At 41.2% G+C, this 144,179-nt stretch overlaps 3 protein-coding genes across 5 annotated transcripts in view; 1 reads left to right on the plus strand and 2 right to left on the minus strand.

The window, feature by feature from the left end:
- Positions 1 to 18,214: 18,214 nt before the first annotated feature.
- On the minus strand, positions 18,215 to 116,197 carry rce1a (Ras converting CAAX endopeptidase 1a). 2 transcript variants are annotated; one of them, XM_047385131.1, is made up of 8 exons: positions 114,830 to 116,197; positions 102,748 to 102,850; positions 101,893 to 101,976; positions 78,346 to 78,424; positions 59,583 to 59,750; positions 31,155 to 31,226; positions 30,977 to 31,039; positions 18,215 to 20,059 (listed from the first exon to the last, which is right to left on the minus strand). In XM_047385131.1, exons 1-8 carry the CDS (start codon positions 114,967 to 114,969, stop codon positions 19,830 to 19,832), a joined length of 939 nt encoding a protein of 312 aa, XP_047241087.1. In that variant the 5' UTR covers positions 114,970 to 116,197; the 3' UTR covers positions 18,215 to 19,829. The 2 variants fall into 2 exon arrangements, with proteins under 2 accessions (XP_047241087.1, XP_047241088.1); XM_047385132.1 differs by lacking the exon at positions 59,583 to 59,750.
- An 8,114-nt stretch (positions 116,198 to 124,311) lies between these two features.
- The window catches only part of zcchc4 (zinc finger, CCHC domain containing 4), a 47,537-nt gene continuing 27,669 nt past the window's right edge, over positions 124,312 to 144,179 (minus strand). Inside the window, exons 6-13 of the mRNA XM_047386928.1 lie at positions 135,269 to 135,341; positions 135,046 to 135,196; positions 134,654 to 134,754; positions 125,202 to 125,323; positions 125,007 to 125,082; positions 124,865 to 124,916; positions 124,635 to 124,782; positions 124,312 to 124,547 (exon numbers count right to left, since the gene is read on the minus strand). Coding sequence (XP_047242884.1) covers positions 124,427 to 124,547; positions 124,635 to 124,782; positions 124,865 to 124,916; positions 125,007 to 125,082; positions 125,202 to 125,323; positions 134,654 to 134,754; positions 135,046 to 135,196; positions 135,269 to 135,341 — 844 coding nt within the window. The 3' untranslated portion in view covers positions 124,312 to 124,426. The remainder of the gene's footprint in view (positions 124,548 to 124,634; positions 124,783 to 124,864; positions 124,917 to 125,006; positions 125,083 to 125,201; positions 125,324 to 134,653; positions 134,755 to 135,045; positions 135,197 to 135,268; positions 135,342 to 144,179) is intronic.
- si:dkey-219e21.4 overlaps positions 135,441 to 144,179 on the plus strand; it is a 12,382-nt gene continuing 3,643 nt past the window's right edge. Inside the window, exon 1 of one of the 2 annotated variants that reach the window (XM_047386929.1) lies at positions 135,441 to 135,573. The gene's annotated coding sequence lies outside the window, so the exon portion shown is untranslated. Of the gene's footprint in view, positions 135,574 to 144,015 lie in introns of those variants that run through there. The other variant, XM_047386931.1, reaches the window with a different exon arrangement.

A 144,179-nucleotide genomic window follows, 5' to 3' on the forward strand; every position in this document is an offset into this window, starting at 1 on the left:
AATAAAGGCAGCTAATTAAACACCATTGAGAAATGGTCATCCAGAAGGTTGATTTTATTCAGCAAATCATTTTTTTAAATTATTTATCAAAATGTTTTATCAGATCTTGCATTGTGAATGGTTGTTTAATGGTATACAAATTATTGCCCAAGTAGGTTCCGAGACTAACTGAACTTAATTTCCAGATTTTTCAAGATAAGCCTTGGTCCTCAAACATAGTAATATTGTATCACTCTGGCGGTCATGGTTTTCAACCATCTTGTTTATATTGTACATAGCCCATTAGTCTTCCTTATTCTTTCATTCTGCTAGGTAGTTTAGTTGGGTTGTATTTGTATTTGTTCTTGTATTTTAAGAAATTGTGTGAATTTATTCTGTTTGTGTGTACAGAGTTTTGCTGTTCAATAATGCCAGAGTCTGGTTCATCCCTTTCAATTTTGTCCTAAAACCACCGCCTTATTGGGCTGGTATTCACAGGACAACCCTTAACAGACCGAAATCTTATTTAATTAAATAAATTAAATGGTACTGGCACGAACACAGCAGGTCTAGTGTGAAAACCTACCTGTACTCCTGTGTTGTTTGTGATGAAAATGAGTACACCAAGACCGTGATAAATCCAGAAGCCAGCCTGGCCTATAGTCTTGGCATGTTGGCACAGTTCACGCGAAGAAACCGTAACAAATGAGAGACATGCTGTCACAGCGAAGATGAGTTCGATCGACAGTTTTATGAAGCATGTTCCGCAACTACAGCCATCGCCTAAGTAAAACACGTACGTGGTCACCGGGTGCCGTACCATAGCAAAGCGGCACGTCGATTGCTATGCAGGCACAAAAGAGATAAAAGTATCTGCGATTCCCATCCACACATTCGTCAAGTGGAACAAATCCCTACTGAGATTCCACAACATGGTCACATGTGAGGGCGAGAGCGAAAGTGCCCTAAGCATGGAATCTGAGGCTTGGATTGTGACCAAGGTTTATATAATCATCTTTATTGGTCATTGCAAATGTACATTACAACGAAATTTTGTCCTCTGCATTTAATGGTTCCAGGGTCACCTTGGCACTGATGTGGGCTATGAGCAAGGAGTTGTTTGACAGTTTGAAACAACAGCAAGGTATGCTACTATCTGCATCTCGGCACACAAACCGGGTCCACCTTTTTATGCAACGGTGTATGTGACTGGCATTATTATAACGTAAAGGTGTTCACGCAAATGATAGTGTTAAGCACAAAGGTGACATCTAAAATAAAGAACAGCTCAAGCTTGGCCGGAAACACAGGCTAGAGAGCTACAACCCTTGTAGCAAATGGGCTGTATGGTAGGAGGTGGGAGTCGGGGAATAGCCCTATATCTTGTGTTTTGACATTTTCCTTCTTGTATAAACCGATGCAGCACATTCCAAAGAAGACCATGCTTGCGACACGACAACATACCACCCAAAACGTTCCTGTCGAGACCGAGACATAATCCTGTGCGAACAGGACCATGAAAACTAGCGAGATCCACCCTTTGTATCTACACCTGGCTGTATTATAATCTATACAACTCTCCGGTGCAGGCGCAGCACAGTGGTTGGTTGGGATGCGGACAGGGAGAAGGGGCGATGCTGTTGCCCGTGCTACAGTGGACACCGTTTACCTTTGTGTGGATCAACATGACCAGATCAATCAGAGCAATGGCAATGTACTGAGCTCATGCGAGCGAACCATGTCGATAGGATATGGTTTTCTCTGGTCTCCATGCTTGGCCTCTCCTGGCTTCGTATATGGCACAACCCGATGTCTCTGCACTGGCACTGGACGACTACGAGATACTGTTGCTGATAGCGGCCTCGTGATCCCTGGTCACGTACATTTACTGATGGAAAGGCATGAAGTGCACCCTGTCCCGGGCAAGCGGTGGTGGTTGGACCTGATGCAAAGAACCGCGAGAAACCACTGGAGCCGTGAGTACAGATGGAAAGAGCTGGGACATACTCCACGAACACAGGGATGACCGCTATTCACAGCGGACACTCAAAACTCTTGGTGTCCCAGTCCACAGCAGTGCGACATCGCTGGCGTAGAGATGCTCACGTAAAAATACCGTAAAAGTGAAAGCCTACGAGGGTGGCACTGGAGCGGGTGCGCGGAAGCTAGTCACGAATCCAGGGACAGAACAGTAGCCAAACCTCGGCCCACACCCACGGAACCTCAGCAACAGAGGTCACAATCACTGCAACACGCCAAGGCCATCACACCTTGTGGTGAGGGGATTGAGACTTTGTATAAAGACAAGATCGAAAAGAGGCACCACACCGTTCCGCAGCATCGCAAGACTGAAAGAGTGAGAAGACAAACTCCATCGAACACAGGGCGAGCCGTGAACGCATCTGGACGGGAAAAGTGGCATCACAACACCTAGAGAGCGAGGAGACAAACTCCCTCGAACACAGGGCGAGCCGTGTTTGCATCAGGATGGGATAAGTGGCATTGCAAGATAAAAAAAACAGTGAGACTTTGTATAAAGACAAGATCGAAAAGAGGCACCGCACCGTTCCGCAGCATCGCAAGACCGAAAAAGCGAGGAGACAAACTCCATAAAACACAGGGCCGGCCATATCTGCATCAGAATGGGAAAAGGAGCATCGCAACACCTACAGAGCAAGGACACAAACTCCCTCGAACACAGGGTGAGCCGTGTCCACATCTGGACGGGATAAGTGCCGTTGCAAGATCAAAAGAGCGAGGAGACAAACTGCCTCAAACAAAGGACCAGCCATGTCCGCATCTGGATGGGAAAAGCAGCATCCAACACCGAAAGAGTGAGACGACAAACTCCCTCGAACACAGGGTGAGCCGTGTCCACATCTGGATGGGATAAGTGGCATTGCAAGATCAAAAGAGCGACGAGACAAACTCCCTCAAACACAGGATCAGCCATGTCCACACCTGGATGGGAAAAGCAGCATCCAACACCGAAAGAGTGAGGAGACAAACTCCCTCGAACACAGGGTGAGCCGTGTCCGCATTAGGACAGGAGGAGTGGCATCTCAAGACCAAAAGAGTGAGGAGACAAAGTCCCTCAAACACAAGACCAGCCATGTCCACACCTGGATGGGAAAAGTAGCATCCAACACCGAAAGAGTGAGACGACAAACTCCCTCGAACACAGGGTGAGCCGTGTCCACATCTGGATGGGATAATTGGCATTGCAAGATCAAAAGAGCGAGGAGACAAACTCCCTCAAACACAGGATCAGCCATGTCCACACCTGGATGGGAAAAGCAGCATCGCAACACTGAAAGAGTGAGGAGACAAACTCCCTCGAATACAGGGGTCCTGCCTTAAGAGGAGGAGTTCGAGAATGAGGGAAAACTGGAGCAAAAGATCGTCGTAGTGAAGAGAGAGCTCAATCAAAAAGGCTCCCGCTTTACTGGTCGTTCTACGTTTCTACCCTCATCTATGGTCATGACCGAAAGAACGAGATCTTGGATTGAAGCGGCTCAAATGAATTTCCTTCGCAGGATGTCTGGGCTCTTCCTTAGAGATAGGGCGAGAAGCTAGGTCATCCGGGAAGGACTCAGAGTAGAGAAACTGCTTCTCCACGTCAAGAGGAGCCAGTTGAGGTGGTACGGGCATCTGCTTAGGATGCCTCCTGGACGCCTCCCTGGTGAGGTGTTCCGGGCACGTCCCACTGGGAGGAGGCCCAGAGAAAGACCCAGAACAAGCTGGAGGGACTATGTTTCTCGGCTAGCCTGGGAAAGCCTTGGGATTACCCCGGACGACCTGGCCCAAGTGGCTGGGGAGAGGGAAGTCTGGGTCTCTTTGCTTAGGTTACCGCCCATGCGACCCAACCCCGGATAAGCGGAAGACAATGGATGTAATAATAAAGGCACAACACCAGGTAAAAAGAAAGGGAGATAATGGAGAAAAAGACAAAACTGACAGAACATGCTCCCGAACAACGTCTAATAACTCGGAAACTTCAAGGGCTATCCTGGAGATTTTCATGTGTCTACATAAATCTGTAGGAGATGTGACAGTGTAGAAAAGTTGACCATTTTGAATAATTTTTTTAATTTAAGTGTTTTTTGGAAGGAAAGATTTGGTACTCTGAAAGAAACCTTTTTATTGACAATACGATAAAAGGTATCAAAATAATTCTTAAATTGTGAGCGCCAGCAAGGTCTAAAGATAAATCTGCGATTACAAGAGGCGGCGATTCAAAAACCTGAGTTTAAGGATTTTTTGCTCTGATTTTTTGTGAAATTTCTATAGGTGGCCCATTTAAGATGTGCTGATTTCCCGTTGCTTTGGGGTGTGTTGCCGGAAAACTGTTATTCCCACGTCAATGAGGGTGATATTTTCTTAATCGCGAAAGAGAATACCACGTTTTTAATGCCTACAGCATTCACATTAATAAAGAAAAACAGGATCTCATTAGTGTGAGTGCTGAAGGCATTCACACTATTGAGATAAGATAATAATAATAAAGAGAAACAGGAACACTATTGTGTCAATGCTTTACAGCATTGACACAATAATTACAAAATCAATACCACAACTAGATGTATAAAAAGACATTTATTCACAAATATGACTTCAAATGCCCCACAAAAGATTGTCATATTCAAATGTTGTCCGGTAGTCCCAAACTTGAAATGTGCAATAAGAACACAGGGAACATAAAATACATGAACATATATGTACACTCTGTCAGCAAAATAGATCTGATTACAAAACATAGTCCTCATTAAAAACACCTCTAGAAATGTCTTTCAACAAGAGTCTTATTTTTCTCATTTTATCTTGGTCCTCTATATGAAAATAGTGAGCTGCAAAATAGCTGCAGGTTTTATAGACAACATTTGCATGTATTCACCTGTTTGGACTGTTTCGCATCTTTTGCAGCAGATTCTCAGAAATAATTCGAAGATGGGAAACTCTTTTTTTACAACAATTAAGAAAAATCAAACTGAGTGCTTTAGTCAAATCAATTCAGCACACAATGTCATGGTATCTTTAGTGTCAGAGGACACATATTAAACTGACAAAGTGGCTCATATACTTTGAAGAATCATACTCATAATCATACTATTGTGGTGTTTCTGTTGAATATAGAAAACAAGTCACTTAGAAGAGGTCTTTGTAAAAGAGGCCTGTTGCCATCAGAAGGTTGTGTCTGGATTACAATCATACATCAAAGCAAATTCTCAAAATCATCCACTCTAGTCATCCACTAACGTAATTAATCTGCAGAAACAGCTTGAGTGGGTCATTGTACATGATTATGTAAATCCATCATTAAGTCCACAAAAAAAGAGACATTGTCTACATCTGGACATATGCCTGCAGTCTCTCCAAGTTGATCACCCCGAGACTAAATTTCAGCAAGAAGATCAATTAGCCTCTTAATACACTTATTTCCTGGATAGGGATTAACTTTGTAGCTACATTAAAGTCATAAATTTCTATCTGTTCACTATGAATATGAATGCCATTTTCGGATTTTAATAGGGGTTTTTTTCAGGGTGGACAACTTTCCTGATTTTTAACCAGAGCAAAGAGGGTCTCAAATATGGATTTATAATAGATTATCTCTGATCAACAGTGTCTAAATTATACATACAAGTTCATATACAACGTAACCCAAAACGACTCATACCTCTGGCAGATTTAAGGTTTCAAGTAATCTTTTAATTTTACCAACACTTTTTTTCTTCATGCAAGTAATGACATTTTGGACTAGCCCAGTGAGTCCCAACTTGAATCTGAAAGTGGGGGCAAATGATTAGGGCGATGGCAGGCAGGCCTTTCAACTTCACAGACTTCATAGCCACACCAAAGATCCAGTCATCTAAATACTAGTTGACATGAAAAGCTGGTCAGCAATTATAAGGCGGCTTCAATTACTCATTAGAGCAATTTGTTGGTGATTGATTACTCAGAAGGGTATAGCCAATTTTCAACATGACATTTTTAATTAAAATGTAACTAAAAATAGATCTTTTTTTCAGACTTTGTTGCACCTTTAAATTATTTTAGTAAACATATATGTGCATCCTTTAGGTGAGGGCTGTAGGTTAAAGGGCAGTTTGGTTTTTTTTTTTAAGCGAGATTGTGTGAAGTTAGTGGTCATATTTCCCTTACCTGTAGCAGAAACATATTAGCTGTTATGTGATCTGTGAGCTTGTTCAAGTAAATACATCTTCAGAGTGGTGAAAGGGTAACAAGCTAGTCAGATATACATCAGCTGTTTTAGTTGACTACACTGTATTATTGGGACATAACGCTGTGTTATTGTATGATGGTGTTATTTAATTCAAAATTCATTTCAAAAATATTTTATTCATCCCAAAGGGAAACTAAATGTTGTAGCTGTTGGGACCACAGCCATGGTTACAACATGAAAGTCTGGTACGAACTTTTCTGGAACTTTCAAAATAAACCGCATTAACCTACTTCCAGGACAGCCAGGAAAAGGGGTAACAGCAGACCCCCCGTGACGTCACTGTCCAAATAAAAGCACCACTCTTGCTACATCCTGTCTCTTCTATGCAGGTCCCACAGGGGTCTGGACAGAGAGACACAGCGTGCTAATGTCTATTTGCAGGCAAACAGACATAACTCTTCAAACTGGATCCAGGAGTGTCACAAGATCACGCGATCATATGCACTAAGTTAAGTCCGAATGAATTGTTGTTTGTCTATCCGGTATTTATTCATGAACTTGGGTAATTAAGGTACAAGCATGGCTTGACTTTTCTCTCTGAGGTCTACAGAATCAAACTGTTATGGAGAATTCCCAGCAGAGACCCTGTCTCTACAACGCCAAGTGGAGCAGTTTCCGCGTTCTGAAGGAAGGACAACAGGACCGCATCACCGTGGTTACAGCAGTAATGTGCAGTTTGGCCGGCCGACAGAGCGAGCCGACCCTCCCCACAGCTAACCTTTTGTTCACTGTGGAAGCTTTCTTCAAACTTCATCGCCCGTTCACCTTTTCCTCAGCACGGTTCACTTGAGAGGTTAGGTTTGGGCAGAGATAAGTAATTTAGAATGAAACAATCTAAACATTATTTGTGTTTTATGAAGTTTGGTTTGTTTGTGTTGAAACTCAGCTATCTTAGTGCTAGCAGATTATCTGCTCACCACATGTGCTCAGTTTGCGTGTTCAGTGTTTGTGTTTTTTTTTGTTAAAGACAAACTTTATTTAAAGGGTGATTTTAAACACAGATGATTGATCATAACGCGCCGTCCGCGCTTATGCATTTTAACCCTTTTATTGACAGTATTTTTAAAGGTGTGTGTTTGATTCTGGTGCTAAGCTATCAGCTTCTTTTGTTAACTTTAACTGCTAACAGCTAAGAACACGTGGTTGCCTACTAAAGATCATTTACTCAAAAAGGTTGTTAGATTTCAATCCAGAAAAATAACATTTCCCTGAATATTATTTAACCAAACTTGAAAACCAAGTAAACACCATTAAGCCCATTTCTCCAGAAAGATTTGGTTCTTATTCAAAATAATATTTCTTTAAATAATATTTTAACAAATAAAGGCAGCTAATTAAACACTGTTGAGAATTGGTCATTCAGAAGGTTGGTTTTATTCAGCAAATCATTCTTAAAATATTATTTTATTAAGATAATATTTTATCTGATCTTGCATTGTGAAAGGTTGTTTAAAAGGTATGCCAATTATTGCCTACGTTAGTTCCAAGACTAACTTCACTTCAATTCCAGATTCAAGATAATCCTTGGTTCTCAAACATAAATAACATTGCATGGTAATGTTGCATCACTCTTTCGGTCATGGTTTTCAACCATCTTTGATCAACTTGTTTATATTGTACATAGCCCATTAGTCTTCCTTATTTTTTAATTCTGCTTGGTAGTTTAGTTGGATTGTTTTAGCATGGTGAAGAGTTTGTTGATTGAAATATGTTTGACTTTGAGTTTAATTATTTTTGTTAATAGATTCTTGTATTTTAAGAAATTGTGTGAATTCATTCCATGTGTGTGCAGAGTTTTGCTGTTCAATAATGTCAGAGCTTGGCTTATCCCTTTCAATTTTGTCCTAATGCCACCGCCTTATTAGGCTGGTATTCACAGGACAACCCTTAAGAGACCAAAATATTAGTTAATAAAATATTAAAATTAAACATTAAATAATATATTCATATTCATAATTACAACATAGCTCATTATGAAAGTTTCTTCAAAAACTGTTGTAGATGCTGATGGTTGTTATATTAGTCTACCCTCTCACAAGAAAAACAACTGTTATGTTTTGTGCCATTTTGTAAAGTTGAACAACTTCTTCGTTGATGCAGCATACTTATTAGCTTGTTAGCTTTCCCTCCAAGAATGCATTTACTACCCAACAAGATGACTGTGATATAAAACCATGTAAGGCAACGATTAATGATAACCTTAGAGAACCTTACTTCAGAAAACCGGAATTAATCATTTAACCTGTTTTATTCAATTCAAAACCAGAAAACATGGAGTGATAGGGAGCCCCAACCCCCAAGAAAGAAGCCCGTTTTCCATTGCTTGTGGAAAGCCCCAGATCGCGTTTGGACACAAATTTACCCAGGCAATTTCACTTTCCCTTTCACTTTAAATGATCCTACTCTGGAGATTATCTTTTCAGCTACCATTAATTTGTCACAAAAAGTAGTTTTGAGATGTTTTTAATCGTGAAAGTAGACCAAAACTTCATCAGTGCAGTCAGTTCATCAAGAATGAGCCCACTTTGGAATGTTTTTTTAAGAGTTTCTAGTCCGCAGTTGGAGTGGGACTTCCACATTAACCCCTGCCTGATCTTGGCCTGACACTCTGGGATTTCCCGCTACCTGTTATCTGTTTGTGGCAGCTAAAAGTGAATATACAGGTCCTTCTCAAAATATTACCATATTGTGATAAAGTTTATTATTTTCCATAATGTCATGATGAAAATTTAACATTCATATATTTTAGATTCATTGCACACTAACTGAAATATTTCAGGTCTTTTATTGTCTTAATACGGATGATTTTGGCATACAGCTCATGAAAACCCAAAATTTCTATCTCACAAAATTAGCATATCATTAAAAGGGTCTCTAAACGAGCTATGAACCTAATCATCTGAATCAACGAGTTAACTCTAAACACCTGCAAAAGATTCCTGAGGCCTTTAAAACTCCCAGCCTGGTTCATCACTCAAAACCCCAATCATGGGTAAGACTGCCGACCTGACTGCTGTCCAGAAGGCCACTATTGACACCCTCAAGCAAGAGGGTAAGACACAGAAAGAAATTTCTGAACGAATAGGCTGTTCCCAGAGTGCTGTATCAAGGCACCTCAGTGGGAAGTCTGTGGGAAGGAAAAAGTGTGGCAGAAAACGCTGCACAACGAGAAGAGGTGACCGGACCCTGAGGAAGATTGTGGAGAAGGGCCGATTCCAGACCTTGGGGGACCTGCGGAAGCAGTGGACTGAGTCTGGAGTAGAAACATCCAGAGCCACCGTGCACAGGCGTGTGCAGGAAATGGGCTACAGGTGCCGCATTCCCCAGGTCAAGCCACTTTTGAACCAGAAACAGCGGCAGAAGCGCCTGACCTGTGCTACAGAGAAGCAGCACTGGACTGTTGCTCAGTGGTCCAAAGTACTTTTTTCGGATGAAAGCAAATTCTGCATGTCATTCGGAAATCAAGGTGCCAGAGTCTGGAGGAAGACTGGGGAGAAGGAAATGCCAAAATGCCAGAAGTCCAGTGTCAAGTACCCACAGTCAGTGATGGTGTGGGGTGCCGTGTCAGCTGCTGGTGTTGGTCCACTGTGTTTTATCAAGGGCAGGGTCAATGCAGCTAGCTATCAGGAGATTTTGGAGCACTTCATGCTTCCATCTGCTGAAAAGCTTTATGGAGATGAAGATTTCATTTTTCAGCACGACCTGCCACCTGCTCACAGTGCCAAAACCACTGGTAAATGGTTTACTGACCATGGTATCACTGTGCTCAATTGGCCTGCCAACTCTCCTGACCTGAACCCCATAGAGAATCTGTGGGATATTGTGAAGAGAACGTTGAGAGACTCAAGACCCAACACTCTGGATGAGCTAAAGGCCACTATCGAAGCATCCTGGGCCTCCATAAGACTTCAGCAGTGCCACAGGCTGATTGCCTCCATGCCACGCCACATTGAAGCAGTCATTTCTGCAAAAGGATTCCCGACCAAGTATTGAGTGCATAACTATTCATGATTATTTGAAGGTTGACATTTTTTGTATTAAAAACACTTTTCTTTTATTGGTCGGATGAAATATGCTAATTTTGTGAGATAGGAATTTTGGGTTTTCATGAGCTGTATGCCAAAATCATCCGTATTAAGACAATAAAAGACCTGAAATATTTCAGTTAGTGTGCAATGAATCTAAAATATACGAATGTTAAATTTTCATCATGACATTATGGAAAATAATTAACTTTATCACAATATGCTAATATTTTGAGAAGGACTTGTAAAGTGTTTAGTAGGTATGTGATGAATAACCAAGTCACAGGTTAAGTACCAGAAGCAAGTACCAGAAAGTAAAACCTAATATTTTTCACTGGAAATTTTCTACATCTTAAGTTACGGTAGGAATTAATTAGTCTTGCACCACATTTCTGTAAGACAAATTCTTTAATGCAGTGCTAATGATCAGAGCACTTAACATTTTCCAGGAGCATAAGAAAATACACATTTCCATGCCTTTTCATGTAAACCAAACTTAGTGAAATATTAACTCATATTTATTTATCTCATATATTTATCTAATATTTATGTATATATATTTTCATAGTTTTATGCAGACAGCCCTGCAGGAGGAGAGACCATAGTTTCAGGTTTGGATGCAGAAGCTCAGTGATCATCTTCATGTCCTGCCACTGTCTGCGCATCTTCTACTTTTATATAAATATTTGCTTATGATTAGACAGTTAATGTATTGGACCCCTGTAATTCTGGACTGATTATCATTTTTTTATTCTAATAAACAAAATCTTTACTAAAAACATGTTCTGTGGGTATCTGAGTTTGCCTGATGATAAAAGAAAAATAAGTGTGTTAATCAGTGTTAAGTAGCTATTGTAAATGAATCATGTAATTGTAAAGCAACTCTGGCCAGAGGCAGGTTGGTAAAAGAATTTTATGTAAAATAATGACTTAAAGCTTTTCTGCTAATGGATCCAGTGAAACACCAGGAATAATATACGGAATTATTCAACTGTATAACTCTGAAGCTACTCATAATCTACTAATCAATTGACACAAAAAAATATATATTTATTAGATAATAGACTTTTAAACGAAATAAAGGAGTGATCCCATCTGCTGGAATTAAGGTCTACTGCAGTTCTCTTCACAACTTCCCCATACGTCATTAGGCTGATTTAAATAAATGGTCCATGGCAATGGAAAAAGAAAGTACACAATTCCCTGGGATTCCTATTATCCAGGTAAAACAAATCCTGGGACTTTCAATGGAAAAGGGGCTCTTTTGCTAGATTGACACTTGCATCTGTCCACATGGAAAATTAAAATTAATTTTGGAGAACAGTTTTATGTTCAGGTGTGAAAAAGACAGAGCTGTTTGGACACAAAGAAAAGTAGTATTTTTCCAGAAGACGATGTGAGCCTTTCAAGCCTAACACTACTGTTAATTTTGCAGATCATCAGTTTTGTTGTCGTTGGTTCTGGTGCACTGCACAGGGTGGGTGGCATGATGAAAATGGAGGACTGCTTCCAAATTATTCAACTTCACCAAAATTCAACAGGTTATTTTTTAAACTAGACACATTTGGATGTTCCATCAGACAACTATCCTTAACACATATCTAAATAGGTTTTGGAATGCAGAAGTCAGCCTAACTCAAAAGTCTAAAAAGCGAGTACAGCCGTGGAAAGGGCATAAATGTATTTCCTGAATACAGGATAAGCTTCAGGTAAGCTGTAATTCAGGGATTCCATACTTTTTGGTTTGGAGGAGTTCTGGAAATGAAAAAGATTTTTTTCTAGTTTAAAATGTTTATTCAATTCAGCCATTTGCTGTCGGACTTCGTGGACGTATGTGCTACCATTTACCTGGTAATTACAGCCAATGTTACATGCTCTGGGAGGAAACAACTGTGAGCACATTCAAAAACCATTACTGTATCGAAAGGTACAGTAATGGGAGAGAAATGTTTTCGTTTGGCACAAAGACAAATTACTATTTCATGTCGTGCTCATCAGTGTCTTCTGTCATCAAATGGTTACTAACCTTGTTGAAGTGCTACTTTTATTCTGGTCTCTGCACCGCCATCCTAAACAGTTTATCATTAATTAATTGGGAGGAATCAATATGCTTTCCCAACTAGGATTTTGAAAAATTAACGTGCAAAGTAACCGGTTTTCATACCAGAATGTGGTTTGGATTGATGGACTGTTGTTCATTTTTCTCCCAAAGTCTAAGTCTGCTGGTTTACTTGAGGGCATTCTGTGTTCATGGTTTTGTGTGTCATTTTGTGTAAGACCAAAGTATTATTGGGTACTTAAATGTCACAGGATTTGCAACAAAAAAAAAAAATCAAGGTAGATATTGTTTTGCTTTAGACTTTGGAGTGGTCAGTGTTTTTTTCTTTCTCTTTCAGGGTTTGGGGGCCTTGGTCACTAACCCCCAGTTTGTTACTGAAATAAAAAAAACATTAATTCCCAGGGAAGTGGATGTAAACTTTTGACCTGCAATGAATTAGCAGAGGCTTTGTTTCATTTGCTGCCCAAGTACAAAATATGGCTGGCACTGCATCCTTTACCTGCACTATACTCAATCACACCCAGCATCACATCCTGTCCAGTAACAAAAGGAAAGAGTTAACTCCCACAAAACAGTGCCCACAGTACTTGAAACCAAAACTTATAACACAGGAGATAGTGTGAATATGACAGGTTAAATAAATTCTGTCACACAAGAGTTTTATTGATTATAATGATCATTCTTCATTGCAACATAGAAAGGGATGCTACCAGCTGCCTAATTTCAAATATTGCTAAGTGTAAAGACACAAAGTCCTGCTGAAGAGATCAATCCTGACGTTCTCTATTCTGTAGAAGTTTCAGAGTGCAAAAATACACTGCCTGGTCAAAAAAAAAGTCACCACCAAAAAAAAAAAAGTCACACAATATTTTGTTGGATTGACTTTAGCTTTGATTTCATACATTTCCTAATTAGAGCTTTTGTTCTGGTCTGTTTTTGCCCTTAGCAATATCTAATTACCTTAAGCACAACAACTGAGTTATTAACCTGTGACGGACAACTACATTCATAGCATCACCAGACTGCTCTATGTGATGTGGCAAAATACACAATACATTTTAGAAACAACTAATACTTTTACAGGTAATACAAAGGTGGATAAAGATGCCTTATTCTCACACTGTTCAAGTTTCAGTGCCATCTCTTTCTATCTACAGAGCACAGACCTCGAGAAACCTTAGATGAACTTAGCTTGTCAGCTTCAGCTTATAGCTTAAGATTCATTGGTCCAAATATAAGGTTGGACAAAAATGTCACTGGTTTCTGCAGAATGAATGAGTTGTAGCCGTAGATCTGAGGCTGACAAAAATTGTGTACTCTTCAGCCTTTTCAACCTCTGGTTCTTAACCAGGTGCTTCCTCAGATTAGAAGTACTCCCACTGCTGGCCTTGCACTTTGCATCACAAATATTGAAGCGAGCATAATGTGCACCGCATCTGAAAAGTGGAACCATACTTTCGAGTGTTTTCTATTAGCCATGCTTTGTTGACAGTACCAGCAGCTACTGACGTCACTATGCTCTTGTGCGTGCTATACTGTGCTCATGTCCGGCATGGAAAATCTCCCACTCTTCCACTTTCTCAGTGTTACAATGATGCGTTTAGTACCGAAACAGTGATTTTACGTGAATCGGTACCTATAAAATATCGAATTCAGTACCCATCCCTCAAACTAGCATATTTTTTTATGAATTGCAAATTATATTTTTCCCACTTGCAGTTGCCTGTGTTGTTGCAAATCAGCAATATAGACTGATTATAGTCAAAGAACTGAATTGAATTAATGACCAATAGACTAAGCAAAGTAGGCACTAAGACTATTACACCTTCAACATTTTATTGGACTATGTTTCTAATTCCCCCCTTTATTTAGGATTATTCATTGGAGCTCAATATTCTAAAATTGTTGCAGTGAGATCTTGCACACAGATTGAGGCCTAAAATGATCTTAAAATGTCCACAAAGATTACTTTAGCTCCATATTACAGTGTTTCAGGTTTTGTACATGCAGATGTATTTGCATTTATTTATCTGAAAATGTCTCAGACGTGAATCCAGTTTTGAACCAATGTTTATGAACTACACTGTTATTCATGTCTGTTTTGCTAGCTGTCAAAAAGAATTTTTGGAATCATCTGTCATTGGTATTGTTTTATACTAAATGTCCTGTCGTGATGGATATGATTTTGTCATTGACTGCTTTCAAAGTCAAATTTAAGTAATTGCTGATACAGAGTCTGCATGCAATGCTGCATTCTTTTCTTTCCGTTTTTCTTGACAGTGACAAATGTTTGGTCATGACCAAAGTTTCTGCAAGAAGACATTATTATTTGTAGTAGTTTGTTGAAATGCACGGTTAATGCTAAAATGGTACAATACTAACTTTTTTAGGCAGTTCAGAAAAACATTATCTAGTTTAATACTCTGCTTTGAGCCTACAACGGACTAGCATTGAAAACTGTCTGGGGATATCTGAGTACTAAGGGGATATCAGAAGGGATATTTAGCTTGATTTGACGATAGAAAAATAGTTATGTTGTAATCTTGAACTAGTAACTGCCTTTTGTCCCCCAATTTACCTTTACCGGATTGTTTCAAGGCTTTAAAAAGAGAGAAGGGGTATGGGGCATTCACATCGAAAGCCTTAAAACTTGTTTTTTGTGTCAATAGCAATGTTCCACTGGGGCTAAAAAAATAAAGTGGCTTTGGGTGGGCTAGAGATGGCATCATATACAGGTCCTTCTCAAAATATTAGCATATTGTGATAAAGTTAATTATTTTCCATAATGTAATGATGAAAATTTAACATTCACATATTTTAGATTCATTGCACACTAACTGAAATATTTCAGGTCTTTTATTGTCTTAATACGGATGATTTTGGCATACAGCTCATGAAAACCCAAAATTTCTATCTCACAAAATTAGCATATCATTAAAAGGGTCTCTAAACGAGCTATGAACCTAATCATCTGAATCAACGAGTTAACTCTAAACACCTGCAAAAGATTCTTGAGGCCTTTAAAACTCCCAGCCTGGTTTATCACTCAACACCCCAATCATGGGTAAGACTGCCGACCTGACTGCTGTCCAGAAGGCCACTATTGACACCCTCAAGCAAGAGGGTAAGACACAGAAAGAAATTTCTGAACGAATAGGCTGTTCCCAGAGTGCTGTATCAAGGCATCTCAATGGGAAGTCTGTGGGAAGGAAAAAGTGTGGCAGAAAACGCTGCACAACGAGAAGAGGTGACCAGACCCTGAGGAAGATTGTGGAGAAGGGCCGATTCCAGACCTTGGGGGACCTGCGGAAGCAGTGGACTGAGTCTGGAGTAGAAACATCCAGAGCCACCGTGCACAGGCGTGTGCAGGAAATGGGTTACAGGTGCCGCATTCCCCAGGTCAAGCCACTTTTGAACCAGAAACAGCGGCAGAAGCGCCTGACCTGGGCTACAGAGAAGCAGCACTGGACTGTTGCTCAGTGGTCCAAAGTACTTTTTTCGGATGAAAGCAAATTCTGCATGTCATTCAGAAATCAAGGTGCCAGAGTCTGGAGGAAGACTGGGGAGAAGGAAATGCCAAAATGCCAGAGGTCCAGTGTCAAGTACCCACAGTCAGTGATGGTCTGGGGTGCCGTGTCAACTGCTGGTGTTGGTCCACTGTGTTTTATCAAGGGCAGGGTCAATGCAGCTAGCTATCAGGAGATTTTGGAGCACTTCATGCTTCCATCTGCTGAAAAGCTTTATGGAGATGAAGATTTCATTTTTCAGCACGACCTGGCACCTGCTCACAGTGCCAAAACCACTGGTAAATGGTTTACTGACCATGGTATCACTGTGCTCAATTGGCCTGCCAACTCTCCTGACCTGAACCCCATAGAGAATCTGTGGGATATTGTGAAGAGAACGTTGAGAGACTCAAGACCCAACACTCTGGATGAACTAAAGGCCGTTATCGAAGCATCCTGGGCCTCCATAAGACCTCAGCAGTGCCACAGGCTGATTGCCTCCATGCCACGCCGCATTGAAGCAGTCATTTCTGCAAAAGGATTCCCGACCAAGTATTGAGTGCATAACTGTACATGATTATTTGAAGGTTAACGTTTTTTGTATTAAAAACACTTTTCTTTTATTGGTCGGATGAAATATGCTAATTTTGTGAGATAGGAATTTTGGGTTTTCATGAGCTGTATGCCACAATCATCCGTATTAAGACAATAAAAGACCTGAAATATTTCAGTTAGTGTGCAATAAATCTAAAATATATGAATGTTAAATTTTCATCATGACATTATGGAAAATAATGAACTTTATCACAATATGCTAATATTTTGAGAAGGACCTGTATCTATGTATCAATATTCCCCTTTCATCAAATGATTAAGCTACAGTAAAACACTGGATATAATTAAGAAGGACCTATAGCGGTGGTCAGCGTTGCTGCTGTCCCTCTCAGGTCACATTGAAACAGTTCGTATGAACCTCCTACCTAGATTATTGTATTTGTTCCAGATGTTACCAGTTGGAATACCAAAATCCATGTTCATTGATTTGGATAAAATTATATAGAAGTTCACATGGCAGAAATGGCGCCCTCGCATAAAATATAAAACACTACAGAGAAGCAAGGCAGAAGGTCTTAACCTTCCTGTTTTAAAATACTATTTCTGGGCTGCACAGTTAAAGCCTATAATTTCATGGATCCAAGAGGATTCTCACACGAGATGGTTGATCATTGAACAAATGAAGTGTTCTGAACTGTTAAAGATATTGCCATTTTTAGATATTCCAATAAAGGAACTGCCATTGTGGACTAGAACTACACTTAGCATTTGGTACAAAGTAAGAGCTGCTTTTAAGTTGCCAAGAGGTTTATCAATATTAACAAGTATTGGACATATCAAATCCTTCACCCCTAATTTCTTGGACAAGAATTTTTCAAAATGGGCTGAACGGGGTCTCACTTTTCTACACCAGTTAATTGACAGGAATAACCTCATGTCGTTCGAAGAATTACGTGGGCATTTTCATCTAGAAAAAAATTATTTTTTGCGACATTTACAGTTGCGTTCTTTTTTGTCTACACACAGGGACTGGGAAAGAGTCCTAAGCTCCACGCCAATAGAGAACCTACTAATTCGATTCCAAAAAGGTGAAGGGGATAAGAAGCTGATAACAAAATTATATCAGGTGTTTCTGTCTATGAACCTTAGTGGACCCAGACAGAGACGGCAAAAAGTATTTCTGATGAAATATCGGAAGGAGTCTGGACTGAGGCACATCGAGTTACATGCTCAAATACGTGGCTGGAATATAAATGGAAAATTATCAGCAGATATTTCAGGACCCCCGACGTAGTAGCTAAGATAGATCCTAAAGTACCAAGTTTGTGTTGGAGAAACTGTGGTTCAGCAATTCCCAATCATTTAAATTATGGCATTTAATTTATGGTAAAATTGAACACTGTTTAAACTGTTGTATGGGTGTGTAATTGCTCTGTTTTAAAATCAATGAAAATGGGCGCGGTGCTGATGGTGTAGGGGTTGAGTGCGCAACCATGTACAGAGGCTACAGTCCTCGAATCGACCGTCCCGGGTTCGAGTCCCGGACCCGGCGACATTTGCTGAATGTCTCCTCCTCTCTCTACCCCTCTTTCCCGTCTGCCTACTGTCAAAAAAATATAAATATAAATAAAGGCCACTAGTGCTGAAAAATATCTTTAAAATCAATGAAAATTTAAGTTCTAAAAAAAAAATTGTTTTTTGTAACATCCTTTCTATCACGAATGGGCAGCTATTATCAGAAAAACATTCTTGCACCTTTAAGTGGTATGTCTATTACCGATGCTCTTGACAAGGGTCTTATATTCATTTCATTAATTAGTAATGTGCAAAAAAAGCATTCAAAGTACCAGAAGAGTAAAACCTTTTAAATCTTGTTACATATTGTAGATAATGACTGTTTTGGAAAACTTGGCAAGATTGAAAAAAATTTGGTAGTAACGAATACAGCCTAATGCATTTATGAACAGTTCAAACTTTTGGTAACAGAAAATATGAAAGGGAAAAGAGTTTTACCCATACTGTTAATAAAAATAAGACAGAAAAGAAAAAACACAATTCTGAAACTAAGTGACAAACTTGTTGTGCATGGGGATAATTATGGTTATGGTTATGCATTTCTGTAGAAATGTCACATGCCAGGGACTAAGAATGGGAGCCATTCCATGATCCACTATTACAAATAAAATAACCAAACTAATGCAGTTTAAAATGCAAATAACCAGGGCTATTATACGGTCATATGCAACAAATTGGAATTTGTGTTCAGATGAAGCTGAGACTGGATTAAAAGTACATTTTAAAAATAATTAACCTTTAAGCAGGTATTAAACATACTTTTCCTTAAGCCAACATTTATATTTTAAAAAAGTTTTTTTTTTTATTGGTCTGATGTCATATTCTAATCTTTTAAGAAATCAAACGTTGTCATGTCATGTGTTTTTATTAATCTATGTAATGTTTCCCTCAATGAACCAAGTTACTAAATTAAATTATTGTTTTTTATAACAGCCTAATTTATTAAATATGACTATATATATATATATATATAGTATATATTAAAGATTTAACTTCTGCTTTAAACAAATAGCAAAAAAAGAAATTACTTTGCAGGTAAAAATCAAACACTAAATATGAAAATAAACTAAACATCCTGCAGAATACCCTACTGGGAAAATGACAGATTTCCTATTATTTAAAACCCCCAAACCAGAGAGTAGAAATTTTGTTCTCTCCTCCAGTGCAGCTACAGCAGTGCTGATTCCGCTTAGAGGTTCATGCAGTCAAAAAAACCAGAAATCCTGCTTAAGATGTAATTGTGCAGTTAGAAAGGAAAACTGGCAGTAAGGCAAACTGCAGCTCGTAACAAGTAGCATGACTATTGTATAAGCCCCTTTAACCTGACCCATACAGCAAATTTGAAGGCCAAACCCAGGCAATGTTTTGGTTGTCAGAACAAATAAAGATAACAGCAAAATAAAATATTTGATTAGTTCACAGAGCTGAAAGCTGCTTCGTAAAAAAACTAAAAAAGTCCACCATATAATTCTTTGCTAATTTTGACTCAACGTTTGTGAACCAAATAAGAAATAAACTATCTTGTTTTAGGAAATGTAACAAAGTATAAGATTCTGACATGAAGATGATTTCTATAAAATAAAGTCACCAGATCAGTGAAGACGGTTGGCCTTGGAACAGAATGGTCCCAGGAACATTAACCCTGATTTGAACACATTCTGGGATGTGACCAGTTGCCCCATTTACTATTTCATGTCATACAAAAGAAACCATTTAGTGTATTTAGTTTTGGAGGTTACAAGTCAAATTACTATCAGCACTGCCCAACCAAATTGTATGGATCATCAATGCCAGTTTACCATTAAAATTAACTAATCCCTTCATTGTCTAAATGTTGTACAGCAACAGGAGAAAAGTGAAAAAGCCTGTTTAGGCAGACAGAGAGGTCAGGAGAAACAGAGACAGCTGGGGGATGAGGTGAGGGTACAGACCGGAGTAGGGGCGCCATAGAAGGAAGGGTCTGTTAAAGGAAAGAGCAACATGAAAAAGAGAAGAACTCCGAACAGGTAGGACGATAAAATGATGAGGCGTTGGGGGTGCTCCAGTGCAGTGCTGATGGCTGGGAAGCCCATGTAGTTACAAAAGGAGTGACAGAGAACCGGACCCATCAGGTGGCCTGAAAAAGACAGTTGAAGAGGAGTTAAAGTGACCAGTCGACTGAAATCATTCTAAACAAACACACCTCATGTTTGGCAAGTATTTTTATACAATTTATGAACACATACATTTCTATAACAATCATACAATTATTAATATAGAGATAAGATAAACTTTATCATCCCCTTAGGGGGAAATTAAATAGGTTCAGCAGCAGGACAGATTAAAGATTTACCTCTAGTAAGGAAGGAAAAATAAATAGTGGAAAAAAAGAATGAATGATTAACCATGATTAAAAGGAAACAAAATTACAACCAATATAGTACAGAATTATTTAAATATTTACAGACTGTAAAATGCTTCCAAAAATAAAAACGGCACAAATGAGAAACGTCGAAAAAAACAACTGCCTGGCCAAAAAAAAAAAAGTCGCCACCAAAAAAAGAGGTCACACACTCCAATATTTCGTTGGAGCCTCTTTAGCTTTGATTACGGCACACACTCGCTGTGGCATTGTTTTGACAAGCTTCTGCAATGTTACAAGATTTATTTCCACCCGGTGTTGCATTCATTTTTTTAACCAAGATCTTGAATTGATGATGGTAGTCTGACTGCTGTGCAAAGCCTTCTCCAGCACATCCCAAAGATTCTCAATGGGGTTAGGGTCTGGATTCTGTGGTGGTCAATCCATGTGTGAGAATTATGTCTCATGCTCCCTGAACCACTCTTTCACAATTCGAGCCCGATGAATCCTGGCATTGTCATCTTGGAATATGCCCGTGTCATCAGGGAAGAAAAAAAGCATTTTTGGAATAACCTGGTCATTCAGTATATTCAGGTAGTCAGCGGACCTCATTCTTTGAACACATACTGTTGCTGAACCCAGACCTGACCAACTGTGCCAATCCCAGATCATAGCACTGCCCCCACAGGCTTGTACAGTAGGCACTAGGCATGATGGGTGCATCACTTCACCTGCCTCTCTTCTTACCCTGATGCGTCAATCACTCTAGAACAGGGTAAATCTGGACTCATCAGACTATATGACCTTTTTCCATTGCTCCAGAGTCCAATCTTTATGCTCCCTAGCAAACTGAAGCCTTTTTTCCAGTTAGCCTCACTGATTAGTGGTTTTCTTAAGGCTACACAGCTGTTCAGTCTCAATCCCTTGAGTTCCCTTTGTGCATGTGAAACTGCTCTTACTTTCAAAATTAAACATAGCCCGGAGTTCTACTGTTGCTTTTGTTTAATTTGATTTCACCAAACGTTTAAGTGATCACCGATCATGATCATTCAGGACTTTTTTCAGGCCACATTTCTTCCTTGAAGACTATGGGTCCCCACTATTCTTCCAGTTTTTAATAATGCGGGGGACAGTTCTTAACCCAATGTTGGTAGTTTCTGCAATCTCCTTAGATGTTTTCTCTGCTTGATGCATGCCAATGATTTGACCCTTCTGAAACAGACTGACATATTTTCCACAACCACGGGATGTGTCTTTCGACATGGTTGTTTAAGAAATGAGAAGCTGATTGCACCAGTTGGGATTAAATAACTTCTTGCCAGCTGAAACATAATCACCCATGCAGTACTTATCAAATGGGAGGCTCATACTTATTTGCTTAGTTAAATCCAGGTGGCGACCTTTTGGCCATGCAGTATATATAGATATAAATGCAACTCTAGACAAGATAAAGTACAATAATCATAACACTATTTATATATATATATAGAAGGAAGATATAAAAAAGGTGGATAAGTATTTGCTCTATACAGGTCCTTCTCAAAATATTAGCATATTGTGATAAAGTTCATTATTTTCCATAATGTCATGATGAAAATTTAAGATTCATATATTTTAGATTAATTCCACACTAACTGAAATATTTCAGGTCTTTTATTGTCTTAATACGGATGATTTTGGCATACAGCTCATGAAAACCCAAAATTTCTATCTCACAAAATTAGCATATTTCATCCGATCAATAAAAGAAAAGTGTTTTTAATACAAAAAACCTCAACTTTCAAATAATCATGTACAGTTATGCACTCAATACTTGGTCGGGAATCCTTTGGCAGAAATGACTGCTTCAATGCGGTGTGGCATGGAGGCAATCAGCCTGTGGCAGTGCTGAGGTCTTATGGAGGCCCAGGATGCTTCGATAGCGGCCTTTAGCTCATCCAGAGTGTTGGGTCTTGAGTCTCTCAACGTTCTCTTCACAATATCCCACAGATTCTCTATGGGGTTCAGGTCAGGAGAGTTGGCAGGCCAATTGAGCACAGTGATACCATGGTCAGTAAACCATTTACCAGTGGTTTTGGCACTGTGAGCAGGTGCCAGGTCGTGCTGAAAAATGAAATCTTCATCTTCATAAAGCTTTTCAGCAGATGGAAGCATGAAGTGCTCCAAAATCTCCTGATAGCTAGCTGCATTGACCCTGCCCTTGATAAAACACAGTGGACCAACACCAGCAGCTGACACGGCAACCCAGACCATCACTGACTGTGGGTACTTGACACTGGACCTCTGGCATTTTGGCATTTCCTTCTCCCCAGTCTTCCTCCAGACTCTGGCACCTTGATTTCCGAATGACATGCAGAATTTTCTTTCATCCGAAAAAAGTACTTTGGACCACTGAGCAACAGTCCAGTGCTGCTTCTCTGTAGCCCAGGTCAGGCGTTTCTGCTGCTGTTTCTGGTTCAAAAGTGGCTTGACCTGGGGAATGCGGCACCTGTAGCCCATTTCCTGCACACGCCTGTGCACGGTCGCTGTGTTTCTACTCCAGACTCAGTCCACTGCTTCCGCAGGGTCCCCTAAGGTCTGGAATCGGCCCTTCTCCACAATCTTCCTCAGGGTCCGGTCACCTCTTCTCGTTGTGCAGCGTTTTTTGCCACACTTTTTCCTTCCCACAGACTTCCCACTGAGGTGCCTTGATACAGCACTTTGGGAACAGCCTATTCGTTCAGAAATTTCTTTCTGTGTCTTACCCTCTTGCTTGAGGGTGTCAATAGTGGCCTTCTGGACAGCAGTCAGGTCGGCAGTCTTACCCATGATTGAGGTTTTGAGTGATGAACCAGGCTGGGAGTTTTAAAGGCCTCAGGAATCTTTTGCAGGTGTTTAGAGTTAACTCGTTGATTCAGATGATTAGGTTCATAGCTCGTTTAGAGACCCTTTTAATGATATGCTAATTTTGTGAGATAGGAATTTTGGGTTTTCGTGAGCTGTATGCCAAAATCATCCGTATTAAGACAATTAAAGACCTGAAATATTTCAGTTAGTGTGCAATGAATCTAAAATATATGAATGTTAAATTTTCATCATTACATTATGGAAAATAATGAACTTTATCACAATATGCTAATATTTTGAGAAGGACCTGTAGTACATTATGATGTCAGTAGTCTAAGCCTAAATGGTCATGTACAACGCTCCCCAGTCTATGGTGAAGTTGGCTGGTATCCTGCTATTTCCTCTCTAGCTTCAGATTACAGCAGGTACCAGCGCTGTTCGCATTCCACACCGGTGCTTGAAAGCAGTGGGAAAGACACGCTGATCTTCTCAGGAATGCCTGTTTGTTCGCACTGTGATCCGAGCAGGCTTTGCCCGTCTGTCCAGTTCGGTTTTCTCCACCTGTTTTCCTTTCTGTTCTGTTTTGGTTGTTCTACCAAATCAATACAAGAAGGCAATCACAGTACAATGCTGACAGCTGAGTGTCCACATTATTATCAATTAGATGAAGTAGTAAAATGACCAACATGACAAGTAAACATAATAAGGAAATCAAAGAAATGATGAGCATGCAAATAAGGTTCAAACATTTTTAAGCTGTGTGACAATTATTTAATTTTGCTAAGTTTTGTCATCATGATTTACACATTTCTTAATCCAGTCTAAATTATATTAATTTGTCTACCCTGATTACTAGGAGTGCATTTGTTTTTTTGTAACACCCAATCTTAGGACACAGCATCAAACCCAGCAACGGATTCAATCACGCCTCACTAAGAGAGGAATTTCTGCTGTCTCCTCACTCACAGTTGCTCTTAGCACCTGGCTGAATCACTCTTAAGCTAAGACTATTTGGCAGGAATTTTTAGGTTAGGTGCTCTCTGAGAGGGCTGTTAGAATCTTTGAGTATACGGGCCCTGGTATTTTATGCGTCATGTGAACCAGTCTCAAGAGTGCTGTAGGAATTGAAATTGTCTAAGGTATCTTCATTATCTCCAATGTGCAATACGTTTTACAGTAGGCAGTAGCAAAAAAAAAAAAAAAATGTATTAAAACCACTTACAACATATATGCAGTTATATATTGAAATAAAAATAAAAAAACCTAATAGTATAAGTGATTTTCAGAATTTCAGAACCCTGAGCATCCTCTTCATGAGACTGTCGGACAACAACAGAGCATCGACAGTCAGAGGCTTCTTCAGATCTGCTGTCAGGCAGACCGCTAAAGAAGATCCTTCCTGCCCACAGCCATCAGCAACTACAACGGCTTTATGAAGAAGCCTGCATAATATGAGCTACAAAAACCTTTAATTTCCTTTTGGGATTAACAATGTATTTTTGAACTGAACTGAAATGAATTGAACTGGGAAGTTTTGCATCCTGACAGGGTATATCTGCACTCTGATGGAAGCAAAACAAAGTCTGTCCTTAATGGATGACTTGGATACGTCAAGATAGATCAGACATGTTTAGGAATCTAACCTTCAAAAAGGTCCTGAAAAGAAGTCATAGCAATTTTAACACACATCTTTACATTACTTTGAAGTAGATTTTTCTGTTTGATGTTATGTGACCGGTACCAGCAGATAAAATAAAAGGCTAAGAACAATTCTCAAAAAACAAAAACTAAACATTATATATATTATATTATACAGAACACAAAAAACTCATAGTGAACAAAAACATACAGAACAGTTAGAAGAGAAGACATGACAAGTATTCTGAACATGAGCTATGTTGAACATGTTGCAAATTATGTTTATAAACAGAGACACCGGCTCACAAACTCATTCACCATAGCCTTGTGGTGAATGAGTTTGTGAGCTGGTGTCATTGTTTTTTAAAACTGTGGCAGGATTTTAGTAGAAGCTTTTTTGACATCCCCCTTCTTTTCAGAAACCATTATGTTGTGGAAAGGCTACAGCAGTATAAATGTATTGGGACTGTTATTGACAGTAACATGTGCTTTGAACAGGCTGTGAATGCAAATTTCCATTTGAGAACAATGAGGTATGAATCTAAATCTGAATCTAAATCTGAACAACAGAATTATCAGCAAATTTAATTATGTGTCACTTGTCATGACAACTTTAACAAATGTTTGTGTACAAAACAGATGGAAGAGAAGAAAGAATGCAGACCTGCAGGGAACCAGTGGATTAAATAAGAGCATCTGACAAAATGTAATTCACCCACTTGTTGTTGCATGTTTAAAAAAAAACAAAAAATCCATTGACCCACAAATAACACCAGTACACTACACACTCTTATTTGCGAAAATATGGGGCAGAATTTAATTAAAAGCACTCAAAATGTCACCAGGTAAGCAGCGAACAAGGAATGTGACCTACTCTAGATACTTAAAAAAAATCATGTTTAAGAGAGGTCTCTGGCCAAATGCGAAAGCACAAAACAAAAAATAAAAGCCACAACATGCATACAAATGCCAAATACTAATATCCAAAAATATAATAAGAGGATAATATGTTAACATCTCAGATTGCTTAGTAGAAATGAAAGCAAATCTTAGCCGTTGGCTAACTAGAGATTTGACTTTTTTTTTTTTGGAAGAAATTTGTTAATTAAAACAGGTGGTATTTCAAAGGTTATTTATCCATGTCATATTATGTTTATAAAATGTATCACCTCAGAATACAAGGAAAGCTAACTATTAATTTTCAGTTTCTTGTGGAAAAACAGATCTCATTATATTAAAAGGTCCCAAATAGTTTAAAAATATGAAAATGGTGATATTAATGCATTAGTTTTTGAAGCCATGATCAGGGCACTTAGTACCAAATGGCTTAAAATATTTATTGTGCAAACAAATTCAATGGGGTTTCATATTCCTAATTCCATCTTCAAGTAGCTGGGAGGTATTGAATTCTTTGCAAAGTGTGATTTTAAGATCAGTACAATTCCAGTTCACTTATCAAACTTCCACTAACAAAGTCTCCAGTTCTGGAAATTGTAATTCAACACTTCTCACCCCATGCATCAATTTTATGGAATAATAGGGTGACCACAGTAGGTAGGAAGTCAATATTTAGAAAAGACTGGTATGATAATGGTGTTAGTTTTGTAATTTATTTTAGACTGTCATGGAGATCCATTGGATTTCTTTTCTTTTGTTAGAAAATTGTTGTGTGTTGTTATAAAGATGTTACGAAGGTATGCAAAGTGATTCCTTTAGCATTGATCTAAGTAATTAAAATTCTCATTGTGCTATTCAAAAGTGACTATCTCGATGCCTACATTCAAAGTGAATGACTGTAACTTTGTTGACTGTAAATGTAATATGATTATCAACTATGGTCTGAGACAAAAGATTTACTTTGATTATAATAGAGATTCTTTCAAGACATGTCCTAAGACAAATGTGACACGCCATGAGAAAAGTGGGAACAAGTCGGCCGAGCACAAACGGAGAAAAAGAGGAAAAACCATCCATTTCTGAGAATAGAGTGATTTTCGTTTTATTGCAAAATGTGCAAGTTAAAGTTATGAAGTAACCACTCAGTGCTCTAAATTACAGTTCAGGAGCTTTTAAAACAGTAAATTTTATGTTTAAACTCTGCCTTTTTTCAGCGTAAAACCCATCCGGCCTGCATCTGAATATCGGGGAGGGAAAATCCACAGCTCATTTATATAGAGGCTTTGTTTGGCTCCCTTGCTGGTTTTTGTTATGCATGTCAGCCAGTAAGAATGTGTTTCTTCAAGATGGACCAAGCAAAACACATGGCCAAAGAACTGAACAACAGCTGTAAAAGAGCTCTGCAGTGGGTGTAGATGTTCACCACTCACAGACTCTGAATCAGAAGGAGATGAAGCGGAAGAAATTGATGATAGCGACTGCATAAATTTAGAGAACATTCCAAGTTTCCAGCTGATGTTCACCCAAGACAAGGATGACAAAAAAAGGTTTGGCATGGCTGCAGAGGAGCTAGAACGTAAGATATCAAAGTCTATTGCCATCCCAATACTTGAAGAAGACAGAGACAGCGAAATGGACAAGATCCATAACTTTGACTGTAAATGCTACGGTAGAAGAAAGGAGAATTCTTAACTTGGGACACAGTCCTGTACTTGCAAACTTTCTTCAGAGCTCATGTACAACATACAGATGGATTCTTTAGAAGCAAAAAGGGATTAGCAGGACATGAAAATCATCGGACATCTTAAAGAAAACCAGCGTAAAGTAGAAACGTCAGCAATGACAACATCCATCAAGAAGACACCAACGAAAAGAAAACACGCCAGGACAACTTATTTAATTGGAGGCATCGAAGTCTGCAGGAACACCTTTCACTTGGGGTGAGTTTGACAACTTAAAAAAAAAAAGAACTATTATGATGCATCATATTAAAAATAAATCATGTATTTTTCTAAAGACCTCCAATGTATAATGCAGGTTTTCTTTCATCAGTTCTCCAAACTGTTGTCTGGCATCTGCATTGATTTTGACTGCATTCTTTTATTGCATGATTTCAACGTTGATATTATGTAAGATGGACGTGCACAAGAGATCAAACAGAACCAATCCATAGCATGGGACAGGTATGGGAGAGGATGTGGTTGTGGCTGATCTTGCACTTTCTGATCTTCACTATCTGAACATCCCTGGTATCACCAGGAGATGCAGAGGAGAGGTCGTCACAAAATGCTGCATTTATGATAACGCAACTGCAATATTCCACATGTCTTTTCATTACCAACCAGTCTGCCCTTTGCTTCTGCTGATGATCTTGTAGACAGCTTTATTCTGAAAATTGCTATTCTTATGGATGGAACTGTAAGAAAGGTTTTTTCTGGGGAAGAAAAGCCACAATGGAGGAATGCTCCTACAGTTAACACCCCAAAAACCTAAATGTTGAAAAGCTTTTGGAGAAAAACAAAGCTTTGGCTTTATTAAGACTAGGGGTGTAATGGTACAGGTATTCGTACCAAAAATATCCGGTACGGTCCTGATGGTTCGGTACACACCGAACAGCGTGTTTGATTCTGACATTTACTGACGGTCCTTAACTGCGAACCACCGTCTGCAGGAGGAGGGAGCAGGCAGGGACCAGCTGCCCGTAATCAGACTATCTGCCTCAGATCAAACGGGAGGAAGTCCCACAGTATCCGTGGAGCACAAATATCTAACCTAAAACTAACTTTACAGTGGTCAAAAGTCCACAGTTTAGCGCTTTAAAGTCTGTATCCTTATTACTGTCATGGCTGAGACAAAAACTTCCTCATGAAAGTGGAACTTCTTCTGGCAAACTCTGGAGCTTCACCAGTCCAAACAACAGCGTCTCTCCTCGCTGCTTCTCCTGTCACCCCCCACCTGAGTGGAAACGAAGCAATATTGTCGCGGTTTGTGCCTGTCCCGTCATTATTCAGCAAATAAAGCCAAGCCACTTTCTCAATTGCATCTGCCATTGTACACAAGAGACCAGCAAGGAAAATAAGCAAGGGTAGCTCCTCACAACGCGCGTCTTTCCACACTTTGCTCAAACGCGCCTCTAGAGCGCTTTTGACGTGCGTCTAGGGCATCTGACTTCAAAGTGCACAAGCGTCCAATTTGAGGTGTTGGACGCCTTTTTGACTCTTAAATCGCTTTCGGTCTGAACGCACCTTTACCCTATGTTATAAGTATAACCCTTTATTCACACAGACGCAGTCATCTATGTGTTTTCAACCAGGCTAGTAAAATTACTAAGTCGAAATAAAAAATTAAGGAAGCTAATAAACTACCAAAGGAAAACAAAAGAATAAACCACAGCCAATAAAAAGATGCAATTATGTTACAGTTAAATCTGAATATGTTTAAGTACCATGGTTTCCTATAAGGAATTTGGAATGAGACTTTAAAGAGCTTTAACCAGTTTACAATGCACATCAGAAGGATAAATTTACATTATTTTAATCAAATAATATTTAAAGAATGATTTGCTGAATTAGAAATCAATAATCTTTTTAATTTTTAATGTTGTCAACTGGCCACAACTACGGATGATTTCTGAATGGTTTCAGGTTTTGAGTACAGCTTTATCAACATATTCCTCCACCTTCCTCCCTTCCTGTTGGATGGAGTAAGGTATCCACCTTACTCCATTAAACCGGCTCAGCTATGGTTGAGGTGCAAACACACCCTCCATTTCTGCTACCTGTATGACCAATGGTTATAATCAGTCTGACAGAAAGAGGTATCCCAATCCTTGTGGATTTTAGTATAACAATGGCCATCAGTGGGCTCTAGATGGACAAACTTTATCAGTTTATTATTTTACTTAGTGCCCCTACACGTGGCCCGTTCTGGGGTGGCCGGGCTCTGGCACTCGGTGGTTTGGTCTGGCCTCCCCGGCGGCCCCGCGCCGTTCCGGACCCTTTTGGGGTGCCTTGAGACGACATTGTTGTAAATAAGCGCAACATTCTCACACTACTCTCCAATTTTGCATTATTTGCTGTTATTTCAGTTTTAACTTCTTGTTCTCTATTTTCTCTTCCTAGAAGCTACACCTGGCCTGACTCTGTGTCTACCTGTGACACCTTTCTGGAGAGGGGCATTGTCCAAGCTTCTGCTGGCAACAACTTAATGCTCACCTTCTACAGATGATCCACATGGCCCTGTCTTTCAGTGTTTAACCAGTTCTCTCTCCTAGATATAGCAATTGACTGAGCTTTTACTGTAACTAATTATATGTGCTCTTTTTCAGACTCTACCCTTGAAAACTGGCTCAAAGTTTATCTGTTCTTTCTTTATAGATGAAACGACTAAAGGAGATACATCCACTAACATTTACTTTTCCTTCCTATAGAATGTACTCCTGGATGAGTGCTTCTGTGTTCTTTGTGTGTCTCTTCTCTGTTCCCTCAAAGCCCCAGTCGGTCGTGGCAGATGGCCGCTCACACTGAGCCTAGTTCTGCTGGAGGTTTCTTCCTGTTAAATGGGAGTTTTTCCTCTCCGCTGTCGCTACATGCATGCTCAGTATGAGGGATTGCTGCAAAGTCAACACCAGTGACTGTCCACTGTCTCTACATGCTCATCCAGGAGGAGTGACTGCTACAAATCTCTGACTCAATGCAATCTGCTGGGTTTCATTAGATAGAAAAACTTTTTATCCCATTTGAATAAATAACTGAATCTGACTGCACTGTTCAATGGTTAGGATTAATTGGAATGTATGTACCTGACTTTTGTGAAGTGCCTGGAGACAACATGTGTTTGTGAATTGGCGCTATATAAATAAACTGAATTGAATTGAATATTCAATACTCGACATACTTTGCCTCCAAGTGCTAAGATCTAAAGAGGGGTTATATACGTACAATTCTTAGTCGATGTGCTGAAACCTACATTTCAGGAGCTGTAATATCTGTAATATGAGAACCCAACGCCCTCCTTTGCAGAGTTTAAAAAAGAAGACTAAATATAGAAGACTTGAAGTGAAGACAACTAATTTTGCTAAAGAGTTGCGCACATTGTGCTTACCAAGGATCGGAGGCAACGCAGACCCTAATCACACAATCAGTTAATCTTTTGTGAAAGAGGATTTTTAGGAGGGTTTTTAGGGGGCTAACATATTGCATTTGAAATGTGTATTGCTCACTTTGCACAGTTATCCAAGAATGTTTTCATTCTCATGTTTGATCAAGAACCAAGAATAATCTTTAACCTTTAGTTATCCAGACACTAAATGAACAATGAATGAAACCTCACCTGTTCTGATAAAGATGAAGGCTGTGTAAGCTCCAAATACCGCAGTGTAGGAAAACTGAAACACTGCAGCAAACCAGAAAAGAAAACACCTCTTAAAAACCTTATTCTTCATGTTTGTTGATGCCAACAATAAATGCAAAACAATCTGCAAATATCAGAATGTAAAAGGTCATCTCACCTGCTGAGAGGAAGATTCCTGATAGTGTCCCCTGTCTGAACCTTAGTAGCTCTATGACATGGTGGAAGTGAGCTGAAATAGAGGCCACAGAGAACATTCACAAAGGTAGCTTGTTTCTTTGTTGCACATCATAAACCCTGATTTCTGCTGTCTAATCCAGCAAGAAACATCTCAAATGTAGATAAATATCAACTGCTGAGAGAAAACCTGATGACTATAACTGACCCTTAGAAGTAAAACTAGATCTATTGGCTTATATATGGTGGGCGATATGGCATCATATGACATTCAAGTTTTTTTCTTATGTTTTTACCAAAATGATAATCTTGTCACTATTTTAAGATATTGAACATTGTCCCTTAAGAAAAACAAAAACACAACGCTAATACTTAAGAACATTTCTAAACAGATTTTAACCAGAAATCCCATTTCACTGACAGCTTTGGGATTTAAAGCCTCAGGGTTTGTTGTACTCTGGTAAAAGGAATCCTGGGGAATTTTGGTGCCTTCAGTTTCCATTGCTTAAAAATGGCCCTGGTACATTAAATTCAAATCAGCCTAAGAATGTAATGGGATGCTGTAAAGAAAACTGCACTACACCTTTAGTCCACCAATGGCATTAATGCTTTAAATTAGCTTTTATTTATTGACAAATGATGGTAGATGATGAGCTGCTTTTTACAATTGATCAATTCCTTCCATTCATTAATGTAATTGCACAATTTCCATAAGCAGGGAAGTTTAAATAATTATTTTACATTTAATTTTTACCTACTTGCTTCAGCCCAGAGTTTTTGCTTTACAACTGAATATTTTTTTTTACAATACCTACTAAACACTGATTAACACTTGTTGTTCTTTTACTATCATAATAATCAGGTAAACCCATCTACAACACAAACAGAAAAATGTCTTTAGTAAATATTTTATTTATTAGAATAAAAAACCCCATAAGCAATCAGTCTGGAAGTACAGGGAATTGATACTTTGTCTAATCATAAGCAAATATTCATATAAAGTAGAAGATGCGTGGAGTATACGATGGCAGGACATGGCCGGTCCGTTGTGGTGAAGAGAAAGCTGAGCCGAAAAGCGAAGCTCTCGATTTACCGCTTGGTCTACCCTCACCTATGGCCATGAACCTTGGGTCATGACCAAAATAATGAGATCCTGAACACAAGCGGCTGAAATGAGCTTCCTCCGTTCGGTGACCGGGCACTCCCTTAGAGATAGGGTGAGGCGCTCGGCCATCCGGGAGGAGCTCGGAGTAGAGCCGCTGCTCCTCCACATCGAGAGGAGCCAGTTGAGGTGGCTCGGGGATCAATACCGGATGCCTCCTGGACACCTTCCTCGGGAGGTGTTCCAGGCATGTCCCAATGGGAGGAGGCCCAGGGGATGGCCCAGGACACGCAGGAGAGACTATGTCTCTCAGCTGGCCACGGAACGACTTGGGATCCCCCCAGAGGAGCTGGAAGAGGTGACTGGGGAGAGGGAAGTCTGGGTGTCTCTACTGAGTCTGCTGCCCTCGCTACCCGGTCCTAGATGAAGCGGAAGACGGCGAGTATGAGTGCTTATTTTGGTCATCTGTCTGGCTACAAACCTAATCTGACCAAAAGCGCGATTCTTCTCTTGAATCCGGCAGCAAGGCGTTTCCCCCTGCATAACTTTCCATTCAGGGTTGCTTTAGATAGTTTTGTGTACTTAGGTATTTGGGTCACAGCTCTGTTTGAGGACCTATTTAAATCTAACATTCTCCCATTGATTGCTCAGATGCAAAATGACTTTGAGCGTGGGACTCTATTAAATTTATCCCTTGCAGCCTGGATCAACTTTATCAAAATGAACACCCTTCCAAAGTTTACCTATTTATTCCAAGATCTTTCTTCCACAGTTCTTTTTTCCCAAAATGGATAAATTAGGAGCTGAGTTTATCAGGAACAAGAAAACCCCAAGACTATGTGGCCCTTTGCTTCAGAGATTAAAATCTCTGGGGGGATGGAGTTACCAAATTTTAGCTTTTATTACTGGGCCTGTAACTTAAGAGCAATCCAGTTCTGGCTTCATTTTGAGGGCTCTGCTTCACCCCCCACCATGGATAGCTATGGAATCCATGTCTGCCAGACCAGCATCTTTGTCTGCGCATGCTCATGCATCTGTAAATTACCCCATTTCAGCTTACTCAAAGAGTATAATAGTTAAAGCTGCTGTGAGGATATGTAGCCGATTTAGACTTTACTTCGGCCTTCAGGCTTCATCTCATCTGGCCCCACTTGCACCAAACCTGTCATTTCACCCTTCACTAATGGACGGAGCGTTCTCTTCCTGGCAGGTGCAGGGAATCAGAACAATCAGACTCGTATAATTTTGACATATTTTCGTCTTTCCAGCAGCATCTTTCAGAGAAGTTTCCTCTTCCTGAAAATATATATTTTTCAGATATTTACAGATCCACTGTTTTGTTAGAAATGTTTACCCCAGTTTTCCTAATGTACCGGATCCCACTGACCTGGAGCCATTCTTGACCCCGCTGCCTGCTATGAGGGGCATGATCTCTGTTATACAATCTCATTCGCTCCTTAAACCCAGTATCACTTCGTGTTATTAGGACACTATGGGAGAATGATTTACAAAGTGAACTTTTAGATGATTGATGATGCATTTCAGGGGTGCGCAGTAGTGAATAATTGTAAGGTGGAGTGAGTAAAGTGCAGCAACCAAAGTCACTTCAGAGAAGAGCAGAAAGTCAAAGCGGCAGAGACTGGGGGATTTTGTTGAGTTGACCTGTCTGGCAAGCTAACAAACTAGCGAGCTCGCAGGCTCGGACCTTCAAACCCCACAGCGGAGCAGAGTGAAGACCCCAAGAATTGGCGTGAGGCCGCGGTGTGAGGAGGCCCACGGAGTTGCTGCAGGTAATGAGGTCCATGTTGATGCCCCAATCCCTTGTCAGAAGGGAGAGCGATGTTAAATCGTAGCGAAATTGGGTGAGTCATGCTGGCCGAATGCGGATCCGGGAGGGGGAGAGATATGGCAGCAGCGGACGATATGGAAGAAATAAAAAGATCTTTGAACTACATGTCTGCTGAACTATGGAAATTAACTTCATAGCAGGATCGACTGATTGGGTTGATTGATGAAGTTAAAACACTGAAAATTGTGATACAGGAAAAGGACAAAAAAATAGATGATTTGGAACAAAGAGTGGACAACTTGGAACAATACACGAGAAGAGATGAGTTGATTATATCTGGACTAAAAATGAAGAACAGATCTTATGCTCAGGTGGCTTCGTGTGTGGAGACAGGAGAGGGCACTCCGCAGAAGGAACTGGAGTCTCTTGAAGAGCAAGTAGTAACATTTTTGTGCAGCAAGGACATCAGCATCCAAGATGAAGCTATTTCAGTCTGTCACACCCTACCTACTAAGGCAGGAAATAAAACACCTGCTGTTGTTTTTAGATTTATTAGTAAGATACAGAAATAGCCTGCTAATGCAATCAAATAAGCTGTAAGGTACTGGTGTGTATATAAATGAGCATGTGACAAAGAAGAACAGTAATATTGCACCTGCAAAAATGATAAAAGAGCTGAGTGAGTTGGAGGAGTTCAGGAAGAAGACCTAATGGGAATGATGGCTGTCAATATTTTACAGAGAAAGAATTTGAGAATACGGTGGCTCCTTTAATGCACAGCGTATTTTCTGTTATACACTTCAATGTAATTAGTAAGAACACCTAATGGTTAGATACACATGGCAAATTTATTCATGAACACACATAAAAATAGAATGGATGAAGTTGTTTGTGTTTTTTTTTTCTTCCAGGGAATGATGGCTGTCAATATTATACAGAGAAACAGTTTGATAATACGGTGGCTCCTTTCAAGGACAGAGCATTTTCTGTTGTACATTTGAATGTTCGTAGTTAAAATTGCATGACAGATACGATAAGGGACTACTTGTCAACTTAGTAAAACGTTTGGTATAATTGCAGAGACGGAGACTTGGTTGAAAAATAATTATGTAAATAAAGTACAGAGTGAAGGTTATGAAATATATTATGTAAACAGAGTTGCTAAAAAAGGAGGGGGTGTAGCTCTATACATCAATGTAAATTTAAAATGTAGACTTGTTGAATAAATGACAACTATTGTTAGTTATATCATGGAAATGGAGATGTTTGATAAGATTCAATGTAAATCAGTGTTCTTGTGCAGGGATTTCAAGATAGATCTTGAAGGGGGACAACAGATATCAGACGAGTTTGTAAATGCTATGATCAGCACAGGGCTGTTTCCCATGATATCTAAACCAACAAGAATTTCAGCACACAGCGCAACAATTATTGACAACATCTTTGTCAATATCAGCAATGATGATAGAATGTTATTATAAGGAATATTAATAATTGATGTAAGTGATCATCTCCGTGTGTTTATTGTCTGTGAGAGTCAATGTAGGGTTGTGACACAGGTTGCTACAGAGATGGTTATAAGGAATCGATCAGTTAAGGCTATAAATGCCTTACGAGAACATCTTAGAAAACAACAATGGGATGAAGTGTACAGTACAGACCGAAAGTTTGGACCCACCTTCTCATTCAAAGAGTTTTCTTAATTTTTATGACTATGACTATTGTTTATGTTTGAATTTGTATTATGGCAAGAAAAAAGCAGCTAAGTAAAGAAAAACGAGTGGACATCATTACTTTAAGAAATGAAGGTCAGTCAGTCCGAACAATTGGGAAAACTTTGAAAGTGTCCCCAAGTGCAGTCGCAAAAACCATCAAGCGCTACAAAGAAACTGGCTCACATGAGGACCGCCCCAGGAAAGACCAAGAGTCTACCTCTGGTGCGGACGATAAGTTAATCCGAGTCACCAGCCTCAGAAATCGCAGGTTAACAGCAGCTCAGATTAGAGAACAGATCAATGCCATACAGAGTTCTAGCAGCAGACACATCTCTAGAACTGTTAAGAGGAGACTGTGTGAATCAGGCCTTCATGGTAAAATAGCTGCTAGGAAACCAATGCTGAGGACTGGCAAAAAGCAGAAGAGACTTGTTTGGGCTAAAGAACACAAGGAATGGACATTAGACCAGTGGAAATCTGTGCTTTGGTCCGATGAGTCCAAGTTTGAGATCTTTGGTTCCAACCACCGTGTCTTTGCACAAGAGGTGAACGGATGGACTCTACATGCCTGGTTCCCACCGTGAAGCATGGAGGAGGAGGTGTGATTGTGTGGGGTTGCTTTGCTGGTGACACTGTTGGGCATTTACTCAAAATTGAAGGCATACTGAACCAGCATGGCTAACAAAGCATCTTGCAGCGGCATGCTATTCCATCCGGTTTGCGTTTAGTTGGACCATTTTTCAACAGGACAATGACCCCAAACACACCTCCAGGCTGTGTAAGGGCTATTTGACCAAGAAGGAGAGTGATGGGGTGCTGCGCCAGATGACCTGGCCTCCACAGTCACCGGACCTGAACCCAATTGAGATGGTTTGGGGTGAGCTGGACCGCAGAGTGAAGGCAAAAGGGCCAACAAGTGCTAAGCATCTCTGGGAACTCCTTCAAGACTGTTGGAAAACCATTTCAGGTGACTACCTCTTGAAGCTCATCAACAGAATGCCAAGAGTGTGCGGAGCAGTAATTAAAGCAAAAGGTGGCTACTTTGAAGACTCTAGAATATAAGACATATTTTCAGTTGTTTCACACTTTTTTGTTCAGTATATAATTCCACATGTGTTAATTCATAGTTTTGATGCCTTCAGTGTGAAGCTACAATATTCATAGTCATGAAAATAAAGAAAACTCTTTGAATGAGAAGGTGTGTCCAAACCTTTGTTCTGTACTGTATAATGATGATGTTAATATTGCTTATGATTCATTTATGAAAATATTGGTTGGCTTGTATGATAAGAACTGCAGTTTAACTAAACTATGAAGTAACATTAAGAGGAATGCCACCAACAAACCCTGGATGATAAATGGTGACTTCAACGCCCACGTGGGAAACGACAGTGACACCTGGAGAGTCGTGATCGGGAGGAATGGCCTCCGCGATCTGAATCCGAGTGGTGTTTCATGATTGGACTTCTGTGCTAGTCACGGATTGTCCATAATGAATACCATGTTCAAGCATGTCCATCAGTGCACTTGGGACCAGGACACCCTAGGCAGGAGGTCGATGATCGACTTTGTTGTGTCGTAAGACCTTCGGCTGCATGTTTTGAACACTCGGGTGAAGAGAGGGGCTGAGTTGTCCACAGATCACCATCTGGTGGTGAGCAGGTCCAACCGCATATTGAGGGTCTGCTGGAAACATCTGGCAGAGCCCTTGGCCAGGGATGTATTCAACTCCCACCTCCGGAAGAGCTTTGATTAGATTCCGGGGTATGTTGGAGACATAGAGTCCGAGTGGACCGTGTTTTCCGCATCTAGTGTTGATGCTGCTGCCCGTAGTTGCGGCCATAAGGTCTGTGGTGCCTGTCGCAGCAGCAATCCCCGAACCCGGTGGTGGACACCGGCAGTAAGGGACACTGTCAAGCTGAAGAAGGAGCCCTAACGGCTGTGGTTGGATTGTGGGACACCTGAGGCGGCTGATGGGCACTGTGAGGCCAAGCGTGCTGCGACCCTGGCTGTGGCAAAGAAAAAACTTGGGCCTGGGAGTAGTTCAGTGAGGCCATGGAGAAGGACTACCGGTTGGCCTCGAAGCGATTCTGGCAAACCGTCTGGCACCTCAGGAGTGGGAAGCAGTGCTTTGCCAACACTGTTTACAGTTGGGGTGGGAAGCTGCTGACCTTGACTGGTGACATTATTGGGCGGTTGAAAAAGTACTTCGAGGATTTCCTCAATCTTGCAATCACGCTTTCCCTGGTGGAAGCAGAGGCTGGGGACTCGGGGTTAGAATCTTTCATCACTCAGGCTGAAGTCACCAAGGTGGTTAAAAGGTTCTGTGGTGTCAGGGATTCAGGGGTGGATGAGATCTGACATTGCGCGGTGGTCAGGGACAGTGCCTCTGGACTGGCAGACTGGGGTGGTGATCCGCCTTATAGGAAGGCTGACCGGAGGGTGTGTTCCAACTACAGGGGATCACACTCCTTAGCCTCCCTGGTAAGGCCTACGCCAGGGTGTTAGGTGTGAAAACTTGTATTTTGTGTTTATCACTCAAAAGACCTTGTACATTCTGAGCTGCACATGTGAAACTAGACACAGAGGCTGTTCTCACCCCCACACACATTCGGACCATCTTTGACCCTCACACACACACACACACACACACACACACACCATAACTGTCGGTTGAACTGTGTTTGAACCAGCATATAAATAAAGAGAGAGGGTGTCAACACTTTGTAGTTGCACTGCAAAGTGTAAGCTACCTCTTGCTGCAAGATAATAGACTCTGTGTCGTTCCTTGAGTTGAGTAAATAATACCTAACATTTAGTTGGTTCTTTGACGCCGGAGATTTTTTAAACTAACCTAATCTTGTCTTTTGCAGTGACTGAAGGATTCCTGGGAACCGCCGACGCCGAGGAAGTGCTACCGCGCAGCCGCGCCTAGGCTTGGTGGCTGAAAGCCTCGGTGTGTAAATTCACATCAGGCCGGTGGGTTAACTGCTTCGCTCGACACCGAGTGACTCTGGGGGTCCGGAGAGTCACCTAGAAGTCAACTCAGAGGTGAGACGTTTTGTTTAATATTAAAGAAAGTTGGAAGTCGCTGGTAGTGTCTCGCCAAAAGGAGACAGCAATTGGAAAGGTATTATCCCGCCTGAAAGGGATAGAGATAAATTAGGTAGGATCCTGCCGGAAGGGGATTGCAAGCGACAAGTCGTTCGTAGTGTCTCGCCGTAAGGAGACAGCAATTGGAAAGGTATTATTCCGCCGGAAAGGAAATAGAGATAAATTAGGTAGGATCTCGCCGTAAGGGGATCAGAAAACGACTAGGTAGTATTCCGCCATAAGGGAATGAAACTAAGTGTTGTGAAAATAAGTGTTAAAAAATAGTAGAGCTCATAAAATAAACCAGGTTAACCTTAAACAACTGTGGGGCTTTTGCCCAGATTGAAAGACGTATTGGCAATTTTTGGAGATAAAGGTCGGGTTTAATCCCAGAAAATTAACACCGCTGCGGATTAGTTGCAGTAGAAGGGCGTGTTAATGTCCTCTCCTTGAATCTCATGCCAGTGAACTTCTGTCTGGGACATTTATAGCGTTGTTAACTAAAACTAAACACCATGGGGAAGGGACAAAGCAAAAAAAACTCTGATTTGGAAAGAGATGTAAAGTTTATGGAAAACTATGTAGAAGGTGCCGGGATGATCTGTTATAGATGGAATAAAAAACATGGGTTCTTAGGTAAATTAGATACTAAAGACATCTTGAAGCTACAGGGAGATTTAAAACTAGAAATCCTGCAAACTAAAAGCCCAAATTAGAAAGAAAAAAGGAAAGTTGAGTATAAACTCTCAGATAAATAGTTGGAACAGAGTAGGTTGGGAGACATGCAGAGACAAAATAAGGGAAAAAGATGAAAGAAGAAATTGGCTGCTGCGGTTTTGGTGCGCCCGAGTGAGGAAACAGTCACTGCACACAGACAGCAACCCCCGCCCCCTCCTGCCACAGCTGCACAACAGATAGAAGACAGAGGTGAAGCTGCAGCAGCCCCTAAAACTCCTGCAAGGAAGCAAGGAGAATCAAGTAACCCTTTTAAAACAGAAGGTGAGAGCATTTCTAAATGGTTTTCGCATAATATTTGGGGGGGGGCACAGGCGTACAAACCAGAAATAAATATTTAAAAAAATACAGCTGAATCCGAAACAAAGCCCCTCTACCCAAGAGCTGCGTTAATGGCTCACAAACAGAAGTTTCACCCGTCTGAAAAAAACTTAGAAGAGGACACATTTCCTCTGGTCGAAGTGGCCAACCCAAATGCTGGAGGCCCACAACATAATCCCCCAACATTGTTAGTTTACAGGCCATGGACGCAGGAAAATAGATCATCAGCATTAAAAGGCATTCTACCGATACAAGAAGGTGTAGAGGAGTTCTTAGCAGCTGAGAAATGCTACAGTGTTTCACTCAGCTTTTTGGTCACCGGTGGTGCAGAGTAGTAGGAGGCTACACTGGCTGTGATGTTTATGATGATCCACTGGCACATGACTCACAAGAGTTGCGTGATGCTCTACGGCCACTCTATGCGAGAATTAGGGAAGTTTATGGACAAGCAGCAGATTATGGTAAAATCTCTCAATGCAAACAAAAAGATGAGGAAGACCCACAGGACTTCCTAGACAGAATGAGACGAGTTTTTAGAGCAAATTCTGCCATAGCATATGATGAGGCAGAGAACGGAGCTTATCAACAACAATTAAAAAGAGCATTTCTACAAGGTTTGAAACCAGAACTTCGAAAATACATAGACAAACACTGGGTTCATCAAAGTACAGGAAACGCCACCCAGGCTCTGGAATACGCCCAGCATGCTCATAAAACACAGCAAAACAAGAAAACCGACACGTTTGTGGTGCAAGATGGCTTAATGGCGTTGCACATCTTAGACTCCAATAAACAGAGAGGAGGGGAGAGATTTAGAGGCCGTGGAGGGAGAGGAGGAGGCCCACGGCAGAATTACACTCAAAAATTCTTGTTTGAGGTGTGGCAAACTGGGACATTACGCCAGAGAATGCAGAACTAACTTGCAAAATCATGGTCCCCAAGATGATAACTGATGGTTCTGCAATAAACCAGGACATATCGCAAAAGAATGCAGAGAAAAGCGGGTGCATAACCCCAACTCCACCCAAAATTGACAATTAAAATCACAGCCCTCACTTCCTCCCCCATTACAGGAGGGAGATGACAGTAAAATGGAGGAAGTAGACATACAAGCCGCACTGGAACTTATAGCATTGCATAAAACACAAGATTTGCCATATAAAAATATAATAATAAATAAAGTATACAGCAGCTTATGTGACACAGGGGCGTGTAGAACTGTATTAACTGAGCCTCCACCTAAAGTAAAGTATTCTGACACCGCGGTGCATGTCAGGTCAGCGGTTGGCACATCAGAAGTACATTATTTCAGCAAGCCAGTAGCTATAACAGAGCCTGAAACTGGATTCAATTGCCAGGCTTCTGTTTTGATCAGTCAGAAACCGGTAAATCTGCTGGGAAGAGACATTATGCAGAAATTACACATAAACATCGTGTCTACAGAGACAGGTATGAAAGCTGTGGTTGAGGAGGGAGCCCTAGTTGTGCACGGGCCCTCACAACCACACTATTACTGGTCCCTAGATTTAGGGCCCACACCAACGGCTCGAGAGCTGTTAAGAAAAACAAGAGAAAAGCTAACTTTTCAACAAACTCAGTACATGCCAGATACTGAACTTCATGTAACTATGAGGTACAAAAACACTCCAGGACCAGATTATCAGTATGACACTGATTTTCACAGAGAAAATAATCCAACTGTCACCATACAGCACCTGTATGTTGACCCCAAAACAGGGAAATCATACACCTCAATCATACTGTCAGGAAAACAACTCCCCAACAGTTTACAGGCAGTACACCTCATCTGTCATTAACTAAACCCGTGGGGGGACAGTGGAAAATATCTGAAAACTTCATACAGTGTGCTGAGAGAGGGAGATACGAATCATCAACAAGCTCTGACTGGAAAGTAGATCCTAATACAGGAATCTGGAATCTCACTCTAGGGTGGACAGTCAAAGTCCATCCTAGGACACATTTAGATGAGGCAGCGTGACAAATACAGGGCTTAGCTGAGAGCAAAGAGAGCAACAGGCACCCTGCCCTAGCTGCTGTCCCACCTGAACTGTGGTCCCAATCATCGACTGATATATTACTTATAAAGGGATTTCCACCATATAAGGTTAAATTAATATCTGAAAAATGACCACTAGTTCGCCAGTACCCCTTGAAACCAGAAGCCGAAGAAGGTATCAAGCCAGTAATACAGGACATGCTGAAGTCAGGAATATTAAGGGAAGCACCTGACGCTACATGCAACACACCTATCTTTCCTGTGTGGAAAGCCAGCACAGGAAAGCGGAGAATGGTCCAGGACCTCAGACCAATAAATGAAATAGTGGAGCATGCTGCCCTTGACGTCCCAAATCCACACGCATTGTTGCATTCATTAACTCCAGATAAAAAATATTTCTCAGTGGTGGATCTTAGCAATGCCTTTTTTACAGTACCACTGCATGAAGAGTCACAGCATTTATTTGTTTTCCAGTTTAAAGGGAAAAAATACACTTACACCAGACTACCACAAGGCTTCAGCGAAAGCCCACATGTCTACACTAGAGGGTGACACGGGAGTGGATTTTCTCTCCTGTCCCATCCCGCTCCCACAGAAAAATGTCTTGCCCATCCCAATCCCAGGCCAGCACAACGAAAAAAATCCTGTCCCGTCCCACTCCTGGTAAATTGACTCCCACTCCCATCCCGCTCCCATTCAGAATGACTCCCACTCCTGTGCCACTCCCATTTTTGTTTTCTTCATTTAGTCTTTTGGCAATTTCTTTGTTTGAAGGACCAGTTAGGTCCCTGTTTTTAGTTGTAGTAAAGGCCAGTTAAAGTAAAAAGAATAATAATGAAGAAATAATAAAATATCAAACAAGGAAACACACCATGCATATCTTAGCTGAATAAACAAAATGTACCTAATTGTATTTTACTTATTTATTAAGTGATCGTTTCCTTTGAACAATGACATTACTTTTATGTTTCAAATTGCTGAAACAAAAGAAAAATGCACCTAGTAAGAGAACTGTACTTGTTGAACAAAAGGACAAAAAGGCAAAACCTTCACAATTTAGAAACGGTACCTCAATGGTTCACAGCCCTGGTCCTCAGGGACCCCTTCCCTGCAAGTTTTAGATGTGTGTCTGCTCCAGAACACCTGATTTAAATTCTGACATGACCTCCTAAACAGACATCAAGAATGGAAGGTCAAACTGGACAAAATTAATACAATAAAATCATCATTAAATAAATAAATGTTGTGAATGTCCCATAAGCGAAGTAAATGTAACATGAAAGAAATGTAACATTAAATGTGCCATTAAATTAAAGGTACCATTTATTTATTTAATACATCATTAGAAACAATAAATGTACCATTATATCAGGAAATAGACTATTATGCAATTAAATGTGCCACTGAATAATTAAGTATAATTTTAAAGACGACATGACGTAATTAGTGGTACACTTAATATTTAATGATGTATTAAATAAATTGTACATTTAATGGTACATTAAATTTTTTTCTATTTCACAACATATTTATTTAATATCTTCCCTTGATAAAGCCTTTCTATACGGAGCCCGCGAGGGGACATGGGGGGATTTTTTTCTTTTTTATGTCCCCACGCAATAGTCTTTGCGTTATTTCGCAATACTTTGTGGGATAGTTTCCAAACCAGATAACTGCAAAAATGAAACAAACACTACACCCGTTTTGAGATTTATTGAGTTTTATTTTGAAATCAGCCTTAAATAAAATGATCTTCAAATCAGACTAAAAGACAGTTTTTATCCACAAGCTGTCAAACAAACTACTGAACAATAATACTGCATGAAACCACATCTGTGACACTTTGTTTGCTTATTACTGCTGCATGATGTGTACTTTTTTTTGTACGCCATTAGTGTTTTTGTTTTTATCGTGATTTGAACAGTTCTTCTTATCCAAAGCATTTAATCGCATTGTTTACTGCGTGTTAACCTGCATATGACAAATAAACCATATCAATCACATATCACTGTTTGTTTCATGAGCAGTTTGTCATCTGTGCTGTTGCTCCAAAATGCCGAACGCAAAAGTATTGCGTGGGGACGCAAAATAAATAAATTTCCCCATGTCCCCTCACGGGCTTCCGTACCTTACCTCTTAAATCTTTAGGTCACATGCAGCAATTTTGTTGGTCAGATGAGACTTGACACATGATGGTACTTTTGGTTTGATGAATGAAGAGATGCAGGACTGATTTAATCCAGAATCTGTCTTACAAGTGTCCCTTAATCACTGGTGAACCTGATTACGACTAAACATGTTTTACAAGCAGCAGACTGCGTGTTAAAACCGCTACATTCAACTCTCCTGAAGTTCGGTCATATTTGCGACTTTCCTGTCAGCTCTATGAGTTTAATAGATAAGTCCTTATTTCTGACTTTACGTTACAAATCCAATTTTACCACGTCCAGTTCTCCACCTGCGTTTGCTCCCTCCATCCTGAACGCAGGTGGAAAACATCGATCAGAAGCACTGTTGGCTTGTGGGTCCTGTAGTTCGTTTGACTCGCATTATAGTATAGGCTTCTTGGAAAAAAACTACACAATGGTGGCGTCGATTCAATTTTTCTTTTCTGAAAGTTTATAACAAAGTCTCAGTTGTACATTTCCAAGGACAATTGATCCTAGTTTATTTTCCCTCCTATTGCTTAGCTCCCGTCTGCTCCCGTTCATTTTTTATCCTGTACCGTCCCAATCACGTGATCTTTACTGATGCTGTCTCCCGTCCCGCGGGATTCCCGTGGGAATCCCATGACCCGTGCGACTCCCGAAAAAATGTCAGCCTCTAGTCTACACACAAGCATTAAGATATTCAATGAGTACCTGCATAATACCTGAGCACAGTCAGATCCTGCTATATGTGGATGATATCCTTATAGCCTCTGATACCAAAGAACACTCTGAAGAAGCCATAGTAATAGTTTTAAAACACCTCCACCAGACATGCCACAAGGCCTCAAGAGACAAGCTGCAGTTTTGTAAAAAGGAAGTGGTTTATTTAGGGCACACACTGTCACAGAATGGACGCTGCCTGCTGAATAGCAGAAAAACAGCCATACAGGAAGCCCCAAAACCAAAAATGCAAATTATGTCCTTTTTAGAACTTTGTAATTTCTATAGAGAGTGGCTGCCCGACTATGCAGCCATAGTGCAACCATTACAATCTATGATTTATGGAACAAACATGACATTAAGGGACAAAAGTATTTGGACAGAAGAGGGGGAAAAAGCATTTATTAACTTAAAGAACTTACTGCAAACCACAGTTACATTAGCCTTACCAGACTGTCTGTCTCTGGTCAAACTATGGATAAGAATAACTCCAAATCAAACTGGCCTCACTCCATTTGAAATAGTACATGGCAGACCGTTTCCTCTGCCCTCTGACATGAATGACATAGAGAAAGCACAACGGGAAACTTCATTAGCTGAGTGGATGAATAAAATGTTGCAGACAAAAGAAGCACAAATGTCCAGTGGTCTGCCGATAACCTCTGCTCCTATCCCACAGAACGACCTGAGGCCTGGAGACCTGGTCCTGATTAAGACACTCCACAGAAAACAGATTGGAGCACTCCTCGGTGGAAACGGCTGTTTCAAGTACTCCTGACAACGCCCACAGCTCTGAAAATAGCAGAGAGGCCTTCCTGGATCCATAAAAGCCACTGTAAGCCAGTTTTGCCGTTACAGGAGCCAGATCAACCGACGGGGTAGCAGAGGAAGCCCGGCTACAAAGAGGCTGGAGGACCCATAGGGCCCAGTGTCTCAAATCGGTGAAGAAAACAGCTGATCTGTGCCCAACTTATAAAATGGCTCTCTGTAACATGTGGACAGGACTGATAAGCCTGAGCTTTATACTGGCAGCAGTACTTATTCTTCTATAACTACAGGACCCAGGAGAGAGGACACCACAAGTGGACAACAGACAGGACGCATCTCAGACCACTGACGGAAGGACATGACGCACACCCATTTCTGCAAAATTACTGGTACCGTTACGTGTTCGATACAGCTAAAACTCAAAATAAAACTGATTGTTATGTGTGTTCCATAATGCCCGTGCACTCCCAAGGCCCCACCATATATGTCAAAGCTATGAATGATTCACAGGCAAATTGCGCCTCCTCTTTTGGAGCACTAGGATATGCACGTCGCGATCAATTTATCTTACCAGGTCAGTTTCCAGCAGCAAACCAGAATTTAAATTATACGTGCAACCCTCATAATTGTACCTGTCCCGATTTCTGGAGAGCTTTCAATATTACAAAAGGAGAAAAGGTCTCCCCTTTCAATGCACATTTAAAGGACATAAAGCAGCATGCCCAGTGTTACAACAAAAACAAAGGGAACAACTCTACTTACTTGGGTACAAGTACAAATTGTAAAACAACATTTCAGATTACAACCTTCATGCAAAATGGCACATACTGGATAGAAGGGGTGGCATGGTTATGTGGTAATAACGCTTATTATGTACTTCCACCCAGCTGGTATGGTATATGTGCCCCAGTTTTTACATCAGATCACACTGTGGTACTTAGTAAGCAGACTATAGTTATAACACATAGGAGGTCAAAAAGAGAGATAGATATTAAACCGCATGATCCAATCTGGGGAACAAATGTTCCAGATGAATTTAAACTTTGGCCTCAAGATGATAAAACATTATTATCTCTCCTACCCTGGTTGGGTGTGGGCAAATTAATGCTGCGCGTGGAAACTTTAAGTTATCAATTTGGACTGTTTCTAAATAACTCCATAATAGTAGAAGAGGGTCAAAACACAGAAATGAGCGCTATGCGAGCCATGGTAATTCAGAACAGCATGGCTTTGGATATTCTAACAGCATCAACGGGGGGCGTTTGCGTTTTGCTGAACAACACGTGTTGCACATATATCCCAGACAATATATATTCCTCAGATATAACAGAAGCACTGAATTCCCTGCATAACCTGCAAAACATCATGACACACAACCACCCGACTCCCAGCTCCTCTTGGCTAGACTGGATGCTCCAAGGGGGATGGATGAATTGGGTTAAGATTTTCTTACTCGCCATAGCAGCATTCCTGATCATCCTGTGCACCTTGTCAATATGTATTATTGAGTGTGAAAACTTGTATCTTGTGTTTATAACTCAAAAGACCTTGTACATTATGAGCTGCACATGTGGAACTAGACACAAAGGCCGTTCTCACCCCCACACACATTCAGACCGTCTTTGACCCACACACACAAACACACACACACACACACACACACACACACACACACACACACACACCCTAACTGTATGAACTGTCTGTTGAACTGTGTTTGAACCAGCATATAAATAAAGAGAGAGGGTGTCAACATTTTGTAGTTGCACTGCAAAGTGTAAGCTACCTCTTGCTGCGGGATAATAGAGACTCTGTGTGGTTCCTTGAGTTGACTAAATAATACCTAACACGGGGTATTGGAGAGGAGAGTGCGGCCAATAGTCAAAACTCTGCTACAAGAGGAGCAGTGTGGTTTTCGTCCCGGCCGTGGAACACTGGACCAGCTCTATACCCTCTGCAGGGTACTCAAGGGTTCATAGGAGTTTGCCCAACCGGTCCACATCTGTGGGACCTGGAGAAGGCATTCGACTGTGTCCCTTGTGGTGCCCTGTGGGGGGTGTTCCAGGAGTATGGAATCGGGGGCCCTTTATTAGGGGCTATCCAGTCTCTGTACAAGCGGAGCAAGAGTTTGGTGTGCATTGCTGGCACTAAGTCAGACCTGTTCACGGTGCATTCTGGACTCCGGCAGGGCTGCTGTTTGTCACTGGCCATAAGGATTTCTAGGCGCAGCTAAGGGCCGGAGGGGGTCTGGTTTGGGGACCAGTGGATTTCGTCTCTTCTGATGATGTGCAGATGACGTGGTCCTGCCGGCCCCCTCTTGTCAAGACTTATAGCATGCACTGGGGCAGTTCGCAGTCGAGTGTGAAGCGGCTGCGATGAAGATTGGCTCCTCCAAGTCCGAGGCCATGGTTCTCGACCGGAAAAGGGTGGCTTGTCCTCTTCAGGTTGGAGGAGAGTTCCTACGTCAAGTGGAGTGGAAGATCGACAGATGGATCAGTGCCGATGCCTCAGTAATGGGGTCACTGTGCCGGTCCGTTGTGGTGAAGAGAGAGCTGAGCCGAAAAGCGAAGCTCTTGATTTACCGGTCGGTCTACCCTCACCTATGGCCATGAACTTTGGGTCATGACTGAAAGAACGAGATCCCGGATACAAGCGGCTGAAATGAGCTTCCTCCGTAAGCTGGCCGGGCACTCCCTCAGAGATAGGGTGAGGAGCTCAGTCATCCGGGAGGGGCTCGGAGTAGAGCCGCTGCTCCTCCACATCGAGAGGAGCCAGTTGAGGTGGCTCGTACATCTATGACGGATGCCTCCTCGAGGCCTTCCTCGGGAGGTGTTCCAGGCACGTCCCACCGGGAGGAAGCCCAGGGGACGGCCCTGCACACGCTGGAGGGACTATGTCTCTCGGCTGGCCTGAGACGCCTTGGGCTCCCCCCGGACGGGGTGTCTGGGAAGAGGGATATCTTGGCGTCTCTACTGAGTCTGCTGCCCCCATGACCCTGTCCCGCAGAAAACAATGAGTACGAGTTAAAATAATACCAATCTATAAAAGGTAGGATTAAGCACAAATATAATGATTATAGACCTATCTCGCTGCTTCCGCAATGTTTTAGAGAAATCTTTTGTTTTTAACAAATTTATAAATAAATATAGCATTTTAAATTATTGTCAATGTTTTTGCTCAAATCATTCAACTGCAACAGCAATAATGTAACTGGTAAAAGAGAGCAACAGCAATAGATAAAAAGCAATACTTGGTATTTGTGGATTTACAAAAAGTTTTAAATACATTAGATCACTCAATATTGTTGAAAATGTTATACAAGTACAGTAACACAAGTACGGGTAACAAGTTATTTAAAAAATAGAAGGCAGTTTGTAGAGATTAGTAACACAAAATCTGCTGTGCGAAATGTTAGTTGTGGGGTAACACAAGGATGAGTCCTTGGACCCCTACTTTTCCTTTTGTATATTAATGATATCACTATGATTTCTAAATTATTCAAATGCATGTTACGTGTAGATGATCCAAATGTTTTACTCGAGAAAATATTTAAAAAGTATTAAAGGTAGTTGGAACTGAATTTATAAAATTTAAAAACTGATTTAACAGTAATAGATTGTCTTGGACATTAGATATTTTGCAGCAGCAAAAAACTGTTGATGATCAACTGTACAGGTCCTTCTCAAAATATTAGCATGTTGTGATAAAGTTAATTATTTTCCATAATGTAATGATGAAAATTTAACATTCATATATTTTAGATTCATTGCACACTAACTGAAATATTTCAGGTCTTTTATTGTCTTAATACGGATGATTTTGGCATACAGCTCATGAAAACCCAAAATTCCTATCTCACAAAATTAGCATATCATTAAAAGGGTCTCTAAACGAGCTATGAACCTAATCATCTGAATCAACGAGTTAACTCTAAACACCTGCAAAAGATTCCTGAGACCTTTAAAACTCCCAGCCCGGTTCATCACTCAAAACCCCAATCATGGGTGAGACTGTCGACCTGACTGCTGTCCAGAAGGCCTCTATTGACACCCTCAAGCAAGAGGGTAAGACACAGAAAGACATTTCTGAACGAATAGGCTGTTCCTAGAGTGCTGTATCAAGGCACCTCAGTGGGAAGTCTGTGTGAAGGAAAAGGTGTGGCAGAAAACGCTGCACAACGAGAAGAGGTGACCGGACCCTGAGGAAGATTGTGGAGAAGGGCCGATTCCAGACCTTGGGGGACCTGCGGAAGCAGTGGACTGAGTCTGGAGTAGAAACATCCAGAGCCACCGTGCACAGGCGTGTGCAGGAAATGGGCTACAGGTGCTGCATTCCCCAGGTCAAGCCACTTTTGAACCAGAAACAGCGGCAGAAGCGCCTGACCTGGGCTACAGAGAAGCAGCACTGGACTGTTGCTCAGTGGTCCAAAGTACTTTTTTCGGATGAAAGCAAATTCTGCATGTCATTCGGAAATCAAGGTGCCAGAGTCTGGAGGAAGACTGGGGAGAAGGAAATGCCAAAATGCCAGACGTCCAGTGTCAAGTACCCACAGTCAGTGATGGTCTGGGTTGCCGTGTCAGCTGCTGGTGTTGGTCCACTGTGTTTTATCAAGGGCAGGGTAAATGCAGCTAGCTATCATGAGATTTTGGAGCACTTCATGCTTCCATCTGCTGAAAAGCTTTATGGAGATGAAGATTTCATTTTTCAGCACGACCTGGCACCAGCTCACAGTGCCCAAACCACTGGTACATGGTTTACTGACCATGGTATCACTGTGCTCAATTGGCCTGCCAACTCTCCTGACCTGAACCCCATAGAGAATCTGTGGGATATTGTGAAGAGAACGTTGAGAGACTCAAGACCCAACAATCTGGATGAGCTAAAGGCCGCTATCGAAGCATCCTGGGTCTCCGTAAGACCTCAGCAGTGCCACAGGCTGATTGCCTCCATGCCACGCCACATTGAAGCAGTCATTTCTGCCAAAGGATTCCCGACCAAGTATTGAGTGCATAACTGTACATGATTATTTGAAGGTTGACGTTTTTTGTATTAAAAACACTTTTCTTTTATTGGTCGGATGAAATATGCTAATTTTGTGAGATAGGAATTTTGTCATGGGAACTTTATTATAGGTTCCCATGACAAAAGGAATTATATAAAAGGTAAAATATCTTAAACCATTACTGTAATAAGGTCAAGGATATTCTGAACAAAAAGGCTTTGTACAGGGGTTGGACAATGAAACTGAAACACCTGGTTTTAGACCACAATAATTTACTAGTATGGTGTAGGGCCTCGTTTTGCGGCCAATACAGAGTCAATTCGTCTTAGGAATGACATATACAAGTCCTGCACAGTGGTCAGAGGGATTTTACGCCATTCTTCTTGCAGGATAGTGGCCAGGTCACTATGTGATACTGGTGGAGGAAAACGTTTCCTGACTCGCTCCTCCAAAACACCCCAAAGTGGCTCAATAATATTTAGATCTGGGGACTGTGCAGGCCATGGGAGATGTTCAACTTCACTTTCATGTTCATCAAACCAATCTTTCACCAGTCGTTCTGTGTGTATTGGTGCAGTGTCATCCTGATACACGGCAGCGCCTTCAGGATACAATGTTTGAACCATTGGATGCACATGGTCCTCAAGAATGGTTCGGTAGTCCTTGGCAGTGATGCGCCCATCTAGCACAAGTATTGGTGCAATGGGAATGCCATGATATGGCAGCCCAAACCATCACTGATCCACCCCCATGCTTCACTCTGGGCATGCAACAGTCTGGTGGTACGCTTCTTTGGGGCTTCTCCACACCGTAACTCTCCCGGATGTGGGGAAAATAGTAAAGGTGGACTAATCATAGAATAATACACGTTTCACATTGTCCACAGCCCAAGATTTGTGCTCCTTGCACCATTGAAACCAATGTTTGGCATTGGCATGAGTGACCAAAGGTTTGGCTATAGCAACCCGGCCTTGTATATTGACCCTGTGGAGCTCCCGACAGACAGTTCTGGTGGTAACAGGAGAGTTGAGGTGCACATTTAATTCTGCCGTGATTTGGGCAGCCGTGGTTTTATGTTTTTTGGATACAATCTGGGTTAGCACCCGAACATCCCTTTCAGACAGCTTCCTCTTGCGTCCACAGTTAATCCTGTTGGATATGGTTGTTCTTCTTCTTGTGGTATGCTGACATTACCCTGGATACCGTGTCTCTTGATACATCACAAAGACTTGCTGCCTTGGTCACAGATGCGCCAGCAAGACGTGCACCAACAATTTGTCCTCTTTTGAACTCTGGTATGTCACCCATAATGTTGTGTGCATTTCAATATTTTGAGCAAAACTGTGCTCTTACCCTGCTAATTGAACCTCCACACTCTGCTCCTATTGGTGCAATGTGCAATCAATGAAGACTGGCTACCAGGCTGGTCCAATTTAGCCATGAAACCTCCCACACTAAAATGACCTGATGGACCTCTGTGTTGGTAATTTCTATTTTTATTTTTTGTGATAGAGGAAAATATAAGTTTATACTTCTTTTTGCTCCTTTTCATTTAAAATGTTTTCCTTTCTCAAAGATGTTTGTTTTGTTGTTTAATGAATGAAATAAATAAAGAATAAAGTGAATGAAAAAAAATAAAAAAATAAATAGAAGATTATGTTTGGGATGAGTGTTTGCGGCAGGTCCATTCTTCTTCCATATCTGCTAGGCACGGGTTTCTGCAATGCAAGTTTTTTTAATCGCTATCATTTAACTAAGGCCCAACTATCCAAAATATATGCTGATGTTGACCCCATTTATGATAGATAACTGCAGTTCCCAGCTACCTATTTTCATAAACATTGGGTATGCCCTTCCCTGAATACCTTTTGATTGGAGGTTTTTAATGCTATTTTAAAGATCGCATTGGTCTCTTTCACAAAATTTGAGGTCACTGCCCTATTTGGAGTTACCCTTAAACCTACTATACCAAATTATAAGAAGAACCTGGTAGCTTTTGTTACCCTCTTAGCTAAAGGTCTAATCCTTATGAAATAGAAATTCCAGACTCCACCAACCTACCATGAATAGATAAAGGATATTTTTTATTCTATTAACATGGAGAAAATCCGCTGCACACTGAGGAGATCCTCTGCTTCTTTCAGGAAAATATGGGGGCCAATTTTTGAGTTTCGTGTTAACAGACTGAATTATTATTTATTTAAAATATTAATATTAAATAAGAAATAATATATTCATAATAATAATCACAACAGTGTGTAATCCTTATACTCATGACAAGTTTTAACATCAATAAGTGGTATCAGAATATAATCAACAAATGTGTTCGGAATAACCCTTTCTTATTATTACTTATAGATGAGCTTTCACCCACACACCATGATAAAGTATAAAATCTAATGTTTCACTTTTGTTGGTATATGGATAAGAATCCTCACTGACGTACATTAGAAGGATAAAATGACCTACGATTTATACACCTAGATTGAGGATTGGACACCTGCTATTACATACCGTATCAGACACAAAGAATGGTGACACAGTCTACTTATGAACACTGAGGGAGTGTACATCCATTGCATGGAAAGTGGCAGATATAAAACTACATATGACATTCTTTCGGGGCTGCTTTGTCACTTTTGATAGCCAAGCAGATCCAGGACGGGAGCCTCAGTGCTGATCTCTGTAACTATTCCTCTGCCTTGTTTGGAATAAAAGTTCAAAAATTGTTAGAGCTACGTGCGGACAAAGTTTGATTCCAAACTAAAACGTTACTTAACTAACACCGACATAGTCAATAAACTAAAAGCTAACAAAAAACTTAATTGACTATGTCTCTACCATAATTCACGACTTCCAAACAAGATTAGAGATTCTGTTAGGAGATGAGCAATTGTACCTATACATTAAGTGTGACAGACATTCAATAATAGGGAGCGCGCTATAGGCACTAGAAGTTTATATCTGCATAAAGGATTGACATGCAACTTGGTACATGTGCTCAGGACCTCGGCCTGAGGACGTAGTTTCAATATAATTAAGAAGTGGTCGTGGCTTATATGCCATCTCACATTTAACCTTTGACCACAGGGAATTTTAAAGATTTTGTTGAGAACATCACAGATCATATGCAGAACTGTGCTACCTAGGTACATGAGAAAAATTGTTAAGTTTCACCATTAGATGGTGTGGTTTATAACGTAAAATTAGTTTCGTGATTATCTCTGAAGCAGCTGCTTGAAGAGACTAAATCTCTATTCCTGGATATTCTTTGAGTCATTTTAAATCATGTGAGTTTTGAAAAACATTTATAAAGTTATGCTAATTAGCAACATTTGTTGCATAATATACGAAACCTATTATCATCAAGTGCTCCTTAGGGCCAAGGCCAAAGGGAAAAAATAATAGTTTTTGTTGTCCGACTAACATAGATTAAGATGTACAATCTTAATCTTCAGGACACGCTGAAGGTATGTAATAGTTTTCAGAGGGATCCAAGCCTAGGGGCCTCAGATAGGAGAAATTGATATAGCCAAAGTGGCTAAATGGATTTTCATAAAATTTGGTATGTTCTTTTAGGATACCACTTACAGACTATGTTATCAATATGGTCATCATTGGCCAAAGTGGGCGTGGCTTATGGGCAAAAATTTACCCAAGACTTTTCCCTTATAATTATAATATTTTAATTTGGATGAAAAAAGTGTGGTGGCTGACAAAATCCATGCATATTCTTCATATTAAAGATGTTCTCGGTGAATATTTTGAGATTTTTCTGACAAACTATGCATTTTATGAGAATTTTTCAATTTTGGTCATTATTACAACCATTATTACAAGGATAGCCGTACAACATTCTACCTCTAATCTTCCCAATGGTTTGATATGACTTGAGTGGTCCAATGGTTAATTTAATTCAATTCAAAAACATTTTATTCACCCCAAAAGGGAAATTAAATGTTGTTGTAGCTCATTATGTAGTATTTTTCAAAGAGCCGTTGTAGATGCTGATTGCTTTGGGCAGGAAAGATCTCCTGTAGCACTGTCTTACAGCACATCTGAAGAAACCTCTGACTGAAGACACTCTGTTGTTGTAGGACACTCTCATGAAGAGGATGGTCTGGGTTCTCCATAATGTTCTTCATTTGATGAACAATCCTTCTTGGCACAATGATCTCCAGAGATTCCAGAGGAGTCCCCAGAACAGAGCCAGCCGTCTTTATCAGCCTGTTGAGCTTTTTTAAGTCCCTGGCTCTGATGCTGCTTCCCTAGCAGATGATGCCAGAAGAGATCACACTCTCCACAACAGACTTGTAGAAGATATGCAGCACCTTGCTGCAAACACTGAAGGACCTAAGCTTCCTCAAAAAGTACAGTCTGCTCTGTCCCTTCTTGTAGATGGCTTCACAGTTGCATCTCCACTCCAGTCTGTTGTTCAGGTGAACACCGAGGTATTTATACTCCTCCACCACCTCCACCTCTTCTCCCACTTTGGAAATAATTTTTGGCTTATTCCTGTTTCTCTTAAAATCTACAATCCCCTCTTTTGTTTTTAGTCACGTTCAAGAAGATGTACTTATCCTTCTTGTCCATCTCTGATCCAGCCCACAACTGCCGAATTATCTGAGTATTTCTACAGGTGACACGAGTCTGTCTTGTACTGGAAATCTGAGGTGTACAGAGTGAAGAGGAATGGTGAGAGTACAGTCCCCTGTGGTGCTCTTGTGCTGCTGACTACCTGGTTAGACACACAACCCTTCAGTCTCACAAACTGTGGTCTGTTTGTCAGGTAGTTTTTGATCCAGGAGATTGTTTGTGAGTGAGGCCTCCACCTGAGTCTTCTGGAGTTTCTGACAAAGCAAATCAGGTTGAATTGTGTTAAATGCACTGGAGAAATCAAAAAACATGATCCTCACATTGCTGCTGGCTTTGTCCAGATGACAGTGGGTTTGTTGAAGCAGGTGTTTGATGGCAACTTCAACTCCAACTCCACAGCGATAAGCAAACTGAAAGGGGTCCTGATAGTTTATTGTTTGCTTCCTCAGGTGGGCCAACAGGAGTCTCTCTAGGACCTTCATGGTGTGGGATGTCAGGGCAACAAGTCTATAGTCATTGAGGACTGATGGGTGAGTTTTCTTAGGTACCGGAACAAGACAGGAGGCCTTCCACAACACTGGAACCTTCTTCTGTGCCAGGCTAAGATTGAAGAGGTGCTCCAGAATCCCACAGAGCTGCTCTGCACAGCCCTTCAGGACTCTAGGGCTGACACAACCTGGACCTGCAGCATTATTCCGATTCAGTCTCCCCAGTTGCATCTTCACCTTACTTCCTGAGACACACAGCTGGAAGGGGGAGGCAAAGGGAGCATCAACATCTTCTGATTTAGTTGAAGGCCAACATGTAGAAGCAGAAGGGTACATGGCTGAGGTGGAAGATAAAACATTTGAGGTGTGACAGAAAAGCTGTGGGTCAAAGGAGGGTGGGATGTCTGTTTGGCTGTGAGCAGGAGAGGAGGATGCTGAGCTTGTTTCTGAACTGAACCTATTGAAGAATATGTTTAGTTCATTGGCTCTTTCCAGAAAAAGAGATTAGCCTTAAGAGCTTGGCCTGTGGTTTGAGTGCTTGGTGGTGCAAATCTCCACATTTACAGTTTTTTTATATTTTGTGATTTCCTCACACTAATGCTGAGTTCAAACACTATATTGTGTATTAAGTTTTAAAGGTTGTTTCAGAATTAATTCACACATTTCAACTGTCTAGCCTGCCCCTATGGGAAATGGGTCTGTTTCAAATGGTCAATGCATGCTGGGTTTGCTGGGTGCATGACAGGGTACGCTGAGAAGGGCGGGGGCCGGGGGCAGACTCGCAAAGAAGGTTTGGATCATAACTGCTAGCAGTTCTAGTTTTTAATGCGTTTGTCTTGGGGAGCACATGATCCAAATGCATTCAATGATATTCTTGTCACTAGCGCAAGTAAAATCGTAAACTATATTTTTCTCAGTTTTGTATAAAAAGTCTTTCCATGTTGACATCTTTTAATTCATTTGGGAATAAAAATTTTTTGTGCTGCTAGATAATTGCATCTCTGTTATCAAACTACAGAAATGGCCGAACTGGGTGGAGTGGAACGCTCTGCGACCTGGACAGGTCAGGGTGTGAAATGCCTCTTTCGCATTTAAAGAGACCACACCAAAACGAGTTGCTCTCAGACACACTTCAGAACAGGGGTAAATAGGGGCCTGTTTAGCTACACAAACAAGGAATTCAGACCAAAGCATTGCAATTCCATGCTATATAGACCATAATGTGAAAAAGAAGGATTTAAAAGCATGATGTGTCCACAATTCAACCTTATTTGCTTTGTCAGAAACTCCAGAAGACTCAGGTGGAAGCCTTAACATCACCTGGATCAAAGACTACCTGACAAGCAGACCACAGTTTGTGAGACCGAGTCTAACCACGTAGTCAGCAGCACATACGCATCACAGGGGACTGTGCTCTCATCATTCCTTTTCACTCTGTACACCTTAGACTTCCAGTACAAGACAGACTTCTGTCTTCTACAGAACTTGGATGATTCGGCAGTCGTGGAGTAGACAAGAGGCTGAGTAGAGAGAGATATCAGACCGCTTTGTGGCATGTTGTAGAAACAATCATTTTATCCTGAAAGTGAGTAAAAAACAAGAGGGTTGTGGATTTAAAGAGAAACAGGAACAGGCCAAACAATATTTCCTTCACAGTAGAAGAGATGGAGGTAGTGGAGGAGTATAAAAATCTCGATGTTTACCTGGACAACAGACTGAAGTGGAGATGCAACAGTGAAGCTGTGTACAAGAAGGGGCAGAGCAGACTGTACTTCTTAAGGAAGCTTAGATCATTCAGTGTTTGCAGCAAGATGCTGTATATCTTCTATAAGTCTGTTGAGGAAAGCTTAATCTGTTAAGGTAGTAGAATCAAAACCAGGAACCTAAAAAACCTCAACAAGCTGATGAAGACTGGCTCTGTTCTGGGGACTACTCTGAAACCTCTGGAGATGATTGTGCAAAAAGGATTCCTCATAAAGTTAAGAACATTGTGGACAACCTTGTGCATTATCTGTCATGTGTCAGAGGCTTTTTCAGATCTGTTGAAAAACTGCTAGAGGAGATCCAACCTGCCCACAGCCATCAGCATCTACAACAACTCTGAAGAAATTAGTTACATTTATTTTCCCTCTGGGATGAAAAAGGTTTTTTTGAATAAATTGATATTAGCACCAGGATCTTTCCATAAATGAGACCCAATGTACAGTGCTCAAACAAATAAAGGGAACACTCAAATAACACATCCTAGATTTGAATGAATGAAATATTCTAATTGAATACTTTGTTCTGTACAAAGTTGAATGTGCCGACAACAAAATCATACAAAAATCATCAATAGAAATCAAATGTATTAACCAATGGAGGGCTGGATTTGGAGTCACACATAAAATTAAAGTGGAAAAACACACTACACGCTGATCCAACTTTGATGTAATGTACTTAAAACAAGTCAAAATGAGGCTCAGTATTGTGTGTGGCCTCCACGTGCCTGTATGACCTCCCTAAAACGCCTGGGCATGCTCCTGATGAGACGGCGGATGGTCTCCTGAGGGATCTCCTCCCAGACCTGTACTAAAGCATCTGCCAACTCCTGGACAGTCTCTGGTGCAACGTGACGTTGGTGGATGGAGCGAGACATGATGTCCCAGATGTGCTCAATCGGATTCAGGTCTAGGGAACGGACGGGCCAGTCCATAGCTTCAATGTCTTCATCTTGCAGGAACTGCTGACACACTCCAGCCACATGAGATCTAGCATTGTCCTGCATTAGGAGGAACCCAGGGCCATCCGCACCAGCATATGGTTTCACAAGGGGTCTGAGGATATCATCTCGGTACCTAATGGCAGTCAGGCTACTTCTGGCGAGCACATGGAGGGCCATGCGGCCCTCCAAAGAAATGTCACACCATTACTGACCCACTGCCAAATCGGTCATGCTGAAGGATGTTGCAGGCAGCAAATCGCTCTCCACCGTGTCTCCAGACCTTGTCAGGTCTGTCACATGTGCTCAGTGTGAACCTGCTTTCATCTGTGAAGAGCTCAGGGCGCCAGTGGCGAATTTGCCAATCCTGGTGTTCTCTGGCAAATGCCAAGCATCCTGCACGGTGTTGGGCTGTGAGCACAACCCCCATTTGTGGACGTCGGGCCTTCATACCATCCTCATGGAGTCGGTTTCTAACCGTTTGTGCAGACACATGCACATTTGTGGCCTGCTGGAGGTCATTTTGCAGGGCTCTGGCAGTGCTCCTCCTGTTCCTCCTTGCACAAGGCAGAGGGACCGGTCCTGCTGCTGGGTTGTTGCCCTCCTACGGCCTCCTCCACGTCTCCTGGTGTACTGGCCTGTCTCCTGGTAGCGCCTCCAGGCTCTAGACACTACACTGACAGACACAGCAAACCTTTTGCCACAGCTTGCATTGATGTGCCATCTTGGATGAGCTGCACTACCTGAGCCACTTGTGTGGGTTGTAGAGTCCGTCTCATGCTACCACGAGTGTGAAAGCACCACCAACACTCAAAAGTGACCAAAACATCAGCCAGAAAGCATAGGTACTGAGAAGTGGTCTGTGGTCCCCACCTGCAGAACCACTCCGTCATTGAGTGTGTCTTGGTAATTGCCAAAGATTTCCCCCTGTTGTCTATTTCATTTGCACAACATCATGTGAAATTGATTGTCAATCAGTGTTACTTCCTAAGTGGACAGTTTTGGTTTCACAGAAGTTTGATTTACTTGGAGTTATATTGTGTTGTTTAAGTGTTCCCTTTATTTTTTTGAGCAGTGTATTTTATCCATGTACTAAATAAAATTTAAGCAAAATATTTTAAGCATTTTTTCCATCATTTTGGGTGCATAGATATACCTTACAACAAATAATCTCAAAATTGTCAGTATGGAAAGTTTATGACAGTTTAACTCACCCACTCCAAAAAACAGAGGGCATGTGAAGATGGCAGTAAAAGGACCAGCACAGGGCACCAGCATGGGCAACATACAAGCTCTGAACACCAACTCTTCAGTTAATGGTGCAACCACTTGATTCCTCAACCAGCGCATGTCACTGAGGCACAACGTCCAAAAGCATGGGTCTTTAAGAAAAGGCAGACACGAGGTAGAAGATCTATTGTTATTTGGGTCAATGCAACATTTTTTCCATAAATATACTTTTTACCAGGTAAGTTTAAGGCTAAATCCCATTTTCTAAGGTGATCCATATCCCTAACCCTACTCCTACACTTTCAACCCCCAAAGTAGGGGCTAAACTGAGTGACAATCTTAAGTATCTGATCCATCATTAGTTATTGCTGAAACTACTACGTAAACATATGCAAGTTAAAATGGCTGGATGTTTTGTGTTAATAATTATTAATCCTGCAGCAGCTGTAACAAACGTTTTTTATGCTCATTAACAATTGATTATAAAACTCCAATGACAAATGTTATACATCTGAAAGTATCAAACTAGCCATTACAGCCCTTTTTTGTCTCTGTCCTTTGGACAGTTTACTTATTTATAATGTTTTTGCTTGTTGACAAAGAACTCACTACTTACATCCTGTTGTGTTGTTTATTTTATAAAATGTAAAAACAAAGGAAGCTCTATTTAGCAATAGCAATCCTCTCCAGATTTATACATAGTCCTTTGTAAGCTAGTAAAGTTTGTTCATATTAGCCCCTTTCACAGATAAAAATCCAAAAATGCCTTACAGAGAGAGCATTGCCATTAAAACACGATTAACTCTGGGCAATGAGTAGATTTTGGTTTGAGGAACTTAGACCTCAAGTTGGGGGTGTGTGGCTCAGTAATAAAAGCAGCTTGACCATGCAGGGCCCTAAAGGTTGAAGTCAGGATTTTAAGTGAATTTCAAAATAAATAGCTAACCAGTGTAAACACAATAAAATAGGAGTGATGTGAGCTCTTATGTTTGTTCCATTTAAGTGTCTTGTGGCATAGTTCTGGACCAACTGAAGAAAATCTAGGGCTTTTTTTTTAATGGTTCATGTAAAAAGTGCAATGCAACAGACTAGAGAGAACAAAAAAAAAGCATGAAGTTCATGTTCTGAGAACAAAATGCTTATTTTAGAAAATGTTCTCAAATAATTAAAATTATTTTGAACTATTAGTTTTGCGTTACGTTTAAGAGACATTGATTGGTCAAAAACAACAACTAAAGTCCTTAAATTGGGCTTGTCAGCAGAATTCAAATAACCAATCTGGTGCCTGATGAAAGGAGGTTTATACAGACACAATGCTTCGGTTTGAAAGGTAAGAACCATTCATACTCTTCCAGAGATCTCCCACTAAATTATGAAGCTTGGTAATTAAGTGATACAGTCAATCATGGTGTGATTGACTTTGTCAAATGATGCTGAACTGTCTAACAAAACTAAAACATTAAATTCACCAGTGTCTGTGGCCATCATGATGTCAAAAGCAGTTTCTGTGTAATGCATTTCTTGAAACCCAGACTGGTGTTCATCAAAAATGTTTTCTTGACCCTGTAGTGCAATTTGCTGTACAGTCAGCAGTTACAAACAGAAAAACATACAACAAGCTAATCAACAATAATTCTCACATGCTGAAATCTATCAGTCTGTCAGCAGTGGCAATAAAAGATTTTGCGAGTACTGGTTGTGCAGAGTGGCATTACATTTCTCCATCCAGATGGCAAAAGTTGAAACTCAGCTCAAACCGAATGTACGGAAACGGATATAATAATCTAAATTTTTTTTTTTAATGATCATAGAGGTCATTAAGATTGTCAAGAGTGATGCCAGCAATTTAACTGCATTCTTTAACATGTCCTGAAAACAGTTCTTATTCCTAATTGAAAGTGACCAATGCCAATAGATGATAAAAAAGGTAAGAATAGACTCAATAAAATTTAAAATAAAGCACTTTCTTTAAACTGAGACTGACATTAAAAGTGCAAAGTTTCCGATAAAAGTAAGTGTACTGGTGTGCTTTTTTAACCAATGAACCCAATCTGGGGTTGAAGCTCAATTTATCATCAATAAGTACTTCCAGGTATTTATATTGTGGTACCAGCCATAGGATTTATTCTGCTAATATTGATAATGGCCTATCAATTTTGCTTTTCAAAATAAAATACCCTACATTGGAATAAATTCCTTCAAGCTTATTGTTAAATTGCATCAAATGTCATTAAAATAATCAGGTTTTGTTTTAAACATCACTACATCTGAAATTCATTTCCTCCTCATTAATATTTTTCCTTTTAATACATGTGTTATTTTAGTATTACTTTGTTTTATTGTGAAATATTGCTTAGCATCATTTGATTCTTGTTGTTCAAAACACTTACCTACTAATTACTAGTCATTTTGTTAAGTGCAATAGTAGAGGTTTACATTCACGTTTTATGACAGTTTTGTGACATGGATCTGACAATGTATCAGCAGATTTTCAATTATGAGATGAATGGAACTTTTCATCTACCTAGCAGTCAAATTTTTGGAGACAACCAAAGAGCTTCATTGCTCAAGGTGCGTTAATAGTTACACTCAATGCTGCATTTTACTACTGTAATTATTTGTTGTTGTGACATTAAGGCATTGTCTTACTAAAATTTGTAATGGAATTATAAATGGCATGAATGAGGATTAGTGCGGGTTGCGATTATCATCTAGAACATAAAGTAATGTGCTTATGTTTAGTTAAATTAAGTTAAATTCATTGTTTTATAAATATAAATTGATATTGGTGAAAAGCTTGGAGTACTTGGAGTACACGTTTTTGAATATAACTGCATTATTTACTTTAAGTGCTGTACCTGCTGAATATGTTGAAAACTCTTCCGGGTGGTCTGTATGTCAACTGTGTCTTTTGTTTCTGATCACACCAAATTAGACATTTATTGATAGCTAATGATGTTGATCATGTTTCTACGAAATGTTCATATTTAGTTTGGTTTGTTTTAAATAGTCATTTCAGCCTTTGCATGAAATATGTTGCTAACTGTGTTCCGCACGGTTATTTTGAATCATTTAATCAATACCTCAAACTCACTGGTAATGACAGCAATCATTAATTTCTCTCATCTACCTCCGATGGCAAGTAATTCTATTGTCGACACGGAGGCACACTTCATTCACTCCAGGTGTGTGGCCAAAAACAGGCCAATATGCCTTTTCTGGACTGCCATGCCAGAAGCCAAGGTTCTCATTGCGGACAGAAAAAAACAGAGGGGCAATCTCTCAAGGTTTTACTGGCCAGGAATGCCAAAAGACATAAATTTGTGGATTAGTATGTAGTTTTAGATTTAGCTTATTTCTAAAAATAGTGCAAATGCTAGTTCTGCAATTATGCAAAGATTACAACTAATGATACATTCGTGGGTCACGGGGGAGACGGGGTGATGCCTATCTCCAGCAGTCTACGGAGGAAAGGCAGGGTACACCCTGGACAGGTCGCCAATCCATCACAGGGCAATACAGAGACATACAGGACAAACAACAATGCCCACACTCATTCACACCTAAGGGCAATTTAGAGACACCAGTTAACCTGACAAATATGTTTTTGGACTGTGGGAGGAAGCCGGAGTACAAGGTGAGAATACACGCATGTACAGGGAGAACATGCAAACTGCATGCAGAAAGACCCCTGGCCAGGAGTCAAACCCAGGACAATCTTGCTGCAAGGCAACAGTGCCACCAACTGCGCCACTGTCGATTTAACAGCGTTTGAAATATGCTGCATATTTTTCTCATCGGGTAAGTCAGTGTGTGACATGCCAGGCCAGTAACGTAATCATAAAACAGGAGGTGGAGTACACACCAATAAAGGTAACAATGCACTTTCCTGAATATTATGTAATCATTCTATTTTAGAAGAAATAATTAAAAAAATATATAAATTGATGTACTTTTTTTATTTACAAATTGTTACCAGTTTCTTAAAGGTGACCAAGCCCTTCGAGCTACTTGGTGTGAATTTGATTGGAGAATTAAACACTACTGCAAGTGGCAATCAATATACTGCATATGTGTGATGATAGACTACTTGACAAAGTGGCAACAACCCTATGCTTTAAAGACAGAGTGTAGAGGAGGTGACCCAATGTCTTCTAAAGTTTATCAGTTTGAAGCACCAATGAGTTCTTACTGATCAAGAGAAGGAGTTTGTCAATGAAGTATGTATAAGAAATTATGTTGGTTTAGAAGTCAGACATAAATTTAATGTGGATAATGTGTTCAATATTTATAGGGAACTATAGTAAAGTAATGTATACATTTTGTTTTCAGCAATTACTTTGTAAAGCAATGTTGGTTTATTGTCTTTTTTATACAAATCAATAAAAAAAAGTCAGTAAAATGATGGGATTAAAAGAAGTCTCTGTGCCCCATACCACCCACAGACAAATGGGTTGGTAGGACGAATAAATGCTACCATAGGGAAATATGTTTTTAACATGAGAATGTATTTAGTTGTTTTGTGGGGTGCTTCTATTAGATCATAATTCTCATCATCTTGTCAATTATATTTCCAGAGCACTTTCCGAACTGGTGCAAAACAAGCCAGAGGACTGGGACAGACATTTGGATGCTGTACTATTTGGCCTAAGAACAAAACGCCAAGTAACTACTAAATTATCACCATATTTTCTGATGTTTGGTAGAAAAGCAAGGTATCCAACTGAAATACCTGAAGAGTGCCATGAAAGTGTAATCAAAACTTATCCACCACTCCACTGACCACCACACCTACCTCCTCATCAAGCACAGAAACATCTATCACTACTGTGACCTCAGGAACATTAACAACCCCTGTGACCACAGAGCAACCTGTCACAGCACAGATACCTTCATATCTGGGAGTAGCAAAACTAACAGTAGATCTTTCCATCATCAGGTGTATGTGTGATAAATTAAACTCACCTAGACCAGTACAATATTAAATACATTTTGTTGTGTACTTGGGGTCTGTAGGAGTGCAGAAAAGTTGAATATAGCCTCTCCAGGTGTTGCGGAGATATCTTAATATTCTTGTTTGGGTCATATTCTTTAGTTCATTCAGTTTTCTCTATCATCTGTTACGTTTTTCCAATTATTACGTCACAGTATTTGCTGTGGGACAGCTAAATAGGTCATGGACTTCCGGCTGATCAATTTTGCGTATCCTCCATATTTATTTTTCACTGCGATTTTGTAGACCAAGCTCAAGTATGCTTACGCTGCAAGAGGATAAGTTCAGTTTGGTTGTTGGGTGTATTAACCCACACAATTCATTACACCATCCTCCAGCATCAAAACCGCTTCATAGTGCCTGGTTAAATTTTATTTTTCATGGAAATGTACCCACATCAGTGGGGAAATTCCTATTGCCCCCACTTCAAGGACAAGTGCCATCAGCAACCTCCACCAGTAACAAGAAGCATTTGCTAAAAGGTCCTGTGACAGACACAGCAAAGCGGTAAGCTGCAAATAATGCTAAAATGACAACAAACTTTATTTTAGACATGAATGTACAGGTCCTTCTCAAAATATTAGCATATTGTGATAAAGCTCATTATTTTCCATAATGTCATGATGAAAATTTAACATTCATATATTTTAGATTCATTGCACACTAACTGAAATATTTCAGGTCTTTTATTGTCTTAATACGGATGATTTTGGCATACAGCTCATGAAAACCCAAAATTCCTATCTCACAAAATTAGCATATTTCATCCGACCAATAAATGAAAAGTGTTTTTAATACATAAAAAGTTAACCTTCAAATAATCATGTACAGTTATGCACTCAATACTTGATCAGGAATCCTTTTGCAGAAATGACTGCTTCAATGCGGCGTGGCATGGAGGCAATCAGCCTGTGGCACTGCTGAGGTCTTATGGAGGCCCAGGATGCTTCGATAGCGGCCTTTAGCTCATCCAGAGGGTTGGGTCTTGAGTCTCTCAACGTTTTCTTCACAATATCCCACAGATTCTCAATGGGGTTCAGGTCAGGAGAGTTGGCAGGCCAATTGAGCACAGTGATACCATGGTCAGTAAACCATTTACCAGTGGTTTTGGCACTGTGAGCAGGTGCCAGGTCGTGCTGAAAAATGAAATCTTCATCTCCATAAAGCTTTTCAGCAGATGGAAGCATGAAGTGCTCCAAAATCTCATGATAGCTAGCTGCATTGACCCTGCCCTTGATAAAACACAGTGGACCAACACCAGCAGCTGACACGGCACCCCAGACCATCACTGACTGTGGGTACTTGACACTGGACCTCTGGCATTTTGGCATTTCCTTCTCCCCAGTCTTCCTCCAGACTCTGGCACCTTGATTTCCGAATGACATGCAGAATTTGCTTTCATCCGAAAAAGTACTTTGGACCACCGAGCAACAGTCCAGTGCTGCTTCTCTGTAGCCCAGGTCAGGCGCTTCTGCCGCTGTTTCTGGTTCAAAAGTGGCTTGACCTGAGGAATGCGGCACCTGTAGCCCATTTCCTGCACACGCCTGTGCACGGTCGCTGTGTTTCTACTCCAGACTCAGTCCACTGCTTCCGCAGGTCCCCCAAGGTCTGGAATCGGCCCTTCTCCACAATCTTCCTCAGGGTCCGGTCACCTCTTCTCGTTGTGCAGCGTTTTCTGCCCCACTTTTTCCTTCCCACAGACTTCCCACTGAGGTGCCTTGATACAGCACTGGGAACAGCCTATTCGTTCAGAAATTTCTTTCTGTGTCTTACCCTCTTGCTTGAGGGTGTCAATAGAGGCCTTCTGGACAGCAGTCAGGTCGGCAGTCTTACCCATGATTGGGGTTTTGAGTAATGAACCAGGCTGGGAGTTTTAAAGGCCTCAGGAATCTTTTGCAGGTGTTTAGAGTTAACTTGTTGATTCAGATGATTAGGTTCATAGCTCGTTTAGAGACCCTTTTAATGATATGCTAATTTTGTGAGATAGGAATTTTGGGTTTTCATGAGCTGTATGCCAAAATCATCCGTATTAAGACAATAAAAGACTTGAAATATTTCAGTTAGTGTGCAATGAATCTAAAATATATGAATGTTGAATTTTTATCATGACATTATGGAAAATAATGAACTTTATCACAATATGCTAATATTTTGAGAAGGACCTGTATTATGTGTTGATATGACGTTCAATTCAATTTTATTTATATAGTGTCAAAACACATGTTGTCTCAAGGCACTTTACAAAGTCCTGGATGAGCATGTAGCGACAGTGGCATTTGCTTGCATTGATTTTGCATTAATACCTCATCCCTCATAGGGGGTGTGGGAGGAGAAGCAGAGAGGAGAGACGCTGCTGTCTGGACTAGTGAAGCTCCAAAGTTTGCCTGAGGAAGTGACAATGTCGGGTATTATTAGGAGGTTTTTGTCTCAGCCATGGCAATAACAAGGACAAGGACTTTAAAGTGCAAAACTGAGATCAAAGTTAATTTTAGGTTGAATATCAGATATTTGCGCTGGTCAGCAGGTCTTCCTTCTGTTTGCTCAGATGCAAACAGTCTGATCACAAACAGTTGCTCTCAGCCTACTCCCTCCTCCTGCAGATGGTAGTTCGCTTAATGACCATCAATAAATTTCCGAATCAAACGCATTGTTTCATGGTGATACAGTTTTGTGGGTTTTGGGGGAAATGTATGTGCGTCAGCTGATTTTATCTGTGATCAAACTGATTTAGGATGTTATTAAATGCAGACCCCCGTCTGGGTGCAATTCAGAAAGCTGATGTGTCTTTCTCTTTTCTTTCAGCCTTCAGGCATGGTATACAGGTCCTTCTCAAGATATTAGCATATTGTGATAAAGTTCATTATTTTACATAATGTAATGATGAAAATTTAACATTCATATATTTTAGATTCATTGCACACTAACTGAAATATTTCAGATCTTTTATTGTCTTAATACGGATGATTGTGGCATACAGCTCATGAAAACCCAAAGATCCTAGCTCACAAAATTAGCATATTTCATCCGACCAATAAAAGAAAAGTGTTTTTAATTCAAAAAACGTCAACCTTCAAATAATCATGTACAGTTATGCACTCAATACTTGGTCGGGAATCCTTTGGCAGAAATGACTGCTTCAATGCGGCGTGGCATGGAGGCAATCAGCCTGTGGCAGTGCTGAGGTCTTATGGAGGCCCAGGATGCTTCGATAGCGGCCTTTAGCTCATCCAGAGTGTTGGGTCTTGAGTCTCTCAACGTTCTCTTCACAATATCCCACAGATTCTCTATGGGGTTCAGGTCAGGAGAGTTGGCAGGCCAATTGAGCACAGTGATACCATGGTCAGATCTGGAATTGGCCCTTCTCCACAATCTTCCTCAGGGTCCGGTCACCTCTTCTCGTTGTGCAGCGTTTTTTGCCACACTTTTTCCTTCCCACAGAGGTGCCTTGATACAGCACTCTGGGAACAGCCTATTCGTTCAGAAATTTCTTTCTGTGTCTCACCCTCTTGCTTGAGGGTGTCAATAGTGGCATTCTGGACAGCAGTCAGGTCGGCAGTCTTACCCATGATTGGGGTTTTGAGTGATGAACCAGGCTGGGAGTTTTAAAGGCCTTAGGAATCCTTTGCAGGTGTTTAGAGTTAACTCGTTGATTCAGATGATTAGGTTCATAGCTCGTTTAGAGACCCTTTTAATGATATGCTAATTTTGTGAGATGAGAATTTTGGGTTTTCATGAGCTGTATGTCAAAATCATCCATTTTAAGACAATAAAAGACCTGAAATATTTCTAAAATATTATATATATATAATATATATATATCTAAATTATATGAATGTTAAATTTTCATCATGACATTATGGAAAATAATGAACTTTATCACAATATGCTAATATTTTGAGAAGGACCTGTATGATCTGTAAATAGTAAAATTATATTTAAGTATGACCAGCTCCAGCCATTGTGGTCCTTACTATTATTGTAGTCCCTCTTGAGTTTTATTTAACTTTTCTCTGCACTACCTCTTTGAAAACCTTCTCATTTCTCCTGGTCCCACAGCCAATCAGTGAGCAGCAGTCTATTCATGTCACATGTAGTCCCTACTAAGCCCCGGTCATACCTGCTCAGGAGCAGGGACCCAAAAAAGTAAAGGTACTGTTACGGAAAAAACTTTAATGGAAACTCTCGCAAAACGGACCGAGTGAATTGAAGCCAGGCCAAATCGAGGTAGTGGCAGAGCGGGCAATTTTATGTCTTGCTGTTTGCATACAGTCGCCTCTAAATTGCACATGCATGGACCAATTTACAATTTATTGATCTTTGTCAACCCTGAAACGGCTCTATTGGATTACATTAGAATTTGGATCAATGGTGCCCCCTTGGAAATTTCAAACGCTCTATCTCCCTCGTATGTCATCGGAGCCTGTGTCACCTAGTGGCGATGTGCAGAAACATGCAGCCTGCTCAGATGCTTTTCTTCCCCGCTCCCTTCTTGCTTGCATTCTTTTTCTCTTAACTTTTGATCTCATAGCGGAAAATACGGAAAAGTTGGACTGAAACTACTTCATACCAGTGACTCCCAAGGATTATTATTATTTTTTCTAAAGAATTTCGCCATGTTTTTTTTTATTGAACCCGAAAGAAGGACAAGTCGACGTCACCTAATCAGCACAACATGCCTTTCTTCACCACAGAGAACTTGACTGTTTTGGAGATGAAACTCCATTAAGTAAATATTGAGATAAATATGGGGTACGGTGATAATTAAACTCTGCCTGTGATCGCAAATAGTGACAGCCAGCTCAACGAATTAGCCAGCAAACAGAACCCAGAGAATACCCCCCCGCCCCCATTATGTTTTATGCGCAAGGCCTAAAAATCAAGGAAGATCACTGCAATTGAATAAGTCAGAATGGCCAGAATTACAGAGAAATGTCCCCATTTCCCCTGGGAAAAGGAGACTTTGACAGTGAGCTGTTGTCACAACAACTAATAGGAGTGAGCCAGCTGGAATTCCCCTCCAAACCAATTTGCCCCACTACAGAATAAAAATCCATCTTCTGAAAACAATAGCAGATATGAGAACCATCTTCTATTCTTCTAAACAGTCTTCTCCTAAGCTGCCAGGGAAAGAGCCTTCCACCGGGCCAAGGACCCTAATAGTGGGCAACGCAGCTGTGAATGGGATCAAACACTTCTGCAACAAGAAAAACACAGAAGTTATGATTGGTACCAATAATGTGGTGTCCAGGGGTTTAGCTTTGTTCTTTCTCTCTCATACACACAGAAAGCACAGAAATTTTACAACTGCCTCCCATCAGGGGCCCAAGTTTTTCCTTTATGATATCCTTTATGATAGAGTTACCACTGGGGCCCAGACTGTATCACAGAGAAGATATTTGAAGGTCCTGATTTGAAGGAGATAGATTAGAGGTGGTGGGGCTCTGCGGCTTTTGAAAGTTGTTGGTTTAGTAGCAGGGCCTAGACCACGAGAAGTGTTGAATGGAGATGATGTAAGAGTCATTTGTGTCCCGATCTTAAAAACCTCTCTCATGTTGTCAGTGAAATCCAGAAAAGCAAGAACTGGGCTCAGTGTAGAGACGGAAAGTTCTATGCGGTCTGTGTTGGTGTCATGGGTGATGGGGTTTAACAGGGGAGTCGGTCTGGGTTGGAGTCTGGGGTGAGGGGGTTTAACAGTTCTGCTGGAGCTGTTGGTGGCAGCGTTCTCATTGTTGTTGATACTCCATGTTATTTGCTGAAGGTTGAGGCTGCTGGCAGATTATTTACCAAATAGAAGAGAATAGGTTTCTGTTCAAACAGAAACCAGCTTATTTGAAAAGGTGTTTTTTTCTCAAAAAATATTAAAATTGTCGATGAGGTTCACAGATGTAGTAGCACTTGCTTTTTTCAACCATTTATTAATCATCAGTAGTCTCGAAAAAATCTAATCTCCACAGAAAATCGGTGCAAAGGGTCCACTGAGAAACACCTTGATATTGAGACCTCAAACTATTTTCAGCAGACGAATGAAATTCTCCTTCAACACTTCCAGATTTTTTTCTAAGCTAAGTCATCTATGGCTCCAAAGTGTACGATAAGGTTTTCGAGGGTCGGGCGCTCTTCTGTGACTGTCAGAATATTCTCTGAGATGTCAGACACCACATTACTGGTACTGTGGTATTGTTTTTACTCGTACTCGTACTCGTCGTCTTCCGCTTATCCGGGACCGGGTCGCGGGGGCAGCAGACTCAACAGAGACGCCCAGACGTCCCTCTCTCCAGACACCTCCTCCAGTTCCTCCAGGGGGAGCCCAAGGCGTTCCCAGGCCAGCCGAGAGACATAGTCCCTCCAGCGTGTCCTGGGACGTCCCCTGGGCCTCCTCCCGGTGGGACGTGCCTGGAACACCTCCCGAGGAAGGCGTCCAGGAGGCATCCGGTATAGATGCCCGAGCCACCTTAACTGGCTCCTCTTGATGTGGAGGAGCAGCGGCTCTACTCTGAGCCCCTCCCAGATGGCCGAGCTCCTCACCCTATCTCTAAGGGAGTGCCCGGCCACCCTACGGAGGAAGCTCATTTCAGCCGCTTGTATCCGAGATCTCGTTCTTTCGGTCATGACCCAAAGTTCATGGCCATTGGTGAGGGTAGGAACGTAGACCGACCAGTAAATTGAGAGCTTTGGTTTTCGGCTCAGCTCTCTCTTCACCACAACGGACCGGCACAGCGCCCCCATTACTGTGGCAGCCGCACCGATCCGTCTGTCGATCTCCCGCTCCATTCTTCCCTCACTCGTCAACAAGACCCCGAGATACTTAAACTCCTCCACTTGAGTCAGGAACTCCCCTCCAACCTGAAGAGGACAAGCCACCCTTTTCCGGTCGAGTACCATGGCCTCGGACTTGGAGGAGCTGATCCTCATCCCAGCCGCTTCACACTCGGCTGCGAACCGCCACAGCGCATGCTGTAGGTCTTGGCTAGAGGGGGCCAGCAGGACCACGTCATCTGCAAAAAGAAGAGATGAAATCCACTGGTCCCCAAACCCAACCCCCTCCGGCCCTTGGCTGCGTCTAGAAATCCTGTCCATAAAAGTTATGAACAGGACCGGTGACAAAGGGCAGCCCTGCCGGAGTCCAACATGCACTGGGAACAGGTCCGACTTAGTGCTGGCAATGCGGACCAAACTCCTGCTCCGCTCGTACAGGGACCGGATGGCCCTTAGTAAAGGGCCCCCGATTCAATACTCCTGGAGCACCCCCACAGGGCATCATGAGGGACACAGTCGAATGCCTTCTCCAGGTCCACAAAACACATGTGAACCGGTTGGGCAAACTCCCATGAACCCTCGAGCACCCTGTAGAGGGTATAGAGCTGGTCCAGTGTTCCACGGCCGGGACGAAAACCACACTGCTCCTCCTGAAGCCGAGGTTTGACTATCGGTCGGACTCTCCTCTCCAATACCCTGGAGTAGGCCTTACCAGGGAGGCTGAGGAGTGTGATCCCCCTGTAGTTGGAACACACCCTACCACCACCCCAGTCTGCCAGTCCAGAGGCACTGTCCCCGAACGCCACGCAATGTTGAAGAGACGTGTCAACCATGACAGCCCTACAACATCCAGAGACTTGAGGTACTCAGGGCGGATCTCATCCACCCCCGAAGCCTTGCCACCGCTGAGCTTTTTAACCACCTCGGTGACTTCAGCCTGGGTGATGAAAGAGTCCAACCCCGAGTCCCCAGCCTCTGTTTCCACCACGGAATGCGTGATGGCAGGATTGAGGAGATCCTCGAAGTACTCCTTCCACCGCCCGATAATGTCCTCAGTCGAGGTCAGCAGTCTCCTGCCCCCACTATAAACAGTGTTGGCGAAGCACTGCTTCTCCCTCCTGAGGCGACGGACGGTTTGCCAGAATCGCTTCGAGGCCAACCGGTAGTCCTTCTCCATGGCCTCACCAAACTCCTCCCAGGCCCGAGTTTTTACCTCTGCCACAGCCCGGGCCGCAGCACGCTTGGCCTCACGGTACCCGTCAGCCGCCTCAGGAGTCCCACAAGCCAACCACAGCTGATAGGACTCCTTCTTCAGCTTAACAGCATACCTTACTGCCGGTGTCCACCACCGGGTTCTGGGATTGCCGCCGCGACAAGCACCGCAGACCTTACGGCCACAGCTACGGGCAGCAGCATCGACAATAGATGCGGAGAACATGGTCCACTCGGACTCTACGTCTCCAACATCCCCCGGGATCTGGTCGAAGCTCTCCCGGAGGTGGGAGTTGAATACATCCCTGGCCTAGGGCTCTGCCAGGCGTTCCCAGCAGACCCTCACTATGCGCTTGGGCCTGCCAAGTCTGTCCGGCTTTCTCCTCCTCCAGCGGATCCAACTCACCACCAGGTGATGATCAGTGGACAGCTCAGCCCCTCTCTTCACCCGAGTGTCCAAAACATGCGGCCGAAGGTCTGATGATACGACAACAAAGTCGATCATCGACCTCCTGCCTAGGGTGTCCTGGTGCCAAGTCCACTGATGGACACCCTTATGTTTGAACATGGTGTTCGTTATGGACAATCCGTGACTAGCACAGAAGTCCAATAACAAAACACCACTCGGATTCAGATCGGGGAGGCCATTCCTCCCGATCACGCCTCTCACGACAGTGACACCTGGAGAGGCGTCACTGTCGTTCCCCACGTGGGCGTTGAAGTCCTCCAGCAGAATAATGGAGTCCCCGGGAGGGGCCCTATCCAGCACCCCCGACAGGGACGCCAAGAAGGCCGGGTAGTCTGCACTGCCACTCGGCCCGTAGGCTGAAATGATAGTCAGAGACCTCTCCCCAACCCGAAGGCGCAGGGATACGACCCTCTCATCCACTGTGGTAAACCCCAACACGAGACGGCTGTGCTGGGGGGCAACAAGCAAACCCACACCAGCCCGCCGTCTCTCCCCGTGGGCCACTCCAGAGTAGAACAGAGTCCAACCCCTCTCAAGGAGATGGGTTCCAGAGCCCACGCTGTGCGTGGAGGCGAGCCCGACTATTTCTAGTCGATATCTCTCGACCTCCCGCACAAGCTCAGGCTCCTTCCCCCCCAGCGAGGTGACATTCCACGTCCCTAGAGCCAGCCTAAGCATCCGGGGATCGGGCCGCTGAGGTCTCCACCTTCGTCCGCCACCCAATCCTCTTTGCACCGGTCCCTCACGGTTCCCCCTGCAGGTGGTGGGCCCACTGGGGGATGGCCTCGCGTGTCTCGTTCGGGCTTGGCCCGGCCGGGTCCCGCGAGGAGCAACCCGGCCACCAGGCGCTCTCCAACGAGTCCCGACCCCAGGCCTGGCTCCAGGGTGGGACCCCGGCTCCGCCGTACCGGGCGACGTCACATACCTCGATACTTTGTTCTTCATGAGGGATTCTTGAACCACTCTTTGTCTGACCCATCACCTAGAGCCTGTTTGCCATGGGAGACCCTACCAGGGGCATTTAGGCCCCAGACAACATAGCCTCTAGGATCAGTTGAGCACTCAAACCCCTCCACCACGTTAAGGTGGTTGTTTTTACCATATGTGAAAATGAATTCTGTGTAGATTGTGCTGGCCATAAGGAAACAGTCACTCCGAGCAGCATGCAGGGCTGTCTGGGAAAATGTTTAGATAAGGAAAAGTTCTTGCCGTGAGGAAAGGCTAATGGACTTGTAACTGTGGAAGCGAACTTGTAGGCTGGATAGAAACAGTCCAGCTGTAAAGAATTATGAAATCTTGAATCCTGCTAGGTTGCTTTGACATTAGAGTTCAGGGTGCCAAAGCCTGTGCGTAAATGGAAAGGACACTTTGGATTGGTCAATGGTTTCACATAAACAACAATGATATAACTTATGTATATATAATCCATGACTCGTGTCGGGCATATGGGATTCTTTGGGATTTTGTATTATGAAGGTGTATTCAGAGATGTGTTCTGAGTAAAAGGACCCCCACGTCGGCTTTGAGAGGAAACCAGTTGTCTTTTCATCATTTTTATATTAGTAAACTTTCTTCTCCCACAGTACCAATCATAACTTCTGTTTTTCTTATTGCAGAAGTGTTGCCCACTATTAGGGTCCTGGGCCCAGTGGAAGGCTCTTTCTCTGGCAGCTTAGGAGAAGACTGTTTAGAATGAAGAATTTTCTCATACCTTTTATTGTTCTCAGATGATGGTTCATTTTCCTGGCTTTCATTCTGTAATGGGACAATTACAGTTTTGGAGAGGAATTCCATTATTTCCTATCAGTTGTTGTGACAACTGCTCGATGTTGAAGTCTCCTTTCCCAGGGGAAACAGAGTCATTTCTCAGTAATGCTGGCCATTCTGATTTATTGAATTGCAGAGATCTTCCAGTGAGTCGTCTTCCTTGATTTATTGGCCTTGCGCCTAAAACATGCCAGGGGGGCTGCCAGTGGGTTTATTCTATGCGTTCTGTTTGCTGGCTGAGTCGTTGAGCTGGCTGTCACTGTTTGGGATCACAGGCAGAGTTGAATTATCGTTGTACCTCATATTTACGTCAATATTCATTGCTAGTTGATGGAGTTTCATCTCCAAAAGAAGTCAATTTGTGTTCAGGTTTGTTGAAGTCCTCTGCGGTGAAGAAAGGCATGTGCTGATTAGCTGACGCCGACTTGTCCTTTTAGGTTCAATTAAGAAACATGGCAAAATCCTTTCAAAAAAATAATAATAATTCTCGGGAGTCACTGGTTTGAAGTAGTTTTAGTTAAACTTTTCCGTAATTTTGGCAAAAAGATAAAAAGTCAAGAGTCAAAGAATGCAAGCAAGCGGGGAAGAAAAGCGGCTGCCTTAACATTATTAGTTAAGTTTTCCAAATATCCTTTCATTTTCTTTTCAGTCATTTTGTCATAAATTTTTAATTTTTTTTATTAACATCTTTTTAATTATTAATTTTTTGTTCTCTTTAATTATTTAATTTCCTTTATGCCACTGCAATTTACTTTTCCTATTATGTCTTTTCTTTTTTTATGTACAGCACTTTGAATTCTCTTGCTACTGAAATGTGCTACATAAATAAACTTGCCTTGCCTTGCGACGCTGTGAGGGCCGCCCAATTCTGCTTGCAGCTTCAATTGATCAATGTTTTTGTTAAAGGAAATAAGATGCAGTTCTGGCCTTTTACACACTCAAGCCTTGTCTATTTCCCAAGGCCTCTCAGCTTCATGAAACTACAAATATAACTTATCCAAGGCCCATTCCATTGGTAATAAACTGGACTCTGTTTAACTGGTGCCACTATATCAAAAACTGAACAGCATTGTTGATTAAAAGATAGAATGAAGGAGTTAGGATCATTGCCATAAACTAACATCAAATAATGCACAAAACCATCAAAGCTGGTCCAACTTAATTTAGGAGAGACAGGCACAATCAAAAAGATTGGACATAGAGTACCTCTGGTCAGTTAATTAACCCTTTAACATGTAAATAGATCAATGTATACTCCTTAAGAAAAACATCCTATGTATGAGCCATGTGTAAAATTTCATCAATGGCCCCAGAAACATGTTGTTCAAGAAGAATCTGATAGATGAAAAACTACAGCTGAGGCTAAAAAGTCTTGAAATCTAAAAAGGAAAAGGGCTAGTTAGAGCAGAGTCAATGAATTATAATTCTGTAAACCTTTGACAAACAGCCATATAAAAGCAGTAAATGAGCCATTGTACAGCGTATTACAGATGAAATTATCTTTAAAGATCACATCCAAACCTCCAGCACAAACTTATCATGTATCCACTAACAAATACACTGGTTAATTGAGAATAAAAGATTTCAATAAGAAAAAATATGCATTTAGCCACTTCCTCACTAAAGGTTAATTACCAGTTTTACCTAGCATATTAAATCAAGAACATTACCTAGATTTCACAGTGCTTACAGTGCAAAATTAAAATAATCTTTATATTTGTGAGTGTGTGTGAAAGCTCTGCTCCTACCCCATTGCTTCCAAGTGTGCACCTAAATAATCTCAATCACGTCGATCGTATGCAACAAAGTTAAGTAATGAATTTACTGTTTGAGTACCCGGCGTTTACTCTTAAAAAAGGTGTAATAAGACAAGTGTAGCTTGACTTTTTTTCTGAGGCCTCCAGAAGCAGCCCTAATTGAAGTGGATTTCCCCACACAGCCTGGAAAAGAAGGAATTGGGACTGCAGCATTGCGCGCCTTCCTGCGTGCACGTCCAGGTAGCGAGAGCTACCCCACACCTCGGCCACTGAAGGAGCCAAATGTGCCTTTGTTGTACGGTTCAGTCCACACGTGGATGATTAGACAGCTTCGCTTCCCTCAACTCGTCACCCTTTTCCACAGCACAGTATACGTAAGTGGTAGTGTTAGGGCAGAGTAGGTTAGTTTAGAATGAAATAATCTAAAAAATATTCATTTAATGACATTTGTTGTTTGTGTTGAGAAATCTCAGCTAAGTGCTAGCAGACTAGCTGCTCAGCTAATGATGTGTTCTGTGTTGTTTTTAAAAAGTTAAGAAAATTTGATTTAAAGGGTGGTTTTTAATCACAGATTGGCCATAACGCGCTATCATCGCTTATGCATTTTGATCCTTTTATTGCTGGTATTCTAAAGATACATGTTCGACTTTAAAGAGCTATAGGCTTTCTTTTCTTAGCTTCAACCGCTAACGGCTAAGACACTTATGACCGTCATCTTATGATCTATGTCGTCACCAAGTTAAGGATCATTTAGGTTGTTAAATCATAGGTTGTTGTCAAAGGTTGTTAGTTTCCAATCTAGAAAGATATTTCCCCAAATATTATTTTAATAAATGTGATAGCCAATTAAACACCATTAAGATTCACTTATCCAGAAAGGTTTGATTGTTATTCAAAATAATACTATAATACTTAATAATACTTAAATATTCTTTTAATATCTCTTTAATATTTCCTTCAATATTATTTTACTAAATAAAGGCAGCTAATTAAACACCATTGAGAATTAGTCATCCGGAAGGTTGGTTTTATTCAGCAAATCATTCTTTAAAATATTATTTTATTAAAATAAAGTTTTATCTGATATTGCATTGTGAATGGTTGTTTGAAGGTATACAAATCATTGACTAAGTTAGTTCCAAGACTAACTTAACTTCAATTCCAGTTTGATCATGATAATCCCTGGTTCTCAAACATAAATAACATTGAATGGTAATGTTGCATCATTTTATGGACCATGGTTTTTTACCCATCTTTGATTCACTTGTTCATATTGTATATAGTTAGTTGTCGTTTTTCAGGTAGTTTTAGTTGAATTGTTCTAGTACAGTAAAGGGTTTGTTGAGTGAAATATATGTTAATAAATTCCTGTATTTTAAGAAATTGTGTGAATTTATTCCTTGTGTGTGTGCAGAGTTTTGCTGTTGTAACAAGTCAGTAATACATGTAATAAGTGTTGTATTAATGTTAGAGCTTGGCTCACCCCTTTCACTATCCGAATACCACAGCCTTGTTGGGCTGGTATTCACTGGACAACAATTAACAGATTAATTATTATTTGATAAAATATTATATTAAATATAAAATAATATAGTCAATTATCACAACACCAAAGACCAACTGGGACATTCCATAGGCGAGGGGCTAATATTAAGTGGCAAGTGGTTAAATGGGATTCAGCCTATCAGGCTCAAATTGTGTAAAATTGGTAGATAAATAAATAGGCAATATTTTAAAATGAAATGTTTGTTTGTATAGAAAAAACTACGACAAAACCAAGCTTCTGAACTCACCAAGCACCACACGGATCCCGTCTGTGAAGCTCCAGGGACAGTCCATGGCTAGCTGCATTAGTGGGCCCAGAAAAAGGACCTACAGAAAACCAGCATAAATTCAGTTTTATACACAAAATGCCAAATTTCAGTGTGGACAATTTGTCCCACACAAAGTCTGATCGCCAGCAGGTGACTCAAGAGTATATAAATCTTTAAAAATCATCACTTTTTAAGTGTGATTGTCTAGCAACTCATAGCAGAAGGGGTTTGTTAGTTTAGGGACTTTCATCATGAGTTTTTCAGTGATAATTAAAAAAACATGCATTAGATAAAATACAGCAAACAAAAAAAACATTAATCTAAACATTCTAAACCCCAAGACTAGAATATTCACTTTCACTCATAACTGCATTAAGATAAACATTCTGTTGAGCAGTGGTGTCAAGTTGCTTGCAAATAACAGTAAATAATTATGTGTCACTATCACAACAGATGTGTTTGGAGTAGGTTCAATGAAGTGACTGGCACTCTTTCAGCTCTGAATGACAAAGATTTTAAGAGCCCAGAGATTTTCTTCAACTCAGCTTGATGTGCATCTTAAAAAGACGGATTTTAAGATAAAAAAGTCAGACATTCTAAAAAATCAAGCATTACTATCCAAAAACAGTAAATTATTCCCCAAACAAACTGAACAAGGATTTGTAGCTCGTTATTAAATTACATGTTGGCTAGAAGCGACGTTTATGAAGTGCAAAAGAACCATGAGCTGAAAAGAAAATAATACAACTCTAAACATTCTGGTCAAAGTTTACTTTAAAATCTGTCAAGCTCAGGTTGAATATAGTTTAGTCTAGAAAACAAAATTCAAACTTGAGATTTCTATTTGTTTTATTACTTTATTAGGCTCAAGCACCAAGGCAGTGCAAAGGTCAATTTTAATTGAAGTGTTTATTATATTCTCCTTTTATTCCCATGCCACTTCAATTGTGTCTTTCGGAGCCCTTAAAATAAAAATAAAAACACCTGAAAATTTGCAAATGCGTCAGTCATGGAGAAAATTTATTTATTTCAAAGGTTTCAAAAAAAGGTTTAGAAAAAACAGCTCAAGAGAACCGCCCTAAGATGTTCAAAACATCCTCATCTTGACTTTACTTTAATATAGAGTTATGAAATTTGGTACACTAATAAAACTCCCCAAGACCTATACAAAACTCTCTTGCACCACTGCTCTGCAATAAAGTGGAAGTCAGCCATGTTGGATTGAAATTTCAATCTTGACCTGGTTTTAGCTGTGCACTTCTCCTAGAGATTCTGACCAATCAGTTGGAAATTTTGGGCATATTTGACTTTTCATGAAAAGAAGGAGTAAAACCAGCATCTTTAAAATCTGACAATTGAGCCTCGTCAGAATGCATCTATTGGGTTCGAATTCTCAACAACATTCAATGGTCAAATGCCAACATCATCAAAGCCACACCCTTGAGAAAAGGAAGTATTATGTTTTACTTAGAAAGATTTAAATTTGACCCTCTTCACTGAACCAATATCAAACTGTGCCTGATGGTTGTTAACTTATTAGTATCCAAAACTAAAGTTGAGTGTTTATAATGTGTAATGTAACCTCCTAGGTCCATATTCCACAGGGAACGGGTCCTTTTGGAACAAAGCCACAATTTTGTCTTTTTTACAAAGACTGTATCTAAGCAAACTCTAGTGATCCACTTAAAGACTTCAAAATGAGTCCACATTGCCTTAACGCATTGGAAATCAAAAGTTGTCACAACTTTTTTGCTTGAACAAAGCATATGGGTGTGACTAGGCCTCGATATCTGACTTCTCACTATAAAACATTCAAGCACAATAACTTCCACATACATTACAAACCGTCCGTCTATAATCACAGAGCAGTACTGTACACATTTACATGGTTATTTAATTACATCATGTTAGCTCCACCCACTTGCAACAGAAGAGTGAAATATTTTACTAGTAGATCCACTTTAGAGACTAAATGTACATCCTTCAATCAAACGAGGTGTGAAAATTTTGACAGGTAGGCGGGACTTCCAGTAACTGGGACATCCTAGGGCGGGACTTCCGGTGGTGGGCCTTCCTGTGACGTAACCGGATATCATCATTAACCGGATGTTGTCATTGGCCGGATATTGTCATTAACCGGATGTTGTCATTAGCCGGATGTTGTCATTACAAGGAAGCGAATCTTTCTAATTGTATGTTTTTAGATGTTTTTTTACATCTAAAAACAAAACATGTAGTTTATACACTTTAAAGGTACACACAGGTTAATGCAGGCACGTCACACAAAATTCTGATAAAAAGAGAATCTGACAGAATTGTAAATTCATTTTGTTGTAGCCAGTATGTCTATGTTAAACGTCACAAGAAACTGAAAAAAAAATTAAAATAAGGGGGGGGGGGGGGGGGGCGTAACTATGCGCTCTGAAGGTTGCATAGTCAGTCATCCTGGTTCTATCGAGAGATACAACGCAATCTTTACTGGGAGATCGGCTTCAAATCTGGTAGCTAAAAGTTTATTTTTAACCAATTACACTGAAATATTTTTAGAGACAAATGTCAGAAAATATTTCAGGAAACGAAGAAGGTGGTGAACATTCTGCTTCTATCGAAAGATACATCGCAATCTTCAGTAGTAAGTAATAATCTTTAAGAATTCTTTAAGTGCTTGTAAATGCTCGTTGGATAATAATAATGTTTAACTTATTCTTTAGAACCCACGAGTGACGAGCTGGATGGTATCGTTTTTACACAGTCTGACTATGGTAATTATTAACTGCAACAACATCTGGTTTAGTCAACTGGTGAATGCTATTTTGTGATTTAAAAAATAAATGAAATAAATTCTACTTACAGATTTAACAAGAGACGTATTCCTGAACGTTGGAGAGGTCAGCGTTTGTAACCGTCTGCCTCTGAAAAAATCAAAGTTGAGACGGAAACTTGTCTTTAAAAAAGACAATCCGATCCCAGCTAAACATGAAATAGAGGGCGAAGCCATTCATGCGCCACAGTCCCCTGACCGTGCGCCGGAAAAATTAACAGCTCCAGAAGAGGAGAGTAAGTCAAAAAAAAAAATAAAAAAAAAAATATATATATATATATATATATTTCTATGCATATGTTTTCACAGGTCTATGCGATATTGCAGGCTTGTTTTAACCCCTGATAAAATATTTTACAGATATATCGAATGATTTAATCCAGAGCCCAAGCCTGGATAACATTCAGCAGAACTGTACCAGTTCAGTGCAGGAAGAGCTGGAACCGCCCGGAACCGTTCAAATACCCCGTGTACGGAGTAAGTTATAGTTATATTCAAATTCTGTTCTGTCCAAATCTTCACAGAAACAAGATTTTTTTTTTTTCAAAAGGCCTGCATTGTAAGGTAACTTTATTTTGTTTCACAGAATATCTTAAATTGAGGAAAAGACGGCGACTCTGTGTGCTCTGTATACCAAGCTTGTTAGAGGTTTATTGAATGGTAAGTTTAATTCTTCTTATACTCATTTACCTACTGAATTAATTCGTATATTTAATAAATTTATTTTTTTCTTTATCTTTCCAGAGGCAACGTTGATGGTGGAGCAGATTTCATCGAGACCTGGACAGCAACAGCGCAGACAGAAAGTTCCCCTATCCTTACGTGACCGTTGTAATAAAGCATCAAGTTTAACGCTTCTGGCTGCATGTCAGACATTGTTACTGAAACATTGCGCTGATATCAAGGTAATTTAAACTGATCCCTGGGTCTTATTCTTCTTCTTCTTATACTCATGTTAATATGGATAGCCAGATCATACATGCGCTGAATGAGATAAGGAATGTTGTTGCTCAACTTAATGAAATTCCTGTTAATGCTGAAGTAGCAGATAACATCGGGTTAAATGCATCTCCTGCTAACAGTGAAAATGTAATAAATCAAAATCTGCACAGTGACTTTTTAAGCTCGCTAGAACAGGCTGTTGAAGATTTAAATAGAACACCGTCTCCACCCAGCATTCAGCAAAATGAATCAGCTGACTTACAAATTCCTTCAACGTCACACGCCGCTGATCATACTGGGCAGCATGGCGGCAATTTCAATCCAGAGGTTGCAGTCAACCCTGATCAGATTGAGGGAGATTATCCTGCGACTGTTGAACGTGAACGTTTTAATTACATTGAAATAAGGAGACCTTTTACCATCCCACCTCCCTGTCCCTGATCTCGCTGCAGTCTATATAAACATCATGCGTATTCTCACTGAATTAGCCGATACTGCAAGATCTTTAGCCAGATGTAACGATGTTGTGCAGCTAGAATTAGTTGGGGAAAATCTGAACTGTAACGTCACATTTACCATTAACGATGATGGGAATATGATTCTGCCTGCTTTTGAGGATTTTTTAGATGAGTTAGTACAGTCCAACGCTGAAATGCCTGCAGATAATAACCTGGAATTTTTTCTACAGGTAGTTAATGACCCTGCAGGAGGGTCAAAACGTAAGGTTAAAGGAACGTTAGACTGTGAACTGATTAATATGAAAAAGTGTCACCTGTATATTGTAGATAATACCGGTAATCAGTTATGCTTTGCCATAAGTCTGGCACACGTCTCTGACTCTAACCTTACTGATAATCAGGCTTTAGAGCCAGGGAGGGAGTGGCAACACAGGGCTGGTTTAGATGATCAGACAGCAGTAACTTTCAGCGACATTGGTAAATTTGAAAACATTCTAAAGAGAAAAATTGTAGTGTTTCACAGAACCGTTACAGGCTCTGCAGCTCTGTGTAAATTTGAGACCAGTTTCCCTGATCGATCAAACCCTCTCTTTCTGCTGTTATTTCAAGGTCACTACTATGGGATAAAAAATCTGAAGGGTTTTATAGGATCGAGATACATCTGTGCATATTATTACGGGAGCTATGAAAAGCCAGACACACACCATTGTGAAGGCTATTGTTCGGTGTGTCACTCATACCAGTGTATGCGTGAAATTAACGAACCTGTCGCCTGTGCAGGTTGTCACAGAATCTGTCGTAACTCTTCTTGTTTCAGTAGACACAGGGAACCCCGCAAAAGACCTATTGCTGACAGGCCTATGAGTGACTGTGAGTTGGTAAAACTGTGCAAGGTGTGTAAAAGGATATACGTTATTCCAATCAGCAAGGATTACACATCTCTGTACCCTTATGTAAATGCTAGCGGCGTCTTTCCCCTCAGGCAACCCACCATCATTTACAAACATTTTGATGACCCCATCAGCTACTTTGGCCTCGTCAGTGCTGTGGTCTACCCACCACGAGGTCTCTTTTTCCCCGTTTTGCCTTACAGAACATCCCAAGGTAAACTGGTGTTTACTCTCTGCTGCACATGTGCTGAAATAAATAACCAGTCAGGTCCCTGCAGGCATAATGATGAGGACAGAGCTCTGACAGGTGTGTGGGTGAGTGTAGAGTTTTGTAAAGCGTTGCAGTGCGGTTATCGCCTCGCCAAAATCACTGAAGTTTGGCATTTTGAGAAGACCAGTGACACAATCTTTAAAGGTTACATTCACTGCTTTTTAAAGAGTAAGCAGGAGGCTTCAGGCTACCCTTCTGAAGCGGTGGATGAGGAGAGCAGGTCAAAGTATGTAGCAGACTACAAACTCCACCAGGGTATCCAATTAGACGCAGGCAAAATTGAGGTGAACCCTGCCAAAAGACAGGTAGCAAAACTGTGCTTAAACAGCTTTTGGGGAAAGTTTGCGCAGCGAAGTGAACTGTCTCAGACCACAGTCATCACTAACCCTGATGAGTTTTTCAGCTTCATGTTCTCGAGTAAATACAGGGTTAACTATTTCCATTTCTTCAACCCTGAAATGTGTGTAGTGCAGTGGAACTACAGCAAACGTGTCATCTCTCCCCCAAGCAAGGTAAACAATGTGTTTATTGCAGCATTCACCACCGCTTATGCGGGTTTAAAACTTCTCAGCAGCATGGAGCAATTGCAGGACAGATTGATTTATATTGACACGGAGAGTTTGATTTATGTGACAAAAAGTGGTGAAACTCCTCTGGAGCTGGGAAATTATCTGGGTGATCTTACTGACGAGCTCGCGGGAGACAGCATTTCGGAGTTTGCATCAACAGGACCCAAGAGTTATGCATATCAAACCAAAAACCAGAAAAAGCTAGTGATACGTGCTAAAGGTATCACTCAGACGCATGAATGCAGCGAGAGGGTCAATTTGGACAGCATCAAAGGGCTGGTCGAGGGCTACTTACAGGGGTTAAGTGAGAGTGTCATTGAAATTCCTCAGCACACGATCAGGAGGGATAAAAAGAGATTCCTCTTAAGAAATGCTCATTTGTTAAAAGGTTTCGGTTGGTGTATGACAAGAGATGCCTTTTTTCGGACGGGACAACTCTGCCTATTGGTTATTAGAGCATAAGAAGAAGAAAGATTAAATAAAAAAATAAAAATAAAACGTTCCATGGATTTACAGGAGGTTGATTTTGATCCTAGATTTAGAGCGCCTTTCTCATGTATGATAATAGGACCCAGCGGTTGTGGAAAAACCTTTTTTGTAAAAAGTGTTTTGCAGAACTGTAACCATGTCATGGATGTTGTTCCAGAAAATATTGTGTGGATTTACACATCTTTTCAGCCGATGTATGCTGAATTGCAGAAGATGAATAAAAATATAAAATTTGTGGAAGGATTGCCTCATTCTTTTGAAGATGAAAACTTGTTTCCTCCTGATCAGAATCATCTGATTATTCTAGACGATGTTATCGCTCAAGCCTCAGATGATGAAAACGTGATGAAGGTCTTTACCCAGTTTTGTCACCATCGTAATATGAGCGTCATGATGTTGACTCAGAATGTTTTTCATCAGGGAAAGTTCAGTCGCACTATTAGTTTGAACTGTAATTATATGGTGTTGTTTAAAAACCCGAGATAAACTCCAGCTGAATATACTGGCCCGTCAAATGTTTCCATCTCAAAAGGGTCTCTCCTTGGAGAGTTTTGAAGATGCGACGAGAGACGCTCATGGATATTTAATCATTGATTTTACGCCTACCTGCCCAGAACATTTCAGACTGAGAACGGGCATACTTCCTCACCAGTGGCCTGCTGTGTATGTACCCAAAACAAAGTAAGTCATCATGTCTGCACGTATAAAAAGGAATGTCCCATTATTCAGAGCATTGTACCAGGCTACTCCGCGGAAGCGCAAAGATATTCTTGCACACTGCTCTCCCGACTTTCTTCAGGCTCTGTGTGAGATTGCTTTGAATATTTTAAAAGGTAACATTAAACTATCACCCTCTCAACACCGGAAATTGAAGAAGCAAAGAAAAATCATCAGATTGTTGGGTGATAAAAAAAACGGAATAAAAACTAAACAGCTGGCTCTCAAAGGGCAACAAGGTGGTTTTATTCTCCCCATCTTAACGGCTCTTGCTCCCTTGATCGGTGATCTAGTGGGTGGTATAATCAGGAGATAATGTCTCTCAGAACATCGCAGAAGATGCTTCTCCTTTCCCCTCATCAATTCAAGCGTCTGACCCAGTCAGACACGTCCATCAGACAGACGGCGGAGGAGAATTCGGAGACTGAAATGAGAGCGATAATAAACAAGCCCGGTTTGACTTCTTATGAAAAAATCAAGAAATACGATGCGCTTTTGCAGAGGTATCTGACTCTACTCAAGCAAGGTGTGAAAGAAGAACAGCGGGTGAGTTTGACGCTGCAGCGTGACACAGAGGTTCCTGAGCATGAGCAGTCCCAAGAAAAACAAGGCCCAGGGCAGGACCAGGTTGCTTCGGATCAGATTGTTATGGATGTACGGAAAAGCCTACCGAAGCATAACCGTAAAAATGCTTAGTACATTTTGAAGAAATTATCCGAAAGAAGTGAGAGTTGGACTTTGCGAGGTGAATTTGTATATAAAGGGAATGTTGTAAAGGGGTCCCACATGATTGACTTGTTGAAAAATCTCATCCTTCCGTTTAAAAAATCTGGAGCATGGCTACCCCAAGGGTGGTCAGATTTTCTACATACCTTGTCAGAGGTAAACATCCCCATATCTTCAGTCATTAACCCTTATGCTCGTGATGAATATAGACGGTTCAAAACAGAGGGTACATCTATTGAAAATGGGGGTACACCACCCAGCGTTAAGCAGAGAAGAACAAGAAGAAGAAGGCAGATAACTCATTCTCTCCATTGGTCGAGATCCGAGCTGGAAGATCCAAAAAATGCTGATGGGAAGTCAAAAAAGTCTCTTCGTAAGACGACACTACCACCCCGATGGATTACATTTTCACCATAAACCGTTATAAGAAAATGAAACATGTAGCCTATTTCTTTTATTCAATAAAATATTTATTGATTATATTTTCAAGTTTAGCTTCGTTCTCTACTTCACACACTAACATATGATGTCATTACACAAATATTAAATCATAAGAAAAAACAAACAATGGAAAAAAAAAAGACAATTTAAATTCCATAACAATCCAGAAACATCTCCAAAGAGCATGTTCCGTGAGTATAAAATGTACAACTTTGATTAATGACACATTTCTGATATTTTTTCACAAAGTTAGATACCATTAAATCATTCTTAATCACATCTCCAGTGTATTTTGACAACACTTGCTGCAGTGATAATCCGCACGCTCTATGACATAGATAGAAAATGCAATGGTGACCGCACACAGTGGACAGGGTGTTTTGAAGCTGATTATTATGATACAATATTTTTGAGGATCTGTCTTCTAAAAATGTTACGATGCTTGACGGGTAGAACTCGAAATCCGGAGAGAATCCATAAGAGTCAAAAAAGCTGGATTGACCATTCTCATCCAAAGTCAGAGCTAACCAGTGTTCTCCAGGCATGTGTGAAGGATGTGTGTTCACAATAAAGTAGGCCGGCCCAGGGAAATTGTCAGCTAGCAGCGGGAGCTGGTCGCACGGCCACACACCACAAAACAAATCTCCCAGCAGATGATGCAACAGGTTCTCAATTTCATGATTACTCATGTCTGATTAGATTAATAATAATCCACCAGCACACGCCTCTTTGAATCAATCTCTAAAATAGAGTCATAACAAGCGTAGATGATCAGCGTGGTGGTATGAGGAAACGGGTTTCTGAAACGCATTTCCAGTCTTAAATTCCCACTGGAAACTGGAGATAGAACATCTGTGTCCTCACCCGGGTTAAGATTAAATGCGAATAGAGATTCCTGACGTGTTATACTCAGCGGAAGATCTTTTAGATGTTGTCCTGTAGCCGTAAACAAGTTGTAATACTCTCTCACTTTACTACCTTGGTTAAAATTGGGCTGGAAGGCCTTAGCAGGAATTTGTCTGCCGTCCTTACACAAAGCTAAATATTCCATATCAAAATGATTAAAGTCAAACGGATTGAGATCGCGTGTTCCTGTTAAAGCGTCATGATCCAGTAATGCAATCACCACATACTTCGGAAAGATACCTAAGAAAAGATTCTCTTGGTTGCATACCCTTGAATTTTCAGGTATGGAATATGTTTTTACATTCACACGTGAAAGTGGATAGAGAGCATTTGCTTTCATTAAAGCTGTAGAGTGACCCAGTCGTACAGCTGGAGAGACGGTAACTTTTTTGATAAAAAGAGATGCTCCTAATATCCTGAGTTTGAAAGTGGAGTCTCTTGCGGCCATGAGACAAAAAGAATCGTTGGCTCTTGTAAGTTTAATTTTGAGGTCAACAGAGTTTAAAAGAAGTCTCTCGCAGAAAAATATGTCTGCATGCAGGGGACCTAGGAGATGTACCTCCCTGGAATTTTCCGTAAAGCCTGCTCTGCTGTTAAGACCTTGGTTAGGGCCGTTAGTTGTAACAATAGAGTTCAGAGCCCCTGCAGTGTCTTTGAAAAAAAGACCAGAGCTAAACTGGCTTTTTAAAGAATCCTCAGAAAAGTTTAACAATGTTTCAATCATGGCTCTATATGGATGTGTAGCGCTGGATTGTGAAATCAATCGATCTCCGAGAGTGACATCACACTGACTGATGATGGTGTTTAACGGGTAGTTGATGAGCCCTACAGGTGCATCATCCGGCAGGTTTGTTCCATCCTCATTAGTAATTTTCACTCTGAGATGCAACAGTGTATTGTTGAGATCCAGATACTTTTCTCCGTCTCCAGGAATGAAAAACTCGATCGGGCCTCCATCGGTGATTGCTGATAAAGGCTGGATCTCGGTGTAAATTTTATCTTCAATCGATAGCGTGCACTCTGATGATTTGTTATGTAAAAGAGCCATTATTTAAATATATCACAACTTGCGGATGACTTCCTTCCTCTTTGTTTGTCAGCTCCAACTGATCTCCTTTTTCGCGTTTGTCGTTTTTTAACCGTCCTTAAACGATCACCAGGGGGTTTTGTTCTGGGTCTTTTGGATAAAACCATAATTCCTGAACCCTCTTGACCTTCGGTGCGTGTAGAACCACTCATTTTACTCACGGCTCTACCGATGACATCCGAAGCGATATTTGATGCAGCCGTTTTAAGATGGGGTTTTGCAATAGCAAATCCTTTTTTTAACCAGAGGGGATACGAAGCGGAATAATTTTGAAAATAATGATCCAATTCCGCGTCCGTACATGACCGGGGCCCCATAAAACCCTGGCAGATTACCGCCTGATTGACTTACATAGTAATTTACAAAGCGATTTGGATCAAGTCTCAGACTTAGATGTGTCATGTTCTCTCTTGCCTGCTTGATGCAGTGTTGAAGGACCAGGGTAATATGATTGATAATCGATCAGTCTTAGAGGTTATATATATCTCTGTTTATACAAATAAAATTTATCTCAGGCTACGTTGTGATATCACCGGTTTGAAGTGTAGTCTTACGATGGTCTTTCCATAGACGAAATTTACAGGAACATTTTGGTCCGATTTAATTTCTATATGGATATTTTCAATATGTCTTCTGGAAACTGGAAGGTAGTGGGCGGGGTTAAACGTCAGAGTAACCATATCACTGAAGTTGCCTTGTACTTTGACGGTCCGCAGTAAAGGTGCTGAATTTAATGCGTAAACCCGATTTAAATTTTTTGAAAAACATTTCCATCTCTGTCTCGAGTTGAATAACGCTGTTATAGTAGCCACTTCTGATCCTTTGCGTATTAATCTCCACATCACCAACCTTCCGCCATTCAAAGTAGGCATCATAATCCGGTAAATTATGCCATGTATGAGGGTATGAAATCTCTACTAATGCAACCATCCATTGGCCTTCTAAATCAATATGTTGAGCTAAATTTACACGGAAACTCGAACTGGTATTATTTTTAAACACTTCCATGCTAGCATTAGAGGGAAGGGTAATGTAAAAACCGTCATCCTCTGCCTTGCTGTCCATGATGCTGTATGAATCGTTAGGTTTTAGCACACACCTATTTTATACGTTTCGTAGTTCATCAAACTTGATCCAACTGTTGAATTTCTCAGGCCAATTTTTCCAGCGTACAAAAACCTGTTTGACACCCTTGACGGTGCGTTGATTTAATATTTTCTCCACTTGATACATCTTGTCCTTAAATATTTTTACTTTTTGAAGTTCCTCAGCGTAAAAAGAACCCTCAATAGGTTCTCCATCCAAATCTTTGAGTTTGTATACAGGAGGAGATCGGGGTATCCGCTCATACACTGTAAACACTTCATCTGTAAAACTCTGTATTTTTTGTCAAACACTCCACGTACCTTGGATATTCTGACAAGATCCCCCTGTTTAAACATTGTCACTGAGGCACCTCTGCAGCAGTTTTCCTCTTCAAAACACGTACATACGCCCTCTTTGAAAAGATGTCAATGACTGTTAATAAATAATTGTAACCGTCATTTTCCTTGGCAAGAGCTTGCATGTCACAGAGATCGGCTTGGAACTGTCTCAATGGTCTGGTGACAAAAACTCTGTTTCTCGGGAACTTTATTCTTGCAGGTTTATGTTGAGTATAGGTATCTTCTCCCGATAAAAAATCTTTAACTTTTTCAACCGCTACCTTCATCCCCGTTTCATCTTGTATAACCCTCCTCAACCTTTCTAAACCCCCTAAACTTCCCGGATTTGATGGGTTGTAATATACATTTTTCATGATCCTTCTTTCAGACATCCCAGTCTTATGTTCACTTTGACGACTACTTGTTAAATAATGAAAAAAACAAACACCTGAGGGTATATTTATACTTCTTTTTTTATTTTGTACCCGTATTCAATAAAGAAACAGAAAAAAACCCCACATTAAGATAATAAAGATAAATTCAAACACTGCAATCTTTAAAAAAACAAAACTGTTATATATATGTATACCAGTAGAAAGCCGAGAGAGAATACAGAAAAGACAAAACAAGTCATCAATCATTTGAGATCGGATCATAGTACTCTGAAACAGAGTTAAGCTGCTTGAGACAGTCATTACCGCTCATCTTCTCATACATATCAGTGAATGCACTATGGAAGCCTTGTACCGATTTCAGTTCATATAAAACCGTCTGTGCAATCGTTTTCACTCTGAAGTCATCTGCTTGTATGCGTCAGTGTCAGAAGTTTCCGAATAGCAGGAAGGAGCTTGGGGTTTACGAGTCGTCGCACGATGCGTTGAAAGTTGATTTGGTAATACTCCTCCTCCAATATCTCCAGGCACTGATGCTGTCGTTGGCTCGGGTGGTTCGTTATGCACCTGTAACAGGTTTCTTTGACATAGTTCAAACAGGTTATGTTGAATAAATGAAGTATTGCTGTTTTCACCGTATTGATGAGAGCGCTTGAGATCCAACCGTCAATTTCATCACCCTGATTACTCTCCTTCTCTTCTGGTGAAGGCTTAGGGGCAGGTATCGGGTCTGGAGTTTGTGGGGAGGGTGAGTAGCTGATGGTTGCCTCGTCCTCCACAATCACCCTCTTGTCTTCAGGTTGGATATCTGTGTGTACAGACTCAGCCACGCATAGTGGTGAATAGAGGTCGGGAGAAGGCGGATGATACGATCTGAGGTTGTATCCTGTCGGTGTCCCTGGACTGAATAGGGACTCAAAGAGCTGCGACGATGAGGTGGCTGGTGAGTAGAGGTCTGGAGAAGGTGGATGACACGGCCCGGTGTTGAAGCTTTCATCATCATGATCGGGAGAGAAGACGGTCTCTTCTTGCTGGTTGTAGATGTCCCAGTATGGTGTTTTCCCGTACGCTCCATACATTCTCAAGGTCTGCCGCCCGCCGTTATGAAGAAGAAGAGTCTGTGAGCTCGCAGTTAGACCCTGATATATAGCGCAGGAAGGTGGGAGGGTCCTCAAGAAGGGGAGTGGGTCCTCAAAAGAGGGTGGGCTTTAGATCCACAACAGGGAATGTCAGGATTATTTTCACTGACATAACATCAATCCAGCAGCGTGAGTTTTCGAAAAGGTTGGAAAGACGCTGTCCAATTTCATTCATCTTCTCAACCCAAACATCATACAGTAGAGCCAGCACAGTCTTGAATACACTGCAGTTCTGATTGAATGCCTCCAACAAAAACAGATCTGAGGGGGGTCGTCTGGTTATATGCGTTTGCTTGCCTGAAAAGACCAGCGGCCATTTGCTATGGTTTTTGACCCCCACACTGCACTAAAGAGAGGTTCTCTCGCAGCTATTTCAACATCGGAAGGACACATTCTCATCCTTTTTGCTGGTTGAGGAGAGCTTTCATCTTCATCCTCCCTTTCGTACAGAGACTGATTCAGGGTTATCGTTAAGGTGTGGGATTGTCAACCGTAACACAGCCCAGTCGTTGTCGGTGAGAGTACACCGAGCCAATGATCCATTAAATACCTCGTCTTGATCCAATTGATACAGGCAGAGCTCTCCTTTTCGTACATGAAAATATACCCCCAGCTACCACTCAGTCCATATGATTCCAAAGACCACTCTTCCTGCAGACTGTCGAACGGAGGCCTTTGTACCTTGCATAGGTAATATGTTGATTTCTTCGGGGCATCCAATTCACGGCGTGTATGCCTGTAGACGGTTACTGGGGTTTCAAACAGAAGAGAAGTATGTCTTAGCTGACGTGAGGCCTGTTTTTCATCCATTGTTGTTGGTGAAGTTGGATCATCATCTGCAGAGTATGTTACGATAGGAATTCCGATAGGTATCTCAGACGAGGAAATACAGGTCCGTCTCAAAATATTAGCATATTGTGATAAAGTTCATTATTTTCCATAATGTCATGATGAAAATTTAACATTCATATATTTTAGATTCATTGCACACTAACTGAAATATTTCAGGTCTTTTATTGTCTTAATACGAATGATTTTGGCATACAGCTCATGAAAACCAAAAATTCCTTTCTCACAAAATTAGCATATCATTAAAAGGGTCTCTAAACAAGCTATGAACCTAATCATCTGAATCAACGGGTTAACTCTAAACACCTGCAAAAGATTCCTGAGGCCTTTAAAACTCCCAGCCTGGTTCATCACTCAAAACCCCAATCATGGGTAAGACTGCCGACCTGACTGCTGTCCAGAAGGCCACTATTGACACCCTCAAGCAAGAGGGTAAGACACAGAAAGAAATTTCTGAACAAATAGGCTGTTCCCAGCGTGCTGTATCAAGGCACCTCAGTGGGAAGTCTGTGGGAAGGAAAAAGTGTGGCAGAAAACGCTGCACAACGAGAAGAGGTGACCGGAACCTGAGGAAGATTGTGGAGAAGGGCCGATTCCAGACCTTGGGGGACCTGCGGAAGCAGTGGACTGAGTCTGGAGTAGAAACATCCAGAGCCACCGTGCACAGGCATGTACAGGAAATGGGCTACAGGTGCCGCATTCCCCAGGTCAAGCCACTTTTGAACCAGAAAAAGCGGCAGAAGCGCCTGACCTGGGCTACAGAGAAGCAGCACTGGACTGTTGCTCAGTGGTCCAAAGTACTTTTTTCGGATGAAAGCAAATTCTGCATGTCATTCGGAAATCAAGGTGCCAGAGTCTGGAGGAAGACTGGGGAGAAGGAAATGCCAAAATGCCAGAAGTCCAGTGTCAAGTACCCAAAGTTAGTGATGGTCTGGGGTGCCGTGTCAGCTGCTGGTGTTGGTCCACTGTGTTTTATCAAGGGTAGGGTCAATGCAGCTAGCTATCAGGAGATTTTGGAGCACTTCCTGCTTCCATCTGCTGAAAAGCTTTATGGAGATGAAGATTTCATTTTTCAGCACGACCTGGCACCTGCTCACAGTGCCAAAACCACTGGTAAATGGTTTACTGACCATGGTATCACTGTGCTCAATTGGCCTGCCAACTCTCCTGACCTGAACCCCATAGAGAATCGGTGGGATATTATGAAGAGAACGTTGAGAGACTCAAGACCCAACACTCTGGATGAGCTAAAGGCCGCTATCGAAGCATCCTGGGCCTCCATAAGACCTCAACAGTGCCACAGGCTGATTGCTTCCATGCCACGCCGCATTGAAGCAGTCATTTATGCCAAAGGATTCCCGACCAAGTATTGAGTGCATAACTGTACATGATTATTTGAAGGTTGACGTTTTTTGTATTAAAAACACTTTTCTTTTGTTGGTCGGATGAAATATGCTAATTTTGTGAGATAGGAATTTTGGGTTTTCATGAGCTGTATGCCAAAATCATTTGTATTAAGACAATAAAATACCTGAAATATTTCAGTTAGTGTGCAATGAATCTAAAATATATGAATGTTAAATTTTCATCATGACATTATGGAAAATAATGAGCTTTATCACAATATGCTAATATTTTGAGAAGGACCTGTAGATGATGTAGATGGTTGTTCATCATCTTGGCACACCTTGCTTTTCTCCCCGGTTTGATGAAAAACTCTCTTAACTCTAACCATTGTTCAACAAGCGTTCTTTTCCAGCGAATGCTGCAGGTAAATTGTTGCGTTTTCCGCTAGTATTTAAAACAAACACAGAAGAACGCCCCTCTGTTTTTTTAATTCGTTGATTCTAGATTCGCCCCCTAATGACAAAATCCTATCAGCGCGCATATTTACGCCCCTTGGAGGAAGAAAGGTTCTGTATCTACTTTTTGTCTCGTTTTTTAGATGTAAAAACATCCATCTAAATAACCCCTGCGTTAAAACAAAATGAATTTACAATTCTGTCAGGTTCTCTTTTTAATCAGAATTTCGTGTGACGTGCCTGCATTAACCTGAGTGTACCTTTAAAGTGGATAAACTACATGTTTTGTGTTTAGATGTAAAAAAACATCTAAAAACATACAATTAGAAAGATTTGCTTCCTTGTAATGACAACATTCGGCTAATGACAATATCCGGCTAATGACAACATCCGGTTAATGATGATATCCGGTTACGTCACAGGAAGGCCCACCACCGGAAGTCCCGCCCTAGGATGTCCCAGCTACCGGAAGTCCCGCCCACCTGTCAACATTTTCACACCTCGTTTGATTGAAGGATGTACATTTAGTCTCTCACTTTTTTTTTACGTGTCCTGTCCACCAGAGTAGCACTCAGAATTGTTGTCTGAGTGCCAAGAAGAAGCCAAACACATTTACAAATGGAGCATTATGCTGTTGCTAGAATGATCTGCTTGACATTTACATTGCTCAAAAGAATAAAGGGAACACTTAAACAACACAATATAACTCCAAGTAAATCAAACTTCTGTGAAATCAAACTGTTCACTTAGGAAGCAACACTGATTGACAATCATTGCAGGACAATGCTCGACCTCATGTGGCTGGAGTGTGACAGCAGTTCCCGCAAGATGAAGACATTGAAGCTATGGACTGGCCCGCCCGTTCCCTAGACCTGGATCCGATTGAGCACATCTGGGACATCATGTCTCGCTCCATCCACCAACGTCACGTTGCACCATAGACTGTCCAGGAGTTGGCGGATGCATTAGTCCTGGTCTGGGAGGAGATCCCTCAGGAGACCATCCGCCGTCTCATCAGGAGCATGCCCAGGCGTTGTAGGGAGGTCATACAGGCACGTGGAGGCCACACACAATACTGAGCCTCATTTTGACTTGTTTTAAGGAGATTACATCAAAGTTGGATCAGCCTGTAGTGTATTTTTCCACTTTAATTTTATGTGTGACTCCAAATCCAGCCCTCCATTGGTTGTATGTGTGTATGTATGTGTGATCGTACTTGCATATATAATGTTTCTACATAAGAATAGTCAATATCAGGCGTGAGGAGCCATAGACCCACCCTGGACAAAAAAGATTGGAGCCACAGACATCCTAAGGACACCCAGAGCCCAGGACCCCTGGGGGAAACACCAAGCAGCCACACTAACTCATTTGAATTTCAAGCTCTGTTTAATGACAGAAAACGAGTTGATGTTAAATCTGTTAACCGGGAGTATTGGCTGGGCCGTGTGGGCGTGGCGAATTTCAAAATCTTGCTTTAGAGCACTGGTGGCTCTAAATCATACATGCATCAGCTGATTTGCCTCAAACTGGACAAGAATGACATATGTTTACAGCCAAACAGGGCAACTGGAAAGCGTGTGTTCCAATAAAATATTGCAAATGGCTATGTCTCAAAATTAATCAATAGATACACACCAAATTTTGCATCCATCATAACATTTGACTGCTCACCACATTTTTATTGAAATCTGCTTAAAACCCTTGAGCCCTGCCTTCTGAGAAAATAATTAAATTCAAATTCAAAAATACTTTATTCATCCCAAAGTTAAACAAAATGTTGTTGTAGCTCATATTATACAGGTTTCTTCAAAGAGCTGTTGTAGATGCTGATGGCTGTTGGCAAGAGGGATCTCCTTCAGCAATCTGTCTCACAGCATATCTGAAGAACCCTCTGACTGAAGACACTCTGTTCTTGTACGACAGTCTCATGAAGAGGATGCTCAGGGTTTTCCATAATGTTCTTCATTTTATGAAGATTCCTTCTTTGCAAAATGATCTCCAGAGGTTTCAGATGAGTCCCCAAAACAGAGCCAGCCTTCTTTGTTAGCTTTTTTAAGTGCCTGGCTCTGGTGCTGCTACCAGTAGATGATGGCAGAAAAGATCACACTCTTTTCAACAAACTTAAAGAAGATATGCAGCATTTTGCTGTAAACACCAAATGACCCAAATTCCTCAAGACGTTTAATTTAGTAAATGCCCCAGCTGAACACTTTTTATAATATAAGTTTAAAACTGTGTCTAATAAAGTATGATACTTTCAAATCATACGCTATGCTACCAACTTCGGCCCTGGAGAAAAGCGTCTCCCCTGTGTCATCAGACTACGGTCAGGGGACAGAAACAGGAAATGTTAACAGTACTAACGTTTGATTTAGTGCATCAAACTGTTTCTTTTACGTGTTTACTGAATCAGGGAAAAGTTCCCTTTCATGTTTTAACTAACGTTTGATTTCAACTTCAACTTCATAGACTCCAATGCATTCCTAACGTGCGGTTGGCTCTATTCAATAGAATTCTATGTAGAGGAGACCTTACCATGAGAGTGAATGGAGTTATCAGAACGCTGGTTTGTAGTGTATTAATAAAGTTTGACTGACTGACTTATCTGTTTTGTTGACATTCTCTTTAGCACAACTCCATCTAGTGGATGCATAACGCAACCCCAGTCAAACGTTTGACTGCAGTAGCTTCTATTCTATGCGTTTTATAATCCGGTGCGCCCTATATATGAAAAAAGTTCTAAAATAGGCCATTCATTGAAGGTGCGCCTTATAATCCGGTGCGCCTTATAGTGAGGAAAATACGGTACTTTAAAATTTTGGGTTATTTAAAATGTTTTTAGTAGGTTATCATTTTTTTGTAGGGAAAGCAGACACAAGTTAGTTGACATTCATGGTTTTAACCTCTTAAGCTTGATAGGAAACAATAAATATTTTATTACGCCTGAGCAGCTAAGCACTGCGAAGGCCTATTGTAATTCGAATGATTATTATTATTTTTCTCCGCCGAAAGCAAGTACCATTTTGGAGTCCTAAACATATAGGACAACTCAATATCATTTGGCACACACATCAGGACTGGTGAACATTTACGTATTTTAAGGGTTTCGCATTCGCAATAAAAATAGCTCAACAGCCCAACCCCCAAACAGCTCTATTATTACATTGACATTTGGATTAACAGCGCCCCCTAACACATTAAGTGCTCTATCTCCCTCATACATCTTTGGATCCACCTTAAATTTGGTATGCATTGCATCATTGTGGATCAATGCTGAACATGTTGATGCAGTCAATTGATGGCATCACTTTGGCCCCGCCCACTAACAAACAAGTGAGTGCAGCTTTCATCAGGAAGTGCTTCTCGCCAGAGCAGAACTCAGCTTGACCAAAGATTGTATGAAAGCCTGCTCACACTGTTGCCTAGTGGTGACACATAGAAGTGAGCAACGGGATTATCGGAGCGTGGAATAGGCGATGCCAGGCTCCTGAGGTTGCTACATAGGCCGGGCGGCGCTGAGCTGCAAGGGCCTATTGTAATCGCTCGAATTATTATTCTTTCTTTCTTTATACTTTTTTCCAGGGACTTTTGGCGGGGCAATATGGGGACTTTGCCATGCCCCAAAACTCACAAAATTTTACCCAAAATTGTCCCCCGCGTGAAATTTTCGTTCTTTAATGTTATCGTCAGTGGGCGTGACCAAACCACTTAGCCACGCCCCCAAACGTGAGATAGGCCGAACCGTAAGTCGTAGAGATCTGAAATTTGGCACAATGCTAGAACTCCTCAAACCAAGAAAAAAAGTATCTTGGGGGTATGCCCTAAAATGCACAGGAAGTCGGCCATTTTGGGTCAAAGGCCGATTTTTGCCCGTTTTTCCCCTTTACTCACCTCGAACTTTAACGAACTCCTCCTAGGGATTTTGAGCTATCGGGTTCATATTTGGTCTACATGCAGTTAAGGAATGGGGGATTAAAAGTTATCAAAATTGTGAGTTTTGGGCCATGTTTAGGGGGCGTGGCCGGGGCACAAACTTGGCGTTCGCGCCGAAAGTGAAAAATTGCAATAACTTTCCCCAAAAAATTCCAAATCACACCAAAGTTGGCAGCAAGGAGGACCTTTGGGTTCCCGACAATCCTATGGGGTCATATGCTGACATCATCAAAGCCACGCCCCCTCAGAACCGGAAGTCACTTTTTTCACTTGGAAAGGTGCCTCTCTGACCCTCTTGACCCAATCAACTTCAAAGTGTGTCAGAAGACAGATAACTAGTGGGTCTAACTTCGTTTGAAGCACAGTCACCTTTCATAAAAGGGCGTGGCCATGGCGGTGCGGCGAAGTCAGATGTCGCGCCATGGCCATACGTTTGCCTCTAAATTCCACATATATCATCTGATCTCCACCAAATTCAATGTGATTGAACCTTGTCAAGTCCCCAACAGAGATCCGATGACCTAATTCCGTGGCCTAATTCGTACACAGCGCCCCCTAGAACATTTCAAAAAATCACCCCCAAGCCATGCTTTGACCGAGAATTCTGAAATTTGGTACACATATGTAACGTCGAAGGACCTACAAAAAAGTATCTTGGAGCAGTGGTCCAAACACCACAAGAAGTCGGCCATCTTGGATTAAAGTTGCCATTTTGACCCTGTTTTGGCTGTTTCTAACCCGCATATCTGAGCAAACTCCTCCTACAGCTTTTGACTTAGAGACTTGAAAATCACTCACTATACTCTTAAGGGATTGGGGATCAAAAGTTATCAAAATCTTTTTCATACATGAAAGCGTGTGGGCGTGGCCACGCCTCAAAATATGACTTCTCGCCATAAAACACTAAATTGATATAGCTCCTACAAGGAAAGTCACAGACAAATGAAATCTTCTGGGATTGATCTGCCTCTAGGCCTCAACAATATTCACTGATCAGATGCTGACATCATTGAAGCCCCGCCCCCTGAGAACAGGAACTATCACGTTTTCCTGTACAGAGTCAATGTTTGATGTTCTTCACCTAATCAATGTGAAACTGTCCCAAGTAACAGATAACATCATGGTCTTAGACAGTCGACAGTACTTACTGCTTTAGCTGGAGGGTGTGAATATGATGGCGTGGCGAAATCTGATGTCACGCCACGGCCATATGTTTGCCTCTAAATTACACATGCATGGTCCGATTCACTCCAAACTGAATATGCTTGATCTTTGTCAGCCCCTACACAGCTCTATTACATTACATTGGAATTTGGATCAACAGCGCCACCTAGGACATTTCAACTGTTCTATCTCCCTCATACATCATCGGATCCACTTCAAATGTAGTATACATGATCATGTGTTAATGATGGACATTTTGACACAGTCAATAGATGACATCACTTTAGCCCCGCCCACTAATAACTAAATGACTGTAGCTTCCATATGGAAGGTTTGATTCACTCTAAACTGAATATGGTTGCTCTTTCTCACCCCCTAAACAGCTCTATTGGATTACATTTCAATTTGGATCAACAGAGCCCCCTAGGACACTTCAAGGGCTATATCTCCCTCATACATCATCGGATCCACTTGAAATGTAGTATACATGATCATGACTTAATGATGGACATGTTGACAGTCAATTGATGATGTCGTTTTAGCCCCACCCATAAACAAACAAGTGAGTGCAGCTTCCACCTGGAAGGTCCGTTTTACTCCAAATTTTCAATGCTTTTTGCCAGACTGAAACTCTGCATGACCGAAGATCATATGACATGTTGCTCAAAGTGCCACCTACTGGCGACGTGTTGAAGTGACGCACGCGGTGTCATCGTATGTGGCGTGTATGAGGTGATGCCAGGCTCCTGCGGTCGCTCAACAGCCCGAGTTGCGCTGAGGGGTGCGAGGGTCTTCAAAGCTGCTTGCAGGTTTCTAGTTTATATTATTATTGTTACGGCCCCTTGTGGTTGGGTTAGACGTTTGCCTTTCATGTGCAACATTGATTCCTGATGTGAGACACCTGTGGACCTGGTAAAGCTCTGTTTCTTTAAAACATTGGCTGTCAACTAACTCGTGTCTGCTTTCCCTACAGGTATGCTGCCACATTTTGCCTTCTAGATTATTTTGATTGCACATTACAACATTTTCACATACATCCTCCACTCATGCACACCATACACCACTGATTAAAGTGTGCTAATGGCTAAATTCCCTGTGTATGTGTTTGTCTGTGTCCAATTGTCAGCCAACCAGGCAAGTAAAGAACACTGCTATAACAACTATTATTACTAACATTAACATTCTGAGGGCTCAACCCTACAAGAAACGTTGCAAATGGGCAGAAAGGAGACAGGAAGAGGATCCTCACTGGCTAAGCAGAACCTGTACAGCACTTTGTTTTTCCAAGTTATGACACATGAAATCTAGATAGTTGCTGGGGGGTAAACACATTTCATTACTATATGGCTACCTTAATGTCATCACAATCTGAGGGTGAGGGAGAATCATCCGGAAGATTTAAAAGACTTGATTATTGCAACCTGCTTCCAAGGACTTCATATACAAGTCATAACACTACTTGTAGTTTTAATAAAAAACAGAGATCAGCCAAATTAAAAAAAACATTTTAGATAATCAAATTTGACCTTATATTAAATAATGTTTTGTATAAAGTGAATTAAAATCATAATTGCAAGTTTTTAAAACAACTACATGTTTAAATTGAGGTAAAGAAAAATGTAAATATCAGCTTCTTGTTGGTTTCATATATTTGTACATCCAACTCGATAGGATTCAGGGCTTCACAAGTCACGGACCTCACTGCACGCCACTAAACTGAGATAAAATATAGCCTGGGAAATATCAAATATTATTTCTTATAGGCTATTATTATTATATCTCAAATAATCCCAACAACAATTTTAAAAGAACAATGATTGGGCCTACATTGATACACAAACCAGTAGAATAATGATAAACAGGGAGGTGTGTTTTCATCGCCTATGTAAATCTGATTTGTCAGATGTAATCTTTTCTTATTAAACTCAGAAAAGTAAAAAAAAAAAAAAACTTTTAATAAAAGCAAAAGTTAAATAGAAGTTCGTCATTCAATAAGAAACTGTTGCGTGCAACATGGGAGTTTGGAGAGATTATGTGACGGCTGTTTTATGGATGGCGTTGCATTCACAAAACGAAACAATGACCTTGACAGGCTGCCACAGGTCCTGATTGTTTTTTTCTTCTATTATTTCAAACATGTCCACATGAACAGAGAAGGTCATTGCTATTCTTTTCATCCACCTGTATTTTTTCCACATAGTGACGCAATTATCTGCAGTTTTGTATCTCTATATTTCTTTTGGATAACTCACACAAACTCCCCTTTATTTGTTTCAATATGATTAAGGTGCAACACACAGACTGAAATAAATTCTGAAACTAACAACTAAATATTTATGCTGTGAATAAACAAACAAAAACTAAAGTAACAGCTCTTCCATTTTCCTACTGTCTAATAGATTGAAGGTGTAAGCAGAATTTCCCTTCAAGAGGTAGTAGGAACTGACTCATGCAATCTTTCCTGTAATATTTCCCAAGTATACATATACATATGATTTCTTACCATAGTTAGCAGCAAAGGTAGTACAATCGCAGAAATAAAACCTTCAAGCCGAATGCCCAAGAGACCCAGCAATGGTGAGATAGTCTGACAAACACAAAACAAAATCAAATGTAAAGCAAGGATAAAAAAGCACGACATGTCATAAAACAGCAAATTCTTTTTAAACATGTGCCACTTTCTGTAATTGCAGCAGAGAATGTTAATGTTAAGTCTGAATGAGTACCATTGTGTAACTGGTATGCTGCAAGGTGTGGCTTGCATCTGATAAATACAGCTGAACACTTACATTTATGCTGCTTCTCATGGATGTTGAACAGATCAAGAAAATAACTAAAATAAATGTTTGTTTTTTTATTTTGTTTAAAGGAATGTATATAAGTATTTGGCAAATAATTAAATATATGGACATAATTTTACTATGATTTATTTCTGCAATGTCAGCTCTGTATAGAAGATACTGTCCCCAACATCATGATGAAGAGTTAACATCTATTTTTGTTGTTGTTGTGCAATTATGCTGCGTTCCATTAACCTCAGAAGTAGGAACTGGGATATCAGATATTTATGTTATCTCCGAGGTGTAGTGTTCCAGTTTCCTGCTTTTTGTTGGTATTGCTAGTAACTGTAACAGCAGTCTTACAACAACAACAATGACAGTAACGCTGTTCTACACGGTATTATGTGCATACAAACACTATTGAAACACCATGTCTTAAAAACACTGAAAAGTAGTACGTGTACAACTGACTAAATGTTCCATAGATAAAAAAGAACTGCTAAAAAATTCTTTGTTACACAGTTAATTTAAACAGAAAATTTTGTGGTGATCCTTTTTTATTGGGTTTGTGAACTCACCCTTACAGCAGTGAATTCTCTCCATGCCCAAACAAAGAGAGGCGACAGGCCTGATACAACCAGGACACTTGTGAAGCGCCTCTTTATCACAGCAGGATGATCCCTGAAGACAGAGGACAGATATTATCATAAAAGAACACTAGTGGAACTTTGACAACCAATATGAACATGTCATGGCATGTTACTGCCACTTGATGGCACTTTCGAGACGTAGTTTGTGGTACCCTTGGTTGTGTAGGTACTGTTTGTCTGATGGTAATTGTTTTTCAAAAGACCAACAGTTTACCTTGTGACTAAAAGTAACTTTAAATATGTTCAGACCTTGAACATATTTAAAGTGAATGTTGCCCTGCGATGGATTAGCGACCTGTCCAGGGTGTACCCTGCCTCTCGCCTGTAGACTGCTGGAGATAGGCACCAGCTCCCCCGTGACCCACTACGGAATAAGCGGTATAGAAGATGAATGAATAAATTAATGTTCAGACCCTTAAATAAGTCAATAACCAAGGTAACATCAACTTTTAACTTATGAAACCAATTGTTGTTGTCTGACCCTCACTTTGTCTGCACTAATTAACACTGTACAGCTAAAAGCCAAGATAAAATTAAATCAAACATTAAGCTACAAGTACAATAAATTAGATATTTAAAAAACTGTACACCAGGATAAGTTAAGAAGGGTGGGCTAATCTAAAGAAATGGGTTCTCAGACCAACAGAAAATTTCTGAAGAAACGACAGGGCCTGCCTCTTGGTGCGTTCTTCTAGGACCAAACCCAAAGCTTCTGTGGCTGGGTTGAGTTCTGCTTGTGTCAGGTGTGAGGGTGGAGCCTTGAAGAGCATGTTGACTAACATCTCACTCCAATCAAAATGTTAATTTAGCCTTATAAGTGAAAATTAGCATTAATGGTAATATTAGCTTGTGGGCTAACACAAGCATGTTTGCTAACAATAACTCACGCCATCCAATGTGTTAATTTAGCCCTATAATTGAAAATTAGCCTAAATGCGATTGTTAGCTTAAATGTTGACAGCAGCTTGTTGGATAACACTAGCATATTGGCTAATTCTTTTTTTTTTTTTTTTTGTGGCACTAGAGGCCTTTATATTTCAGTTTTTCATAGTAGGTAGACAGGAAAGGGGCAAAGAGTGGGGAGGGAGACATTTGGCAAATGTCGCCGGGTTCGGGACAGCTACACCAAGGACTATAGCCTCTACACATGGACGCGCGCTCATTCATTTAAGCCTATAAGTGAAAATTAGTGTAAATACTAATGTTAGCTTAAATGCTAACATTAGCATGTGGGCTAACATTCGCATGTTTGCTGTTATGAACTTAGTCCATTCAAAATCTTCATCTAGGCCAATAGGTAAAAGTTTGCCTAAATGCTAATGTTAGCATTTAAGCTAACATCGTGGCTAACACTAGCTAACACTAGCATGTTGGCTATCATTAATGTAGTCAAGCCAAGTTTATTTATACTTTTCAGCAACAAGGCACTCAAAGCGCTATACATGAGGAAAAACATTACAATGTTACAGAAAATCTAACAGAAAAACAAATCAAATGACACTAATAATCCTTGGGAGTTTACTGGTAAGAGCTGGTTCTAATGTATTCCATCTATGATGCTTACAACAGCATATATGCAAAAGTCTATGAAATTGCCCTTTAAGGTCAATCGCCATTATGGAGCTTTTCAATCATGGAGCTTTTCAAGTTTCTACAAAAATCTATCTGGGAGGTGTGACCCTGTGAAAAAGTGGATAATTTTGACCATTTTAACCTGAGTGGATGTACATTTTTCACTCTCAAACAAACCTACTTCATGAGGAAAAAATAAGATATCCAAAAATGTTTGGACCGTAGGTATGAGCAGGCATCATTGAAAAATCCTGGAGATTTTCATGCGTCTACATAAATCCGTGTAGGAGATGTAACTGTAGAAAAGTCGATAATTTTGAAATTTTTCAATTTCAAGTGATTTTGGGAAGGACAGATTTGGTACTCCTAAACAAACCTTTTTTATGACAAAATGATAAAAGGTATCAAAATAATTCCTTCACTAAGAGCACCAGCAAGGTCTGAAGATAGATCAGCACAAGGTTCATGTCTCTAGCTGGAATGGTGGTGATTCGTAAATATGTGACTTTAAGGGGTTTTTGCTCAAATTTGTTCTGAAATTCCTATAGGTTTCCCATTCATGGTGTGTTGACTTTGTGTTGCTTTGAGGCGTGTTGCCAGAAAACTGTTAGTGCCACATCAATGAGGGTGACATTTTCTTAATCGCGAAAGAGAATCTTACGTTTTGATGTGTAATTTGTATAGGTAGCTAACATTGTCTACTCTCTACCTATAGTTTGTACAGGTAGAGAGAATGCATGAATGCATTCTCACTGATAATAATAAAGAAAAACAGAAAAACAATAAGTGAGAATGCATTCATATATTCCCACAATAAATAAAGACATCTGTTTAGTGGTCGAGAGTAATAGGTACCTCCATGCAATGCATGGGGCATGGAATGCCTCCTTGCATTGCTATGGCAGGCCCCAATTATACCAAATTTATCAAAGATGTGATCAAGAGGAAGAAATGAAGAGGAGAGACCCAATGACTGAACTTTTAATAAGGTTAAAACAACGATGGGTCTTTGTAACAACACTAGTGCAGGCCATAGACTATGAGCAGCAAGGTTGCACCACAGAAATAAAAAAAAACTTATAACAGCACAGGAAAATAACGTCATAATAAAAGAAAAGTCTTGAGTGGAGCTAAAATGTAGACGACTAGAATAAAACACACACACACTTCTAACCAAGATCATTTAAAATCAGAATGCTTTTTGAAAGTTTTGCTTGTGAAATGGAAAGTTGCTTTGTAGTTTCAAGATGAACACTATTTTTTAAGTTCCACACGAAAAGCTTTTGTATGATTTTCGGATAACAGACTGTGGTCTGTAATTAGTGTGGGATTCAGGATTGACAGGAATTTTTTTATTTTTACTAGAGCTGATCCAAGAGAGTCCTATTTGTGAAAGAGCACTGAAAAACCCACAACACATGCCAAGCTGGAAGTAAATCTATGACCAATCACCTTTAGGAAGACCAAGTAGCAGCAAATCTCCAATATCAGAATCAGAATCAGAATCAGCTTTACTATGGAACGCCAAAGTGTTCAAAATTAAATAAATAAATGAAACATTATGAAACAAGTATCTACATCAATAAATAATAGATAATGATTGATGTGACAATGAAATTGTGAAATATTTGAATGCATATTAAATTCTCAGCTCTTTATTATGAAGTATATTTTATTTTCCATTAAAAGTCAGCTTTATACTATAAAAAGAATTTCATCTAAATATTTTACCTAATAATTGAAATTATTGTTGAGTCTACTTTTATTGAATCCCAGTAGCTTTATTTACTTCAAAATGTTTTTTTTTTTTTAAATCACCTTTTATTTCAAAAAGCCATCTTTTATTTTATAAGGGAGATTTTTCCCCATGGCCTATTTATTTCATAATGTCACTTTACAACTGAATGACTGTGGGGACAATCAGCATCAACAGGTTGGATCCGCATCCTCATTGGCTGAGCCTTACATAGAGATTAGTTTCCTAGGTACCTGCTCCCTGAGCAGCTACTGTGCCAGCTCAAAGTTTAGGAAGGATGGTGGAGTTTCTTTAACTTCATTCAGCCCAAGTTACCTTAGCAGATCAAATTGAGGGGAATAATTTATCATATGATGTCATTTTGAGTTGCTGATGGCATAACCATCAGGGTTATTGCTGTTATGTTTTTTCTGTCACCCAGCACAGTTCACTGCAGTCAAGTGAGTCGACAGTCATGGCAGCTGACGTTAGCTCTCTGTTAAAGATTAGTTTTGCATTATGGTAATAGAGCAGAACAGATGCCTATCCAGGCAACGTTGAGAAATGAAGAGGAAAACAGAAAAGTAACCTTAAGAACATTTATATTAATGACATATTTACAACTTTCACTGGCCACGTTAGCAGACATAAAAAGGGAGTTTGACATTGGTTCCACTTTGTTCGCAATGTAAAGATATTTTTAAAAACATAAATTTGGTGGGAAATGAAAAAATAATTTGCTTTTATATATATATATATATATATATATATATATATACATATATACACACACACTTACATACATACATTATTATTACAAGAGGTTGAATTAACAACTATGCATTTTATTGATCTTGTTGTTTCGTGTTTTTCCCATGAATTTTGAACATGTTGCAGAAGGGTAAAACAAACACTTGTAGTGTTACTTGTTATTTCCGGCAACTTTACATTACATACCACATATTTCAACAATGCTTTACTGTTTTTTACATTTGTAATTACTGTTGTGTGGAGCATCTGTATTTATTTTTTTTTTGACTGATTCAACCCATTATATTACTACTAGTTATTTTACAAACGTAACTATTACAGTAGTTAGTTTGTAACTACTGTTGTATGGAGCATTGGTATGTTTATTTGTGGTTTATTCAACCAGTTATATTTGTGCAAAGTAGGAAATAAATTCTTATATGTATTATTAAAGCCAGGAGAATGCAGGACTATCTGGCACCTAAAGGACCCAGCCTCCCACTACTTTGGTTGAGGCTTCATCTTCTTCTTCAAGGTGAGAAGTATATTCTGCAAACTATTATGGGTACAAATAAACTTGATGAGTATGAGCCACCTACCCGTCAGCCACGTAGTGGATTAGGTTATCCTGAGCTATCTCTGTAGTTACGCTGCTATAGGCATAGACTGCTGGATGACATAATGACTACTTTTCCTCACTTTTCTTTATTCTCTTACTACTCTCCAACTTTGTGTTATTTGCTGTTATTTCAGCTTTTAACTGTTCTCTCTCTGTTTATACTCTTCCTAGAAGCTACACCTGGCCTGGCTATGTGTATAGCTGCGGCACCTTACTGAAGGGGGCCCTCGGCTGAGCTACTGCTGCCAACAACTTAATGTTCTCTTTCTACAGATGACACACTTGGCCCCGTCTTTCAGTGTTTATCCATGTCGCTCTCCTAGCTGACCATTTACTATGACTAACTTTATGTGTTTCATACTCTAGACTTGAAAACTGGCTCAGAGCTCATTTGCTTAGCTGTTTTTCTCTCCTAGATAAAGCCACTAAAGGAGCTACTACCATTAATATTTTAGCTTTCTTTCCCATAGAAAGTACTCCTGTATCAGTGCCTCTGTGTTCTTTTTGTGTCTCTGCTCTGTTCTCTCACACCCCCATTCGGTCATGGCAGCTGGCCGCTCACACTGAGCCTGGTTCGGGTTCTGCTGGAGGTTTTTTCTTGTTTCCTTTCCACTGTCGCTACATGTATGCTCAGTATGAGGGATTGATGCAAGTCAATGCAAGCGGCTGTCCACTTTCGCTACATGCTCATCCAGGAGGAATGAATGCCTTAAGTCACTGACTCGATGCAATCTGCTGAGTTGGATAGAAAACCTTTTTAAACAATTTGAATAATAAACTAAATTTGACTGCACTGTTTGACAAATGGGATCATTTGGAATGCACAGTACTGTGCAAAAGTAAAAAAAAAAATGCTATAAACAATGAATGCTTTCAGAAATTTAAATGATGATTGTTAATTTTTATCAATTTGCAAAATGCTAAATGAGCAAACATAAACATACAGCCAAAGTCATTAAGAACTATCTTCACCGTAAAGAAGAATAAGAATTACTGTAAGTGATGGTATGGCCCCCACAGAGCCCTGATCTCAAAATCATGGAGTGTGTCTGGGTTTACATGAAGAGACAGAAGGATGTGAGAAAGCCTACATCTACAGAAGATCTGTGGTTAGTTCTCCAAGATGTTTGGAACAACCTACCAGCTGAGTTCCTTCAAAAACTGTGCACAATTGTACCAAGAATAATTGATGCTGTTTTGAAGGCAAAGGGTGGTCACACCAAATATTGATTTGATTAAAATTTCTCTTTTGTTCAATCACTGTATTTTGTTGATTGATGAAAATAAATGATTAACACTTCCATTTTTGAAGGCATTCTTTGTTTACAGCATTTTTTCACACCTGCCTAAAACTTTTGCACCATACCGTATGTGCCTGTTGGGTCACCGCCTCCCTTTTGCAGAGGATTCTCAACCAAGTAAACCAGTTTTGTTTCACATTTTGGGACATTTTTGTTCTCTAGTATGGGCAGGTTGAGCTACATAAATTTAGGTGACCTACAATCACCATTAGTTAATCCAAAGTATTAATTTGTTGCATGCAATATTGATTTAAGTTTATGCTAAACTGTTTGACTGATGTTTGAGTACTGCTGGACTCTTAAGTGTGGCTGCACAGCAAAGTTGAAGCTCAGCATATTCACTGTGGTTTTGATCAACTTGAGTGCTGACTCAGTTGGAGTTAATCGGACTTTAAAACAGACTGAGGCTGCAAACTGAGCCTCATGTCCATCTCCATTGTTTCACTGTTTATGCCCCTTGGTGTTTTTATACTAAGTTCCCGCCTTGGGGGGTTTTATGGCTGTATGCTGGAGTAGCTCTGTTAGCAGGTAAAGAGCTAAGCCGCTGCTGAATGCGCTGCCTATGTGGAAATTCATTGCCTCCCACTGATTGTGTTTTCCATATTCTAAGTCAATCCAAAGCTTTGATACATTTCCACTCAGTCTATAAACTGCTGGTTTGATCCCCATCTACCCTCAGCACGTATCCTTACAGAATAGTTGCTTGTAAGAGAGGCTATTGAGTTAATACATTTCACATAGATAAAGAAACAGTGTTTGTGTTTATTTTGTGTGACTGATTATGTGTCAAAATAAGGTTAGTGTTCCACACCATTCGATAAAACGGTTGATAACTGTGACATTTAGCGTGATTTTGGTTAATAACCATCAATTATTAATGATAATTAACTAATTGTAATTATTAATTGCTGTGAGCCCAATGATCACACCACCAGAGTGTATCTCTGATCTCTATTTGTAAGAAATGATTTTTTTGTGAAAATGTATTATTTCTGAATTATGATTTTAATTATAATTTTCATAAATATTTATAAATCAATAATCATAAACTCTTACATACCTGTCTCGAAATCTGTATGACTCGTTCAAATAGACTTTGTAAATTGCCTTGAAACGGCATGTAATTGGAGTTATATAAATAAACTGAACTCAATTGGATAAAAAATTTAATTATGTGCTACACCAAACTGGTGCACCTTTAAAGTCCACTTGGGATATAAGAAGGCCAACCACAATGAAGAGGTATGAACGCTGGCAGGGTAGGTTTCCAACATCAGTTACCATAGTGATAGATCCAGGTTAGAAGTAAGGCAGTTGAGCAATACTAAAAACCCAGATACAGATACCTCAATAACTAATTCTGCTAGGTAGTTACAGACCACAGAGCCTTTTCTTCTGTTTTAAATTGATCGTGATCTTGACATTGTCTGGATTGCCTTTTTTTTTTTTGCCTATTTTCAGTCCAGTATATTTTACACTCAACTCTGACCTCTTAATCATTGAGGAATAACTCAAGAGTTGACTCGGTGTTATGTCTAAAATAACAGGTAAAAAGAGCAAAAAAACAGCAATTGAATTTGACCACTTTGGACTGTCTTATTGTCTGTCACAAGGACTGAGTCACAGGATTAGCTCCAACAAGTTAATTGCTAAAGCGCTGAACTGAGTGGAAGATGAATTCACACTACAGTCTTTTTTGGCCACGGCTAACTCTGAGCTAGTTCTGTTAACCTCCAAAAGGGGGTAAAGAGAACTTTCTGTTAAAGGAGAGCTTTCCTTTCCACTGTCGATACATGCATGCTCAGTATGAAGGGATTGCTACAAAGCCAAAGGATCAATGAAAGTCACTGTCAAAACATGCTCATCCGAGGGGAGTTAATGCTAAAAGTCACTGACTCGAAGCAATCTGCTGGGTATCCTTAAGGGGGATATATCAAGCATTTAAATCCTTCCTTTTCAAACTTAAATCATTCAGTTTAGGTCTATATAAAGTGGAACTGCAATGATTTGATCTGAATTCCTTGTTATTGTAGCTAAACAGGCCCTGCTTTTACCTTTGTTCTGAGGTTCATTTTTATGCGGCCTCTTTAAATGTTGTTGTGGCACTTCCCACCTTGCCCCCCTCCAGGTCACAGAGAGTTTCACTCCATCTTGTTTAGTAGTTTTTTGTAGGTCAATAGCAGAGGTACATTTATCTAGTGGCGCAGAAACAAGACAAAACTGGCAAAAACAATACAAAACCATTTATGTAATAATAATATACAATCAAGCACTACAGTTCTGTCTTCAAGGAGCTAAAAGCAACCACAAAGCACCAACATAGGCAGAAGGCACAACGCTACTGCTTTCAAAAACAATGGCCAGAACGTCATATCACCACACAATAAATGTATGTCTAAAATAAAGGTTGCTGTCATTTTACCATTATTTGCAGCTCTACGCTTTGCTGTGTCTGTCCTTTCCATAAACAGAAGGACCTGACCGTTTAATCAGATGAAGTCATTGAGCAAATCCTTCTTGATATTGGTGAAGGTTGCTGAAGACACTCATGCTTGAAGTGGGGGAAATAGGAATTTCCCAACTGATGTGGTACCATTTCCATGAAAAATAAAATTTAACCAGGCACTCTGAAGAGGTTCTGATGCTGGGGGACGATGTAATGAACTGTGTGGGTTAATACACCCAACAACCAAATATTTAGATTCATCTACTTGTAGCATAGGCATACTTGAGCTTAGACTACAAAATTGCAGGAAAAAATAAACATGGCAGATATGCGACATTGGTCAGCCAGAAGTCCCTGGCTTTATTTAACTGTTACGCTGCAAATACTGTGATGTAACAGCAGGGTTCTCGGCAGCGCATTTCAGCGTAGCTCATTTTTTATGAGATATCGGCCCTTTGACTGACATCTGAGCTCCATCTGTGTGGTTTTTATGTTGGCTGTTGCACATGCACTGAGTGTGTGTTCCTGTTTCCTTTCACCCTATGACCCTGTGCGAATGCTAAAGGTAAAGCTTTCTAAAATCATGTCAGCTTTGAAAGGTGGGTATAAACGGTGTTCACGGTGTTCTTCCCGGTAGCTGCTAATAGTAAGAAACATTCGAATTACAATAGGCCTTCGCAGCTCTTTCACTGCTCGGGCCTAATAACAGTTGTCCCAAGTTATTTAAAACACAAAAACTGTTTGTTATCAGCAAATAATACAAACTTTAATATACTTGATATGTTTTTTATTAATGTCCTTAAGGAAATTCTTTCAGGTGTGGAGAAGCTACATTACGTTTCTGTGCAAAAGTGGCTCCTAATAATCTTTAATGATGACAGCCAGCTAGAAAGAATTGCAAGTTACCTAGCATACCTGCTGGATAGCAGTGAAAGCCTTAAGTCAACTGGAGTCTGCAGCATAGTCTCTTCAGACAGAACAAAGTTCATCTTAAATGTGATGCTTTCAGAGGTATGTAAAGAACAGATACCTAACGTTACGTGGACCTATGTGTCAAAACATAACCGATTTGTAAAGTTTATTCTTAAAAAAATGCATGTTTATCAGGATAAAAATCCTCATTCAGAAGAGTATGTACAGGGGTTGGACAATGAAACTGAAACAGCTGTCATTTTAGTGTGGGAGGTTTCATGGCTAAATTGGACCAGCCTGGTAGCCAGTCTTCATTGATTGAACATTGCACCAGTAAGAGCAGAGTGTGAAAGTTCAATTAGCAGGGTAAGAGCAGTTTTGCTCAAAATCTTGAAATGCACACAACATTATGGGTGACATATCAGAGTTCAAAAGAGGACAAATTGTTGGTGCACGTCTTGCTGGCGCATCTGTGACCAAGACAGCAAGTCTTTGTGATGTATCAAGAGCCACAGTATCCAGGGTGATGTCAGCATACCACCAAGAAGGACGAACCACATCCAACAGGATTAACTGTGGACGCAAGAGGAAGCTGTCTGAAAGGGATGTTCGGGTGCTAACCCGGATTGTATCCAAAAAACATAAAACCACGGCTGCCCAAATCACGGCAGAATTAAATGTGCACCTCAACTCTCCTGTTTCCACCAGAACTGTCCGTCGGGAGCTCCACAGGGTCAATATACACGGCCGGGCTGCTATAGCCAAACCTTTGGTCACTCATGCCAATGCCACACGTCGGTTTCAATGGTGCAAGGAGCGCAAATCTTGGGCTGTGGACAATGTGAAACATGTATTGTTCTCTGATGAGTCCACCTTTACTGTTTTTCCCACATCCGGGAGTTACGGTGTGGAGAAGCCCCAAAGAAGCTGTCGAGATATATTATGTGTGTGCATTAATTATTATTATGTTCATAACCAGTGTGGGAAATGAAATGTATAACCTGTGTTAGTATAAGACATTGTGGCCTGCAGAATTGTTGTTGCACAAACTTGGCCTTGAGTGTGATGAAGCAGAAAATACTGAAGAACTGCATGTGTGGGAACATTAGGGATAATGCAACTACAGAGTTACTCCCTGCTTATATCAGTAGATACGGAATGCAGCTGTGAGACCGGAACATGTCCTAATATGGTAGGCAGGAAAATGTGTGTAACGTGACTACATGTGTAAAAAAACTGTGGACAGGGCGCTGCCTATTTTCATGTGTGTTTAAATAAAAGCAATGGCCCCAGTGAGAAGCTCCGAAGTCGTCTCGGTGTGCGTTGTGTTACCACATGCGAGAGCTTCCCCTGGCCAGGTATTTGAATAACATACAGCTGTCTTCGTGTGATTTATTATAATGTCTTGTGAATTCTTTCAGCTTACGGTGAATAAACGAACACGCTGAACACCCCTTGGGAGGGTGCTTCAACAAAGCGTACCACCCAAACTGTTGCATGCCCAAAGTGAAGCATGGGGGTGGATCAGTGATGGTTTGGGCTGCCATATCATGGCATTCCCTTGGGCCAATACTTGTGCTAGATGGGCGCATCACTGACAAGGACTACTGAACCATTCTTGAGGACCATGTGCATCCAATGGTTCAAACATTGTATCCTGAAGGTGGTGCCGTGTATCAGGATGACAATGCACCAATACACACAGCAAGACTGGTGAAAGATTGGTTTTAATGAACATGAAAGTGAAGTTGAACATCTCCCATGGCCTGCACAGTCACCACATCTAAATATTATTGAGCCACTTTGGGGTGTTTTGGAGGAGCGAGTCAGGAAACGTTTTCCTCCACCAGTATCACGTAGTGACCTGGCCACTATCCTACAAGAATGGCTTAAAACCCCTCTGACCACTGTGCAGGACTTGTATATGTCATTCCCAAGACGAATTGACGCTGTATTGGCCGCAAAAGGAGGCCCTACACCATACTAATAAATTATTGTGGTCTAAAACCAGGTGTTTCAGTTTCATTGTCCAACCCCTGTATATACCAGTGTTGGTAAGTGACCCTGACAATAAATAAAATATGTGTTCAAAATTGTTGCCATTTATTATTATTAAAAAAAAGAATGACAAAAGTACTGCTGTTAATAGTTCTCACAACATGCTGACGGAAACAAAAGGAGCAGGAAAGGAATAGCAGGTTTGACTTGTTAACGAAAAACTACAAGATGTTTTGAATAATTTTTTAACCAAATCTAGAGCAAGAACTGGCAAAAAGTCTCAATTAATTCACAATAATTTAAAAATATTTTTATTTTATTTGTAACTCAGGCAGCAATAAAAATTTTGGTAAAAGTCATACAACAAAACACGGACTGGAGTGACTGATTTAAAAGGATACGAGACAGACAAAGGACAGATTGGAGAAACAGAAGTACCAAAGAGACAGAATAAAGGCTATTTAATATGAATTCGTTTTTTGTTGTTTTTTCTCGTCATGCTGCAGTTAAGAGTGATTTTGGAGTTTGAGCATTCTGGGTAAGTTGAATTTTGAAGTAGAACGAATCAAAGGTGGTCTAGAGTTGGTAAATGCAGCGGAATAGTCCTTAGTCTAGTGCCGAATCGGAAGCCAACGTTAGCCTCGATTAAATACTTTGTGTGAGGTCTCTCAGCTCACCTGGGTAAGTCGCTCCTCCAGACATATAAACTGCCAACATAGCAGCAAGCGAGCAGCAGGCAGGACAGCACTGACAGCCAACACATTTCACCCGGAGCCCTCTTCATCTGCTCTGTAAAAATGACTTCCTCCTCCGCCATGATGGCTCACTCAAATGAAGAAGGAGCACTAATCGGCGCCGGGCTGACTGCTGGACCATCTGACGACCGCCAACATTAGCAACGCACTCAAAAAATTTCTAAAATTTCTGTTGTACCTGTTATTTCAATAGCTAACTATTCGGCGCTTTCTAACTGCGTCATCATCATCATAATCAGCTTTCTTCTTCTTTCGTAGTTCTTCTTCTGGAGTGTATTGGCGGTTAGCAAAAAACTTTAGTTGTGTATTACCGCCACCAACTGGTATGGAGTATGGTCTGCGATGGATTATATTACATAATATATGCTCAAATTCAGTCAGTCATTTTCTACCGCTTATTCCATAGTGGGTCGCGGGGGAGCTGGTGCCTATCTCCAGCAGTCTTTGGGCGAGAGGCAGGGTACACCCTGGATAGGTCGCCAGTCCATCACAGGGCTGCTCAAATCCAATTAAATAATTACGTTTTTAAAAATCTTATAATTTGTATCCGTTTGCCTTCTAAATTCTTTTGTAATATATCTATTATATTAAACATTCCTTCAATTTTCTTAATTTCTCTCTTCATAAATCTTTCTTTTTCATATTTCTTACATTTCTTACACTTTCCCAACAATGGTCACATTTTCCCGTATTATGCCTTTGTATTTTAAAAAGTGTACTGTTCCGTCCTGTATATCCAAATCTTAATCTAGTTATTACCATTTCCTCCTTTCTGCTCATTCTTCCGGTCCTTTTTCGCAAACTGATTTTTTGATCCTATAAAACCACCTTCCTTTACTTTACCTATACCACCTTTTCTGCCATTCTTTCTTCAGTTTTTGTTTGATAATACTCCTTGCCACTAATATAAAGTGATTATGAGTCCCCTTAGCCATCTTATCTTCCATTTGATTTAATTTCCTTTTAATCCAATGTGAGCTGGTATCTATACAAATGGAATATTGTTAAACCCATCCTTTATTCTGAATAATGTAATTTGTATTTTTAATAAAATATCTGGCCTGCTATCTGAATGAATATGTTTTAGACTCATTACTGTGGAGCTTGAATCTGAACAAATTATTATTTTTAATGATCTAATGTCCTCCACCCACTGTACTGCCAATAAAACTGCTAACATTTCTCCATTTATCCTGTATATACAGATAAATCATTTGTAAATCGTTTTACAATCCCCACCTGAAAGTCAGGTACTATGACTTCTATTTTTCCATTTATTTTTGTTGCATGCGTATAAATCTGAATGAATGGATAACTGTTTATATATTCATGTATTGGATTTGGATCTAAAATGTATGTCCTTTACGTTTTCCTTTCCAATAAAGTCATGTCTACTGTTGCTTCTGGTAAACTCCAAGGTGGTATAACAGGTAGAGGTAGTGTCAGACTTATTTCTATATTTTGTATTTTAAATTTTTCTGTCACCCTTAAAATGAACCATCCAAAACTTTTTCTGTCATTTTAAAATTTTTTAAATATGGCTTTAAGATGTCATGTGCTGGATGATCTGGGTTATTGGGTTGTAAGTTTAACCAGTAATTTATTGGCAATTGTGTTCTTCACAAATCTAATGGCATTTCTCCCATTTCTACCTCCATTGCTGTTGTTGGGGTTGTTCTGAAAGCTCCTGCCAAAAGTCTTAACACTTGATGTTAATTAATGTCTTATTTTTCCAGATGAGTCTTTGCTGCTGAACCATAATTTATACACTCATAGTCTATATTTGACCTGATCAATCCTGTGTAAATTTGTTTTAAAGCTTCTCGATCTGCTCCCCAGTCACTGCCAGCCAAACACCTCATAATATTTAAGACTTTTTCACATTTATCTACCACTTTCTGTACAGGTCCTTCTCAAAATATTAGCATATTGTGATAAAGTTAATTATTTTCCATAATGTCATGATGAAAATTTAACATTCATATATTTTAGATTCATTACACACTAACTGAAATATTTCAGGTCTTTTATTGTCTTAACACACGCCTGTGCACGGTGGCTCTGGATGTTTCTACTCCAGACCCAGTCCACTGCTTCCGCAGGTCCCCCAAGATCTGGAATCGGCCCTTCTCCACAATCTTCCTCAGGGTCCGGTCACCTCTTCTCGTTGTGCAGCGTTTTTTGCCACACGTTTTCCTTCCCACAGACTGAGGTGCCTTGATACAGCACTCTGGGAACAGCCTATTCGTTCAGAAATTTCTTTCTGTGTCTTACCCTCTTGCTTGACAGTGTCAATAGTGGCCTTCTGGACAGCAATCAGGTCGGCAGTCTTACCCATGATTGGGGTTTTGAGTGATGAACCAGGCTGGGAGTTTTAAAGGCCTCAGGAATCTTTTGCAGGTGTTTAGAGTTAACTCGTTGATTCAGATGATTAGGTTCATAGCTCGTTTAGAGAACCTTTTAATGATATGCTAATTTTGTGAGATAGGAATTTTGGGTTTTCATGAGCTGTATGCCAAAATCATCCATATTAAGACAATAAAAGACCTGAAATATTTCAGTTAGTGTGCAATGAATCTAAAATATATGAATGTTAAATTTTCATCATGACATTATGGAAAATAATGAACTTTATCACAATATGCTAATATTTTGAGAAGGACCTGTATATGTATATTCCATCCCCCTCCTTGAACTGCCACCTTAACGTGGTGGAGGGGTTTGAGTGCTCAAATGATCCTAGAAGCTAGGTTGTCTGGGGCCTAAATGCCCCTGGTAGGGTCTCCCATGGCAAACAGGCTCTAGGTGATGGGTCAGACAAAGAGCGGTTCAAGAATCCCTCATAGGGACAAAAATATTGAGGCATGTGACGTCGCCCGGTACAGCGGAGCCGGGCTCCCATCCTGGCTATCCCCCAGTGGGCCCACCATATGCAGGGGGAACTGTGAGGGACCGGTGCAAAGAGGATTGGGTGGCGGACGAAGGTGGAGACCTCAGCGGCCTGATCCCCGGATGCTTAGGCTGGCTCTAAGGACGTGGAATGTCACCTCGCTGGGGGGGAAGGAGCCTGAGGTTGTGCGGGAGGTCCAGAGATATCGACTAGAAATAGTTGGGCTCGCCTCCACGCACAGCGTGGGCTCTGGAACCCATCTCCTTGAGAAGGGTTAGACTCTCTTCCACTGGTGTGGGTTTTCTTGTTGCCCCCCAGCTCAGCCGTCTCGTGTTGGGGTTTACCCCATTGGATGAGAGGGTCGTATCTCTGCGCCGTCGGGTTGGGGATAGGTCTCTGATTGTCGTCTCGGCCTACGGGCCGAGCGGTAGTGCGGAGTACCTGGCCTTCTTGGTGTCCCTGTCGGGGGTGCTGGATAGTGCCCCTCCCGGAGACTCCATTATTCTGCTGGGGGACGTCAACGCCCACGTGGGAAATGACAGCGACACCTGGAGAGGCGTGATCGGGAGGAATGGCCTCCCCGATCTGAATCCGAGTGGTATTTTGTTATTGGACTTCTGTGCTAGTCACGGATTGTCCATAATGAACACCATGTTCAAACATAAGGGTGTCCATCAGTGCACTTGGCACCAGGACACCCTAGGCAGGAGGTCGATGATCAACTTTGTTGTCGTATCATCAGACCTTCGGCCGCATGTTTTTTAGACACTCAGGTGAAGAGAGGGGCTGAGCTGTCCACTGATCACCACCTGGTGGTGAGTTGGATCCGCTGGAGATGTAGAAAGCCGGACAGGCTGGGGACTCGGGGCTGGACTCTTTTATCACCCAGGCTGAAGTCACCGAGGTGGTTAAAAAGCTCCGCGATGGCAAGGCCTCGGGGGTGGATGAGATCCACCCTGAGTACCTCAAGTCTCTGGATGTTGTTTGGCTGTCATGGTTGACACGCCTCTTCAACATTGCGTGGCGGACGGGGAAAGTGCCTCTGGACTGGCAGACTGGGGTGGTGGTCCCACTTCATAAGAAGGGGGACCGGAGGGTGTGTTCTAACTACAGGGGGATCACACTCCTCAGCCTCCCTGGTAAGGCCTACGCCAGGGTATTGGAGAGGAGAGTCCGGCCAATAGTCGAACCTTGGCTTCAGGAGGAGCAGTGTGGTTTTCGTCCCGGCCGTGGAACACCGGACCAGCTCTATACCCTCTACAGGGTGCTCGAGGGTTCATGGGAGTTTGCCCAACCGGTTCACATGTGTTTTGTGGACCTGGAGAAGGCATTTGACTGTGTCCCTCGTGATGCCCTGTGGGGGGTGCTCCAGGAGTATGGAATCGGGTGGCCTTTATTAGGGCCCATCCCGTCCTTGTACGAGGGGAGCAGGAGTTTGGTCCGCATTGCCGGCACTAAGTCGGATCTGTTCCCGGTGCATGTTGGACTCCGGCAGGGCTGCCCTTTGTCACCGGTCCTGTTCATAACTTTTATGGACAGGATTTCTAGACGCAGCCAAGGGCCGGAGGGTGTCTGGCTTGGGGACCAGTGGATTTCGTCTCTTCTTTTTGCAGATGACGTGGTCCTGCTGGCCCCCTCTAGCCAAGACATACAGCATGCGCTGGGGCGGTTCGCAGCCGAGTGTGAAGCGGCCGGGATGAAGATCAGCTCCTCCAAGTCCGAGGCCATGGTACTCGACCGGAAAAGGGTGGCTTGTCCTCTTCAGGTTGGAGGGGAGTTCCTGCCTCAAGTGGAGGAGTATAAGTATCTCAGGGTCTTGTTCACGAGTGGGGGAAAAATGGAGCGGGAGATCGACAGACGGATCGGTGCGGCTGCCGCAGTAATGCCGTTGTGGTGAAGAGAGAGCTGAGCCGAAAAGCAAAGCTCTCAATTTACCGTTCGGTCTATGTTCCTACCCTCACCTATGGAAATGAACTTTGGGTCATGAACGAAAGAACAAGATCTCGGATACAAGCGGCTGAAATGAGCTTCCTCCGTAGGGTGGCCGGGCACTCCCTTAGAGATAGGGTGAGGAGCGCGGCCATCCGGGAGGGGCTCGGAGTAGAGCCGCTGCTCCTCCACATCGAGAGGAGCCAGTTGAGGTGGCTCGGGCATCTATACCGGATGCCTCCTGGACTTCTTCCTCAAGAGGTGTTCCACGCCGTCCCACGTCACTGTTACACCACCATCAGAGACGCTTATCACGCCGTCCCACGTGCTGCACTGGGCCAATCCGACCACATCATGGTCCACCTGATTCCTGCATACAGGCAGAAACTAAAGCTCTGCAAACCTGTTGTGAGGACGACAAGGAAGTGGAGCAGTGAGGCTGTGGAGAATCTCCAGGCGTGTTTAGGCTGTACAGACTGGGATGTGTTCAGGACTACTACCAACAGTCTGGACGAGTACACAGAGGCTGTGACTTCCTACATCAGCTTCTGTGAGGACAGCTGTGTACCATCATGCACCAGGGTGAGTTACAACAACGACAAACCCTGGTTCACAGCTAAACTCAGAAGGTTAAGACTGGATAAGGAAGAGGCCTTCAGGAGTGGGGACAAATACATATACAGAGAGGCGAAGTACAAGTTTGGCAAGGCAGTGAAAGAGGCCAAACGACTGTACTCTGAGAAGCTCCAAAACCAGTTCTCAGCCAACGACTCTGCGTCTGTCTGGAAAGGGCTCAAGCAAATCACCAACTACAAGCCGAAAGCCCCCCACTCCATCAACGACCGACGCCTTGCCAACGACCTGAACGAGTTCTACTGCCGCTTTGAAAGACAAAGGGACAGTCCTGCAACCATCCCCCACGACGCCCCCCAACAGCTGCAGCGACAATCCACCACCCCCACCTCCCCAACCTCAAGAGGGGCCTTGGCACCTCCAACCCCCACCCTGAAGTTCCCCCCCACCAGCCCCCTACCCACGCCGAGGACGGTTCTTTCCATCCAGGAGAGGGACGTCAACAAACTCTTCAGGAGACAGAACCCCCGGAAAGCTGCTGGTCCGGATTCTGTCTCACCAGCCAGCCTGAAGCACTGTGCTGACCAGCTGTCTCCAGTCTTCACAGACATTTTTAACACCTCACTGGAGACATGTCATGTGCCAGCCTGCTTCAAGTCCTCCACCATCGTCCCTGTCCCCAAGAAGCCAAGGACCACAGGGCTTAATGACTTCAGACTCGTCCCCCTGACCTCTGTGGTGATGAAGTCCTTTGAGCGCCTTGTGCTCTCATACCTAAAAGACATCACCGACCCCCTCCTGGACCCCCTGCAGTTTGCCTACAGAGCCAACAGGTCTGTAGATGATGCAGTCAACTTAGCCCTTCACTTCATCCTCCGGCACCTGGACTCCACAGGAACCTATGCCAGGATCCTGTTTGTGGATTTCAGCTCTGCCTTCAACACCATGCCAATGCCAAACGTTCAATGGTGCAAGGAGCGCAAATCTTGGGCTGTGGACAATGTGAAACATGTATTGTTCTCTGATGAGTCCACCTTTAGTGTTTTCTCCACATCCGGGAGAGTTACGGTGTGGAGAAGCCCCAAAGAAGCGTACCACCCAGACTGTTGCATGCCCAGAGTGAAGCATGGGGGTGGATCAATGATGGTTTGGGCTGCCATATCATGGCATTCCCTTGGCCCAATACTTGTGCTAGATGGGCTACCGTCAAGGACTACCGAACCATTCTTGAGGACCATGTGCATCCAGTGGTTCAAACATTGTATCCTGAAGGCGGTGCCGTGTATCAGGATGACAATACACCAATACACACAGCAAGACTGGTGAAAGACTGGTTTGATGAACATGAAAGTGAAGTTGAACATCTCCCATGGCCTGCACAGTCACCAGATCTAAATATTATTGAGCCACTTTGGGGTGTTTTGGAGGAGCGAGTCAGGGAATGTTTTCCTCCACCAGTATCACGTAGTGACCTGGCCACTATCCTGCAAGAAGAATGGCTTAAAATCCCTCTGACCACTGTGTAGGACTTGTATGTCATTCCCAAGACGAATTGATGCTGAATTGACCGCAAAAGGAGGCCCTACACCATAACCTACACCACCCTGTATGTCCAATCTTCCATTATTATCAAATTCTTGAGAAAATGGTTGCTAATCAAATGTGTGAGCATTTACACAGCAATGACCTGTTTGAAGAGTTTCAGTCAGGTTTCAGAGCTCATCATAACACTGAAACAGCTCTGCAGCAAGTCATTAATGATATTCTTATGGCCTCAGATAATAGACTTGTGTGTGTACTTGTCCAGTCAGATCTCAGTGCTGCATTTGATACAGTCGATCACATATTCTCTTAGAAAGGCTGGAATATGCTGTAGGGATCAGGGGAACAGCGCTAGGCTGGTTTAAATCTTATTTGTCTGACAGATTCCAGTTTGTTCATGTAGATTATAAATCATCTTTAAACTCCAGGATTAATTGTGGAGTACCACAGGGTTCAGTACTTGGGCCAATTCTCTTTACTATATACACTGCTCAAAAAATAAAGGGAACGCTCAAATAACACATCCTAGATCTGAATGAATGAAATTTTATCATTGAATACTTTGTTCTGTACAAAGTTGAATGTGGACAACAATTCAACTTTTTCAACAACAACCAAATCACACAGAAATCATCAATGGAAATCAAATTTATTAACCAATTGAGGCCTGGATTTGGAGTCACACACAAAATTAAAGTGGAAAAACACACTACAGGCTGATTCAACTTTGATGTAATGTCCTTAAAACAAGTCAAAATGAGGCTCAGTATTGTGTGTGGCATCCACGTTCCTGTATGATCTCCCTACAACGCCTGGGCATGCTCCTGATGAGACGGCGGATGGTCTCCTGAGGGATCTCCTCCCAGACCTGGACTAAAGCATCCGGCAACTCCTGGAAAGTTTGTGGTGCAAAGTGACGATGGTGGATGGAGCGAGACATGATGTCCCAGATATGCTCAATCGGATTCAGGTCTGGGGAACGGGCGGGCCAGTCCATAGTTTCAATGTCTTCATCTTGCAGGAACTGATGACACACTCCAGCCACATGAGGTCTAGCATTGTCCTGCATTAGGAGGAACCCAGGGCCAACCGCACCAGCATATGGTCTCACACGGACTTAAAATGCTGTGCAAATCTGTCAAGATCATATTTTGTCCTCTGAGATGCGCGTTATGTATTCACGTAAGCTGCTTCTATCGGTGAAGCATGTTATCTTTCAAAACCAATCACATATATATATATAGAATATCGATGATGTATTACAGATAATTCCAGTTCCCATGGTCCCTGAATGCAACAGCTGGGAATATGTTGTTCAGCCGCTGTGTTGAGCTGTCAGTCATGATTCTGCACCCCCGTGATCTGAGGCCCCGCCCCCCACGCCAAAACAGGGCCAGGAGTTTGAAGCCAAAAAAAAAAAATCTGCAAGTTAAAAAAAAAAAAACTTGAATCTGAAAAGTAGTTTTGAACTTTTTTTTCTCCAGTTTCACATCAGTTTTTTTTTTCAGTTGCAAAACCTTTTTTCCAGTTTTCACATTTTTTGGGGGAGGTTCAAAGTAATTTGTCAAGTTCAAACTTTTTCTTTTGAACAAACTTTTATTTTTCAGATTTAATTTTTTTTCTTTTGAACAAACTTATATTTCAGGTTAAAATTGTTTTCTTTTGAACAAACTTTATGGGCCCCAATTTAACTCCATACTGTCCACTGTCGCTACATTGCATCCAAGTCTCTGACTCGATGCAATCTGCTGCGTTTCCTTAGATAGAAAAACTTTTTATCCAATTTGAATAAATAACTGAATCTGACTGCACTGTTCAAGTCTTGATTTCTACTGTGACATTCAGATGGTAGGGTCAGAATTTGGCATCAGCAACAAGAAAGCATGGATCCATCCTGCCTTGTATCAAAGGTTCAGCCTGGTGGTGGTGGTGTAATGGTGAGGGGGATATTTTCTTGGCACACTTTGGGCCCCTTAGTACCAATTGAGCATCGTGTCAACGCCACAGCCTACCTGAGTATTGTTGCTGACTATGTCCATCCCTTTATGACCACAGTGTACCCATCTTCTGATGGTTACTTCCAGCAGGATAATACGCCATGTCATAAAGCACGAATCATCTCAGACTGGTTTCTTGAACATGACAATGAGTTCACTGTACTCAAATGGCCTCCACAGTCACCAGATCTCAATCCAATAGAGCACCTTTGGGATGTGGTGGAACGGGAGATTCGCATCATGGATGCAGCCGACAAATCTGCAGCATCTGTGTGATGCTATCACGTCAATATGGACCAAACTCTCTGAGGAATGTTTCCAGTACCTTATTGAATCTATGCCATGAAGGATTAAGGCAGTTCTGAAGGCAAAAGGGGGTCCATCCTGGTACTTGCAAGGTGTACCTAATAAAGTGGCCGTTGAGTGTATATTGTGTCATTTTGTACACCAATAGTTAGTTTTAAATAACCTGGTAAAGACCACAAAATTTTATTCTGTGTTGATATATAAAACCCCAGAGTTGTAAGAGGGTGTACTTAATATAAAAAAAACTAAGAGATAAGAGAATTAGCTAAATCCAACATATGGTTACAGAGACTGAGCAGCTCCTTTCTTTCCTCTGTGTGCTGTTCCAGACTTCTTCTTGGTTCTAGGCTTTGGTAGATGATGGAAAGCTTTCTTGCCTTGAATCTTGGCTTTGGGTACATAACTAAAGAAGCAAAATAAAACCCACACAGATATTGGGTCAAGTTAAAACATGCCACATTCAGTTGTCTGTAAATGAATAAAAACACACCTGTTTTTCCTGCAAGTGTCTTTGAGAGGGCAAGCTCTACGTTTGTGCTCCAGGCTGCCGCAGCTAAAACAGCCGTCCTTTCCTTCAGCATGCCTGCAGGGATGGTCCGGTAGGGCACAGCGGCCACAGGGCAGGCAGTGTCTCCAGGCTTATGTTGTGAAAAATTTCATTATTCAAAATACCCAGTGCCAAAAAACAACCAAACAATATTCAAATGTTACATGTCTTACATGGTTTCACACATTTTCTACATGCTGTGCAGTGCTTCCATTTACGGCCATCCTGAAGTCACCAACAGAAAATACTTTTTTTATAATAGACATAAAAAATTATTGCAGTTTTAGAAAAGATGCATGTAAGAGCATATAATACCTTGGATGGACAAAGATTGCATTCAGTGCAGTGTTTGTTCAGGGAGCACACATATCTCTGACAAAAGAAGCAAAACCTGCAGAAACAAAATATGGGAACGCTTTATTAAAAATCAACAATGACATATGCTGTATTTCAATTTCACAGAGGATCTGACCCTTGGGTATGAGGGGTCAATGATAAGGTTGTTGGTACCTGTAGCCTTCCTCTCTGGGCAGAACAAAATGTTTGGGTGGAATATTAGTGAAGAGTCTGACAGGAGACTGCCTCCTGCCAGTCTTTCCATGTTTATACAGAGGATGGTTGTCATAGTCCACCTTGTTAAAAACACAGAGACAGATCAATCCAAAAAACACTGATAGTAATAAAGTTCATGTGTGATGAACGAAATTACAGTGTAAATGGCTAGCTACTTGGTCTATCACTTCAGGTTCCTTCTGCAATGTATTTATCAAACCTTGCCTGTTGAATCCATCGCTCATGATGACACTAGCCCTAAAAGAACCTTAATGACCTGCAGACCATGGTTAAACAAAGAGCCAGTCAAGCACATATGATCAGATTAAAATTGTGCATTAAACTGATATTAGTGCAGTTTGTAACCTTTTTTTTTTTTTTTTTTTACAGCGCCTTGCAAAACTAATTATAACCCTTGAACCTTTTTACATTTTGTCACAATAAAAAAACACAACCTTTAATAGATTTTACAGGGGTCCACAGCTTAGGTGAAACAATCTGTTGACTGGACAACTATTAGTTTAGCACTTCACAAATCTGACCTTTATGGAAGAGTTGCAGGAAGGAAACCAGTAGAACTCCTGTTTGCAGTTTACCAGAAGAGAATTGAAGATTTTACAAGAAATCTAAAGGGTTTACACTACATTATTTCCTTTTTAGTGTGTTATTCTTACATGTTTTTAACTGAGGGTTGTTAAATTGGAAATGTATTGAGATATTTAGGAAGCTGGTTTGGTGTTTCAGGGTATTTCGATTTGATCTAAATTACTGTGATATTTCTGAGTTATTCTAAGACATAAGCATAATAAACTCCTATTTTATTTGGTGCTGCACTTTACTTTTGGGAAGCCTTCGTGTTTCACACAGTTTTTCTGTGTGGTGGAGGGGCTCCAGCTTAGCATTAACTTCTGCACTACTATTACGCTTTTTCCACCGTCTCCACTTACACGGAAGGAGCAGCTATATTTTCTAGAAATGTGGCTGAATTTATTAGTTCTCCAAAACAGTTACAACCCAGGGTCCAGAGCAGGAAGCAGAATCGTAGTTTAACACACCCCTCTGCAGCTTCTGTACTGATACCCACCCAATAACACACTGAGACTGTGTCTTGCCCATAGCCAAAATCAAATAAATTAAAAACTAATCTTAATGGAGCAAATCATAATAATCTCTTTAAATTAAATACGACTCTAACTGAACAGAAAAAAAAAATTAAATGTGGTTTACAGAACATAAGATCTCTCTATTCAAAGAGTTACTGACTTGATTTGTGATAATAAGATTGATTTATTTTCTCACAGAAACCTAGCTGCAGCAAGAAAATTACATTACTATTGTTGGGACCCCAGCCATGAAGTGAAACATGGATGAACATGGACTCTGAACTGTACACAAAGGCCTGTATGAACCTCAACACTACACTAACCTATTCCTAACCCAGCCCAGCCCAGGAAGAGGAGGAGTCATAGCTAACTCCCTGTGACATCACTGTTTGAACAAAAACACTAACTATGTTTTCTCTAGCACGGTTCAGGTAAGAGGTAGTGTTTTGGCAGAGGAGATTGGATTGGATTATATTGAAATAATCTGAATAATGTTTGTTTCATGACGTTTGGTTTTTGTTTGAGTTCAGAAAACTCAGCTAAGTGCTAGCAGACTAGCTGCCTAGCTAATGATGTGTGCTGTGTGTTTTTTTTAGTTAAGATGAACTTTATTTAAAGGGTGATTTTAACCAGAGATGAGCCATAACGCACCATCAATGCTTATGCATTTTGATCCTTTTATTGATGGTATTTTAAAAACGTCCATGTTTGATTTTAAAGGAGTGGTAACAAGCTATAAGCGTCTTCAGTTAGCTGAAACTGCTAACGGTTAAGGTAACACGTGACCTGCCACTATCTTATGAATCCATTAAGACTCATTTATCCAGGAAGGTTTGGTTCTCATTGAAAATACTATTTCCTTAAATATTATTTTAATAATTCCTTAATAATATTTCCTTAAATATTTTTGTACTAAATGAAGGTAGCCAATTAAACACCACTGATTATTAGTCATCCAGAAGGTTGATTTTATTCATTCTTTAAAATTATCTTATTAAAATGTTTTATCTGATCTTGCATCTTGTGAATGGTTGCCAAAAGATATACCAATTATTGTCTAAATTCCAACTTAACTTCATTTCCAGAATCCTCAAGATAATCCTTGGTTCTCAAGCATAAATAACACTGAATGGTAATCTTGCATCATTTTATTGGTCATGGTTTTATCCATCTTTGATTGACTTGTTCATATTGTATATTGAGTTTATTGGTCTTCCTTATTCTTTCATTTTGCTTGGTAGTTTAGGTGGATTGTTCTAGTATAGTAAAGAGTTTGTTGATTTAAATATGTTATGTGTGTGCAGAGTTTTGCTGTTCAGTAAAGTCAGAATTTGGCTCACTCCTTTCTTTTTTTTTTACCATGTTCTGGCTGGCAGAGTAGCGCTCAGAATTGTCTGAGTGCCAAGAAAAAGCCCAAGAGATTTACTTTCTCAAGTGGAGCATTACAGCTTACGCTTTGAAGCTCTGCTTGATATTTATAAAAGAAACTTTATTAAAAACTGCTTTCGGATTATTTCAATTGTTACGGACACGAAGACAGAAATGAAATGGAAAATAATAAGAAGCATGAAAGAGAGAGGTGGAGCAAAAAAGAAAAGGGGAGAGAAGGAGAAAAGAATGGAGGAAAGAAAGCAGAACGAAGAGAATAAAAGATAACACCCTCTTGCTTCAACACCGGCAGAAATGTTCACATTAACAGCTTTTTTACCAAAAAGTGCACAGTACTTATGAATGCAAGATGTAATTAGTGGTGAATGCGGCTCAATATAGAACATTTGTGTTTCCTAAACACACCTAAACACCTGTGGGTCTGAGTGTGAGCGTGTTTGTGTATGCAAGGTTTCTCCATAAAAATATGCAATAGCAAGTGTGAGGAGCCACAGACCTGTCCCCTGGACCTAGGACAGATACGAAGGAGATCCAAACCACAGACATCCAACGGCCACCCAGAGCACAGAAACCCCAGGAGAACCACCGCCGGGACTACCGCAACCCCCCCAGAGAAAAGCAGGGGGGAGTCCCAGGAACAACCCAGCAGCCACAGTGCAGAAGCTCCACGGATCTGCAGCGATGAGCCCACAGGTCCTGCCGGCAGCTGTCTATGCCCGAGCAGATCCAGCCATGGAACCAGAGACATGAGACGCCGGGACATATCACTCCCCAAGCAGAGGCCCGACAGAGCCCAGGGGTCCAGGCCCCATGTCCAGGGCAACCTGCCCCCGGACACAGGAGGTGGTCACCTTCCCTCCAGGGGTGGGTTAGCCTGGGCTGGTGCCCAAACCTGAGCAACCCCGGCCCGGACCCCGACACCCGCCCCGACCCCAGTCCCCAATGACGCTATCCTCATCCGGAGAGGGGTTCATGTACAAAAGAGGGGTCTGCATGGTCCAAAGGCCAGGGGTCTGCCTGGTCCAAAGCCAGGGGACTGCCCAACGCTATCCCAGCCCCACATCCATGAAGCAACCCCCTCACCCCACACGCTGCAGCCCCTCCATACCACCCTCTTGTCTGCCACCTTTATCCCTGCCCACGGACACAACAGCCAGCAGAGCAGCACACCGCCAAGCCCCCCCAACCATCCGGCCAGCGCCAGCAGCCCCAGCCGTTCATGAGAGGGAAACATGCACCAGCCGGGTAACCGGCCCGAGCACGCCAACCGCTCAGGTCAAGGTCAAGGTCAAGCTCAACCCGCCAGCCTCCCCAGTGCAGACATAAGACATGTTCCACCGCCCCACCCAACCGACCAACCACAGCACCCGGCCGGGGACCAGAGCCACAGAAGGACGCATTGGAGGCAGGCCACCACAGCACACCAAGGACCGGGCACCCCGCCAACCCCGGAGGTGCCCCAGGATGCTGGACACCCGCCCTCCCGCACGGTACACCCTGCCGCACCAAGCAGGCCGGCCAGCCCCTCCACCAAAGCAAAGCCACATCTCAATCAACACTGCCCGGCCAAGACCCCCTCGCCAAAGCCCCGTGCCCCCCAACTGACGGACTGGGCACCGAAGCCAGTGACTGAAATCCAAGGAAATCCAAGCGATCCTGAGAGAGCTGAAATGTCAGCACCAGACAACCCCCAAGACCTGAAACCCAACCCCAGTCCAGATCCCGACCAGAAGGGGGGGGGGTCTCACCCCTTTCAGTGTTGTCCTAATACTACCACCTTATTGGGTAGGTATTCACAGGACAACAGGAAGACAAAATTATTATTTAATAAAATAAACATTAATATCAAACATTAATAATAATCACAACAGTATAAATGTGTCAAATCCTAATTATAAAAATTTTGCATTCCTCGAAATACTGGGCAAAGAGAAGAGTGGCAACCATCTTTCAGACGGATTTATTAATTAGTCTCAGTACATGTCCAAGCACACTTCCTTTGAATATCTAACCCTTAGTTTTCTTCATCCAAATGGCAAAGCACTAAAACAACTTTATTTGTTGATTTGTATTGTCTACCAGGCCGTTACTTTCAATTTTCATTTCAGTTCTCAGATTTCTTATATGATTTGGCGATAAATTCTGGTAAGGTCATTATGGTGAGGGGATCTTGATGTTTACGTTGACACCAAAATGACAGCCAAATTGCAGCCTTTAATGCTCTCTAATGCCCCTTTTCCACTGACCAAGTGATGATGCTCCGCTACACTTGGCCTATACTCTAATCTGAGGGCTGGAGCAATGGCTTGAAGCCGTGCCTCTAGCCGTCAGAGTAGTGCGCTCTGCCACTATTAAAGTTGCTGTGTGACATGTAACATGTGTTTTTTTTCATGTGTAAAATGATCAACTGGTTTAACTATCTGGAACACGGCCCAGTCAGAACTTATAAAATAAGGCTCAAGGATTTTGATGTGAGGGGGTTGTGGCAGAAGAAGCAGAGAGTAGAGATGGCATTGTCTGGACTGCTAATGCTCCAAAGCTTGCCTGAAGAAGTTAAAATTTTTGACTGTATGTGGACGTTTTTGTCTCAGCCATGGCGATAACAAGCACGAGGACTTTAAAGTGCAAAAGTCAGTGAAGCAGTGAAGTTAGTTTTAGGTTGGATATTGGATATTTGAGATCTGCGGATTCAGCCGGACTCCATCCTTGAAAAAACACATCATTATAGATCTTTATTTGACAATTCTGTAACACTTTTTAAATTATCTGTTCCATTTTTATATTCCTCAGTATCACAGAAAAGGACAGAATTTTAATTTCTACCCCTTCACAAATTGATGTTCAAAGAGTTACTTCCTCGTAACATTATGGAATTAGACAATGTTGCCCCCTTGTAAAGAAGGTAACTATTCATAGGAGGCTGGTTTCCTGGTTTAATTCAGAGCTGCTTTACTTTCAGACTGCAGGTTTACTGGTGGGTCCTAGAGTCTCTTAAAGGAGAATGGAATGGTAGGCCGATATTTCAGTTATAAGACGTCTTTCCTCTGGAACCAGCTCCCAGTTTTAGTCCATCCCTACTTTTAAGACTAGTCTTAAAACTTTCTTTTTCACTTTCCTTATAGTTAGACTGGCTTAGGTTTTCTGAGGCATCTCTATAGTTATACTGCTATGAACTTAGGCTGCTAGAGGACATAATGACCATTTCTCTTCACTTTGCTACTTTCTCCTACAATTCTCTCATTTTGCAGTATTTACTGTTATTTCAACATTTACTTTATGTTCTTTCTCTCTTAATTGAAGCAACATCTGACCTGGCATATGCTGAGATACTGCCAAGAACTTTATGTTCTTCTACAGAAGATACACTTGGCCCTGGCTTTCAGTGTTTCACCCTCTCTACATGCTCATCCAGGAGAAGTAAATTCTGCAAGTCAGAGATTCAATGCAATCTGATGGTTTTCCTTAGATAGAAAACCTTTTTATAAATATGAACAAAAAAATAAACATGATGACATTGTTTGCAAAGCAGGAACAATTGGAATGTACAGGTCCTTCTCAAAATATTAGCATATTGTGATAAAGTTCATTATTTTCCATAATGTCATGATGAAAATTTAACATTCATATATTTTAGATTCATTGCACACTAACTGAAATATTTCAGGTCTTTTATTGTTTTAATACGGATGATTGTGGCATACAGCTCATGAAAACCCAAAATTCCTATCTCACAAAATTAGCATATCATTAAAAGGGTCTCTAAACGAGCTATGAACCTAATTATCTGAATCAATGAGTTAACTCTAAACACCTGCAAAAGATTCCTGAGGCCTTTAAAACTCCCAGCCTGGTTCATCACTCAAAACCCCAATCATGGGTAAGACTGCCGACCTGACTGCTGTCCAGAAGGCCACTATTGACACCCTCAAGCAAGAGGGTAAGACACAGAAAGAAATTTCTGAACGAAAAGGCTGTTCCCAGAGTGCTGTATCAAGGCACCTCAGTGGGAAGTCTGTGGGAAGGAAAAAGTGTGGCAGAAAACGCTGCACAACGAGAAGAGGTGACCGGACCCTGAGGAAGATTGTGGAGAAGGGCCGATTCCAGACCTTGGGGGACCTGCGGAAGCAGTGGACTGAGTCTGGAGTAGAAACATCCAGAGCCACCGTGCACAGGCGTGTGCAGGAAATGGGCTACAGGTGCCGCATTCCCCAGGTCAAGCCACTTTTGAACCAGAAATAGCGGCAGAAGCGCCTGACCTGGGCTACAGAGAAGCAGCACTGGACTGTTGCTCAGTGGTCCAAAGTACTTTTTTCGGATGAAAGCAAATTCTGCATGTCATTCGGAAATCAAGGTGCCAGAGTCTGGAGGAAGACTGGGGAGAAGGAAATGCCAAAATGCCAAAGTCCAGTGTCAAGTACCCACAGTCAGTGATGGTCTGGAGTGCCGTGTCAGCTGCTGGTGTTGGTCCACTGTGTTTTATCAAGGGCAGGGTCAATGCAGCTAGCTATCAGGAGATTTTGGAGCACTCAATGCTTCCATCTGCTGAAAAGCTTTATGGAGAAGAAGATTTCATTTTTCAGCAACGACCTGGCACCTGCTCACAGTGCCAAAACCACTGGTAAATGGTTTACTGACCATGGTAACACTGTGCTCAATTGGCCTGCCAACTCTCCTAACCTGAACCCCATAGAGAATCTGTGGGATATTGTGAAGAGAACGTTGAGTGACTCAAGACCCAACACTCTGGATGAGCTAAAGGCCGCTATCGAAGCATCCTGGGCCTCCATAAGACCTCAGCAGTGCCACAAGCTGATTGCCTCTATGCCACGCCACATTGAAGCAGTCATTTCTGCCAAAGGATTCCCAACCAAGTATTGAGTGCATAACTGTACATGATTATTTGAAGGTTGACGTTTTTTGAATTAAAAACACGTTTCTTTTATTGGTCGGATGAAATGTACTAATTTTGTGAGAAAGGAATTTTGGGTTTTCATGAGCTGTATGCCACAATCATCCGTATTAAGACAATAAAAGACCTGAAATATTTCAGTTAGTGTGCAATGAATCTAAAATATATGAATGTTAAATTTTCATCATGACATTATGGAAAATAATGAACAAAATGCTAATATTTTGAGAAGGACCTGTATGTACTTGACTTGTAATCTATATAATTCGACTGAATTGACCTTTTTTATTGCAAATTGCTTTGAGATGTCTGTTGTGATGCCTTGATGTGTTGTGAATTGGCACTATATAAATAAACTGAATTGAATATTATTAGTTTTGGTACCTTCGTTCTATTTCTGTTGTGTGCTATAACCTGAATTGAAGAAAAGCTCACTGCAAGCTGGACCTCAGGGCATCCTGGAAACAAGCAGGAGAGACATAATGTAAACTCAGACCCTTAAACCATCAGGACTGGAATCTGAACAGCTGTGTTCTCATCTGCCGCTGGAAGCTGAGGATAACTCTGATTCTTGGAGAAGTAAAGGTCCTGAATCTTCGTGTTATGCCAAACATATAGATACATGCACTCTCTGCACTCTGGATATGCTCTCAATCAATACATGCGAATACAATACATACAAGAGAAGGCTGGAGCTGAACTTGGGGTCATTTAGGACCCAACAGTGACCGACATCTTCATCTCATCAGAGAGGAGATGGTGTTGGAGAAAGTCTCCAGTATGAAGGTTTGATCCAAAAGAGTTTAAGTAGGAAATGTTGGATCCTTGCAAGCAGTCTTATAAACGTCCTTTCTGTTGTAGCACTCAGGACACTGACACATGATTTAAGCTGCTCGGTGTCCTTGCATGGATCTCCTGTTTGTTTGGATTCCATCTTGGCAGAAGGAAGAGGCTGGACAAGCAGGGAGAATGACACATCTGAAGCCAAAAGTTTAATTCCAAAACTTAATCAGACACTCTCTCTCTTAAAAAGATGCACATGTTCATAGAAAACAATAAACCGGAGCTGGAAATGACAGCTGGCCAGCCGGCTGTATCTAAAGGCTCTGGATGCTTTGTTCTGCCTGTTATTTATCCCATTTCTCTCTGTTTTAACTTTGCCCCCAGAAGGTTGTAAATAAAATATTCACTTGTTAATTTCACACAATCATTCGGTCCTCTGTTGTATAATTTCCCCAAAGTCCATTTATCTCCTAATTTACCTATAAGCTCTGAGTTTTTATTGCCAGTATTGTCATAATCTATAAAAGTTTGTGGAAATCTTTTCCAGAGGAAAATGGTTTCAGATGACATCCTGTTTCGCTTAGAGCTCCAGCTGTTGGATTTTAATTTGTACAAAATGGTGACCAAATATTCTCTACAAATACTAACAAAATACAGGTTTGTGGTTGAAATGTTACAACACGTGAAGAGGTTCACAGGTTATAAAAGCCACTGCATGTCAGAGCTGATCTTTTAGAGTTTGACCTGACTAAAGTACAATTTTATTGTTATACCCTTTACTCACGAAGCGAAGTAGTCACAGCCCTGTACCAGCTGACTTGAACAGGACTTATTTAGTGATAATGTGTGGTTTGTGTTACATATTTTTTGGTCCTAAAAAAAAGGTATGGGGGGACTTTTGCCACAGATTTTATGTACAGTGCTTACTAGATGTTGAACCACACCTCCTGTGATCCCACACTGATGTAATCAATTCTGAAAGCTCACAGCGCTGGGTCATATTGTCATCTCTACTTGTGATTTATGAATGACCAGAGGCGTCTCAGAGGTGGTCTGTCTTTGTGGGTTTATGATAAAAAAGTTTTGTGAAAATGACTTCAGTAACATATTTAGACTTCAAAAAGCTTCAACAATATTTAAAAAAAGACTATCAAAATATCTGGGTTTCCTTCAGGTATTGGACAACATAATGGGGAAAATGGCACCTGAAAATAAAAAGCTGGTACCTGGTAGTCCAACATGATAAGTAAAGGGAGACACTCCAGGATGCGAGGCTCGAAGAAGTACGGGAAGATCCAAATCATGGGCATGTCAACATTAGAGTCACCTGAGCACATGAAGGTCAAGAGTGTAACAAGATTTCCTGCATTTAAATCAGAATAAGTGTGGCAATGAACCTTTATATTATTGTTGAATGACATTTGAAGATATGAGAGTTTAAACCTGTACATTTTCTGAAGGTATCAGATCATGCATTATTAGAAGTAAGCAAAGATAAGTTAAATCTATATTCACAAAATGGTCTTTTATTGATCCCTCTGTGCTGTTTTGAGCAGCACTGGAGCACAATAAACATTAATCAGTAATAAAGATAAAAGTGAATTAAAAAGTTGTTGACCAGAGTTCTGCAGCTTCCTCCATGTCTGTGAGATCAGTGAGAAACTGTTGGCCAGAGGTTTGACTAGCCCACCGAATGGAGGGTCCACCACCATCATCACCTTCTTCCCATCAAGCTCCCTCAGGAAGGCATCTAGAACGGCACTGGAGGCCTGAAAAGACACAAAGCCAAATCATTGAGAGCTGGAAATAGTATAAAGCTCAGTCTGCAACTTAACTCTTACCTCTCCACCAAAGAAGTGATGGTTGAACATGTTGTAGTGACAGAACTCGTCTCGACTGTAGAACTGAGCATATCTGAAACGCAGAGAAAATATTCTGATGCTTCATAGAACTTGTTCAGGCTGAGAAAACAGGTTTGAACTCATCTGCTGAGTACACACTTCAACAGGAAACACTCAATGGATCGAGAGGTGCTGTATCCAAGTAACAATAATGTGCTGCAGGCTGAAGCTTAAAACAGCACAACCCGACACATATGCACTTATTTAGAGAAACGCAACAGTAAAGACACAGCACCACAACTCAGGTAAGAACTAATTTTAACAGCATTTCTTTTATTTAAATACATAATTTCATCTACATTTCACAAGGTATGCATTATGTTTAGAACATGACAGGAAGATTAAAGGTTAGCTTAAAATTAAACTATGTTTGACAGCAGAAAGTACAACCTACTTATTCAGACACTGTTTATTAAATTAAATGGGTCGTTTACACCAAGTTATAAAACTTCCTTTTAGATCACTAAACAGAAAAAACGATAGCATAGTTTAGAGAAAAAAAAGACCTTCAGCATGAACAGACAAGTTCCATGAAACCAGAGGAACTAGATTACAGTGCTGGAAAAAATAATTTACAACAATGGAACCCATTTTCTTACATAGCAACCTCTAACTTCAGTTTATTTTACCAGGATTTTACATGACTAAGTATAAATACAGCTGCGGAAGCCTCGGAAGCTTGTTAGAGAAAATTAGAGATCCTTTGCAGTTTTGTCATTGGGTTAACCAGGGACTTGAAGATGCTAATCTCACTCTTCTAGATAAGGTCAGTGCTTGGTTTAATTCAGTTTAATTTAATTCAGTTTATTTATAAAGAGCCAGGATACAACAAATGTCTTCTCAAGGCATCTTACACTCGTACTCGTCGTCTTCCGCTTTATATGGGACCGGGGGCAGCAGACTCAGCAGAGACACCCAGACATCCCTCTCCCTAGACACCTCGTCCAGCTCCTCCGGGGGAGCCCAAGGCGTTCCCAGACCAGCCGAGAGCAATAGTCCCTTCAGCGCGTCGAGGGCTGTCCCCTGGGTCTCCTTCCGGTGGGACGTGCCTGGAACACCTTCCGAGGAAGGTGTCCAGGAGGCATCTGGTATAGATGCCCGAGCCACCTCAACTGGCTCCTCTCGATGTGGAGGAGCAGCGGCTCTACTCCGAGCCCCTCCCGGATGGCCGAGCTCCTCACCCTATCTCTAAGGGAGTGCCCGATCACCCTATGGAGGAAGTTCATTTCAGCCGCTTGTATCCGGCATCTCGTTCTTTCGGTCGTGACCCAAAATTCTTGGCCATAGGTGAGGGTAGGAACGTAGACCGACCGGTAAATCAAGAGCTTCGCATTTTGGCTCAGCTCTCTCTTCACCACAACAGACCGGCACAGCGCCGCCATTACTGTGGCAGCCGCACCAATCCGTCTGTCGATCTCCCGCTCCGTTCTTCCCTCACTCGTGAACAAGACCCCAAGATACTTAAACTCCTCCACTTGAGGCAAGAACTCCCCTCCAACCTGAAGAGGACAAGCCACCCTTTTCCAGTCAAGAACCATGGCCTCGGACTTGGAGGAGCTGATTTTCAACCCAGCCGCTTGACACTCTGCTGCGAACCGCCCCAGCACATGCTGTACAGGTCCTTCTCAAAATATTAGCATATTGTGATAAAGTTCATTATTTTCCATAATGTCATGATGAAAATTTAACATTCATATATTTTATATTCATTGCACACTAACTGAAATATTTCAGGTCTTTTATTGTCTTAATACAGATGATTTTGGCATACAGCTCATGAAAACCCAAAATTCCTATCTCACAAAATTAGCATATTTCATCCGACCAATAAAAGAAAAGTGTTTTTTATACAAAAAACATCAACCTTCAAATAATCATGTACAGTTATGCACTCAATACTTGGTCGGGAATCCTTTGGCAGAAATGACTGCTTCAATGCAGCGTGGCATGGAGGCAATCAGCCTGTGGCACTGCTGAGGTCTTATGGAGGCCCAGGATGCTTCGATAGCGGCCTTTAGCTCATCCAGAGTGTTGGGTCTTGAGTCTCTCAACGTTCTCTTCACAATATCCCACAGATTCTCTATGGGGTTCAGGTCAGGAGAGTTGGCAGGCCAATTGAGCACAGTGATACCATGGTCAGTAAACCATTTACCAGTGGTTTTGGCACTGTGAGCAGGTGCCAGGTCGTGCTGAAAAATGAAATCTTCATCTCCATAAAGCTTTTCAGCAGATGGAAGCATGAAGTGCTCCAAAATCTTCTGATAGCTAGCTGCATTGACCCTGCCCTTGATAAAACACAGTGGACCAACACCAGCAGCTGACACGGTACCCCAGACCATCACTGACTGTGGGTACTTGACACTGGACTTCTGGCATTTTGGCATTTACTTCTCCCCAGTCTTCCTCCAGACTCTGGCACCTTGATTTCCGCATGACATGCAGAATTTGCTTTTATCCGAAAAAAGTACTTTGGACCACTGAGCAACAGTCCAGTGCTGCTTCTCTGTAGCCCAGGTCAGGTGCTTCTGCCGCTGTTTCTGGTTCAAAAGTGGCTTGACCTGGGGAATGTGGCACCTGTAGCCCATTTCCTGCACACGCCTGTGCACGGTGGCTCTGGATGTTTCTACTCCAGACTCAGTCCACTGCTTCCGCAGGTCCCCCAAGGTCTGGAATCGGCCCTTCTCCACAATCTTCCTCAGGGTCCGGTCACCTCTTCTCGTTGTGCAGCGTTTTCTGCCACACTTTTTCCTTCCCACAGACTTCCCACTGAGGTGCCTTGATACAGCACTCTGGGAACAGCCTATTCGTTCAGAAATTTCTTTCTGTGTCTTACCCTCTTGCTTGAGGGTGTCAATAGTGGCCTTCTGGACAGCAGTCAGGTCGGCAGTCTTACCCATGATTGGGGTTTTGAGTGATGAACCAGGCTGGGAGTTTTAAAGGCCTCAGGAATCTTTTGCAGGTGTTTAGAGTTAACTCGTTGATTCAGATGATTAGGTTCATAGCTCGTTTAGAGACCCTTTTAATGATATGCTAATTTTGTGAGATAGGAATTTTGGGTTTTCATGAGCTGTATGCCAAAATCATCCGTATTAAGACAATAAAAGACCTGAAATATTTCAGTTAGTGTGCAATGAATCTAAAATATATGAATGTTAAATTTTCATCATGACATTATGGAAAATAATGAACTTTATCACAATATGCTAATATTTTGAGAAGGACCTGTAGGTCTTGGCTAGAGGGGGCCAGCAGGACCATGTCATCTGCAAAAAGAAGAGACGAAATCCACTGGTCCCCAAACCAGACCCCCTCCGGCCCTTGGCTGTGCCTGGAAATCCTGTCCATAAAAGTTATGAAGAGGACCGGTGACAAAGAGCAGCCCTGCCAGAGTCCAACATGCACCGGGAACAGGTCCGACTTAATGCCGGCAATGCAGACCAAACTCCTGCTCCACTAATGTTACAGAACTTGAAGATGCTAATCTCACTCTTCTTGATAAGGTCAGAGCTCGGTTTAATTCAGTTTCATTTAATTCAGTTTATTTATAAAGCACCAGCATACAACAAATGTCGTCTCAGGGCACCTTACACAAAAAAGATAGTCAATTCAATCATATAGAGTCCTAGTCAATTACATCTACTCTAATTTGATCTTAGTTATTAAACAATGGTGTCAAGTTTAGTTAATTATTCAAATTCTAAAGCCATCTCATCCATTGGCTTGACAGCAGCTATCTTGAATTTTGTCAGTAAAACAAAGAGCTGTGTCCAAGCTAAATCAGGTGATCAATTAGGCCAGCAGCACTATAGGCAGAAAGCAGCTCACACTCCTGAAGTGATATGATCGATCCATGCATAAGAAAGCCACATGGCAGAAGATTTAAAGTACCACTAGCATGGGAAACTGTTTTAAGAAATATTTAATTCCATCAGCTGGAACCTTTTTTAAAACAGGGAAATACTAAAATAATCCTAAAATGTGTCTTGTTTTTATCAAACATAAGAAAACTAAGAGAACTGTTTTTAAACGCTTATTTTTTTAGGTTTTATTTGGGGGCGGAAAGTATGACTGTGTGGGGGGAATTATGTACTAAGCTCATTGTTTCAGCCAAGTGTTTTGTGCATTTTTGGAATTCATTTGTATGGTATTTTCTTGCTAGATGCTGAAGAAAAAAAACCCATTTTATTAACATTTAAAAAGGACAAAGTATCTTATTTCACCTTAAACAGCATTATGAAGACCAAGAACACAGCAGACAGTTCAGGGAGAAAGTTTAAAGCAGAAAACCAACACTGCATGGCACCACAACACACAATGCTATTTGTGAAACATGGTTGTGGCAGCATTGTGGTCTGAGGATGCTATCCCTCAGCAGGGACAGGGAAGCTGGTCAGAGTTGTTTGGAAGATGAATTAATCTAAATCCAGGATAATCCTGGAGAACTTCACAGTTATCCACTCTACTACTTTGTGTTGGTTTGTCACATTAAACAATGTTCAAACAAACTGATATTTGTAGCTGTAAAGTTATGAAATGCCAAAATGTTCAATGGACATAAATGTCACTGCACGTTCCAAATAAAGCAAAGGCAAAATGACAAAAATTATTTGAGCTAATTCAAAATGAAAATATATATATTTTTTAACATGTTTTACTTCATTTTTAACTAGCCTTAGTCCCTAAGAAATGGCTGAAAAACAATCATCCATTAGTGATGGACAGCCAGTTCAAAGTGAGCGCTTGGATTCCTCTGCTGGCCTCCTCAGCTTCCTGCAGGATGGGGCGGGCTTCACTCCTCTGGACTCCAGCAACGATAGTGCTGTTCAACCTTTCCCACTGTCACTCAAACTACAGAGGAAGGCAACCAAAGATGCACAGGCCTCTCCGGTAATTTTGTGGCTGAGCTGAGATGGTGATTCACATCAATATACTGTCTGACTTCATTCAGGTTCTAAGAACCGCATTTTATTTTGAAGACTGCTGTGCTCAAGGTTTTATCGACACCAACCCAAACTAAGAAAAGTAAAGCAGTTCTTTCATTTGTCACATTCTCAAGAAATGTCTAAACTTGCCAAACAAATCGATTTATTGTATAGATAGGATCAAATAGCAAACCCAGAAAGTGTGTCTTTAGTATCTAAAGCACACGACAGTAAATAAGATGATTTAGTACATTCAGGTCCTAATCTTCAAAAGGTTTTTGTATACAAAAACCACACACAAACCTGTTTGTGCCCGCAAAGCTGATCTACAAACGAGGTTCTAACAAATTGCGTGTGTAAAATCAGTGAAACAGCGGGACCAAACTTTTTAGTGTGTTTACCTTCATTAATATGCAAAACATAAAATAACCTGAAGGTGCAAATTTGTCGTAGGGGGATATGCAAATGTATCCCTTAACACCCACAAACCTTGAAGAGGATAGCGAGGTGCTGTTTTTGCGTCTAGATTTAGCACGTCTGAAATGCAGGTACTGACTGGGACGCAAAAATGTCTGAGGCATAGATAGAATGAGAGAAAGAGAATCTTCTGTACATGTGTCAACAGATTTGGATTATGAAAAATAAAAATAATAAAAATTGATAATAGAGGATTTTATGTAGGATTATATAAGATCATATACAAGACCAGAAAAGCGCTCACAGCCCGTGTAACTGTAATTAGACATCATGTGAAGGACCCATTGTGCTTTCATGCTGATAATATAATTAATAGGAAAGAAAAAAAACATTATACAGCAGATTAAATCTGTCCTTTACAAACTGGGTGCTAAAATTACTTCTTAGCAGGTGAAAAACTATTATTTTAAGGTGGCTTTTCCATGTGATGAAAAAGACAGTATATGGTTTAACCTCGTCACTGAACGAAACACATTGCATAATTGACAGTAAGATTGTGTCATTGTAGAGCACTCAGAGCTGGATCAGTTTGATTACATTGTTTAAATGTGAACATATACCAGAGGAGAGTTTATAGAAATAAAAATGATTATGTGTCACCAAAACACAATTTAAACAAACATGTTGTACGTTGTTAAAATTTACAAAAAAAACCCAAATTCAGTAAAATCATTGGAAAATAATTTACTTTTACATATATAAATGTTTGATTTAAATGCTTTGAGTCTCTGAAACTAATTAAAAGTTCAAGGGAGGCAAACCTCTAACAAATGAATTGACAGACATGTTTGTCTTTTATATTGCTAATATTGATTGTGATTTGTTAGTTGTTTGTGAGTTACGTTGAGCAACACAGTTAAGCTGTGCACGCTCCTGTGGTGTTGTCAGTCTAGAAACGGCACTGAACAGCTGTCCCATGTGTGCACCAATGGCGGAGGGCGCGCTCAACTTTGGACACAGCTCTGCCCTCCTGCGCAATGGCCTGAAATCCAAGTTTTAATTAAAGGCGAAGCAGAATGTAGTCTTTACCTCAGTGGGTCCATCCAAACCCCAAACAAAGTATTTGCTGGCAAGAACACTTCAAACTCAGCCATCTGCTTGCGCACTTACACACTCAGAGGTGCCCAGCGCAAATGAACAGATAGGTGAAATAATCTTGCAATGACTGCAGCTTCTGCTGCTGCTGTGAATAGTTATGAGAAAGGTTAACAAACTGCAACAATCTAGAAAAGCAAGAGCAGAACAGAAACAGCAAAACAGAAGGAAAAAAAAAAAAGCAACTGGTGATTCATAATGATGCATCGTAACAACCCCTGCATACTTCAAGCAACACAGCTTTTGTTCGCTTTTCCTCTAGTTCCACTGAGGGCCGCAGCAGCAGCCAGCCAGTAGCACACGCAATTTCCTAATTTAATTAGGGCGGTTTGCAGCTCTTTTGCACCTGTTATCCGCACGCACGCACAATCTCTGAAAATCGCACACAACAAGCCCACTTATTGCAAGCGCAATTTCTTTTTTTTTTTGCACAAGCAAATTAGTGCTCCTTTATTTTCAATCTTTGACGATCAGGCCCGCAGTGTTTAGCAGAAATGTTCATTGTGATATTTTGTGATATTATGTTGGTAAATGCTAAGATCTATGTTGACCATAAACAACAACAGTCCATCCACCTGGCACATGAAAGTGTGTATCCTATTAGTGTATACACTGCATCCAAACTGTCCTGTAGCTCCCCTCACTATCATCTGCAGGGCTGTCTTGTCTGCCACCATGCAGCTGAAGTACTGTTGTGATTAGGAATCTGATTATTTAATATTAATACTTTCACATTTTATTAAATAATATTTTGGTGTGTTAAGGGTTGTCCTGTGAATACCAGGCCAATAAGGCGGTGGTATTAGGACAAAATTGAAAGGGATGAGCCCAGCTCTGGCATTATTGAACAGCAAAACTCTGTACACACACAGGATGAATTCACACAATTTCTTAAAATACAAGAATTCATTAACAAAAATAAGTCAACTTAAAGTCAAACATATTTCAATCAACAAACTCTTTGCCATGCTAAATCAACACAACTAAACTACCAAGCAAAATGAAACAAGTGAATCAAAGATGGTTGAAAACCATGACCGAAAAGAGTGATGCAATATTACTATGTTTGAGAACCAATGAAGAATCTGGAAATTAAGTTAAGTTAGTCTTGGATCCATCTTAGGCAATAATTGGTATACCTTCAAACAACCAATCACAAGATCAGATAAAACAACATTTTAAAGAATGGTTTGCTGAATAAAACCAATGTTCTAGATGACTAATTCTTAACGCTGTTTAATTAGCTGCCTTTATTTATTTATTAAAATCATATATATGGAAATTATATTAAGGAAATATTAAAATAATATTTAATTAAATATGATTTTGAATAAGAAACAAACATTTTTGGATAAAAGGGTCTTAATGGTGTTTAATTAGTTATCAAGTTTAGTAAAATAATATTTAGGAAAATATTTATTTCCTAGATTGGAAATTTACTTTCAAGGGTAAATGATCTTCAGCTGACTCAAAGTGGGCAAGCACGTGTTCTTAGCCGTTAGTGGTTGGAGCTAACAAAAGAAGCTTGTAGCTTGTTACCAGACTCAATAAAATACCACTAATAAAATACAAAATAAATAAAACACAATATAAATAAAATACCACTAATATATGGGTTGAAATGCATAGGCGCATTATGGCCAGTCTGTGTTTAAAATCCACCCTTTAAATAAAGTTTGCCTCAACTTAAAAAAAACTTTAAAAAAACCCAACACAGAACACATCCTTAGCTGAGTGCTAGTCTACTAGCACTTACTGTAGCCAAGTTTCTCAACACAAACAAAAACAAACGTCATTAAACGAACATTTTGATTATTTAACTCCAAACTAATCTTCTCTGCCCAAACACTACCTCTTATGTGAACCGTACTGAGAAGAAGTTATCCAGGGCAACGAAGTTGAGGAAAGCATCCACAACGAACAAAGGGTTAACTTGCAGCTAACCTCTATAGCTGTGGGGTGGGCGGCTAGTTCTGCCAGCCTGGGCTGGATAAAGCAGCATGCTGTGTTGCGGTACCTTTGTGCTTCAGAAGCACAAAGGTCAGCATGTAGAGACAGGGTCTCTGCTGGGAACTCTCTGGAACACAGTTTGTTTCTGTAGACCTCAGAAAGAAAAGTCAAGCCACGCTTGCACCTCAATTACCCCCATTCATGAATAAATACCGGATACATGAACAGCAATTCATTCCTACTTAACTTAGTGCAAATGATCACGTGATCGTATGACATTCTTGGATCCAGTTTGAAGCGTTATGTCTGTTTGCCAGCAAAGAGACATTAGCGCGCTGTGTCCCTCCTTCCAGTTCCGCTGGGTACCTGCATGGAAGAGGTTTGTTTGGTGGAACACAGGGCTTTTA

The sequence above is a fragment of the Girardinichthys multiradiatus genome, chromosome 14, assembly GCF_021462225.1.
Source record: "Girardinichthys multiradiatus isolate DD_20200921_A chromosome 14, DD_fGirMul_XY1, whole genome shotgun sequence".
NCBI lineage: Eukaryota > Metazoa > Chordata > Actinopteri > Cyprinodontiformes > Goodeidae > Girardinichthys > Girardinichthys multiradiatus.

Coding starts and splice junctions, on each gene's coding strand:
- rce1a (XM_047385131.1), bottom strand. CDS start 114,969: ATGGCGGAGGAGGAAGTCATTTTTACAGAGCAGATGAAGAGGGCTCCG. Junction 102,851..114,829: donor TGGAGGAGCGACTTACCCAG/GTGAGCTGAGAG, acceptor CTCTGTCTTCAG/GGATCATCCTGCTGTGATAA. Junction 31,227..59,582: donor CCCTCTGTTTTTTGGAGTGG/GTGAGTTAAACT, acceptor CCTCTATTTCAG/CTCACTTCCACCATGTCATA.